The sequence below is a fragment of the Amphiprion ocellaris genome, chromosome 8, assembly GCF_022539595.1.
Source record: "Amphiprion ocellaris isolate individual 3 ecotype Okinawa chromosome 8, ASM2253959v1, whole genome shotgun sequence".
Taxonomy (NCBI): domain Eukaryota; kingdom Metazoa; phylum Chordata; class Actinopteri; family Pomacentridae; genus Amphiprion; species Amphiprion ocellaris.
This window is the reverse complement of record NC_072773.1, coordinates 27,613,370-27,757,548: the sequence shown is the minus strand read 5'-3', so window position 1 is coordinate 27,757,548 and position 144,179 is coordinate 27,613,370. Positions and strand designations below refer to the sequence as shown.

The 144,179-nt window shown below is 38.8% G+C and overlaps 3 protein-coding genes and 1 long non-coding RNA gene across 7 annotated transcripts in view; 2 read left to right on the top strand and 2 right to left on the bottom strand.

The window, feature by feature from the left end:
* The window catches only part of rnf114 (ring finger protein 114), a 4,104-nt gene extending 2,632 nt beyond the window's left edge, over positions 1–1,472 (bottom strand). The window contains exons 1-4 of the mRNA XM_023273602.3: positions 1,291–1,472; positions 552–702; positions 180–286; positions 1–104 (exon numbers count right to left, since the gene is read on the bottom strand). The exon at positions 1–104 is cut by the window's left edge and continues 11 nt beyond it. Of these exons, the coding sequence (XP_023129370.1) occupies positions 1–104; positions 180–286; positions 552–702; positions 1,291–1,424 (496 nt within the window). The 5' untranslated portion in view covers positions 1,425–1,472. The remainder of the gene's footprint in view (positions 105–179; positions 287–551; positions 703–1,290) is intronic.
* Positions 1,473–1,903: 431 nt separating this feature from the next.
* On the top strand, positions 1,904–9,611 carry spata2 (spermatogenesis associated 2). Of its 2 annotated transcripts, none has more exons than XM_023273603.3 (3): positions 1,904–2,047; positions 3,040–3,918; positions 4,617–9,611. In XM_023273603.3, exons 2-3 carry the CDS (start codon positions 3,568–3,570, stop codon positions 5,964–5,966), a joined length of 1,701 nt encoding a protein of 566 aa, XP_023129371.1. In that variant the 5' UTR covers positions 1,904–2,047; positions 3,040–3,567; the 3' UTR covers positions 5,967–9,611. The 2 variants fall into 2 exon arrangements, with proteins under 2 accessions (XP_023129371.1, XP_023129373.1); XM_023273605.3 differs by having other exon boundaries at positions 1,948–2,047; positions 3,079–3,918.
* Positions 9,612–50,530: 40,919 nt separating this feature from the next.
* Positions 50,531–112,265, bottom strand: opn7b (opsin 7, group member b). Of its 3 annotated transcripts, none has more exons than XM_055013091.1 (8): positions 112,061–112,265; positions 111,811–111,905; positions 76,248–76,386; positions 67,980–68,067; positions 67,724–67,886; positions 66,110–66,237; positions 56,909–57,243; positions 50,531–56,798 (listed from the first exon to the last, which is right to left on the bottom strand). In XM_055013091.1, the coding sequence occupies exons 4-8, from the start codon at positions 68,065–68,067 to the stop codon at positions 56,301–56,303; spliced, it is 1,212 nt and encodes a 403-aa protein (XP_054869066.1). In that variant the 5' UTR covers positions 76,248–76,386; positions 111,811–111,905; positions 112,061–112,265; the 3' UTR covers positions 50,531–56,300. The 3 variants fall into 3 exon arrangements, with proteins under 3 accessions (XP_054869066.1, XP_054869065.1, XP_023129374.1); XM_055013090.1 differs by having other exon boundaries at positions 112,091–112,265; XM_023273606.3 differs by having other exon boundaries at positions 111,811–112,265.
* A 43-nt stretch (positions 112,266–112,308) lies between these two features.
* LOC129349537 (uncharacterized) lies at positions 112,309–136,357 on the top strand. The gene is made up of 4 exons (XR_008602583.1): positions 112,309–113,499; positions 119,344–119,447; positions 135,079–135,193; positions 135,406–136,357. It is a non-coding gene; the product is annotated as an uncharacterized LOC129349537 (long non-coding RNA).
* Positions 136,358–144,179: the final 7,822 nt, after the last annotated feature.

The window sequence follows — 144,179 nt, the reverse complement described above, 5'->3', positions numbered from 1 at the left end:
CATCTCGAGCATGTTGGGAAGTGCAGTGTTCAACCAGGCCGTCCTGATCGAGGTTCTGGCAGTTGCAGTAGGGGCAGGTGAAGGTGTAACGATTTGGCACTGGACTGTGGAAAGAAACAGAAATAATAAAATATGTTAGCATTTATTAGGTAGGGGATAGCGAATAAGTTGTTCCTCACCTGATGATGGCAGGCTGACTCTGGGCAGTGGTCCTCACTCCCTCCTCAATGTACTCCTGGTATTTTGAACAGGCAGCAGTGTGGCTTCTCATCTGAGAAAGGCCAACCTTGGGGCAAAAAACACATAACAGTAACTACCACTGCTTAGCCAGCATGACATAATTGCTGTCTTGTGTTTGCAACCTGAAGTCTGCTATGTGTGAATATGAGGATCAACATCACAACTGACTAAAGATGAGTTTGTGCATGTGTTGTTGTTGCATCTTCAGTCTCCTGCATGGGAATGATCTGTCTAAACCCTTACTTGTTTCCAACACCCAGTTCAGATGCTTTGTTGTTGTGTTGTAGCTTTTGCGCTTTAATGAAACATACCTGAACGCCACATCCCTTGCAAGCAGCCACAGATGATTGGATAACGGCCTCTAGATCAGCAGCTTTAGTCCAGTGGCCCAGAGTGGCCCGACATACCGCACACACAGGCTTTTGTGGACGCAAACATTCCTGCAAACAACTCTGGCAGAACCTGAAATGAGATGTGCCAAGGAGTGATAATTATGATCAAGATGAGGAAGGAGACAAGATACTGTTCGTTTTAGTTCAGTTCCTGGTTACCGGAAGGCAAAACAATGGTACAAGCCTGCATACTATTTATAGAGTGACATTAAAATACACCGTCTGACACCAAAGAACAGACGCTGTCATTCGCTGGAAGATTCCTCTTAGTTTCTCACTTGAGCTTCCTGTAAATCCGATGAAAAGTCCCCACCTCAAGACGACGCAGGGACTTGTAGTCCGTTAAGGCGGTTCATGTGTTGACGCAATACAGATACAAACTACATCTCCCAAGTGAGGCCTCCTCTTTGATGTAAACAAAACTGAAACTGATTTAGCAAGCTACAACTGGTTTTGCGAATATTTATGCGAATAAAACAGAAATACAGGGTCACAACACAAGCACACACACTCACGTTCGGGGTTTTGCGACTGTGGTGCAGCGACATGTTTCAACTCGAGCCTTTTCCTCCATTGTTTTCACCTCGTATCAGTGCATCGCTGGTGGCAGACGTGGGTTAGGGGGGAGGACGAGCGAAAATAAGGCAAAAATACTCACGTATGGCCGCATTGTGTTGTTACGGGACTCTCGAAGATTTCCAAACAAACTGGACAGACGAATTCTGACACGTCGCTGCTCCCGTCGGAGACGTTTTTCTTGTGCTGTGCTGCGCTAAACCCGAGCATCGCCATTTCTTTTCTTCACTGAGTCAGTCCCCCAACAGCACCAAACGTTCCCGTGACGACGTCACCGGGTTCTGGTTCTTTTTTAAGCACGAGGGCGGAGTCACCGCACAAAGTAAAACCCACGATGATAACGCGGATTATACGGCAGTTATTTCTGTAAAAAATATTTTCAGCACAGTTAATTAATAGTGACAGTATAGACATTGTTTGTGCAAAGTACTTCGACTTTTTTACACAGATTTATCTCCTTATTTTCTTGTTTAAATAAAATACATAAATGTTTTGTGCATAAAATGTCAAAAATGAATTACTTTGAGGATGTTGTTCTCTCCGGGAGTCATACTTATTCACAACAGTTTAAACGAGAGACAAGTGTCACAATAACTAATATTTTCTATGAAAAACTGCACATATTTTTGATTTGCAAAAAAATGCAACAAAGCGAACATAGTGTTAGCGACACACTAACAACAGCAGTGATGTTTAGTTGGGGTCTGTGCGTCCCCTCTTCCTTAGCACGTGGGCTCTGATGCTGATGAACTGTCAGGACCGAGCGCATGCGTGCTGCGATGATGGGAATTTCCAACAGCTGAGGAGGCGTAGCTAGCCGTGGCTAGCACTTGTTAAAGGTAAGATGTGCGGGCGGTGGTGTTTTTGGTTAGAAAACGTCGCGATCTGTTAGCGGAAGCACTGTAGCACTCGGTCGTACAAGAGGCATGGCGTTTATATACAGACAATTGATTCTAAACCAGCGAGAGATCTGTATGTAGCGATGGAACGCCCTGCTAGCTAACAGCATTTGTTAGCTAGCCAGCTGCGCTGAAATGGGCGTTCACTGCTTAGCTTATACTCAGTTGGGGGCCCATGCCAGTGACAGCATCGGGGTTTTCGGGTTTTAGAGTCATAGAAAGTCAGTATACGAGCTGGCTGAGTGTTTATCTTTGCCACCACTGATCACGGCGAGCTGATTCTGTTTTAGTTGATGCGCAATAGTAAGGCATGGTGATGTTGATGGCTGTTGCTTGCTAGCTCGGTTAACGGATGTTCGCTACGGTTGTAAAGGATCTGGGAGAGCCAACCAGCTTGCTAGAAACGTGGAGCAGTGTCCTTTCTGTGCCGTGGTTTCAGGCTCACATCAGATTTTAGTTTTACTAGTTCAGATATGCCTATGCGTTATGAGTTATAGCTAACTGAAGCTAGATGCACGCTACTATGGTTTACAGGCATACAGTGCCGATAGCTCACATATTCTTTGGTGCAAAACACGAACGCGAGACAAAGGAGCTGTTTCTGTCACCAGTGAGTCTCAGTACTGTTTTATCTTCACACAAATGTCCCTAGGCGATTGTTGGTTGCATACTTAATGGTAATAATCAACCAGTCCAGCCTTTCAGCTGTGGACTGACACAAAATAACCCACACGATGCATCTTCTCATCATCCCACTCACTACACAGATACTGTCTCAAAATAGTCATGCCTGTAAACCACCTCTCTTATCTGACCTATCAGATTTTGAAACAACTCTCGATTGGTACAATTGCGTTGTATTTTGGCCATATAATCACAGAGTTAATAGAAATAAATTGATTTCCTTCTTTGTCTTTGTTTCATAATGACAGATTCCTGTTTTTGTGATGCCCTGTGATGTGTCCTTGCAGCTTGGAGATGGCTGAGAAGAATCGCACGATCATGAATGTGTCTTCTACATGAGTGACCTTGAACTCTACGCATGCTGAAACTAAGGGATGGAATAGATACAACTCTGCATTAACAGAGCGTGAAGCAAAAGCTCCTCCTGACTTCATCTTGCATGACATAGGCCTGTTTGTCTGGAAACAAGTTAGGCTTTGAGCCAATACCAGAGATGCCTGTGCAAAGGCATCCCTACAGGCTTCAGCCTAGCTACGCCAACTGAAAGCACCAGACAACTGCATCTCTTGTTTGAAGGATGTGCTGCTGAGTGGATGCAAAGTCTCACTCCTCTTCCACCTCTCCAAAACATTAACATTGAGTGTGTGCCAGTGTGTGCAGTGAATTATGGTGACCAAAAATGGTGCTTGAATGTGGTATCCTGGTGCAAGGTATGCTAAAAGGGGCGAGGCTCTTCCAGAAAAGTATAACAGCTGACTAATAGTCTGCTGCCGATAATGGATGCCAAGTTAAAAGAGGACCTGTTTCGGAGGTATGTGACGGCACTGGAGAGGCGTCTGGAGGACGGAGGGGAATACACAGGGACTGGAACTACACCAGAGGTGGACAGAAGCAGACACAAGGACAGTGAGGCCCTACTCTCCACAGCCACAGCCCTGCTAGGAGCCTACCAGCCAGATCCGGGACAACGGTTCCGTATGGTACGTTTCTATGAGGTGGTGGAGAACTCGCTCCGCTGCCAGAGAGGGGGCAGCCTCAGGAGCCTGGAGAGAGCGTTCCACACCCTGGAAACCATCTGCACCAACCTCTTGCTGTTCCCCTGGAAGAAGGAGTTCAGATGTATTAAGGTGAGTTTGGTTACTCACAGGGTTGTAATAATATTTGCGCTTAAAGAAGAGTTTGAAGCTGACAACGAGCAATGTTTGGTTATTGTTATACTGGTTGGAACCGTCCGCTATCAGCATGCCTTTCTCAGGGAATTTTGATAACTGCCCAACCAGAGAGACACAGGGGTTATACCTCTGTGGACGCTCACTCCAAAAGTTCACCACATAATTTTGACGTGTTCGGCATACGTAATTCGCATGTTTTCCTGGCTAACTGGAATAATATTTCTAATTCTGTTGAAAGTTTGTTTGCATCTGTAATTTTAGTAAACACGGGCAAAGGCAAGATATATTACAAATTATGACTGGTGATGAAACAAAACATGTATATTTCCATTGTCAAACCAGTTGCCATATTTAGTTATTAATTATGTGTTTTAAATGCTTCAAATGATCGCTTGATATGCTTCAAAGAGATAGTCTTTCAAATTTTAAAGTTATTTTGGAATTTGTATTTTAGTGCAGGCACGGACCTATATTTTGTCAAACAAAGTGATTTCTCTAATGTGTTGTCAGATGTTTCTAGTATCGGTCAACCAAATATCAATGTGATATCACAGGAGTAACATGAAGTCATTTTTATTTTAGATTTCAGCTTTGTCATGTCAACCAATTTGAAATGACTGACACTCATGCTGATTAACCCAATTCTCTTTTAGACCTTCACTGGCCCATATGTGTACCATCTGCAGTCTGCCATTTCTGATGCTGAACTCCGGTCTCTAATGCGCACCATTGGCTACGCCTGTGACCATGATTCGCAGTTCCATTTGCAGGATCACCCAGGAGGCGTAAATCATCTCCGCCAGTTGGCATTCGAGCTCTTCCTGGCCCAGGCAGAGTGTCGTCTTCTGGGAGAGGTAGTGGCTCTGGCCCGTGGTTCAGCCTCAGAGCTGGAGGCCCTGGAACTCCGCAGAGGTTGTAGAGATGATGCAGCTGGCTGTGCTGAGGCACTGCGCAGACGCGACAGCCTTGGGGCAGATATGGCTCGGCTGTCTGTGCGGCCGCTGGATATAGAGAGGCCTCATGCCCACCACCTGAGGCGAGGTAGCCGACCGTCTAAGTCTGTGGATGTTACAGATGGGGCTGGTCACTGGCACGCAGCAGTTAGCAAGCCCGTCTTGAAGGCCTCATTGAGTCTAAGGAAGGAGCCTCTGTTTGTGGATACAGAGGAGGATATGAAGGATGAGATTATCAGGCCCAGCACTTCAGCGTCTCTTTTCTCTGTGGCAGCTCCACCTTCCTATAGCCCTGTTGCTGATTTCTTCCCAATTCAGTCACCTCCCCCGGCTGATCCCTACACATCCTACCATCTGTCTTCTTTGGATGAGATTGATTTGTACACAGAGAGAGGTGGGACGGGCGGAAGGCAAACTCCATCTCGACCTCCATCCAGAGAGCCTCGAGATGCAAGGGATGGGTGGCTGCTCAAAGCTCACGGTAGTGTGAAGTGTCAGGGTTGTGGACTGGGCTGCTCCACAATGGCGTCCTGCCAGAGGTGTGACATGATCCTCTGTTCTGCCTGTCACGATGTGGACCCCTCCCCTTGCTGTGGCCTCCAGGACTACCACCCCAAATCTCCACGGCCCCTTGATGGATACATTCCCGTCAAGGAAAAGCTCTCTGTCTACTCCAACACTCATTCCCACTCCCATCTCCATCCGCACCCCCTCACACTGACCCACTCGCATTCTCATCCCCACCCTCACCCCCAGATGGTGGAGAAACCCCTCATGTCCACGAAGCTGTTTCCAAGCAAATCTGTTGCCTTGACAACACCAAAGGGAGGCAGCAGTGAGCGAATAAGCATGGGGGGATCGCGATGCGGGTTTTGCAACAAGCCAGGTGCATCACACACGTGTGTGAACTGCTCTAAGGTGTCATGTGACTCATGCATGGGCTTGTATGCAAAGGATGTGTGCACGCGAAAGAATCCTCAGCACAGCTTTGTGCCCAACCATCAGCTCAACTTCAAATCTGGCACCATATCTCACCTGGTGTACCGATGAATCAGGCAGACAGAATATTTTTTTTTCTCCCTCCCCGTCCCCTCCCTCAACCCGCAACGTAGTTCTGCACTATTGCTTTAGCTTCCTTCCTGCTTAAACAATTCATTCACTATCTTCCCCCGTATCTGATGGTCTTTTCTCTAACCCTCTCTTGAACTTTGTACATTTTCTCTTACTGTCAGTAGGGCCGTGGAATGCACCTGCCACAGAGAGCCATATCATCTGCCCATCTCTCTGCCTTGTATAAGTTCAGGCCTTTTATCTATTTGTTCTTCCTTTTACCTTGCTACCTGCTCTTGAGTAGTCATGTGATGTTGTAGCGCTTCCCAAATTCCTCAAATTTTGCCCTCCTCAAAAGGGAAACTGGAGAAAAGAGAGTTTAATTCTCATTTTGAATGAATTCTGTCCAAATGAACATATATACTTTGCCTAACTTCTCAGCTAAAAAATCCTCTAATATATAAATATAAATATATATATATATATACAGTATATATATATGTGTGAGTGTGAATGTATGTATGTGTGTGCGTGTGTGTGTGTGTGCGTGTGTGTGTGTGTGGAAAAGACCTCTGAGCTTGCATTGTGATATAGGGGATCTTTTTAAACTTGAAAAAAATGTAGGGAAAAAGAGAAAACATACACTGGAAGTCAATAAGTCAATAGTATATATTTTTAATCTCTATTCTCTAGAACAATGTGAGACTGTTAAATGGGCATGAGGTCTGGCATTGGGATTTTTTGGGTATAAACTTATCTATGTGGGTGTGGGGTGGGAGATATCTCAAAGGGACATATTGAGACAATGGTCAGATGCCATATATTCTATTTAAAAGATTATGCCTTGTAAATTAACCCTCAATTGTTTCTGGTTATGCGACTGAGATTTAAATGCTGCTGTTGACTTGAGACATTGAAGATGTGTGGCGTTGATTTCTTTCTGGTGGTTGTGTCAGTTCCAAGCCCCCCTCCCATCCCTTTGTCATTACACTCCTTAAGCCCATCATGATGTTGTAGTGCCCCCTCACCAGATCAGTGGTTCAGTGTCAGTCTCAGGTGAGGTCACAGGAAGTCTCAAGCTGGGCCACAAATCAAGTGATCAAGGTTCTTAGACAATGCGTGAGCCTACTGATTGGTTTTAGGCAGTATGAAGGAATATACTCTAACATGGTTTCTGTCTACCTCAAATGGCTTCAGCTTATACACCCAATTTGACTTTGTGGTTTCAAACTAGCCCTGAAAACCTAAGAATTGCTGTGTTTATTACATTATTATTCTCTAATTTGCAACTTTTTTGTTTTGTTTTAGCTGAATAAAAAAAAAATCCCTCTTACATTGAAGTGAGTCAGTCACTTTTAGAGGTTAGCAAAAGTTATTTATTTTGTGAGATAATCTTGGGCTTTCTTGTGTGAACAACAATTTAAAAGCTCCCTTGTCCTGTCTCTTTTTGTCCCATTGGCAAAATATAAAAGCCAGAGAAACCACTTACAATATGTTGCAGTCCAGGATAACACTACTACAGACTCAGAGCTGAAAACTGACTACAGAGTTGACGCCTCTCTTACACAGTGATAATATAACCTTTGCAGCTTTGCAGTTGAAGTATTTATTACGTGGCTATTACACTATATTTCACAGGGATTTCTGTGAAGTCCACCTTCATGTACAGGGTAGTGATTGCAAGTTTGCAGTAATTTCTTTAAAGAGAATTTCTCTGCTACTTAGTGTTCACATTTTTAAAAGCCCACTCTTCCATATGTTGAAAGCAAACGAATTAATTTCATTCATTAGTATACTTCAAAAAGCCTTTTCTTCATCACGGGTAAATATATTCTGCTTACATTTACAACCGAGAGTCATAAATTCAGTAGGCACCTTTAGTGTTTAAACTTTGATTCTCTGTGTAAGAAATATTTGAATATCGCAGTTGATAGTCGCAAAGGGCTAATTTAAAATCACATTTCATTAAACAACAAAAAATAAGTCTGAGTCAGGGTTATTTTGACAGACTACTTAGGCTGCTGTAGCCTTTATTTTCTGTCAGGAATAACCTATAATGCCTTAAGCTCATTCAGTTGTCTTATCCTAAAGTATTTAAGTTTTTGATGTGGTCATTTACTCTGCTTTGTGTTTTACCAGCCTATAGGTTAAACATTGACGTGTTTACCAGACTACACAAAGTTAATTCAGTTCTGTGATAGCTAAGGAAAGACTTCAGAGTAAACTAAAAGTACACATAAGCTTATGGGTAGGTTTTTCAAGCAGAGCATACCTACCATGTATATTTACAGAAATATGCAGCAATTCAAGCATTGTACACCGATATAAGAGTTAATGTCTGTAGTAATAACCCATGTTTTGCTTGGAAGTCAAATTTGGTTTATATTTTGTTTGATTACGGATAAACAAACATAGGTTTCAGGAAACTTCTTTTCATTCCCCTTCAAACCTGAAGTTTGTGTTTTGTGTCTTCATGTGTGTTAATTGAACCGTAAAGAAGGGATGTTTTGATTCCAGTTAGATGTAGTTTAAACCCTCTTTGAAAGATGTTCTTGAGTCAGCATTCGCTTACTTGGGTATCAAAAATGTTCTGAGTGACCTTAGAGGAGGTGTGCAATTTTTTTCTGTTTCCATTTGTTGAAGCCTTTCTAAATAGTTTTTATTTATCATAGAAACATTTCAGTTTTTCATCTCTGTTCCGCAAATCATACCAGCAACAAAGACAACTTTCAGAAGTATTGAGCCATGTTGCAAGAGTGATCATATTGCCAAATGAAGAACAAATATCTTACTGGAGCAGAAAACAAAATCCTGTGGCTTGCCTGGATGTACAGTTAATGTAACATAAATCTGTGATTTTGCTAAAGTTTAACCTTGTGTCTGTAGATGTTGGCCTTTTTAAGAAGCCCAGAAAGAAAACCATCAACATAGATACCTACTCACACACCACGGGCTGTGAATTTGACTTGAAACAGTGGACTGATAACTTGTGTAGGTCACTACAAAGGGCTAAACAGTGTTCAGGGCTGCTGCTGAGTTTGTGGGCACTGTTTTAATGTTTTAGTGAGAAACAGACTTGTCATAGGTAAATATCTAATGTGGAGCTTACTCTGCATTTGTCAGTAGATAAGAATTACTGATGTTGGGGAGAACAAGCGTAATGGAATACATCGAGCCATTTAACATGATTGGTTTAACCCACATTGGACACACTCAAGTCATTGTGGAAGTCAGTACTCCCCTTACCTCTTTGTGTGGTTATCTTACTGATATTAACAGTGGTGGTGTAGTTAGGCAGCCTCTTTACCATTCCCTGTTTCCCTAACCTTTTTCTTGGCATGCTCTGTACAAGGACCATACCCATACCCCCACCCCCCCCACCCCCCCACCCAAACCTCCCACCCAAACCTCCCACCCCTACCCACCTTGGCACTGAGGATCATTGCACAATGTGTATGTGAAGGGGTATGTACCTTACGATCAATATGTGGGCATACATGGGGTGGAAGGGAAAATAGCCAAAATTGTGAATTGGTGAATATATATAAATATATATATATATATGAGATGAAGAGAAATGAAATGAAACAAAACGTAAATGAGATTTTATAAAATAATTTCAAGAATAAAATTCTGAAAAAACAACTTTCCTGTCTTGAGTTTGATTGAAACTGCGTTTGTGGCATTATTGAACTGTCAAATGTAACATGTACCCAGAATTCATTGCCTGTTTTTGAATCACAATGGATTCATTTCTTTTAAAATTTTTTTTTGTCATAGTTATCAACCGTTAAACTGATTGTTTCCATTTCACTAATGGAAACAGCACTGTTTTCTACCTAACAACTCAGTTCACTGCCTTTTTTTTGCCTGTGACAGTAAGATAGGGAAGAGCATTATTATTCAACTCTCATCCTGCTTTTTGTTTAGTAAACAACATCCCTAACTTTTAAGCAGTTCAGCTGGGTAGTTCTGCATGGGTTGACCTTCCCCTGTATGACCAGTAGATGGCGATAAATACCCATAGATGGAGTGAAGAAGACTACACAGCATTTACCAGTCTTTGAACTTTGACTTCACAAAATTGAAAACCTTAGCTTGGTCTACACAAGAACTATGGGAGTATTAACTGATATTATGACAGCCTGAGCTGCTTTTTGAATGATAAGTTTCCGACTATATTTTATACATGTATTTAAGGCAGCAAGTTTTCACTGTATTTACCACTTGGCCCCCTCATCTAACACCAAACTGGATAAGCAGACAAGGGCAACCACTAACCAGACAAACTACAAGTGGTGTCTTTCCTGTGCACGCCATTCCCCTCTTTTTGATGCCGGCTGTTGCATGGCATTGTGTACCAAAATAGTTCAGGGTCAAAATAAAATTTCTAAATGCTAAACAAGGCAGGACGAGTAAGCTTGGAGGGGATGCAATTGCAAACGCAATACTATACCGTCAGACATAACAAGATACAAGTCAACATCGGCCAAGACAGTCATTGTGCCTGTCGTATTTTCTTTTGCTGCTATGAAGAGAAGATGGATGTCTGTGCAGACTTTGAATTGCGTTACAATAAAACAGACAGTTGTGTAGCTGAAAGACATATTATGTGCTAATATGTTTGTTTCAGTCTCGGTGTATTTGGTTCTAGTGGAGTACAAGCTAAAAGCATACTTTACAGGTGTGCAGATTACATGTATACTTTGCCTTGAAAACAAATGAGACAAGGTTTATCTGACTTGCAGAGCTTTCAGTATCAGAACAATATCTGCAATAAATCTCAGAGGATGTAAGTAAAGCTCACTGAATGTAAGTTTTCATGTAACCTGGACCTAAAATCAGTATTTGACCAAAACTCAGACAAGAGAAATCACAAGTTTAGAGTTGGATTCTTTATTTGTAGTGGTAGAAGATCAGATAAAAATCCTTTTTTACAGCAGTGCTACACAACAAACCCAATTTAATTTAAATCCATGTGGTATGTCTCATTGACTACAAGAGGATCATTTTGGAATGGACACCTGCTTAGGATAAACTTGCAGATGTTTGTTTTGGCTCGCGGTGCTTTAACAGATGAGAACCGGGGTCTGGCGCTCACTGCTAGTCTAAATAAATGCCCATACTGGGTATAATAATTGGATCCATTTATGTACCAGTGACTGCCTCCAACAAACTAATGTTAGGTACAGAAGAGCTGTGGCTGAGATTATCAACAGCAGGGTGATAGCAGGAAGGGACATCAGCGAGGCCTCCGCAGTGACTGAAATGCTGAGTGAGTGCCGTCCATCCTTCCTGCATCATCCCCTCCTCTGGGACATGTCAGAACTGTGCTGACTAACAGCCTTTAACTGCCTCGAGGGAGCCTAAGACATACCGAATAAAGCCCATTACTGTTCAGCAGGACAGGAAGATCGTGACTGATGGCTTACCCTTTGAATTTTTTCTACACCTGCATTAAGTAGCATTAATTCCATCTCTGTTAACTCTGTCATTAAACAAACACTGCCATAGAAACAATTAAGAATTCAGATAAGCATGTATATTTGCAATTCCATAATACCAAATGTGTTTCTAAGGGGTCAGTCTTCAGTCTTTTCCAGAATTGTCCACGTATTTGGCTTCTTTCATTTTCTCCATGTATTTCAACATTTCCATAGTGGCATTCAGTTGTAGCTGCTACAAATATGGGCCAATATCAACTGAAAAACAATTCACTCTAATTTTTTAATGCATTTGTAAGTCTTATAAACTTTTTGAATATATAGCTGTCAACATTTTTGTTGCATGCATCTACCATGGTTACAATTGTACATCATAGATGTAGGCTGCTAAAGAGCTGGATGAGGTGCTGCCACTCTGTTCTGCTTCGAGTTTTTCACAGTGGACACTCGCAGAATTAGAGCAAAAAGATGCCTCATGGCCAAACAGGCATTTCCCCTATAAATCATCATTAGAAAGAAATGCCTGTGAAGCTCTTGACAGAACACGTTCCTTGAGGTTTTTGTATTCATTTTCTATCCATGCACGTTTGATATTTGTAAAATTGTTCCAGGACCTAGAGAAGTAAGTTTTATTTTTGCGATGTGAAGTCATGGACTGTATGAAGTCGATAAAACAGAATGTGTGGTGTGAATGAGCCACGCAATGCAGAAGCAAACCCAGAAACTAAGAATACTTTTGTGGTTTACCCATCAGGTGAGCTATTTTGATTTGAGTGAGTGGTCCCCATATTTTAGCTGTGTATCCAATTATCCTGAATACATTCATAGTGCGCATAGCCATCTTTCTTTGCAGATGTGCTGTCTGCATTTTGGCTGCTGCTTCTTTTACGTTTTCTCACTGGATTGCCACTGCCAGATACAGAAAATTACTGAGTACAAGATGCTTCTGGCTAATGGTAGTGCAACAGGTGGCTAACAAGCAGCTAAATCAACATCTGAACATAGGTGAGATATTTTGGGCTTCAGTAAGGAGCGAAGACTGCATGATGCGATTCCACAGATACATGCAAGTCGTAGAATGATTATTGCAAATTATTGCATTTATGTTCAGATGTTGAACGTATCTCATATATCGATGAGATAGGCTCAACATCTGAACATATCTATTTTAAGGTGTTTATTTAGCTGATTGTTAGCCAACTGTTGCACTACCATTAACCAGAAGCATCTTGCCCTCAGTAATTTTATGTCTGTATCAGTGGCAAGTTATAGAATAATTTGCATTTAAATGGTCGGGTAATTTATTAGTTTAATTGGATTAATTAGTTTATTGGCCCTCCTTCCCATTTTTAGATTATTGTTTAAGTTTTCTCATTGAAGAAATGTGTAATTAATTTTATTTTAGTCTGGGTTTTCTTTTTAATGTGTTTTTCTTGCAATAATAACCAGGGGTTAATTTGGGACAAGGCAGGATTTGGGCATCATCAGTGTCACATCTTGCATACGTGTCTAGGACACAGCATATCGGCTACTTTTCTTTGGCTTTATGCACCAGCTGAAGCATCATACAGCAGGCAGAGTCCTACTGGCTCCAAACTGAGAGAGGGGCAGAGTGCCATTTAGATAAGTGGTGCAGCAGTGGTAACTTCAGTAATTATCTAAATCTTCTGAGTGTCAGTGTGATCTTAGTAGCCAACCTAGATGCTTTTCTGCACAGCAGACAGCTGAGCTGTTGTGCTCAGATTCACAGTTGCTGCAGTGAAATCATTGGGAACAAAGCAGTCAGGCTGAAGATAAATGTGGCACCGTCACAGCTGCTGCTACATTGTTGTATGTTTTTTTTCTTTTCTCTGGAGAATCACAATATGTTCTTTATGCCATGACTACAGGACTTTTGAGTGTTGCTGCATAAATGCAGTGATATGTGCAGGTAGACTTTGTCCAGTCACAAAAACATATAAGGTAACAGATAGTCAGCCTAATAATGAAAACACAGTTTTAATATTGAGCATATGAGTTTCTTTGTTGGGGCAACATGGCAAGAATGTCAGTGTTTCATGAACCCTGCAAATGTGAATGCAAATGCTGATGGGGTAATTTATTAGTTTAATTGGATTAATTAGTTTATTGGCCCTCCTTCCCATTTTTAGATTATTGTTTAAGTTTTCTCATTGAAGAAATGTGTAATTAATTTTATTTTAGTCTGGGTTTTCTTTTTAATGTGTTTTTCTTGCAATAATAACCAGGGGTTAATTTGGGACAAGGCAGGATTTGGGCATCATCAGTGTCACATCTTGCATACGTGTCTAGGACACAGCATATCGGCTACTTTTCTTTGGCTTTATGCACCAGCTGAAGCATCATACAGCAGGCAGAGTCCTACTGGCTCCAAACTGAGAGAGGGGCAGAGTGCCATTTAGATAAGTGGTGCAGCAGTGGTAACTTCAGTAATTATCTAAATCTTCTGAGTGTCAGTGTGATCTTAGTAGCCAACCTAGATGCTTTTCTGCACAGCAGACAGCTGAGCTGTTGTGCTCAGATTCACAGTTGCTGCAGTGAAATCATTGGGAACAAAGCAGTCAGGCTGAAGATAAATGTGGCACCGTCACAGCTGCTGCTACATTGTTGTATGTTTTTTTTCTTTTCTCTGGAGAATCACAATATGTTCTTTATGCCATGACTACAGGACTTTTGAGTGTTGCTGCATAAATGCAGTGATATGTGCAGGTAGACTTTGTCCAGTCACAAAAACATATAAGGTAACAGATAGTCAGCCTAATAATGAAAACACAGTTTTTAATATTGAGCATATGAGTTTCTTTGTTGGGGCAACATGGCAAGAATGTCAGTGTTTCATGAACCCTGCAAATGTGAATGCAAATGCTGATGATAATAATAATAATAATAATAATAATAATAATAATAATAATAATAATAATAATAATAATCATAATAATAATAATAATAATAATAATAATAATAAAAATAATAATAATAATAATAATAATAATAATAATAGGGAAATAAAATAATTATCTGTCAAATTTTTGGTGTGTTCTCAAATTCATATAAAAGGTCCCTTCACCTACTAAAACATACTGAAAATAAACCTAAAACATGTTTAGACTGCTTTAGACAGCAGAGGTAACCAACAAGGTCGTCCCCCCCCCCCGTTCCAAAAATAACACTAGTCACCATAAAATTCCTTATAAAAATTATAGTTGCTGTTCATTTTAAATCCAAAATACCTACATTAATGCAGATTTTAAATTACAATATTTATTATATATTTTTTTTAAAAACAAAAATGTCTTCGGTGTAAATGAACTTTGACCTTGTCTGAGTCAAAGTTCACTGCGCATGTCCAACCACCACGTCACTCTGCTGAAGCGTCCGGGCGCAGACACTTTAGGAAGCTGTAGTCCCCCCCCCCCCCCCCCCCCAAAAAAAAAAAAAATAAAACATGACAGAGAAGTGAAAGAGGAAACACTATTTTCACGATGACTGGGAGGAAGAGTTCTTTTTCACGATAGTGAAAGATAAATGTATGTGTCCTATTTGCGGGGCGACTATTGCGTCGGCAAAGCGGCACAATGTGGAGAGAAGCTACTTTACCCACTGTTCCAGTCTAACTGGTGATCAGGTTAACTGGCGATAGTTTCCATCTCCAGATGTTTCGTCCGCAGATTCGTCACGATCAGACCTGGATTTACGTGAAATAAAGATACCAGATAAAGAAGACCTCGCCGAAAAACGCCGGCATCACTACTTAACAAAGTCTATATCCATGTAAATATCAATCTACAGACAGTAAAAAGAAATGTGCGGGCCGAAATAAAAAACACGTATTTTTCAAGTAGGTGAGAGGACTCGAAACCACGTAATCCAGCAATAAAATTACGAGACCACCGTTTTACTCATTGTGCTACCGATCAGCTCGACAAACATTCTGTTTCATCCATATAGATCACTGTCATTCTGTCAGGTGTTGATTGTTCAGGAAACACGCCCATGTCAACACGCAGCAAAACATCAGCTGGCTTTGCTAAAATGCATCGGAACAAACTGAGACCACGTGGTTTAAACTAGTCACTCCGAAAACAATAAAAACTCGTTCAGTCATCCACGTCCTAACCGTCATTTCAGAGCACGTTAACCGCTGACAATATTATATATATTTTTTAAAGGAAGTGAAGGGATCCGACCTGGTCAAAACAAACAATATATTTGTGTGGTTTAGAATCCTCTCACCCTACTTGAAAAATACGTGTTTTTTATTTCGGCCCGCACGTTTCTTTTTACTATCTGTAGATGATATTTACATGGATATAGACTTTATTAAGTAGTGATGCCGACGTTTTTCGGCGAGGTCTTCTTTATCTGGTATCTTTATTTCATGTAAATCCAGGTCTGATCGTGACGAATCTGCGGACGAAACATCTGGAGATGGAAACTATCGCCAGTTAACCTGATCACCAGTTAGACTGGAACACCGCTACAAAGCTTCCATGCTAACTACCCACCTGGTAGAAAAAAGACTGTATGCGCACTACGGACAGGTAAAGCCCGGGACTTAAAGGCAGCTTTGACATCTATTACGCGGCGAAAAGCTTCTTCGTGGAGAAAAATGTACCATTAGAAAAGTTTGTTTTAGTCACGACGGATGGGGCTCCTCCATGACGGGTCGCCATGCAGGCTTCATTGTACGATGCAGAGGTGATGCAGAGGTGATCCAGACTTCCCAACATTCCTACATTACCACTGCATCATTCACCAGCAGGACATACGTATGTACAAAAGTGGCCGGATTTGATCATGTGGTGACTCGTGTCATGAAGATCATAAATGGCTCCAAAGCCAAACAACCAGGACATTGAAGGTGCTGCTGGAGGAGCTGTTAGCTGAACATGGTGACCTGTTACTACACACAGAAACCCCATGGATCAGCAGGGGACCAGTTTTACAGCGTTTTTTGTCACTGTTGGCCGAAATCAAAGAGTTGATGCAATCCAAAGGTGAAGACACCTTGCTGCTTCAGGACACTGAGTGGATTCTTGGCCTTGCATTTTTAATGGACATCACTGGGAAACTGAACCATCTGAACTGTGAGCTACAAGGTAAAGGTAAGACATGATAAGCTCTGCAATGCCAGGCTTCCCACTAACACACATTTACAGACAAAGAAAGAGGTAACATGTTGTCATTCAGAACACCGTGCCATTACACAATATGTGAAAAATAATTTGTTGAAAACATGTAATGATTTGTTGATATGATCTGTTAAAAATGTTGCAATACTGGTGAAAATGCTGGTCATTGGTACTAATGTGATAGGATTCATTTCAAAATGTGAAAGAGTTGATTTTTTTTTTCCATACATAACTGATAATTTTTACAAACATGGGACAGAGTTCATGAATTGTTCAAAAATGTTACAAAGGTAGGGGTTTGCACAAATGAAGCATGATTTGATGACAGTTAATGATTTCCTAAAAATGTTAGAAGTGACAATTTGCACAGAAATGTAACTGGTGTGATTTTGAACAAAATGCTGCAAATATGCTGATTCATACAAAACTGCTAAGAAAGATATTTACCAAAGTTTCAGAGATGGGATACCTCTGACTTAAATATTGGAACAGATTTCCATATACCTGTGTGTGTGTGTGTGTGTGTGTGTGTGTGTGTGTGTGTGTGTGTGTGTGTGTGTGTGTGTGTGTGTGTGTGTTTCATACCGTCATTGTTGTGGCAATCGTTAATAATTATTGTAAGGAATAATTGACATAAACGTGATCAGACAGTCTTTTTACATATTATTTTCATTATTATTATTATTGTTTAAAGATGATGGCGCAAGTTTGCTATTGAGGAAGTTTGTATCAAACAAGGTGCCCTTCGTGCTACTCAGTACCCTTGAAGTTGCTCTCAGGTTCAAAAAGGTTGGTGACCCCTGCTCTACAGTGTGGTCTGTTACCCCTAATTTCACAATTTAACCCCCGGGACCCCAACTTAACCCCTGGATATTCAGTTTCAGTTCCACAAATGTAATACTTGGCACATTCAATAGAGACTGTAAAATGGACTGGGCTTTACCTAATAGTAAACTCACATGTTAAAGTTCAGAAGTGATCAATTTCCAGTTGCTTGGCCACAGCAAGCAGATGCAAGTTGAGGCTGCTTTTAAAAGATATGAGTCAGAGCTGGTCCTCAAGAAGGCCATTTAGCAACTAGGAGAAGAAAAACTAAAGGCAGCTTCGCTACACTTTCAATAGACCATCAGTACAACAAACAGACCAATTCAGGATGATCAGAGAGGTCGGTGTGACACAGCTTTTAAGCTGTCATGAATTGGGGAGCGAGGTCATTTGCTGCTTTCTCAACAAGCAAAAGAAAGTCAAATCTAGTGCTGGAAGCAGTGATTTGAGCACGCGTGCAATCGACTTCCTTTTCTTTGTCCATGTCCAAACTCTAAATGCACTGAGGCTAAGCCAACAGCAGGTCACTGCAGCAGTCTGTTCTGCATGTTAAAAGAGGATGCACAAGTATCTTCAGGTCTGGTTTGGATTAAATGTCTATGGAAAACAGGGGTCAGCTTCAAGAGGGACACAGATTCCTCGTTTCATTGAGAGCAAGGCTTTAATATGAAGTTTAATTTCCAGGGTTCAGTCAAGCACAGGGCACTGAGTCATGCTTTGAAATCAAATGATGTACAAGAAGTCAACATTTTCTTGTATAACGATAATGATTTTTCAAGTATTGCCTAAATATTTAGCCAAATTATTTTCACAAGAGTCATGCTCATCCAAAAGCTGCCACTTTTTTTCTCCCTTTTTTTCTCCCTTTTTAGACAGTTACACAAAGTTAACTGTCATTAACAGAGTGAAGTGAATGTTAGTTGTGAGGAAGGTGATTCTTGACGTCAGTCCTTTTATTGAGTGAATCCATGTTAACTCAGTTATAAAAATAGTCGTTACTTTCAATGGTTTGAAGACTATAATGCAAACCTTGCCTTGTGTCAGTGACTTGTGACTGAAGCACTTGGGTGCAAAAGAATGTTTTTTACTGCTCCAACTCCTTTTTCTTCCAAGTACACTGTCCTTCAGAAGTTTGAAGTAAATGAGTCAGCCTTGCAGTTTTTCTTATCGGCTTCTTTAGCCACTTCAGTTTTAAATTACCTTCCCACCTTTAACAATTATAAAACAGCCAAGGGCCATTGTTAGCATTAAAAAAAGGGTTAGCACGTCATCCATTTTACAATGTAGAATCACTTTTCCTGCAGAAATGGTGCTCTGTTGTGACAGGGTGAACAACCACAAGTGCATTGGGAGGGATACAGTGTTGTGCATGGAGAAAACGGAATAAAAACACTTCTACTGATGCCATTTCACTTTCAGCAGAGAGAGAGAGAGAGAGAGAGAGTGAGGGATGTGATTGCTTTCTGTAATTTGGCTTCAAATCCACCATAAACTAAAAAACTTTTAATAAATTTCAAATGATCTTTTTCTTAGATTCTCCTTGAGCTTATTACAGCATTTGCAACCAATCTGTTCTGTTGTGTGTTTATTTTTTGTTGTACGTCATTTCAATAAATGAGTCCGCATCAGAGACTGGTTCAGATCTTATTAAGCAAACAGCACTTATTCAGTTGTGGTCGATAAGGCCTCCTCTTTCAGTATCCTCCATCCCAGGCTGTTCTGTATACATGCTGCCAGATGCACCATACATAAACATAAAATTCAGTGCATTTGTTACATTGCTGAATACCAGCTATATGAAAACAAATCTGAAATCACTCCATCCATCCCAATTTTCCTCATAATATCTTGGCTACCTGTCCACAAATGCGAAATCTACAGCCAGAAATCTGTAATATTCTACTTTTCCTTTGCAAAGCAAGTTATAAAATCTTATTCAGCAATATTCTTCTAAATTAAAAAGTACCTCAAAAATAATAACTTTCTCAAACTGATTTTGAGACGAAATTTGATTGACCTTCTTTTTTCATTGCACTGGTTAAACCATGCATAGTTTCTTGTAGCTTTGTTTTGGAAGGTGTTGTAGTTTGTTATTATTGTTGTTGTTATAGACCATAAAATGGATCTGGTTGGAGCAAATGAAAATCAAATTCCATGATTCCAGCACATTATGGGCTTCTTTGTGATTTGACTTCAAACGTGTGCCAATCGTAGACATTATAGTCTGCAAATCTGGACTTAACATTTCTCAGATTCCCCTCAAAAAATCCATCTGTTCACCTTCTGTTCACTATTTACTCGTCTAAAATACAGTATCTCCGACTGAGTTTTGTTTCAGATGTTGTGGCTGTTTAATGCGACAGTACACTTTGTTCCTAGTCCTTTTAATTCTCCCATGCCACCAGTTTCATATAACTGGCACGTTGGCTGCCTGTGGCTACTTGGACTCAATTAAAAACCCTGCTAGTGTAAATGGCTGTATTTTCTCAGCTGTCCATGAATTACCAAGGTCAACTGAATCATCACTTCAAACAAACGGGATTCTCAGAGCTCACTTTGTTCCTCAATAAATCAAATGTCTCACTGCTGAGGATGATTTCACAGCACGTAAACTAGTAGTTGTGATTAATTAATATTAGTCAGAGCAGGTTAAATTGCATAGTGCTTCAATAAATACTTTTGGAATTGTATAATTAAAGGAACTACAAACATTTTGTGGCCATGAAAAAAATATGATATGGTTTAAGCCCTTAAGTAAAGGAGAAAAAAATCATTCTAATCTGTAGTGACTTCTGTGTTAGTCTCAAAACTGCAGCAGACATGCAAGTTCCTACTAAGATTCTCTAACTGCTATAACTGTGCTTTAACAGTGTGTTAGATAGTATCAAAAACAAAATAGTACTTCTTTCATCTTTAGAGGAACACTGAGTTCCTCAAATTAAATCTATAGTTGTCCAGGTCATCACATAGTGGGAAGAAATTACCACAAGATGGCCTCTAGTTCGCACAACCAAATCCATCACTGTTATTTATTTATTTATTTTTTTTTTTACAAAAGCACAAAGCAAACAAAAAACACGTCAAATAATTTTGCCTTACGTGACTAATTATATGGTAGTTTTTGGGCAGTGAGTCTTGTTGTGGTACAGTATCTTGAATGTCATCAAAAGTAGCTGCTCCCTTTTGTTTTTTATTTTAATTAACAACAGTTATTAATTCCTCTGATCTTTTTTATTTTTAAATTGTCTACAGAGAATTGTGTAAGTACAGATGTAACTGCTGTAAAGCATTTTTAACATTTTTACTGTAACAAGATGTACTGATTTTATAGTATGTGTAGTTAGGATTGGCCACAATGACCAGAATTATGTTTGGATGAAAAAAGGGGGCCTTTAATCCCCAAAACACCAAACCTATTGTCAAGCATGGTGGTGGTAGTATTATGCTCTGGGTCTGTTTTGGTTCCTGTGGAACTCCTGCTTTACACAAAGTAAACGGAATAACGAAAAGGATGAATAACTCCATAACTTTCTTCATGAAAGCCTAAAATCATCAGCCGGAAGGTGTCACGACGGGACTAGAACCCAAGTGAGGAGCCAGAGAATGAGCAGAGACAGGCAAAGGATGCAAAAAAAAAAAAAAACAGTCCAAACAAAGCAGGCCGGTGAAAAGCCGGCGTGGAACCAGCGGCAGGCAGGGCAGAATCGGGCCAGTGAGTGAATCGCCGGAACCGGGCAGGCAGGAGGCAGCGGCTCCGGGAGAGCAGGCTGGAGACAGACAGGGACCAGTAGGATCATGGGGAGGTGAGTCTATGGTCTGGCAGCGAGTGAATGAGTGGACTTGGCTTTTATTGACAGATGTGATTACATGCAGGTGAGCCGATCCCCACAGCTGTCTGCAATCCCCACAATCAGCCAGCTGCACACACGGCAGGAGTGGCAGGAGAGACAGAATGAGGGGGACAGAGAGGATAAGCAGAGACAGGAGAGAGAGAATAAGCAAGGGAAAAGAGAGAGTGAGGGACAGAGAGACAGAGGGACAGACAGATCAAGACAGATGCAGGAGGAGGGAGAAAGGCAGGGGCTGGAGTGGGGATCCTGACAGAAGGTTGGGTCTTGGACAATGACCCCAAGGATGCATCAAAAGTGTTAAAGAAATGGCTAAATTAGGTTAGAATTAAGGTTTTAGACCGGCCTTTTCAAAGTCCTGATTTAAAGCCCATCAAGAATCTGTGGACTGAGATGAAGAAACAAATCAGTTGACAAATAACCTAACAAATTTAGTGACCTGCACTAATTCTATCAAGAGTAGTAGTCAGAGATACCAACAGAAGCTTGTGACTGGCTACCAAAAGTACGTTGTTTAAGTGAAAAAAGGCCAGGGGATATTTAACCTGAACATTACCTTTTGTATATTTTTGAGTTTTTGCCATATTTCAAGAGGACCTATAATAAATCTATGAAAGAACCAAAATGCACAATTGTTTTTTTGTGACAGATGCACAGGTTTTAATGATTCCATCATAGAAAATTCAGAGTTATGGGAGTCACTGGGTACTCAAGACTGCCATGATATACATGGTCTTTACAAACTTCTTTTCACAACAGTAGGTATCCAGTAAAAAACAAAGAACGACAGCAAAAATAAAAATTCACAGTACAAGTCTCTCTGAAACACAAAGTCTTTAATACGGCAATTTTATATGCCAAATAACTAAATAGTAAATAGTAACGTGTGTTGTACACTAAAATGTTACTATACTCTCTTTATTTGTTGATTTGCTGACTTGATTATATACTCATCAAATATCTTTTTTTAAACATGCTGAGAAAAAAGTGTTGACGAAAACCTGTCCTATAGATTTTGACACACACAGCGAAGCATTTCCATGACCCTTGATCTGCCCTGCTCCATCTCCACCTGACACGAATCATGTGTATTGATATGTGCACAAATTCAACCTTTCTGAGGACATACAAGGTTTTGCATGCAATGAGAATTTAATAGTGTGAATGCAGTCGATAAAGTTACATACCAGGTGAATCTATAGTGGGAACTTGTGGTATTTGAGTTTGTCTGACAGCCTTTTTACACCGTGTCCTTGGTTTTTATTCATGCTACAGCAGCAAAGAAATCTTCTGACGTACGGTAGAGCAGAATAGTTTTTATAAATAATCTTAAGTGTTCTTGTATGCAGCACTTGGCGACAGAAGGCCAAAGAATAAACTACCTCTTGCAGTTCAGTAATCCTTGACACCAGAATTAAGCTGCACTGTGTAATTTTGTTATTGTGGAAACGCTTCTTGCTGCCTCTCCTCCCACTTGGCTCCCATTAGGTTCACAGCAGGTCACCAAAGTACTTGTTCAGGTTACAGATGAACTTGTGTTGTGCAATAAAAATACCTTGAAATAAAACACAGCATATCGGTGTCACTAGTTGACACTTGGATTCATACTTAGACTTACTTTAATACACTGTCAGACTCCCACTTTGACTAATTTTCCAATGCACACTAACCCATGAGTGGCAGGAAGAGAAAATAATCCTCCTGGGCCTTCAAGCCCAGTTGGCCTAATTTCCAATTTAGCTGGACTTTCTGCTCACCCCACTTCTCCCTCGAGTGGAATGAAAATGGATAAAGTGATGTCACTGGAAGAAATCTTTTTAAATTATTTAGAGAGAAGAGATTATTCACTTTGCCTCTATGGGCAGGATATTTGTCAAAGACATAAACATATCAAGGGCTATTTAGTTAAAAACTAAAATCGTAGCAGATCATAAGCACAAGTAGCAGCATCTTAACAACGAGCACTTGCAATCTTTTTTTAAATCTTTGTTTTTCTAAATGTCAACCTTCTGCAGAAAGTGTCCTCAGTGATAAATGTTCACATCCTATTTGGCAGCCTCTATAAATGTTTTTCACTAAATGAAACAAAAACGCTGTGAGTCCAAAGTGCGTTAAGGCAAAATTAAATCATTATTCACATAATATGTAATCAAAAGGGTGACTCAGTGCTTCCCACAGACACAGACTTTGGCTGTGTTGGTAAAACAAAGTCTAAATACGCATGCGAATGAGTAAATGAATGTGTCATATTAATTAGAATTAAAATAAAATACTGTCACTAATTATGTTAAATGAAGTGAAAGTCTATTTCACACTTCCACACTTTAAAAAGAACTACTAACACGAATATACAAATCATATGTATGAATGCACCATTTAGAATCACGTGACTTATATCTAATGTAGACACAAACAAGGTTCAAGGTCTATTTGTCAAATGCAAAGTGTTGCAGTCAGTGTTGACCAAACGGTTGGGCTTCCAGCTCCTAACAGAAGAAAGGATTTAATTAGAATAATGTAAAGTATTTTTGACACAGCATGAAACTATATGATATGAAAAAGTGTGGAGAAGCCAGTAGATTGTGCAGAGAATGCAGAAGTGTAATCAAAGTCTGGGAATGCGTACACTACCAGTGAAAAGTTTGGACACACCTTCTCATTTAATGCTTTTTATTTATTTGTAGTGGTGGGATGCAAATAAAAAAATTAATCTAATTAATTATGGGCTTTATAATTAATTAATTAGTCATGATTAACCATACTTTTGTCAAAAGCAATATTTGAGACAATAAGTAAAGTTTTTCAGTTTAAATAAATGTTGGTTAACGACTGAATCGATGAGTAGACATATATGTGAACTTAAACAGCAAAAATGTTTATGTTTCATTTATACTTATCTGTGCATTTTTCATCTGTCTACTACATTCACAGATTACTGCAAATTCAAAGTGCAATTATAGCTATTATATTTAACATTTTAAGACTTTTTGTAAACTCAAGCACTTTCAATGTCTTGAAAAGTGGTCTATTGTGGGCTGGCTATACTGTCTGCTAGTACCAGGACTGTCATAGCTATGGTATGACACGTTGCCCTGGAGCTCATTTGCATAAAGCAGTTTTATGGGGAGTTCTGACGCATCGCAAAACTTTCACCAAACGCCTAAACTATCTGCTGAACTACAACAAGGACAGATTCAGCAGCGTATTTCTCACCTCAAATGCTTTTAGAAATACTTTTTGCTGAACAGATGTTGTATTACAAAGAACGTTTACAATAGAGCCGCCATGTTGGTCCGACTGCACTGAGCGTGTCCTGTGCATCTTCTTTGTGGCTGGCAAACAGACATTAAGTGCATTACCGCCACCTACTGGGCTGGAGTGTGCATCAGTGTTACCGGTGTGCCACAAATTAGGGAACTGAGAAAGGTGCCATAAAATGCGTTATTTTTTTTTAACGCGTTATTTTTTCTGTAAAGTAATCATAATTAACGCATTAAAGTCCCAGCCCTATTTATCTGTATTATTTTCTACATTGTAGACTAATACTGAAGATTAACACTTTTTTGTTTACAACATAATTCCATATGTATTCTTTTGTAGTTTTGATGGCTTCAGTATTAATCTACAATGTACAATATAATAAAATAAAAAACATTGAATGAGAAGGTGTGTCCAAACTTTTGACTGGTCGTGTATGTGTGTTGAGAAGCTGAGACATTAGTGCAGTTTGTGTTTTCTAGCAATATTTTGGGTCAGAATGACATAAAAGGTTCACATTTTTTTAATAGCCACCTGCGTCATTACATTGCATGAATCCACGGCAACCTTATGCTTCAGTTTTATTCTATACTTTATACTTCTACTTAAACCATGCATGTGGCAGCATGGTAGTTTAAATTATTGTAAGTAAAGACACAAATGAATGCTTTGGAATTCAGCAACAGTAAACTAAAATCAAAACTAGACTCCTCAGTATCAACATATACTGTTATATTGATGGATACCAACTTTTATAACTCTAAACATCTCTCCCGAGTCTTTCCGTTATAACTAGCATTCAGCAGAAATTGGTATGACTAATTATTTTCAGGAAGATTAACATGTTTTTTTGATTACTTAGGAGGACTGGTAAATAATTTGCAGCCCATTTCCCTATTTTTGCCTTCACTTTCTTTTTAGATCACTTTGTTTACTGTTGACTACAATCATAAATGCTGTTTTGCAGAAAGAAAGATAAACCCAAAAACATGGGTTAAACATTGAAGCTTTCTGTTTTAAACTACTAAGAAAAGAAATAACAAAAACTATAAGAAGAAGAAAAGCAGAACAGAACTGAAAAAATATGTTGCACAGACAGAATAATGACAACACATGTGAAAGCCCAGAAACAACCCTGAAGGCCAGAATCAGTCTCTGCCTTGTTTTCCTCATCATTCTTGATGACATATGATCTTTCTGTGTATTTGATAAGCTGTGTGATCAGCTCCTCGCTGCTGATTTACTTCAGCAATCCAAAGCTCTCTCAAAGCACTGATTTACTGGAGGATAAAATGTGACATACATTCAGATCTTCACATTAAAATGCAGGGGATTGGTTTAGTTTAAAGAGTCAAACCTGTTTGATTTTCAGTTGTGAAGAAGTATATTACATGTATTGCGGGTATAATAAAATTTCTTTTTGGTTTTGGCAAAGCGTCTGCTCATATATGGCTGACAGGAGGATTTATGTTTCTATAAATCTTGCTCTCTTCGCCCTTGCCTCGAGTCTGGAATTTACAGCCGTGTATCATATATAATAAAGGAGTCATGGAGCATACATTACATACCATGCCATGCCATGCGTGTTCTCATGAAGCTGGTAGCAGGAAACAACTTTGGCATTCACACACATATGAGCATTCAGTGTGGCTCTCTTTTGATACAGTGGCAAAGGCAAGAAAACTGTTTCTGATGATGGGAAAAAGATAAAAGGAGTAATGATTTGTTATATTAGATGTGCACTGAGGGAGAGAATTCAGGGTTTATGTCAGTGCTGATCCCCAAAGACACACCAGAGTGGAAAGCCCTGAAGTGCTGAAGGATCAGAGTGTCAACATAAGAGTGACTTTGTTTATAACTAAAGAGAGAGAGAGAGAATTGAGTCTTGGGTTTCTTGGTGGGTGAGGAGTCACTGGGAGACACATGCTGATAAAATGAAGTGATGAGAAATAATAGGATGGATGAAGTGCAGTGATGCAACAGAGAGGAAATGGAATTTGAGGAATGAGCTCGGAAATGAGACAGAAATGAGAGACGGGGAACAGGAGGGAGGAGGGAGATGAAGACTAATGGAAGCAGTTGGCAGAAGAGCTAAAAGGCCGGAGTGATCTGTAGAAATGGAGTAATTGAAGGACACATGTCCACGGAGTGACAGTGGAAGCATGATGAGACGGGGAGAGGAGGAGAAAGGGAGAGTGACTGAGAGATTGAGGGTAAGCAGGAAATAAAGTGTCGGGCCGAGTGAAGTGGAGAAGGTGGGTGGAAGGGAGACGGGCCTTGTGGCCGTGATTCCAGTCAGACTTGGAGCTGAGTCATGCTGCATGAAAACAGATAAATGATCACCTGGATCTCTCCACACTTCCATCAGGTTCACCTCACGACACTGGATGTATCACTTGATGTTTCTCCCACAGCTTCAGGTTACATTCAATTCAATCCCCTTGTTCAATATTTCTAGTAGTTTTAGAAAAATATGTAGTTAAACACAACTGAAATAGTTCACATTATTAGTCATCAGTTGTATTTTTAAATGCCAGGAGCTGCATCAAAGAAAAACATAATGACTTGTTTAGCAATGTTTTTAGCTGTATAGACTTTCATTGCAAGGTGACATCTGCTATTGTGACAATTCCAACCTCTTGCACATTTGCTGTATTCACATAGGAATCGACTGATATGGGTTTTTCAGTGTCAATGCCGATGGCAATTATTGGTATTCAAGAAAGGCTAATAACTGATATTTGGAGCTGGTATACATTAAATGCAATGTTTTAGCACCATGTCATAGCCGAGAACTTGTCGTTCATAGCTAGGCTTCTTCATTAATAAGGGTGACTGTATCTGACTATGTAATAGAAATAGGAGTGATTAAATTAAGACACTTTCTGTTTATGTGCTGAGATTAATCACTTTGTCTCCTGCAATTATGTCTGCTGTTCTTCTGTTCTCTTCGTATTTCACTATCACGTTTATTGCCCACTAAGGTCCATATCTTAAAGCATGATTACTTCTTGTTTTCCAGACACTGTTTCAAGGTAATTTCTGGCTGCCCTCTAACTTAGCCGCTAGCAGTTAGCATAGCCTTAGGCACTGTTAGAGAAGCTAATTTCCTTGTTTGTGGCTTGTGTTTCTTTCTCAGTTTTTTCACTTTTTGCTTGAGAGAAATTTCTCAGATCACACAGTGATACAGACAGAGAGATGTGGCTGCATCAGACCTGAAGTAGCGCATTTAATTATAATTAATTGGTCAGTAAAAATTACAGATACTGATAATCTAAAAAATGCTAAATATCTGCCACGATTATTGCTCTATCCTCATTCACAATCTATTGTGTTTTATAAGCAATCAAAGATGCACTAGTATATGTGAAGGACAGAATGAAAATTGGACAGTAGTGGAGCAGATGTTACTTCATAGTTTAACCATAAACCAATCAGTCATGTCTTTAAAAACCACCTGCCTCATATTGCAGAAGTCCCCTTTGTGCCGTCAAAGCAGCTCTGACCCATCAGGTCACATATATGGGACCTCTGAAGGTGTTTTCTAGTTTCCAACACCAGGATGTCAAGAGTGGATCCTTTGGGTTTGATGGTTTTCCAGCGGGGCGTTCCATGTATCGGACTTGTTTTGACACATCTTTTGAATGCTTGATCGGATTGGGATCTGGTGACTTTGGGTCACTTTGGCTTTCACGTTCCTTGAGTCATTCCTGTGTAGCTTTTGCAGTGTGACAGAGGGCACTGCCATGCTGGGCGAGGTTGCTGCTGTCTGGGGGAGTGATCGGTCTGCAGCAGTGTGTCATTGTGTTGGAAGGAACATACACAGGAATACCAGCACGCAAGTTTCCGCAGCAGAACTTTGCACAGCATTAACATTTGAAGCTCAAGTCTTTTTGTTTTTCTTGTCTGTATTTACTTTTTCACTCCCAAAGGCAACCAAATATGCAATTTGCCTGTGGCTGTAGAAAACTCTTCATAATTTATGATTTATGAACCTTCATGATTCATGATTATCTAAAATAACAATAAAATTTAACATTAATGCTTTAAAGTATCAGTATATAATGAAAGTTTGAAACAGGTGATCATTCAGTTATACTTTACCGAAACTGAAAATAATCACTTTATCTGTGCAAATGTGACTGAATAAACAGCTTTTAAATTTGAGATTTACAGCTGTCTTGATGAACGTCAAAAAATTCAAGATGCAAGATGCTCTTCTGTCTTGTTCCTGTCTTGTTTTATGTTTAATCTTGTCTTCTTTTGACTCTTGAAACTGCATCAAGAAGCACCCACCCAGATGCATACACCATATACTTCTGCTTTTGAAAAACTTACAGGAGAAGAACATCATCAATAAATCAGACACAGCTGCTCTAGTTTTGGCACAATCAGGAAAAGGCACCCATAAAGAGTCCAAGCACAAGCACACGATCAGTCGAGAGTAACAACTGCAACCATGCCGACATGACTCTGGCTTTGACAGTCATGGCTGCAGGGACGCTGTAAAATATATGTCCCAATCAATAAGTCATTTATCATCATTGTTATTGATTTTATTGTTGTTGCTGTATAGAAATGTGTGAGCTGCCTAAAGTATGCAATTTATTTCAAGCATAACAAATCCAGAAAACGAAGGAATACATATTGTATGATCTTGTTAGGCATAAATCTCATTATTTTTGTTTATCAGTAGGTGATATTTTTTTTGTTTTCATCAGCCCGAGCTGTTGCTGCTTTGCACAGGATTTTGTGGAATAACAGGATGAAGCTAAGTGTAACAGTCGAGGCGAAGCAGCCTCAAGTCAATACAATTGAAGCGATGCCCCACGACTGTCGATGAGAGGACGTATTGGTTTTGTACTTGGTGGAACAGACCTATATTTCTTTACTGGGAAGCTACAAAGGCTCTCCTTGGCATCATGATTAGCCCTTCAGTACGGAAGCAGTCTTGTGCAACTGCTGTTAGTGCTCAGCAGGACCACTGCAGGTGAATCTGATAATGAGGTTCATTGCTCATTCTGGACAAATAGCTTCTAGGTGATTAGAAAGGAGGAGACAAGGAAAACGAGGCAAAACAGTCAGTCCACCTTCACGTTGTTTGTGTAAAATTAAAAATACAGCTGTGAATCGTGTGCACTGTGAGTTAGTGTTAGGAGCACTATGGCATGTACGTGATTTTTTTTTTATAAAACCAAAGATTAATTGATTATTCGTCATTACAGTTAAATTAATTGTTAATTATGTCTCCTACCCACCATGGTGGTTCCAGTAAATTGCCTCCTGTTCCACAAGTTTCTGTCATCAATACCATTTCTTCTCCTTCACACGATAGTCATGTCTGCCGTGACGATGAGGAAGCTCTGGACGTGTTTGGTGAAAAGTAAGGAAACGGCCAGATAAGCTGTAGCTTGATGAATGAGTGGAGAGATAAGGACCAGGAATCGCTCTGCTGTGAAGCTGAATGTACAGCAGCCTGGGGTGGAGGGTAAATCTCTGTATGGGAGATTAGCTGCGGTCCATGACAGCTGCAAGCCTTATCAGGTCACTATCGCATAATAATGATGGGATAGTTTTTCAAGATGGCATGAAGGCAGGCAGATGGCATGCATTCTGTTTTGGAGACGCTTCTCTCAGTCTGCTTCTTGTCATGAACAACAGTGTGTTTGCATCAGAACAGTTTACCTCATTTGTTGCTGGAAGAGGTGTTTGTACAACACCACGTTTATTAGTGTGAGACATTAACAGAATTTGAAGCTCACTTGCTGTAAAGCCCAGAAGTCATACATAGCACTTACCTCAAAGTTTCTAAATACACAGGCTTATATCTTGAGATATTCTCTAATGGATTCTTAATGGGGATATATTAAGCTTTTCTGCTCAGTTAAAGGAAACATTCTGCTGTAATCTTTATTTCTGCAGATGTTCCTGCTGTCCATTCTTATATTCTGGATCAGATTTGAGCTTGAATATGTACCGATCGACTTAAGAAGGTGTCATTTCCAAACAAAAATGAGAAATTTCAGCATTTTCTTAAGTAGTAGTTTATTGTTGTATATATCACAAACAACACTTGGCTGAGACATTAACTTGCATACACTTACACTGACCGATATAGGGCACGAATACTTTGGTACAGACATGATACAGGTCTAATTCTGAACCTGAAATAATACTACAATCACATACACAGGAACAATATAAATAGCTGGTTTACTCTGTGCTCCTTAGAGTGTTGTGCTGCATCCCAAAAATGACCAAAAACAGGATGTGACTCATACCTGGGATACTGGGATGCATGCACACGTTCCCAGTGCGATCTCATTTAGAAATTCGGTTGCCTCGGGTCATGAGTCATTACGGGTTTTGGGAATGTGGGGTGAAATTAGATGGGGAGCAAAAGAGAAGGATGAACAACGAGACATATGGTGCAGTCACAGTAACAGAAGGGACATGGACATGCTGTAACATGCGGATGTGAAGAAACATGCAGGGTCAGCAGTGGCTTCAGTATCCACACACACAGTTATTCAAAGCTGCTGCATTCACCGTACAAAATTCAACAGTACAAAACACACGCCCACTGATTTGGATTAGCTCACTTGTATGGAGCATCATTTGGCAGGATGCTTGTTGTGTGATATGTTCGTTCAGGCATGCAAAAAAAAATGGGTCAGATTAATGTCTCATTCTGATTCGGGGTTTAGATGCGAAACGCTTTTTAAAAAAATAAAAGATGTACATACAAAATCTGTTTCCTCTTCTTCACCAGTTAAAACTTTATGGAAGAATATCCATAAGATAACCACTTAAAAAAAAAAGAAAACTTATATTAAATCTCAATTAGTGCTCATCAGAAGAGATGCAGGAGACTCTGGTTTGATAAAACCAAGTTTGACCTTTTTGGCCATCAGACTAAATACTACGTTTGGAGGACACTGAACACTGCACATCATCACAACCACACCGACCCCATTATGAAGCATGGAGGTGGCAGCGTCATGATGTGTGTATGTTTCTTGGCAACACGTCCTGGAAGGCTTGTAAAGATAGAAGGTAAAATAAATGCACCAAAGTATAGAGAAATCCTGGAGGACAAACTGATGCAATCTGCAAGAGAACTGTGCCTTGGGAGAAAATGTATTTTCCAGCAAGACAATGACCCCAAAGCATACAGCCAAAACTACACAGAAAGGGTTTAAAGACAATAAGGTTCTGGAGTGACCAAGTTAGAGTCCAGATCACAATCTAATTGAAAATTTGTGGCTGGACTTGAAAATGGCTGTTAACATATGATCTCCAGGCAATCTGACAGAGTTTGAGTAGTTTTGTTTTTAAAAAAAAAAAAGAAAAGAATTCTAGTGTCCAGCTGTGCAGGACTGATTGAGACCTATCCACATAGGCTCAGTGCTATAATTGCAGCCATTTACACTTCTATTCAGTACTGGCATGACACTTATTTTATATTATATACGCTACTGTTCAAAAATCTGGGCTCATCCAGAAAATTTCATGTTTTCTACGAAAACTCACACTTTAATTCATGTGCTAACATAATATCATACATAATAACACAAGAGTTTTATAATCATCAATTAGCCTTTCAACACCAATAGCTAACAAAATTTACCATTAGAACACAGGAGTGATGGTTGCTGGAAATGTTCCTCTGATTTACCACATCAACAATGTCTAGACTCGATTTCTGATTAATGTTATCTTCGCTAAAAAAAAAAAAAAAAAAAAAAGCTTTTCTTTCAAAAATAAGGACATTTCTAAGTTACCCCAAACTTTTGAATGGCAGTGTACATTAAAATAAGTGTAGATAGAGGGATTAAACTCTAATACATAGAGCTCATCTATCATCTAATTAGGAGGCTGCGGTTGTTAGACCTTAGAGCTACACTTCTCTAAAATCTGAACACAATTTACTTACATCTCCTATACAAACCATTTGGATATCACAGAAAAAATATCTTCCTTAGAACTCCAAAATTTTGTTTTTCATGTTTTCCACTAATAGCTGCATAGCTGGACATCCAAGGGTATAATGCAAACATGAACTGCTAAGCAGCCAACTTTTAATGGTCAAGTTTGTCAAAATATTAACATGCTTCACGTCATTATGCTGCCGCCACCGTGTGTCACATCATGGTGCTGCCACCTCCATGCTTTGCATCGTGGTGCTATCACCGCTGTGCTTCACGTCGTGGTGCTGCCACTACCATGCTTCATATAATGGTGCTGCCACCTCCATGCTTTGCATCGTGGTGCTATCACCGCTGTGCTTCACGTCGTGGTGCTGCCACTACCATGCTTCATATAATGGTGGTGCCACCACCATGCTTCACATCATGTTGCTGCCACCGTGCTTCACGTTATGATGCTGCCACCAACTTGCTTCACATGCTTCGCATCGTGGTGCTGCCACTTCCATGCTACACGTCGTGGTGCTGCTGCCACCGTGCTTTGCATAGTGGTGCTGCCGCTGCCGTGCTGTACATAGTGGTGCTGCTGCCTCCATGCTTCGCATCATGGTGCTGCTGCCGCCGTGCTTTACATTATGATGCTGCCACTTCCATGCTACACGTCGTGGTGCTGCTGCCACCGTGCTTTGCATAGTGGTGCTGCCGCTGCCGTGCTGTACATAGTGGTGCTGCTGCCGCCAGCTCTAGTTCATGATGCATGATGCAGCAGATGGAATTTTAAATTAAATTTGCTTTAATAGCAGCTAAAAACTTAAATGCTGTTTGGTCTTAAGGTGTTAAGGTTAACATCTTTAAACTGGCAGAAACTCTGGAACTGTTTTCTCTATTTTATAGAATAAAGTAAGATATTTTACTGACAGTAAATAATACACATAAGGTGCTAAAATGTTAGGGCCATTGTTAACATTATGTTTCCTGTGTACATTCCATAAAGAAAATGAATGACAAATCCTTTAATATGATCTTGTTCATGTTGCATTGTCCATATCAAATCTTACATTGCTGGTACAGATTAATTTTCTTCTTGTGGCGTGGTCTACAGGGTGACGTACATTGTTGCAGAGGTGCAGTTGCATTGATATTCTGTGTGTGGACAGACTTTCAAAAATCCCTAGGCTGAAATTTCTGAAGCTTGCTTAACTCAAACAGTAAAGTAGGCTCATGATGAATCAGATCAGGAGATGTACAAAGTCTGGTTCATGTAGCAGGACTGAGGAAGATGAGAGGCGACTCTTAATTGTCGTTTGATCTATATGGAAGTGTTTGAACTGTGTTTTCAAAGTACACCAAGGATGAAACTATCTCAATTCCAATTTGAACAGTCCATCCATCCATCCATTATCTATACACCGCTTATTCCTCACTAGGGTCGCGGGGGGTGCTGGAGCCTATCCCAGCTGACTCGGGCGAAGGCAGGGGACACCCTGGACAGGTCGCCAGTCTGTCGCAGGGCTACATATATAGACAAACAATCACTCACACATTCACACCTACGGGCAATTTAGAGTAATCAATTAACCTCAGCATATTTTTGGACTGTGGGAGGAAGCCGGAGTACCCGGAGAGAACCCACGCATGCACAGGGAGAACATGCAAACTCCATGCAGAAAGATCCCGGGAAAGCCGGGACGCGAACCAGGGATCTTCTCGCTGCAAGGCGAAAGTGCTAACCACTACGCCACTGTGCAGCCCCCAATTTGAACAGTCACTTTTTTCAATTTATTTATTTATTTTTGTGTCTGACAAGCGGCTGGGTGACTAAAACACCTTTGATCACATGTTCTACAAAGTAATTCAAGAGACATGTTCCCACTGCTTAATTAAATGCATAATTGCATCACAAAAAATCTAATTTACTAATTAGATCAGACTTTAAGGCAAATTAAACTCAGACCTATGCATTTGTTAATTTAAAACTAAATTCAAGTTGTAGTAACTTAATGAAATTGGTTGGATTTTGGTTTGAAGTTTTTCTTCACCTCAAGGTTAGAATTTTAAGTCCAATCCACTAACTACTAAAGAAGACCGGGCAATGTCAGACAGTTAACAATGGGTGTCCAGCGACAAATAGGATACAGAGAACATTTCAAGGTGATTATCATATCTTTTACTAATACATTCCAATAAAGCAATGAATTTGGGAGAATTTTCGATTGTGATATGACCAACAGTGGACTCATATTTTGCAGTGAAATTTGGCCATTCTGACCTTGAGTTAATCAAACTAGTCATAAGAAATAGAAATGTTTCTTTAGCTTTCAAGATTTGAGTGCCATGTGTTGAAGTACATAATTGCATTTCATAAAAAAAAAAAAAAAGACCACCAATTTTTCAGTTGAATAGTTGAATTAAGCCGAAAAACTACAGAGAAAAATCTAATAGGAGCAACATAAATTATCTGATGTTTGTGAACCTAAAAATATGTTTGTGATAATGGTAGTTGAGTATGCAAGACAAAAACATTGATAAATACGGTGATAATCGTAGAGAAAACAACTTAAATTTTTATCTTTTTATTATCTAACTTGAAGACATGATCATTGAAGCGGAAAAGCTAACTCAGTATAAATTGTTGGTCCAACATGATTTCATTAGAAACTGTTTTATCTCAACAAGAGATGCAAACTGTTGAGTTAAATTTATTTTTTTTGAACCCACATATTTTTTTTTAGAGTGCAAGTTTTGTAGCTTTTGTTGAGTTCAGTGATATATAATAGAGTTCATGTCATTTTATATGGAAAAATATGAGCTGTAATTTAACATGTGAAGTATTTTTTATTCACCCGCTCTATGACTACAGCAAACTTGGACAGATCTGGAACATGTGAACACGGAATCTTTTTGCACATCAAAAATGATGAAAAAACAGCATTAGTCGCTGCCTTCACAGCTCTGCTGTTCACATGCCGCACGAAGCAAAGGAGCGATTGGATCGGTGGACAATGCTAATGAGAAGCCAGCCGTGCAACTGTGCCGGTGTTACATCACAGCGGCAGGAAACACTTCAGGCTTGTCAGAACCAACAGCTGCCAGACACTAATGTCCTTTTATGACACATTTGTTGCTGTTCTTCACACTTTGTCCTCCAGTTTGCCGGATGTTTACAGGAAACAGAAGGCGTTTTAGTTTAGATATTTTTCCAAAATGATGTTAATCACTGCCTCTGTTCCAGATTGAATTAGAATATACACGCTACAGTGCACGTCATAGGACAGAGTCTAACACCATTGAGATCCTGTGGCTACAGAGCTGAACATACTCACTCACCTGAAAAGAACAAAACGCTTTCATTATTTATGCTGGGGAGTCCTGGCTGTCTTCAAGGCCAGATGGCATTCTGGCCACTGAAAAAAAGAACTGCTGGAAATCAAATGCCCTGTTTTGAGAAGCTGCCACGAGCCTCTGGAAGACATCTTCAGCAGCGAATTGTTTGGTGTGAAGATAGCACCCTACTTCGTGGCACTATATGTTTTCATGTGCAATCAGGTGTGTCCTGCGGAGGGCTGAGATAACGCAAACTGCTCATTGAAGAAAGCCTCACTGTGCAGCAAGAAACCGGCAGTTTAACATCATAAAGCTGAACTGTCTGCCAAGTGCTGGCATGCAAGTAGAGCTTATTCCTCGGTGTAGCTACATTGCATTTAAACTAGCACACAAACAGCAGCTCACTCATCTGATTTTATGAATACGTGGCAATGTAAGCGGATAAATTCCTTAGGCTGGGCTGCCTTCGTTTTCCAGCCTTTAAAAGCCAAAACTATTTCACACAGTGATGCATCCAGTGTTGCAGTCGTGTATTACAGTTGGTTCCTTGGTTTAAATATGAAATTCAAGAAATATATGACAGAACTTTAAGTAGTCAGTGTGGTCCGAAAGGCTTTCTGTATAAAGCATTTTAAAATTACTAAAAAACAATGACACAAATGTAGTAAAGGAAGATTATTGTTCTGCCTTGATTTTTTGATGAAAGATTGAATAGTTTTTTGCCATTCTAAAACAGAAAATAGGAATTTGGTTCGGTACATGTGGTCATGGTGACACCTTGTGAGTTGGAGTAATAGTGCAATTTTCCCAAAAGCGTTGAGTTTGATCAAGGTGGTGAAATTCAGATAAACCTTAAGGCTGTTCTTAGTTACTAGTAGTTTTCGGTTTGGCACTCTTCCATGGATGCCATTGTTGCATTGTTTGAGTCACAAACACTTACCTTCATTGGCGTGAGAGAGATCTGCAGTTTCTTAGATGTGTTCCTGGATGTTTTCCGACTTCCTGAATATGCCTTTACTTTGGAAGGTCAACCACTTCTGGCAAGGTTCACTATTTTTCCATATTGTCTCCTATTATAGATAATGTCTCTCACTGTGGATATGTGGATTCCCAGAGCCTTAGCAATGATTTTGTTACCATTTCCACACTAATGTATCTTGGTGACCTTTTTCCTCATCTGACCTGGAATTTCCTTTGATTTTGGCATACATGTCTGGACCTTTAAGTCAACTTCATTCTTCTAAAAATGCTTTATTTAAGTGATGATTTGATTAAAAAGAAACTGGTAATAATCAGTCCTGGCTGTCCAACCACTTGTCAATACAATAACATTGAAAATGTTTTGCATACAGACACTACCTTTTTACACAAGCTCAGCTGGTAGCCTTTTTGCTTCAATACGTACAATGGTCTTTTCAAACTTGTATTTTGTGTTTACTCAGGTTGCTGTTGTTTTATGTTGGATTTTATTTGAAAATTTGGCACACTTTGGTATGAGTTCCACTCAGAACATTAGGATAGGGCTGAACACTTGCAACTCCACATTACTGGTTTAATATGCAACCTCTATGATGACAGGAAGGACCGAGTAAGAATAATTTTCAATTTTTTTGTGGTTCAAATGTCTTCCCTTGTATGTAACCCCCCTTTAAAAAAAACCCAAAAACCTTATTGTTATTAAAATCCATTTCTGATCATTGATTTAACTCCGACAAACTCCTTCTTGTTCTATCAAAATTACATTTTTTTTGGCATGAAAATATTTCCTTCCTGCCTCAAAATGGTTTCATGTATGATCTATGACATCCCCACTGCTTTCTCCACTAACCCCTGATTCTGCCTGAAGTAAATTAAACTACTCCATACCAAACAATGCCAACTAGTAATATTGGAGTAGTTCAGACGTACATGCTCAAAATGCAAAATGATTCTGAGGGTGAATATTGATACAGAAAGTCCCACTCTCCAAACTCCCACAATTAGTTCCTCAAGTTTGTAACTGTTAGAAACTCTGAAAGTCTGAATCCATGGTTAAAAAACATCACTTTTCAATGAAAGTGTTTCTTTAAAGCAGAAGAAAAAGCTCTGTCTAAACAGGTCAGATTGAATGTGGTGTTCTCCACCCCAAATTAAGCTTTTAACCTGGCCTCATAGGTAGTCTCAGTAATTACAGAGGCGCTGCATGCAAAATAACAGGCAAGAAGATCATTAATAATTTTTAGTAGTCAGTCATTATTAGTCAATTTAAGTGCTTTGCCTTCTACTCTACATGGAAGGTCACTGAAGTGAACATAGCACCAAGGTAGGTGTACTCATCATAATGTCCAAGAAATTATGTTTGTGGAGTGATTAATGACAATTTCAAGGTCTGTAATTTAAAAAAAAAAACAAAAAACCCTTAAAGCTAAAAAAGACAGCTCAACTATGAGGACATGTTGTTTTAGCTTAACTCTTTTTATCTGAACTCCCTCTTCAGTACACATCAAGTTACATTTTGAGGAAGTGATTTTATAGTACAATAAATTTTCTCCTAGTTGGTGTTTAAACTGATCATGATGATGTCACCAGATCTGCCATGTGATATTTTTTGTTGATGGCTAAAAGCTAAAATGACATCAGTTGCACAGACATTTATCTTTCATTTGATTTTCTGGCAGGAATTCTTAAAAAAAAAAAAAAAAAAAAAAAAAAATCCCTTTGGCCAGTTTCAACAAAAGGGCAAGTTGTTTTGGGGAGTTCTTGCGAAATTGTTAAATGAGCCCTTATCTTGTTTATAAACTAACTGAGAACACATTTTAATTCAATTGGCATTTTGTTTTGATTTTTAGTTACAGGAATGTGACTGCGGAGGCTAATATGTTATTTATTTGTACTATTTTGCAGTTAGACTTTCAAGTGGGAGCAATTACTATGGGAGACTTTGGTGTGATTATTATGTTAATATGCACACAAGCCACACAAATCATACCCACATTATCCAATTTGGTTTAGTAATTTTCCTCCGACGTGCTGTAGCAACGGGAATGGCAGAATATTTTATGTTCTATGTTTGCCACTGCTATTATTTCATTATGCAAATAGTGTCAAATGTGTGACTATTAGTTACTTTCATCAATTATCCCAAATGCCAGCATTTTCTATGCGCCTTGTGATTTATTTATTTATTTTTTTGGAATAACTGAGACATCTTTGCATGAGAGTGAAAAACAGCACATGCCTCACCTCATGCATTTGTTTTGTTTGCCTCAGATGGAGTTGAAATTTTATCAACCAATAAAATGATCTTGCCAAGAATATGCTCCAGTTTATACTGAACAACATCTAGCATGTCTGTGTTTTTCAGCATTCTGCACCATCTAGGTGAGCTGATCCAGTAGAACAAAATGTTAGAAAACAATACTCCAAATGCAAAGATAAATGTACATGTCCCCAACAAATAAAACCCACCTTAAAAGACGAAATACTATTGCGCCTCCATAAAGGGGAGGGGCTTGTGTCAACCTTTCCCCAACAAAATTGGTTCATGCATCTAAGACTTATTTGATTTTCTAATTGCACTGCAATGGAAACATGATTGCACCCTGATTATGTTCACAAGAAATCTTTTTTGTTTGTTTTTAGTTGTATAGCATATAAGAGGCAGCTGGGTTGCATGGTGGGAATACAAATCACCTGTTTCTACAAACGAAAGTGCTATTTTTAGGTTAGAAAAAAGTCACATTGGATCATGCGCTTCAAGTCACTGCAGAGATTTTCTGTGTGAAACCAAGATCACAACCTTTTCTTGTCCTTAAACCAAGTGCTACATGACTAAAAATAACAAAATAATTCTTTAGTTGCTACAGCTAAAAGTGAGATAGGGTATCAAGTAAGATCTTACTGATATATCCATATCAAATTTCAATATTTTCTAGTTATATTGGTGAAGACATAATCCAGATACTACATTTCTTCATAATCATATCTGTGGCTGCACATCCATTTTATGTAAGTGGTATGTAACATGTAAATGTTGTTTTTAAAAGACTGGGATAAAATGCAGGAGGTTGCATTATTGAAAACTGCAGATGTGTAGCTTTAGAAATAACAGGATTTAAAGAGAGCACAGTCTCGACCCAAAGAACAGTGCTCTCTTCCTGTTACATAATGGGGAATAAATAATATACTTAGAATTCACAAGACAAACTGTGTATCCCAAGCTTCAGTCATGTGTAAAATCCAAGAATAAAAGACTGAATGTTTGAAATTTCTGGAGCGACAAAAATGAGGTGTTCCACTGAAGAAATTACACTACATCATGGGAAAAAATCATAAAATGTTCCACTGTCAGCTCAAATAACACACATTTCAGAGAATGGGCTACAATTAAACTCACTGGAATAAATGATGTGACATCTCTCCATGCCAACACAGTTCAGTTGCACTTGAGATTAATAATTTTATTCATCAAGTTACTATCCATTCCCAGGAGTGACAGAAGAAGAGCTCACTATTAGGATTTTTAATAGTCCCAGTGGGAGAGATTCATCGCAGAAGAGACAGCCATAGGAATTTCTTCACTGCAATGCAAACTAAGATGTAGTATTGTGAGTTAGAGACTCTGACTAATGTTTCTCAGTGCTGGTATTTTTCTCTTTGAGCAGAAAAACATGTTCTCTCACTGCGATGCTGATTTATTTTTTTTTGGTTCTATTAGTCTCTTCCTCCTACGTGTGCAGGATGCAACAAATTGAAGCACATTCTCAGGGGAATGTAAGAAGACATTTTAGGAAACAGCGACTGCGAAAGTAGGCAAGACACTGCATAATGCCGAGATATCCCCCCTACATTTTACAGTTGCCAAAATGATTGTTGCATAACCTACAGCTGACAGTGATTATGCAAAATGATGATGACGTCTCAGTGAAATCTCGGTTTACTATTGAGCTTCATTCAATGGTGTACTGGCAGTCGAGCATACTGGGTCGAATCCTAGCGGACCGCCGCATCGCTCCCAGTGTGCTTGCCATTTAGGAAGCCCATGAGAGCATGCTGCGTGCCTTACCCAAATCAAGCACCCTCCTCACCCCCTGGGCTGGTCCAAGCGAACAAGTCCTTGCCTGAATTTCTTTCCCAGTAAACCACTAGTGTCCAATCTAAATGGCACAGTGAATGACGGAACAAGAGGGGTGATTTTAGACACAGATTATTATAGGGAAGCATCCGACAGATTGACCAACGCTGAATGAAGCGGTTAGCCTCCTCAAATCAAGTGTTGGAAGTGTAGTTCATAGAGAGAAGAAATCAAGATTTGAGTGCGGGAGAGTGGAGAGCTGCAATTTTCACTGCCAACTGATAGAATTAGCAGAGGATTGAGGAGAATGAGGGATCTGGTTTGACTTTTTCGCGGATACAGGCTTAGTGAGAGAGATGCACATGTAAAAAAGTAAAAAAAAAAAGAAAGAAAAGAAAAGCTATGTGTACTATGTGAAGGATAGAAAATGATAATATAGAATAGGAAAGTGGTCAATTGTGATTTGATTCTCCAAGGACATTTGTGAGTCACAGAAAGTTCATTTTGAAAGTGTGCTTTTATGATGTTTATTAAATATTTATAGCACTAGAGTATTCATTTCAGAGGACACTACACTGACTTAAATGTATTTTTTTTGAAAACTCACCCTAATCCTGACTATATCCTCTAACCTAACCTTTACACTGACCTTAAACCAGCAATTTAATGGAGACTTGATTTGTGCCTCAAAAGAAAGAGGAATTCCCCTCTCAGCGTGCACACATTTATGTCCCCACAAAATGAGCAATACAAGTACACACACATCTGTTAGTGTTCAAAAGCTTCTATTTGGAGATGTTCCTGTGGCTTAAATGTTTAATCCAGTTACATTTCTGCTTCTCAGGTTATTAAATCCACCATGAGGAATGTCAGCTGAGTGTACAAGGTCAGCAAAATGTAAAGAGTATTCAATGACAGTGTAGAATGCTTTCCTCTTACTTCTGGCACATTTGAAACAAGCAAAAATTGCATTTTATATCTAATTCCTTCTACTGTTTCTGTGTGCGCCTGGTTTACCTTTAAGTAAGTAAATGTGATACCTTGATTTACACATGCAGCTCCAGTAGTGGATAAACAGGATAGTGGTTGAGGGCCAAAAGGGGAGAAAACTTTGAGATACTTTAACTCCTTTGAGGGAACTTAGCTTAAAGGAGAGGCCGTCGATTTACCAGTCGATTTTCTTTCCAACCTTCACCTGTGCTTGTGACCTCTGGGTAGTGACCGAAAGAATGAGATTGTGGGCTGAAATGAGCTTCCTCTGTAGCATGGCTGGGCTCAGCCCTCAGAGATATGGAGAGTTCGGACATCCAGAGGGAGTAAAGTCGCTGCTCCTTAGCATCAAATGGAGCCCATCGAGGTGGTTTGGGCATTTGATTAGCAGTCCTCCTGGGGCGACTTTCATTCGAGTTTTTTTTCGGGCACGCTGGGAGGAGACCCTGAGGTAGACCCAGAATTCTGGTGGAGGAATTACATATCTCATCTGGCCTGCGAACGCCTTGGGATCCTCCAGAAGGAAGTGGAAATGTTGCTGGGGAGAGGGACCACTGGAATGACCTGCTTCATCTGCTGTCTTTGCAACCTGACCTTGGATAAGTGGAAGAAAATGGATGGATGGAAGAAAAGTTTGAAAATATAAGGGTGAAATTTCAAACCAAAAAGTTGCTTTGTGTTATGGCCATACAGGAGACTGTGTTCATATGTTTGCCTCATGATATTGTGTTGTTTAGGTCATCTGAGGTCAAGAAACCATAATGATGATGAGTTGGAGAAACTTATTTTTGAAGATCTATCAGATGCTAACACACCACATAACTGTAATTCAAGCCCCTCACAAGTGTACTTTTTTTTTTACACTTGTGAGACAAACAGCAGAAATATGGTGTGCAAGTGTCAAAGTGATCTACCAGGAATGTAACATTTGCCTTTGCTTTTAGTTGTTTTGCCTGTTGATGTTATAATAGTGCAAAAGTGAAGCCTTGTGCTGTTTCATTAAATACCCCTGTCTGTTGCCACCCGTGCTGCTTCAGTGTGACCAGACTTTGCTCAACTTCAAACAACCCAATGGTATTTTTTCCTAACACATTTTTATCTAGCTTACTTTACTTAGGCTTAGCTGTGCTGATTTTACTGACACTGGAATGTTAATATGCTATAACCAACATTTAGCGTGTGAAGTACAGCTGAGGCTGACTGGAATGAAGTGTAGAATTGCGCTGGTATGTGTTGCCTCCAGTAAAGAACCATATGCTGAGAATTTAACTTGACGAAAGCGCCGATCTTCTCCTGCATGCCAGGCTTTTGCATACTACCAAACTAACTGCCATCTGTGTAAGTAGCAAGAGACACAATAGAGTTGAGAAATGGACGTACCTTTTCACATGAGCTTCTAATGACAGTCTTACAAGACTGTAATGTTGAGGAAACTGAAAACGCAATCTACAACCTAAATCAGCTCACAGTGCTGTTACTGTATACAAACAATATGAACAGTACATCAGCTCATTTAGTTCCACTCCAGACCAACATATCCCTCAGCACATACCTGATATACATTGAAAGGTCTGTCAGTAGTGTTTGAAACCACCTACAAATGTGTAAGACAAGTGTTTTATTTTTTACCTGCTAAGAACTCCCGATAAAACATTTGGGGCTCATCTAATCATCAGGGTTGATTTGAGGGAAGCACAAACTTCTAAAGGAGAATTTTGCAAAAATTTGGGATTCAGATTGAGACCCTCCAACAACTACTGGATGAACTACCATGAAATTTGGTACAAATATTCATGTAAACTAAAAGATACATTTGCATGGTTTTGGTGATCCTCTGATCCAGTATATCTGCTAAACTAATGATGCTCCCATTACCCAGTTTCAAGTTGTTTTGAGTACTTTCAATCTAATTCTATAATCTGGTCACTATATAATTCTTTATTTTTTCATACTTTATAATTCTTTTACAAATCTGGCCTTTAGTTATCTTCTACCTGAGTCTGTTCACCTCAATATAGATTCTTTAAGTTCAATCAAACATAGTTTAGTGGAACCCTCCTCACAATCTGAGCTGAAGGTCAGCATTCATGCATGAAAAGTAAATATACAGCCTCTATTTGATTACTGTTTTTAAAATCAGTAAGTGTGTTCTTTTTAATGATTAGTACAGGGCACTAATGGTCTCTTAGCCATTAATTAAGCCTTTGACACAGCTGAATGTACAATTTCACATCCTCATCTCAAGCACAGGGTTGTTACTACAGCTGTGGCTCCAGATTGCTTCATTTTATCTGCAAAACACAATCACATTCTTACATTTAAAGGATCATCCTGGTGTGCAAATCTTAGTCAATTCATATTAAACTACACATGTTTTATCTTACTGCAGGCTATTTTCAGAAGCATGTATAGATTGTTGTCTAATGTCAGGTAATCTGTCAGTAATAACTTGTCATTAGCAGTCATTTTTTTATCTGGTGTTATCTTTGTGAAAGCATGTGTAAGTGTGGATTGATTTGAAAAGTCTGATGGGAAAACATCACACCATTATGCTTCAAAGCACACAGTATCTCACTGTTTTTCCAGGCACAAGAAATATCCATAAAACACCTTAAAGGCAAAGATTATTAGCACACAATGATGAGCTCAGAGCATTTTGAATGATAGTTATTATTTACATACTGTATATTCACAATGCATTAACTCCTTAGTGAAACATTCAGTGTAACCTTTGCAAATTTTTTTCTTTTTTAAATCCAAAACTCAACAAATCCTATTTAACTTTTCTTTATATGCCGGCAAATCTTTAGCTATCCAGTGTGGCTTCAGTCTTAATTCAATGTTAGAGTAGTTTTCAGGGTGATCTGAACCCTTTCATTTGGGTTTCACGTCAGTGTCAGCCTGGCGTGGGATTTTTAAAAAGGAGCTAATTTATATATATATATATATATATATATATATATATGTATAGTTACAGTTGTTCAGTTGTTTTCACATTTGGATGGACAACAGAAAAAGAAAAAGTACTCATCACTGGAGCTTCAACAGTTGCAGAATTGGACTTGCACATGTAAGACACACTGTACATGTGGAAACTGCTATTGTGCCATGTTGTGATGGATTTACTCTAATCTGCTTTAATACTCTGTCAGGCAGAGAATGAAATTAGACTAATATCCTGTGTTAGTGGATGACATATTTATGTGTGGGAGATTGGATCTCAATTGTCAATGATGAAATTATTCTTACTGGCAATGTAGTGCAATTTGGTTCAATATACCATGCAGAGTGTGGGAGCAAAGACGAGAATAGCCATTCTAAATGAATTGTTTGTTTCAGGGAGTCTGCCCGGGGGCAGTGAATGTTTGGCTTATGTCTTGGCAAACATGTTTTCACATTATGAAATGTGGAAGCAGGAAATCAAAAAAATAAAAAATCTCTGGGACATTATAAACAAGCAAAAACAAAATAGGCCAAGTATAACAAGAAAATGATGAATGATGCATCACACTGTGAAAAATATTACGAGTGGCATTTGTGGAAGAACATTTATCATAACTATGAACATCACAGCTACTGAAATCTTGTTAAGTTTACTTCATTACTCCATTTCACGGAAATGCAATAGAGTAGCTGGTAAATTTAATACAGTTTAACAGGATTGTCATTGGCAGTGCACACAAGGAATTTGGTATTTTTCAAATGTGCATATGCTCAGCTGTGTTAATACAGTCAGATCTACCTCATCAAAATACATCTGCATAGGGACAAATTGCAAGTACTACACAACATGTTTAATATACTGACAAACATTGAAATATGAAATTATTCTCTTTATTTTTTATGTTAATGCTCTGTTCTTATTAATGCCATTTGGTTACTCTAAAAAAATTCTACTTTTTAAAAACATTTCAAGTTATTTCCAATGTCATCCAATTTGAGTTACACACTTAAAGACTGTTTCTTTTAAAGAAAAAAAATGCTTTTGCATTGTGCCAGATATGACAGAAGTTTTTTGACAGATATTGCTAATAAAGCTATAAAGACCAGGAAATGCTCCTACATGTCATTCTGGAGGGCAAGTGCATATTAAAAACATTACTGTTTAGTATAAAGGACTTGACTTTAGACCCATAATACTTTATGCTCCGCTCATTTTTGGGTTTGTTCTGTTTCTTGTTTGGTCTCCTAATTGCTGGTGCTATAAAATACAAGTAAAAATTTGAGGTGCAGATAGGTTCACACTACCTACTTTTTTCAGAGTTGGAACATATGTCTACATTTTAGAGAATGTCATCATGAAATTGTCAGAATAGAAGGTGTGAAGTAATGTCCAGCATTTTGTAGACAACCAGCTCCATTACTTTAAAGTGTGCTGCAGCAGCTGTTTCTTTGATGAGAATTTCAGGAGCTTTGGTGCTAATTTATAGATACATTATTTTAGGTTATCAGATTATTTATTTTATACTGTATGTTCTTTAGAAGCAATCAACATGCTGAAGGATTTCTTTTGACCTGAAATCTCATACATCAGTGTAAATTAACTGCATATTTTCACCCAGCTATGTGACATATCACATATTTCACTGTTTATTGATTATAATAATGAATCTGTTACAAAGTGATTGATTACTGAACTGTGTAACTGAGTAGGTGAAAGACAATTTTGTAGCTTACTCATGGGATCTGTGTTCAGGAGAATGCCACTTCCTTCCAAAATGCAGGAGGAAAATGATTATGAGCGAAATGCAAAATAACAAAACAGCTTGAAGCATGTCCCTGGTGTGGGAATGGTTAAAGACAGTAAATTTCTTCTTTGATAATCTGTACTGTATATGTATATAGCAACTTAACAGCTAAAAAATAGCTTTCTTTGCTTAGCGTACAAAATCTTTGGAGTTGATTTACCAGAAAAAGGGCCATGATGCAGTTGATACGTGAGGACCCTTGTGTAGCAGTTTAAATGACTTTCCCTGCCTGTTGAAACACCAGTAAAGGTTGTGTGTCTATCACACTAGTTTATGACTGACATAAACCTGTGCTTAACTGCTGCAGTCAGTTCATAGTCACACATCCCTCCTTATCCTGCTTTAATACAGACCTGGCAGAGAGTAGATATTTTGACAGATGGTGTTCAGCAGGGACATCTTGTTCAGGTGAGGCAGCCAGATCATGTCCATCTGTTTGCATAGAGTGCAACTGATCTCGACTCCATCTAAATCTGTGGGGTTAATGCGGTAGGCCAGGTGTACAAGGATGAGATGGGAGGAAAAAGTGCAGGACAGAAACATAGCAGTGGATAGTTTTTTCAATGTGTCCTCGGTGGAAGGACGTGTGAAAACAAAGTTTTCTCCCCGTAGCTGGTTCAACGTCAGAAATGTGTTTAAACGGATATTAAAGATTAAAATTGAATATTTGATTTAAGTTCCTATTACACTTAAGCCTATTATGTAATGCTTATGTAATACATTTTTGAAGTTATAGCACTTTGTGTTCTATGTGCATAAAAGGCGCCATACAAACAAAGTCAGGTTTTTTGGACCAGATGGTTTATTTTTTAGCTGATTCTACCCTCAATATAAAATAAACTAAAGTCAACCATCTTATTTTCCCTTTTATTTCCAATTTGTTACCTGTTTCACACATTATAAAAAAAATACATGAATTTAAAGTAAAAACGCAGCTGTGTTGAGTGAAGCTGGCTGATTGGACAAGCAACAGGAAACACTCATGAATCTCAATTGATAGTCTTGTTTGTGAGATGCAGAACACTGTGACCGAACCAATTAGAGCTAAAAATCCATGCCTGCCTGCTAAGACATCACAGCAAGACACTGTGTGTGTGTGTGTGTGTGTGTGTGTGTGTGTGTGTGTGTGTGTGTGTGTGTGTGTGTGTGTGTGTGTGTGTGTGTGTGTGTGTGTGTGTGTGTGTGTGTGTGTGTGTGTTTGTGTGTGTACATGCAGTACATAATGCAGGAGAACATGGCATAAGCACATGGGAACAATCATGGCTGTTTGCTGAAAAAGGAAGAGCAGCAACAGGCTGACTCCACCTCAAGATGTGCTTTTCTCATCCAACCATTTATTAACAATACTAATAGAAGGAAACAGACAACCATTCACACCTTTTGGCAATATTGAGGCAATAATTAACTTGACATGCACATCTTTGAACTGTGGAGGGAAGAAGCCAGAACTTTCTTGTTGTGAAAGGATAGTGCTAAAAACACTGCACAGCAACTGCTGCCCTAAAATGTTCTCAACTGAAAACTGATCCAAATACATAAATAAATCACAAAAAATCCTACTAACACTTAAGTATAATCAACCACTGTAATGCAAACTTGCAACAAAAAAAATCACATGAATGAATAAAAGTTGTGATTACAGTGGCACAGTTTGAGGTTTTTCCATCGATATAAACAAAGGCTGAAATAGTGCCCTTGAAATGAATTGTAAGTTAAAGTACCACAAGAATACAATAGGTTTTTGCTGAACAACTAGACAATGTTTTAAAGAGAACAAAGAAATCTTTTGAGGCTTTTCTGTACAGATTTTACCCCCCAACAGTGGCTTTTGCTTGAATGTTTTGTTGATTATATACAGGAATCTTGTGGTCTTTTAAATAAGACACTGACTGAATATTTAAACAAATGTCCATGGCTTTCAGAGGATGAACCTTACAAACTTTGCTGCTCCTCAGACTTCCTCTTTAGTGCATCCATAATTCGAAATGCACTGAGTCTGAAGTGTAGAAGAGTCACAGGTCTCGATGCAGCAGTGACTGGTTTTTACAGCTTGCAGTTTCTACATTGTTCAGAGTGAAGAAAATATAAAGTAAAGTGGAGAAAGCCCTGTGAGTCTTCTCCTTGTCAATAACACATATTTAGTGAACGCATCTCCACTGCAAACTCTTCTGCTCACCGATCACTGCTCTCTGTCACGATGGATAAAATAAAATAAAAACAAACAAATAAAAACAAATAAAAAAACAGAAGCAGATGAAGGCAACTCTAGTTCTATGTTGTAGCACACCAGTAAATGAAAAACTGCAAACTTAATTGCCGTGAGAACTAAAACTAATTTGGTCCCATAATATATAATAAATCCATTTCATGTTTTGGATATCAGTGGCAAATATAAATTAAAATCTATGCCGTAGGCACAGCATGGTTCTTGTTGACTAAAATTAAACTTAAAATCCTTGTGAGGAAATTCAGAGATTTGTTTGAAAAACATTTTTAGGGAAAATATCTGGTCAAATGTTTTGATAAATGCTTATGCAGAGCTACTACAGAATTTAAACTTGTTATTTGGCCGGACAGATAATTAGATAACATCACTCTAGAAGAATTTCAGGACAGACTTTAAGAAAAAAGTTAATTATGAAGACCTAGGTAACTGGAATTTATGGACCAACGTTTGAACAATTAACAGTTCAGGCAACCAAACTTACATATATGCCCATTTACTGCTACAGCAAGACAACACCTTCTAACTATGACACAACAATAACACAAAGCAAACCAAACTGTGATGTGATGTGAAATGGACGGAGAGCATTTAAATACAATATTATGGTGTAATATTATGTTTTGAGATTTGAAGAAAATTATTATTTTTGCCTGAAAAGAGAAGTTGCACCAGGTTGTTAGTGAAGGAAGCCACTTGTGTGCATGTTATTGTGTGGCGGCAGTGTGCTCGGTGATTGATGGGTCTGCTGACAGCTGGGTCGGCCTGTTGTGGTGAGTCGCAATTCCCCAACATAACTCATCTGGTGTTTCAGGTGATGAATAATGATATTTTTGCATCATTAACTCAGAAGAGGATCCTCCTTCCTCCTCACCAGATGGCGGGGAAATCAGATGCTTTCACAGAGTTACGCTTAAAATGTTTGTAAAACAATGACAAGCAGTGTTGTATCATTTAATTTTAAGATGTGGCCTCCTGGTACTCAGTCCCGGTAGTCAAAACAAGGATAAACACCGTGTATTGGCATTTACCATTATTTAATTTCTACTTTGGCCATGTAGAAAAGAGTATGTCCCTGATCATAAAACAGGTTATTGACTAGTGTTCAGTAGATCTTTAGATGAGTCAAGAAGGACAAATTGAGTTCGAGCAAATACAATAATTGTTTTTAAATGTTTTGAGTCTGTCAGTGCAACACACCCATAACACATACTTACTCTACCAAGGAATGCAGTCGTGTTATGTGACAATCGTCTTATGTTTGTCTGTGAATCTGCCTGTCTGTCTGGTAGCAACATTACTCAAAAACGGACAAAAGGATTTAGATGAAATTTTCAGGGAAGGTCAGAAATGACACAAGGACCACTTCATTAGACTTTGGCAGTGATGCTGCTTATAGTCTGGATCCATGGATTTGTTAAAGATTTCCATATAATTGCGAGATAGTGGCATGGCGTCACTGTAACTATGACTACAAGTGAACGTCACGTCATGCTGATGATCACATGATTGCGATCCTACTATGAATCCACCGCTGCGGTTTTATCGGAACTGAACAGTCTCAAATTATACAATGACTGAGCAGCCTTGGCAGAGTACTGCAATCTCTGAGTCCTTCTATTGTTTGTACTGCTTCACATGGATTGTAATTTTGTCCATCATCTGACTTTTTCTCTTGTGCTGCCATCAGGTCAAAACTTAGTGACTGGTTAATGAAGGGTTAGCTACCTATATCGTCTAAAAGCATTGAAAAGCAGTAAAATACTCCCAAATTCAGTCCTGAATAATATTTATTTATCATTACATTTGACTTCAGAACAAATGATATGCCCTTAGTTAGATGTACTTAACACTTTTTATACAATCCTCAATAAATTTTAAACAAACAAGCAAAAAAAATTGTAAACATTTTCACAGTGCATCTGAAACTTCACTGACAACAATGATAATAATTTTAGAATTATATTGTAATAATATTATCTTAAAACCTATATAGGTAGACAGATTTTTTTTTCTCCATATACAAACATACACATATGTACAACACATCACATTCAACCTTGTTTGTGTCTTAGAAACTGGGGGAGAGGGGCTGTAAAACATCTGATGTGTGTGTGTTTGCATTTCCGTATGCCAGTGTAATACAGTACAGTCCACAACTGCAAATCTCCTGAGGGACAAAGTGTTTGCTTTTCAGAGGACAAACGCAAAATAAGGATTCACACAAAGGCTTAACTGCTGTTGTCAGAAAATTCTGATTCTAGTGGCATCTTCCTGATTGCGTTTAGCTTTATTTACAGTGGATTAGCGCAGATATATAGACAGCAGTGCGTATAGGATTTATGACTTTATTCAGACCTAGCGCAGGCTTAGAGCATTCAGGAAGTGACTTATAAACCACTTTAAATGCTGCATATGAAATTTCTGCTGATTCAGAGTCTTGTGTCCCAAATGGGATTAACAAAGTGTTTGTCATGTTTCCAGGCTGCATCTTGACAGGTAGGATTCAAACAGTGAAGAAAGATGAATATGTTTAACAAAAGCTGTGGGGCCTTATGCTGTACTTGTGACAACAGAGGATTTATTAATGCAGGAGCAAAAGATAATTGCATCCAGCTTGAGCTGTTTCGTGCACACATCTGACGTATCAGCACTTAAATTTCTCCATTATTAAGCTCGCTCTCAGTAAACTGCTCATCCAAGCGGGTGTAGTCACATCAAACACTTCTGCTGCTTGGATTTCTTAATATTAAATGCTTGAATTGTCTGATTCAAATCCAGCAACAAATACATTCCATGGTTAATTGGGAGGTAGAAACAGTCACCTTCATAGAAGCTGCATATACTGTACAATAACATCATAATAGATTAAATTTCCCACTTGGATTGTTGTGCCCCGGTAGAAGCCAACAACACTGCAGTGGAAAATTAAGCTAAATTAACAACAACCATAAGGGCCATTATACTACAGTTGTATAATATTGTTGATCTTGCTTTTAAAATATTATGGTTTAATCCATCCTTCTCTCACACATGAACTAAAGAGCTAAAGAAAATGCATTCCAGCTGCAGAAAGACCAGGCAGCTATTTTGCAATAAAATCTTATAATACGAAACATTTATGGAAACACTTTCAAAGCGACCACTCAGAAGCTGAAATAACATAAGAAAATAAAACCCGTCATCCCCATTTCAAGACACTGCAAGGGGTTTGTCCATCCTTATTTACACAGTTTAGCTGATATTCATAATAATTTATGAATTAAATTTGGCATCTGTACAAACACATATTATTTACATACATGCAACCAGTCTCTACATGAATGAATAAAGCCAGTGTAGATAACCCAGGTTGGAATGGCTGGTAATACAGAATACACACGTAGATACTCGGAGAAATTGTTCTTTGAGCAGAACAGAATAGAAAAAAGAGACATCAGAATCAGATTTTCACAGTTTCGTTTCCTGGTTTGTATGTCCATCTTTGTCCAAGAGTTGAGCCAAACGAAGTGTGTTCAGCACAGGGCTTGAAGCCAAGTTTTTGATATGTATATTCTTTCCATGGTTACCTGCATATTGGTAGAAAAATATGAGTGTCCAAAACAGCATTTGGGCTTTGACAGTGAGTCTAAAGGTAACTGTAACTTTTGGTTGCAGCATGACAAACAGAAAATTCCTCTTGCATTTCACCAGTCCATCAATTTTTACATCCTTTTTCTTTCTTCCAAAATGTTACAGTCAACACAAAACTGACATCATTCCTGACACATCAGAGAAGTACAATCATTTAGTTTTTTCCTGGGAAATAAATTACCCTATCATACTTAAAACAGCTGGTTGGCTACTTATTACTACTCATTTCATCCTGGAGGGTTTACATCAAGAAACAGAAATGAGCTGGTACCCTGTACATCCATGGGGTTGACTACAATTGTTGTTTGATACATAGATGAAAATTTGAAGATGACACTACTGTCTCTTACATGACACAATGATCACAATAGCTACCTGTATATGTCTGCAGAAAGGCCTTTTTTTGTCTTTGCAAGTGGTGCTTGTTTTCACAGCAGGGAGGTTTTCACATGGATGTATGCATCAGCTAAAATAATCTGCAGCTACAGACAGCCTGAGGCTTCTTTCACCTCGTCTCACAGTAGGCTCCAGGTTAAAGATTCACACTTGAACTTCACAAGTCGGGGTTCATGTTATAAGAAGACTCACAGTATGTGACATGACTGATATAACTGCAGATGTTCCATTGTTTTTATTCTTGTGTTGCTTAAATAATTATATGCCTTTATTTAAACATCAAATTTTGGGAAAAACTATAACCAGTCCAGATTTGATTTTCATAAACTCTGGGTTGCCTGGGGATATCTCTTGAGAACACTTCATGATTTATGTTCAATGCTGCTGCAGCATGGTTTGCACATATTATACTGCAACGTGGAAAGTAAGAGCATGGAGAAGGCTGATGTCCATACCTTCATCAAACGTTCACTTTTCCTAACCTTAACCATACATTTACAACAGTTAAGGCTTGATTAAATAAAAATAATTTTTTCGATCCTGTTAGTTACTAGATATATTAGAGGAAGATGAGAATAGACTTCTTGTCAGGCAACTGGGTTGAGAATTATGACCAAGGAAAGCTGGTTTCAGAATGGATTCAGGAGTTTGAAAGCTTATCAAACAACAAAACACTGCATAATTTAATGAGATGCACTTTAGCAACTCTAGACAGTTGTCACAGCGGTAATAGTTTCCATCTTAAACCTTGAACTTAACAGGAGTATGGAATACCATGTACCATGTAAGCATGTGCAAATACAATGTGTTGTTGGATACAAACAACTGAGACAGTCTAAAATTTTCTGCCAGATGATGCTGGGTTGTTTTGCTGGATCTCCCTGCGTCAGTGCAGCAGCCTCTCTGAAATGAACAAGGGGTCTTTGTGTTTTCATGCACTGTTAATGTCAGCATGGACAAGTCTTAAACCCAGAGCTAATAGAGATTTAAATCCTGAGGTAACAAATGTCGAACCCATGACCTAAGTATCATGTGAAAAACCCGGGTGAGGTATTAGTTCAGACGGTGATGGAGATTTAGTATCAATTTCTTCAAGAAGCCATCACCACTTAGGCTCGCGCAGTAATTTGAGGAGTGTAGCAGGCAGCAGAATGGAGCGCATGTGCTGACCTGGTTGTTTTGCATGACTTAAAGAAAATCCTTTTATGACAAAGTGAAACTGAGAACACAAAATGGGAACTGCTTTTGTAATCAGGTATTTTGTGGAAACTGCACAGAACTGCAGTCTTCCCTCTCACAATAGCAAAGAGGGGTAATGTCATGAAAGTGATGCCAGTCAACCCAAGCATGCACTCTAGCAGATCTAATTAATCTTGTCCATGGCAGGTCTCTTTGTACTTCCATTTGATGACCTACACTGTCAGGGAAAAGTACAAAACTGCTTGTTGGACAAACACGGTGGTTAAGCTGTAGTATGCTCGCCGGGCATATTTCATTGGAATAATGAAGGCAGGTGCTGAGGCAAAGCCTTGTGTCTCATATGTTTAAAAACTCTTTTATTGAAAAACAGGCAAGAGGAACACTAAAGGCAAGTGGTCTATATTCATGCATAGGCATAAAGTTTTTTCCTATTTTGTAATAATGGCTTGAGGAACATGTTAAATGTGCCAGTTTTGGGTTCTCGTTTTTTGTTTGGCGTCACCAGAACCAAAAGAATTTGCTGATGCACTGTTAGCTTCAGGAACTACACACTTGCACTTCTGCACAAGAAAATGAACTCTCACTGGGAGACATTAGAAAAATACACTCATATACAGTATATATTTCAAAAAAATCATATGTTTTTTCCCACTCCCTTTTTATTCACACTGACATGCTTCGTTAAGGGTTATCTGAACCAAAGATCACTTGGATTTTTCACTGTTTGGGGTATTATTTTTAGAGGACTGGACTTTATTACCATCAGCAAAAATAACACAATAACCAAGTTAGCCGCTGAAATTTAGGAATGTGGCAACGTCACTAAAATTTTGTCTAATGAAAGATGACAGTTTGACCTCTTGCAATGCCTCGGAGCAGCCAAATTTAATGAAAGCAAAATTAATTTCCCCCACCTGGCTGAAGTATTTCCTTGTTAGTCCATGTAGTCTATTTCCTTGTTATGTCCATGTTAGTGTGTTTTCCAGCATCAGTGATTGCCTTGGTGAGCACATAATCAATAAAAATCATCATGAAAACAACACCCATGGTGTGAAAGAGACAGAATTAGCCTTCTAATGGGCAACATCAGACTGCTGTAGCTGTCTTTGTCAGGTTGAGATAGCCCCATGACTGCACACGATTAACCTCCTGCCTCCCTTAAATTAAAGATGCTAATAAGTGAACGCAACTCTCTTCTTATCATCATACCTGTCCGGCATGTTAATATAGTCCAGCTCTCTGTTTAACACTTACAGAACTTAGAGCTTATTGAGCATTACAGATAGTTGTATGAAGTCCTGCCCCCTGATCTTCTGCATCTATAATTTAGTCGTGCTTTCTCTCGCAGACTGAGGTGATAACACATGTGATTAGACAAAGCTGGCAGCTCCTTTTTATAGCTGGATTAATGCACTACTCAAAATGTCCATCTTTTGATGATTGGAACGGCAACAGGCTTTCGAAAAGCCAGATCCTTCCTGCAGTGCTTTACTTTGTACCTCCTTAGGGGCTTTGTTTATAAAGAGGAATGTACAGGTTGACACACTGTAGTTAAATTAGTTGCAGTTTTGAAAACTTAATTCATCCTCACAGATGAGTACATTGTACTAATATCCTATTCGATAACAACAGCAAGCAACCCTGTGGTCCTTCAGTTTGAGGCATGCATAAATAAATAGCTGTCAAATCAAATACATCATCAAATACAGTACTCGTAATAAACACATAAAAGGTAGCTTAGAGAGTAGAAGGTTTCAGTATCAGTTCCTCCCTCTAAATCCAGCGTAAATTGATTTGCATTAGTGCTCAGTCTTACTCGATGATGATCACTCAAAGTGATCGTATAGTTATTGACACTTGTAAATTTGACCTGATAGAATATTGATGCACACATCTGTGGACTGTTTGGCTTGCTTATCCTCCTGTATTGGCTTTTAAATACAAGATCTTGTGTGTGTGTGTGTGTGTGTGTGTGTGTGTGTGTGTGTGTGTGTGTGTGTGTGTGTGTGTGTGTGTGTGTGTGTGTGTGTGTGTGTGTGTGTGTGTGTGTGTGTGTGTGTCTGTGTGTGCGTGTGTGTGCATGTGCATGTGTTTGGCAGTATCACATATTTGAGGCATGAGACAAGTTTTAAACTTCAGAATTAGAACTTTTTTTCCTTCAATCAGTCTTGATCCTTTTAGTTTTAAATTATATTTTCACTATTACCTAACTTGCACTTAGTGTCTTTCAGTCATCATTCTTGCCATATTTTTCTCCTTTCATCTTCTTTTTTTTTTTTTTAAGCTTCTCATTGTCTAGCTGTGTTTGTTTTTCTACAGGAAGTCGCTCTGCATCTCATTGGAGAGCTGACTGACAGCAACCTCACTGTGCTGAGATCCTTTAAGTATCCTAGCAGTTTGCTGGGGACTGTCTGTACAGTTTCCTCTGGTACCAGTGGCTGTTTCAGGGCAAGGACAATGTCTGCAGGTCCTGTGGTTTTCTGGCAGCCCGTTGGACAACCTTGTAGAATTGCACTCTTCTTTGTGATGTGATTGCCTGCACATTCCCTTCTGTGTGGAGCTGCGCTGGCACAGACATCCACAGAGTGTCCTTCTGCACTGGGCTACATCCCGACACAGGGACTTACGGAAATTGGGCTTGAAGACCAGATAGACAATAGGGTTGTAAAGGGTAGAGGACTTGGCAAAGATAGCTGCCAGAGCAAAAGCCATAGGTGGTACAGTTGCTGGGTTACCGAATGCCGCCCACATGGACACAATAGCGTATGGACTCCATGCTGTCAGGAAACCGATGCAAACTGCCACAGAGAGCTGAAAAGACACACAACAGCACACAAAAGACATTTATTATGTAATCAAGAATTCATGTGGAAAATGATATATAATATACGTAATCATGAAAAGTGAGCCTATGCATTTACCTTAACGATAAGTGCATGTGCGTTGGTGATCTTGTTTTGTGGGGACATGTGCTGCTGTACAGCCTGCCGAGAGCCCCGGACAGTCAGCAGGATGAATGTGTAGGACAGAAAGATGACAGTGCAGGGCACGATGTAACAGAAGAAGAAGAGGCAGATGATGTAGCTCATAGCCACAGGATTTTGACTGGGCGCATGCCAGTTGATGCAGCACGCTGTGCCATAAGGCTCAGCTCCATACTCGCCCCAGCCCGACAGAGGACCTACAGCAAATGCTCCAGCGTAGCACCAGATGCAGGCGACCAGCAGGCAGGCATGGCAGTACGAGAACTTGTTACCTGAAAAAGAATGGAAGAGGGTAGAGACAGAGGAAAAGAGTTTGGGGAGTGATTACTGACAGATGAGGACATAAAGGAAGGATACAAAAACAACAGCGTAGCAACAATATGCCACTGAAGCATATTGAGTCTTGTTACCCGATGCTGATAACATTCAATGAGTGAGGAGGAGAAAGAGGAAGACAGAAGGAGAAGGAAGTGGAGAGATATGGTGCAATAAGTGATGAATAACTTGTCAAGAAATTTCCTAGGATGGACAGGTAGATTTGGACAAGGAACCTAAACTGCTGCACAAATAAAAATCAAGATAAGTTTATCTTATCCTGTTTTCCGGCCAATGCCTGCTTTACCTCAGGCGTGTTCCACTAAAGGATCACATGGTTCACAGGAAAGCACATGTGAAGTTAATAATGTTCATAATGCCAGCAGCCCGAACATAAATATTATTCTGCATGTAAAGAGAGTAGCTGTGCACCATGTTTGCTTTGGGCCAACACATGTGAGGAAAACCACTTGAGAAGTGAAGACATTTCCCTGTAGCTGTAAAAATCTGAGCCTTGTGCACACAAGACCTGAAGAAACATAGTAAGCACTGTTTGTCAGCGTTGAATCTAAATGGAGAAATGCTCTTGAACTAAAAGACAAATTTAAAATAGGTTTTTGCTGTAATGAATCATGTATCTGAAGCATTTATTCAGACAAAAGAATCAGACATAATGTATTCCTTTCCTTGCGGTATTTTTTAGAATCATTTTGTTCATATAGTCCCTTTCTTAATAATGATATATATTTTTTTTCAGTTTCCATGATCTTTGCATGAGAAATTACTGTTGGTCAAGACACAAATTTGTGAGTTCACAATGATAAAACAAATCACACAACTAACTGGTGGTTTTCTAAATGTATAAAAAAGATATAGCCTGCTGGCTCAGTGGTTGTTGGAGTTGCTCAGATAGATGTAATCAATTAATAAGTTAACCTAATTACAGAAAAAAATATGTGTACTACTAGGACCAATTAAATACGAGTGTGGTGCGTTTCTAACATATGATTATTTTTGCTAGTACGACAAGCAAGCTTGTTACTTTATTCCCACCGTGTGAATAAGCGAATAAATGGGAAACACCGGCACAGGCCTCACCATGGTCTACTATAATTGATTTAGGAAAGGACTTCTCCAGCGTGCACTCAGTGAGGAAGAGAACACAGGCAGCCTTATCTCTGGCACCACACAGCCTCTTCAGCGGGATGTCAGCCCCTCTCACAGTTCAAGCTGAGGGTCGGGGGAGGCGAATATGTCCCGTGGCACTCGTTGAACTGTGTGGTGCTACGGATGGGGGTTAGTTAACCATTACAGATGGTTTTTATGTGATGTGGAGGATCCCTTTACTGATCACAAACTCCAGCTATGCAACATGAAGGATTTAACCTGAGCTCTTTTTATACAGAGAGCTGAACTCAATTTTGAAGAAAAGACCTCAGATATATGCTCTTACTTTTTAAAAAGGGGTGTACCAAATGTATAGAAAATATATTTTTCTCCTGATCCATTCCACTATCGCAACTATGAGTGAGTGTCTGCGCATACCTACTTCTGACATAATACCAGCTCCTCTGGTGTTACACTCTGGTATAATACCAGTAACGAGGAACCCTTTTTTGTTTGCTTTTTGGTGAGCCACAGTTCACATCAGCAGATGCATCTTTAGATTCACATATTTAAAATGTCTTTTGGTAATTCTTAGCCTCAGTTAGTTTTTGTTGATGCCCTTAGCACAACAATTCAGATGTTTTTCTCAGCACATTCTGTGAATGTTTAAAAGGATCCGAATATGAACAATGTTGATTGTCCTTGATGATAATTGTAATTTAGATGGAGATTTGGCCATTTTACTTATACATAAATGCAGATAATTACATTCTCGGAGGAGATTGTTTCAATCTGTCAGCAGGATTACCAAAAACTACCAAGCTGATTTTCATTGAACTTGGTGGAAGTGCAGCATAGGCAAAGTAAAAACCCATTCATTTTTGATGCTGATCTGGTTTGCAGCATCACATATCATAGAGGAATGACCTGCTGCTCATGGTGCTTTACTGTCAATAAATGGCACAAGTTGGTCGGGAACAAATGCCGTTGAGCATCTGCAATGATTGTTTGGATTGTCAATGGTGTCTTTTTGCTTGTAGGAATCTGCATTCTTGTTCAGCTAAGAGGGCTGTCTCTCTATCCCACTGTATAAACTAGTTTAGAGGCAAGAGGACAGCACATTTGTACAAGGTTCCTTGCAGGAAAGTCTCATAAAAGTGTAATTATATGTGTTCATTTGCATTTCAAACACTTTTATTTGTGATGCTTGTAGTCTCCCGGGCTTTACACTCTGCATTATACACGGTGTTCCAGAGGAAAACAGACAAGAGGAGCTCTTTAAAAACACAGCCTTCAATTATAGTGTGCCTGTTAGCTTCAATCGTTAAACCTACAAGAGCATGGAAAATATTTCTGCCTCTATTTCAGTAGAAGTTGGATGTAGTCAAAGCTTGTGCACTTACATGTGCAAACACATGTAAGTGGTGTTTGCTGCTCATCAGATCCATACATATCATACATGTATCCAACTGTGTTATATGTTCCTTGTTCCCCACCCCCCTCTTCTCCCATCCCTCCCTCTTTACCTCTACCCCTCTACCCCTCTACCTCTACCCCTCTATCTCTACCTCTCTACCTCTTCTGTCCCTCTCAACCCGCCCGGCCAGCAGGCAGATGGGTCCCCCCACATTAGAGCCGGGTTCTGCTCGAGGTTTTTTTCCCCGTTAAAAGGGTGTTTTCCTTGCCACTGTAGCCTTTTGGCTTGCTCTGGGGGTCAGGCATATGATTTCCGTAAAGCGTCTTGAGACAATTTGACTGTAATTGGAGCTATATAAATAAAATTGAATCGAATTGAATTGAATACAGTCTCCAGCTGTGACCCATCCAGACTGGCAACACCACAGTTTTTAGGTCTTCTGTTATGTCCTACTGGTTCTTGTTGTGTTGATTTTTTTCCCCTGACCAAATCCGCTTTCCCATTCTAGTAATCATACTCTGTTAGGGCATGTTTTACCTTGTGTACCAAGTACTAGAGGTTCAATTGATAGAGTATGCACCAGACTGCCTCTGTTGTGTGTACCCCTGCAGTGTGTATGCGTGAGTGTGAATGTGTGAAGCATATAAATGGAAACAACCCTGGATTCTGTGCTTCAGGAAGCAGATTCCTGAAGTGAAGAATCTGTACTGCAGAGTACAACTGTGCATTCATTCATTGGGTGAGGACAGTTTCTGCATTAGGGTTGTTTTTTTTTCATACAGTTTCCTTTAACTGATACTACTTCATATGTATTGCGTAGTCAATGTTCCTAACAATGATTTATGAATTATGGATTGTGGCTAACCGGTACTATGACAAATTATTACAAGACAAAAAAAAAAAAAAACTCAGTGGGATGTTTTAATGAGCAATTTAGAAGTGAATAATGAGTCTTGACAAGAAATTAAATTGAATTAACCTTCTGGAAAAACTGATATAGAAACATGTAGTCAAGTGAAGTGTCTGGAAGTGCCAACAGTGTATTTAAAAAGAGAGAACTCAGCTGTCTGTACTGCTGAGAAATTTGGCTTAGACACATGTAAATAAATCCTCAATGGCTACAGTGGCAGAAAGATTAATTACGCTCTTTAACAATGTGTTGCTTGAACAGTTTGGCACCATAACATTCACATGTGTAAACAGTGAAAGGCAGGAGAGGTAATGCTCAGTGAAACTGCATGATAACTAAGATGTCTCAGATTTCCTCTTTAGTTACACTGTGGTCATAAGCAAGTACTTTTTTTAACACGTGACATTTTGAGTTCTTCTCTCAGGGTCAAGCTGTATTTTAAGGCCAAGCAGTTGCAGTGTTTGTAATCTCAGCATGGATCTATCAGAGCTCCTTGTACTGTCCAGCAAAACCTTTGGTTACTATGGTTTCAAGAGGTAATAGTGCCATCTAATTTTACAGATTTGTGGGAGTAAAACTCTCAGAAAAATGGAAAGAAAGCAAGCTCAATGCCAGCAAAAAAAAGAGCATTACATAAGGTTAACCTGAAATAAAAATCCATCTGTAATTGTCAGTAATTACCATGCACTCTTTAATACATGCCCTTCAGTAACACTGGATCTTGTGACTGCTTATTACTATGAAGTAAGTAAAAATGTCAGAGAGCTAAAAAATTGTACATTTTTACCACATTCAGTTGGTCTCAGGAGGGATTTGTTTGGATTTTTTTTGTGTTTCTTTCACAGTGTCAGAATGTTTTACTAGTGCTCATTACCAACTGCAACATTCCAGCTACAGTAACTAAGCTTTGTTTTTAATTGTGACTAAAGAAAATTTAATTATTTCTGTATTTATTTTCTGTCCCCTCTGTGGGAGTTTTACCAAAGTTACCTAAGTTGCAGATCTTTGGAATGTGGGTGAAATCCAGCGCAAACCCACACAAACACAAGGACTCCCACATAGACTTGGGTTCAAACACAGGTCCTTCCTGCTGCAGGGCAACAACGCTGACTGCTGAGTAACCTTTCTACACAGAGGCTACACTTTCGTAACATTTAACATTAAAAAAAAAAACAAAACACACTTGTGCACTATGGCTGAGCATTTTTTCACCTTGATACTGCAGAGTTGTAGGTGAACTGGTGAGCTCCAGCCATAGACTGTATGTAAAATATGTATATAGCGACATCACCCACTGCTTTGTGCACTACTGATTTAAAACTATGAGGGATTATTTTACTGGAAAAATCTTCTAAATATCTAACTTTGACACACAAAAATTAGTTTTAGGGATTAAATTGGCAGGAGAGGAAAGTTAAGATGTTCATTCTGTAATTAGTTCATTCTTGATCTTGGGTACAGTTTGATAAAATGACTCCAACTTAAAGTCCACTTATTAGAGTTTTCCAGATCTTGCAAACACATCACAGGATCTTCATTAGCAAATGGAGTTTCCTCAACCATAATGGGCACGGACATGCTGAGATGCAAGCATAGTAGCTGCTATGATTTTGTTTTTGCAGTAGCACTTAAATCTCTAGTCCATGCTGTTATGAATTAAACATAATCATTCTGGCTTTGCATAGTAACAAATCTTCAGAAAAACTGAGCAAACACTATCTGATGAAGATAATGTGATAGAAACTGCTTGGCTAGTTTACCATTCTTTGGTTTAAAAATCAAACCTTTCACAATGTTTACTACATGCTAGAAGCTTGGTTATTATATGGACAAAAATACATTGTTTCACAACTAGTTTTAAGAGTTCCCTCCATTTTCTGTATTAGCAGCATGAAGAGACCTGCCACATCTTATATGTGTTTGACTGGCTATAAGAATCGACAGTTGGAAAACAAAACAACAAATGGCAAACATATGTTGACTTGAAATGCATTTATGAAACATTACAAACATACACAATGTGGCAGTACATATCTGTCCCATAAAAAACAAAAATGAGAATGCAGTGTAGTCGTATTGGTGTGTAATTTTTGAGAGAGAGGACTGCTTTGTGTTACTCCTTAGCTGTTCACTCACTGCTCAGTGTGGGTGAGAGACTGTTAATCTGCATAGGTGTGAATAAAGACAATTGGCCTTGCTTGAAGTTTCAAGGTGCGATTGATTTATGTGTTTGATGATAGCTTGCTGTTAGCTGGGTAAATTGCCACTGTTGAAGCTTAAGTAACTAAGTGCAGAAGGTATTCCTCTTCTGGCACCTTTTGTCATTATTCATCAGGAGTCTAATGGCTCTGACCTTGATTTGTATGTAGCCTGAGTGAGAAAACCAAGATGGATTGCAATCAGATTTGTGATCTGGCCATTGAAAAATGATCTACATATGTGACTAAGTGTAAATTAAAGTGTATTAATACAAAATTTATCTTGACATAAGGCACTTAAAATTATTTATCATACTCCACACATATTAAGAATAGCCCTCTATTGCTCTTTATAAAATTAGAAAATCTACCTTTCTGTCATGATCCTAGCAGGATCTGACACCTTTCCTTGTGTTCCCCTTGTTTTTCCTTACTCTGTGTTGCTTCTCAGTTCTCTCTCCTTCTTAGTGTAAGTCTGTGCATAGCTTCTTCTACATGCACTACTTTCTGAATCTGACGGCATCTGAATGTGTCGTATCTGAGCGAGCAACCTGGTCACTTTTCCATCAAAGGTGTAGCAGTAATCTTACTGGATTGGACGTAACATTTCTGAGTCTGAATGGCATGCAATCACATTAATGGATAGGCACGCACAAGCAATGTTAGTTCCAGTTGTGTGAAGTGATTTGCGGAAGGCTTTTTCTGCAATTTAGCTCAAATATTAGTCCAAAAACATCACAGAGATCACAAAACACCTTTCTCTACAATGACATTTATTATACTACAAACTGAAATGTGAATGAAAATTAAACTTTACTGCAGTAAAAACGGACACTAACAGCTCAGATTAATCACTATTTTTTCATGGTAACTATGTTGCCTCCAGCTGTTTACTAGTCTTTCCTCTGAATTTATTAAATACTTGCATCATTAGACAGCAGCAGGACCCATGTGAGCGACAAATATTGCACGTGAACAATGACTCTCTCTGTCACTGGGGTGAGTATGTCTGATGAAGCAGAGAGGAACATTAAGGCAAAGGTTGACCTTTGTCTGAGTGACAGAAGGCTGTCACTTTAACTGACTGATGAAGCCAGCAATGGTACGTATCCCATGTCTGAAAAGGGCTTATATGTGCCAAGGCGTGGCTTTCCACCCAGTTTCCTGCCGTGACAGTTATTGGACACACTTGAGCTCCCTTCTCAATCAACTCTCTGCTGCATGGAAATCTTGTAGTCGCTGCTGGATCTTCCTGCCTTCACTCGTGCTAGGATCACCTCAGCCAAAACCTGATCTCTAGTTGTATGCTTCCAGTCTTCTCCTTGTACTCCTAAGTAACTTCATTTCTCATCTTAAGCCTGCATCCATTTCACCATTCAGCCAGACATCCACCTACAAGTTCCAGAACTCTACACTCACCTCATCAGCTTTTAACACCATCAGTCAGCCACCACATCTGCTTGAAATAATTTCCCGTAACTTCGACAAGGCTGCCTCGGTCACTTGCTCTACAGACTTCCCTGGTTTCCCCACTTGCTGTCCTCTCTTGCTGCATGACCTCCCCAAAACCTCACCAAGCCTTAGTCATCAAACCCTGCTCTTGTGTGTGCTGCATTTGGGTCCGTATACTGGATTATAGTGAAAGTAGAACTCACTGTAATGCATTTGAACATTAGTTATGAAGTGCTTTGACAAAAAAATGTATTTGTATTGTTACTTTAAGTGCACTCGAATGGCAGACCCTCGACTGAACCTTCCTATTATCTATGCAAACTGCAAGTAAGTGACTCTAGAGTGAACATGTGAGGAAGCATGGCTGCACTCAAAAGTCCATATGGGAGAGACATTTCCTGTTAAATTCATATAAATCTTCTTCAGAAAGAGCGTCATGAGTGGCTCAGCGATTTGACTTCTGATGAATGCCAGCTCAGAATGGCATTATGCTGAACAGTTTTATGATATTTAGGTAGCTCATATGCTTTTTAATGGCTTACTTTTAGATTTCTTACATGGCACTCATAAACGATATGTAAATACCTTAAAAAAATGGTTTTAAAACACATCGTATTGTAGCTGAAAGCAGAAGTACAGAAAAGTGTTAATATATTTGGAAACAACTAAAACCCTCACATGGACATTGATAATGGCAAAATATTACACACTTAAAAAAAATTTAAAGCAACAAAGTTAAAGCTCTGGCATGTGCATGAGACCTAAAGCACTTTCACCAGTCTGTAGACTTTTACATAGGTTATTTGTGGCTCTCAAACTGGGAAAAGAAACAAATTATATTTCATGTGCAGTACTCATTCACCACGTTCTTCTGTAAAATTAACAGCCATCGATTAGTCAACTCTAAAAGCACTGATTTAGCCAAAACATGCCGCCCAAAGACTTATACATTTTCCAACCAGTGGAAGGCTTGTTAGTGTTTCAAGTGTAGGAACTTGGTGGGGAAATTGTTACAAATGAAAGGGATCATGTAAAAATTTCTTTATTTACATCTTATTGTGCTTAAAGAGGTTAAAATATAGCCTTGAACATTCACATTACTGCAACCTTGCCTGTCTTTCTCTGTAATGAGCTCTTGAGCTGCTGGCCTCGCTACTCTTCAGATTCAAGGTTCTTTTTGCCTCCAGAGGAAGGCAACTATCGAAATGATCAACAATGTGGTGATCAATATCTAGTTAGTCATAATCAATGCAGTAATATGATGAACACTTCTACAAAATTCCTTAGTTTTTTTGACTGCTACTGTATGATTTACACACGATTTATAGTCTCAGGTGAAAAATGCAGAGAAACTTAAAAGTGTACCTCAAAAGTATTTTCACTAGAATATGTTCTAAATTACAAATATGTAGACAAATCCTATCAGATTTCACAGTTTATGTGTGTAATTTTGTATGCATTTATAGGGCAATAAAACATCTTTAATGCAAAAATACAATAACAATACAATACAATGCGAGGAAAGGAATTCTTTAAATATAATACCACAACTGATTATATAACAGAATCGGTTGCTAGGGTCAAGGTGTAAATTCTGGTCAAGGTGCATTCATAACCTTTCTGCATCCAAAGTGTCACTGCAGTAGGAGGATAAAGTCTTTCATTTCAATATAATACATTGTGTGACTGTGATGGTGAATGAATGATCGATAAAAGCATAAAGAAACTGGTTTGGTTACCGTAGTTTGGGCAGCAGACCTTGAGCCAGCAGACACAAGAGAGCACAGTGAGGTTGGTCAGACTGCACAGGCCAAACAAAACACCACAAAAGGCATAGACAATGCAGACTGTCTGATTGAACAACCACCTGAATGGAGAGAGAAACAAGAGAAAGGACATTGGTTACTGGCTAACATTCTGATAGTAGTGGAAGGCTTCTTTGCAAATCCTTCCAGTCAGTTTCACAATTCACATCAAGTAGATGAGACAGCTAATACATTTTCTGGTCATCCCCTGGGTCACATACAACTGTAGTGAGCAGCGATACTTTTTGACCCAATACAGGGGCAGATGACATCTATCAGCTGCACATCCTCAGGAGATCAGAGAAGCATGCAGGGAAGGTCACGGGATGAAACAGGTGACATATGAGAGACAAGCGTGTCATGTGTGAGCATGTGTCATTTTAAATGCAATTTTTCCATTACATTTTTCATATTGAGTGGAGACATAATGAGAGCGAACCAGAAGCAAATTTTGGACTATATACCAAAAAGTTGTAATTTTTGAAAAACTAATTTATTTTTTTTAAGTGAGGAAAACAATAAAATCAGATGTAAACAGTAAATGTAATTTCCCCCATTTCTAAAAATGTATATTAATCTAGTAAATAGTAAATTATCAAGCAATTATAAAGCTGGTTATTGTGCTTACAGTATAATGCTAGTTTAACACAAAACATGAAAAGTAAATCTCTGTATTGTTATTGCACTAATGCTACTTTACAACATCAATGTTTTTTCCACAGAGACTCAAATAGAGAATGTTGTTCTTGCATCACCACTACACTGAGCACTGCTGTGATCCTAGTGTCGTTTTAGGTGACGATTAACAGTAAGCGGCCATCTAGAGGAAGTGGAACAACTTATTCACTTCTCAGTGGTGCTTGTTTTCATCCTATCAGGCTGCAGATTAGCCAGACAACCTTCACCAACAACGTGGGTCACGTTTTATGAAGCCCTTGGAGGCAAAACCTCAGAAATCCCTCGCTGCTGCTTGCGAGGCTCAGATCTCACAGCACACAGTAATTATTAAAAGGGTCTCAAATCAGCATTTCTCATCAACATGAAGCCTCGTTCATTCTTTGGCAGCTGACTGGGACATTGGAGGACGTTGCTTAGAGAGATTTTAGAAAGAAAATCAAACTTACTGAAAAAGTGAATGATACAAAAATACAGTGTTGAAAAATAAGATATTCCTTTGAAGTTTATCTCCATCAGAGATGTGCAAAAGCTGTTTCAAATATCTACTCAAACTTTTATTTTTGATTCCAGTTCCTAAATCTTTTTAAAATCTAAAAGTTCTCTGCCTTAAAAAGCAAACCATTTATATTTATTTTTTAAATTAATAATATAAACTAAAAGCTCAGGCTGTTTAAAACCTAAAATTGCCAGAGATAACGAGTGCATGACCTCATTGTCCTTAGTGACAGCTTCAGCCCAGCGTTTCCAACCACTTGCTAACTTTCACTCTTTGTTAATGTCTTTGCCATACAGTATGCTGATTGTGAACATGACATACAAGATGAATAGAGGAAAGCAGAAAGAGTCATGGAAACCTGAACGGTCACTCACATGTGGGCGAAGGCTGATGGAATTGCGAGTGGAAACAGGGTTATGGTCATGCCCAGGTCGCTGATGGCCAGGTTGACCACAAAGAACTCTGCTGGCTTCAGGGAGGACTTCTTTCTATAGGCCACGAACAGCAGGATCCCATTCCCCAGCACAGACAGCACACCTGGGAGACAGAGTGGTGCAGTAAGCTCTGTTGAAGTCCACATTCAAGCAGCTGAAACGTGCAAAGCTAGGAGAAAATAAATAAAATACTAACCAAAAATGGTGTAGAGCGTTCCCATGAGGAAGTCATTGTCTTTAGATATTCTGGACACGAGCAGAAATGTTTCAGAGGCATTTCCCATCTAAAACAAAAATGGAAAAAGCAGAGAGGAGTAAAGACAAGAGAAAAAAAATCTTTGTGAGTTTTCACCTTCTGGCAATAAAAAAAACTAACAATAACTGTGAATCTTGCAATACTACGACCTCGTCAGTTCAGCTCCAGAAGAAATGATCTGAATGAGGGATCAAACCAGACTCATAAAGTCTCATAAAGTCTTTGGGAAAAAAAAAAACCCAAACAAAAACGACCTTGTGTTTCACATCTATGTTAATAGGTCTCACGATGTATATCTCTCACAACCAGACTATTTAAACAGAGAAAATGCAATAACCTACTTAGAGAAATGGATTTGAAAGTGGCCACAGTAAATGAAGGACACCTACATTTCCACCTGTTTCTTATTTTTTAATCATTGGGAACCTACACGCAGTCTCACTGAAGAGCAGAAAAGAGACGAGAGAGCAGAAATGAAACGGTATCCCTTGCTTAAAAATCAGCCTTAGAAACCAGGCAGTAATTTGCACACATAGCGTGACCTGCTGCTAGTACAGTATTCATTGTGGCCCGACAAGCTGCTGAGGCGATCTTTCTTAAGGAATTCATGAGTGGAGAAATCATGAAAATATATTCATAGCCTTTCTATTTACTCAATGCCTTCACCTGTACTTGCACATTAAAGGGAAGAGACAAGTTGAATCACCCGGGGTTAAGAGTGGAGCTGCTTGTGAACAAATCCTCATTATCTCACACACTGGAGATTATCTTCAAAGAAGGCCCGAGGTGGGGGCTTTTATGTCATTTAGAGTAGACTTTCTACTACAGCTTTATGTGGCTAAGCATGGCTTGTAAGTGAATATAGTCTTGTACAGGCTTGTGTGCAGCTACTTGCACGTATTTGCATATGTATTTAGATATGTGTGTCTCCCATGTATGGTTTCCATTTGTACCACGTATGTACCACCTAAATTAAATCTACAACATGCTGCTTTTCTAATTTCCCATGCATAAAATATTACTTAAATGTTATCAGTCATTATTTCCCTGTTTCATTAATACATGCAATTTATACTGTAAAGCCCCAGGCTATATTTTTAGAACTTCTACCTGAAAAACCTTTGATATTTAGTCAATAGAAGCTCCACCGCTGCGAGGCCAGAATGAAAAGCCTTGCACTATGAATCAGAAACACTTGTGGGAAATTTGAAATGCAATAAATCTTCTTATCCTTCTCACCAGGCCAGAGGAAGATTTGGAAAACTCAGGCAAAAGTGATGTGAATCAAAATGACACTTGTAACAATGAGTCAGGGACACTGATGTTCTTGAACCTGTTCTAAAAACTGCCTCTCTGCCAAATTTGATGCAACAGAAATGAAGCACAACAAATTCTACAACTATTTTGGTCACAGTAGTGCCAGACAGCCCCTTCGGTGATTGTGCTACGCTTGCCAGCCTTACCAAAATGTTTTAATAACAGGGGTTGCCAGAGGGGTTAATCATTTTCTTCTAAATTTCCTTTTGGGTAATGTCATAGGCAACATTCTCTTTATGTGCTTTTTCCTGGATCATGATCATCCCAGGACTCTTAACATGGTCACAAAGAGCGTCTTGTTTTATGATGGTACATCAGTCTCGCCTTTTTACTCGTGTTCCCACTGCTGTTTAAAAAGGCTGAGGTCTGATGACTGCGGACAGAAAGAACAGGGTGTCAAGATGCTTTATTGAGCCCTGAAGGCAGCTTAAGATGTCACACCAGCCGATGAGTTCACACATAAATCAAAAATGCATAAAGAGTACACTTGTTTCGTGCAAAAATACACTATGTGCACAGATGTAGTATAATTAATGAGGGAATTAACGTGTCAAGATTATGACAAAAGCAGACATTGTTAGTTTGTCTGTTATCTACATGTACAAAATGTGCAGGGTTAGTAAAATGGAATACATTTAACATTTAACTCTGTCTCCAGTCCAGTCTTTTTCCTGCTCTGCATTTGCTAAAACAACTTAAGCTCATTTAGATTTAGGGATGATGAGACATTAATGAAGTCCTCTGTGATTATTATGAGATTGAGAGAGTTAATGATGTCCTCCGGTGGAACCGAGTGATGAAAGAGGCGTTCACATCATTCAGTACTAATACACAACACTTTTAAGTGCCCCCATCTTCAGCTCTTTCCCACTCATGTAAAAATCTGCATATTCCCCTCATGAAATATGGTCATAAAGCAGAAAATATGCTGCACTTTCAGTACTTCTCATGTCTTGCGTAGGTTGCAAGTTCATTCAACTTATTGACCGACAATCTCACATTCATCGGCATAAACTAAATGATGTTTACGTCTTCCGCTTCTTTTTCTCCTCTCTAACTCAGCTTCCTAAAGTTTGTTGCCCTTTCAGCATCTCTGCAGCTCCACAGGAATATCTCAAAAAAATGAAGATAAGCTATTACTTTCTCGCTTTTTTCCCTGTCCATTGCCGAAAGTAAAATTCAAGTTTCCCCAGATGCAGCGATTGAAAATTGAGTAGTGTGAGTCTTGATGGAAGAAATGCGTTCTTGGTAGTGCACCCAGAAATTTATACTTGGCTTTATGTGTGTTTCCGACCATTTGGAGCGAATGGACTGCAGATGAAAGCCGAGCTGAACTTCCATTAGAGTTTTCAAGGCCTCATTTAGCATCTAAATATTTTTATTCAGACTTCGCATCATGGTTGGATTATCAGTAAGTCTTCTCTACTTGTCTGCAAATAATAAAAAAAATATACGTTTCTCAGCCTTTCAGCAGGAGTTCTTTTGTGTTTTTCACACTATGTGGAAACACTGTATAGCTCTGTGTACGTTTCCTGGCTTCCTCCTCTATAAAAGCATATTCACGTTTGTCCATACAGCCGCAGAGAAGCTCAAATTGATCATCTGCACAATGTATGCTGGTTAGATCTTTATCAAACTGACACTCATGTCGTGCAAACATAACAGTATCCTCAGGAGATCAAGGCGTCTGCAGCTCTCTTGAGCCATATTCCACGGTTGTTTTTCTCTGGCAGTGGATGATTATTATAAAGTTCAGTTCATGATGTGAACTGCCTGACTCACCCTTCAACTAAAACTAGTTGATTTAACTGACACTTTATATTCTAAAAAACATGATATTTTATAGAAAATCGTCTCTTTCCATTTAAGTGAGGGGATTTTCATTTTAGTTAGACTTTACACCGTAAAGTTTGTTTCAAAGACTAAAGGATGGTGTTGACTTTTATTAGAGAGGTTGAACACATAAGAAACACATTAGTATGTCAGTATATATCCCAATTCTCCCAGGCTTTATACAATCTGTCATAGTTCTAGTGTACAAGCATTCTTGAAGATCCAGTTCTTCAGGGATTATGTGATAGAAAACTTTTGGTTAGAATTCTTTAAATAATGTGCAGACATCTAACAGTCTAATTATCTGATAGATCAATCCTTAAAACTATTATCTGTTCTTCCTTGGTGTATTGTGACTTTAGAATTTTTTAAAACTAAGGTTTTAAGAAAACCAATTTATATACAGTGTACTGACAGATGCATGTTTTACTACAAGTTATGTTGCTGCCACTTCATGCTGCTTTTTTCGTCGATTTTTCATTACTGTAAAAACAAAACAAACAAACAACAAAAAAAGCAAGTGGCTGCATTATTCAATACACAACTATTCTGCAAACAATTCATTTTGAGACGTTGGGTGTATGGCAACAGGTAATTTAGCCTTGAGCAGAAATGAGGAGCAGACTGAAAAATTCTGGTAACGATTTCTACCTCAACCAACTCCTCCAGATAGTTTTATATTTCAAACTTCAGTCTTCGGTCCCATTTGACCCTGACACAAGTGACACCATTTAAACCAATTTATCTGGTTTTGCAGAGCCTCCTTTGGTACCACAAGAGGCTTTCCACCTTTTTTTACACTATGTAGTAGTGACTTGCTCCCCGTTGAGCCCGTTGAGTAAGAAATCAGTTGAGTTCCTGTTTAACTACTGAAAATCTGTCGTTCGGGAGATGAGTGTTCAACTAAGAGTGACATCACAGTGTGAGCAGTGACGTTAAAGACTGTACATGTAAAAAAAAATCATGCAGTAAGACTAGACCTTCCTGACTGGATATTTACATCACTGCTTACTTCCCTTTCCACAGTCTGTTCTTGTCAGAGGTACATAGGGCAAGACTGGATTAACAGTCTGAGAGGATGAAGAGAGACTCTTAAAGTGAACAAGAGGCAGAGGAGGGAAGCGGAGCAGGAGAGGAACCGTTGCTCAGCCCATTAGTTTGAGAGGGGAGAAAGCGCGACAAAGAGTGACGGAAAGTCATAAAATGACTGTCAGCCTGTAGCTGAATGGCGGAATTGAGGCTAATCACTGTAGAGGACGTCTGTGACAACTTAAGCCCTGCTGTCATACAAATGGAACTTACAGTCGACACAGACATGCAGATGCACACTTGCAGTGCCAGAAAGAAAGAGCGAGGGCAAAATTGTCAAGGAGACTGAAGGAGGTGGAGGTCGCTGTAAAAGAATCGGAGGCTGGAACAAATAAGCGAGGACAAGTGAAGGATGAGAGAAATCCTATAACTGAAACTGTCAGAAGCGCAGGATTGAAAGCAGAATGATGGAGATTACCCATAAAAGAAGGGGACAAAGGGACAATTTAGTACTATTGAAAACATCCACCCAGCACACACGTCACTGAATAGCCGTGTAGGATGCACAATCGGGTGCAAAGTTTAAGAGAGGCAGATACAACAGAAAGTGAGGTTTTCTCCTGAATATATCTAGGAAACAGATTTCTATATCTCCCATACACTGATCCCATGTGTTTCCATTAATGATTTCAACTACACACCTTTACTGTCAGACTTATCTTCCTCTGCCACACCTACAGCAATTAGACCCTCATTTTCCTGTCCACTTTCCCAGTGTTTTGGAGCATATCTGATAATACAGTTCAGTTCAATTCAATTTTATTTCTATAGCCCTGATTACAATTGAAATTGTCTCAAGACGCTTTACAGAAGCCATATGCCTGACCCCCAGAGCAAGCCCTAAGGCGACAGTGGCAGAAAAATCTCCCTTTTAACAGGAAGAAACCTTGAGCAGAACCCTGTTCACATGGGAGGACCCATCCGCCGCTGGCCGGCGGATTGAGAGGGACTGAAGAGGTAGAGGGGGTGGAGGAGGAGAGGGAGAGGGAGAAGGATGGGAGAAGAGGGGGTGGGGAACAAGGAACATATAACACACAACTGGATACATGCATGATAAGATAGATGACACATAGAGAATACAAGCTAACACTGAAACTGATTCATAGTGTGCTGTTATGATGTACAGCTCTGGCATTAAATATACTACATGTATAGCTGGTAAGTAAGATTCAATCAGTGTGTAGATGAGCATATCAAGTATGGTAAGGGCGATGCAGAGTAGACTGGGGGAAATTGGCAGCTGGAAGCAGTGGGCTGGAGGAAAGACAGCAGCAGCATCCCTAGTGGACATGATAGAGACGACTGTGGACATCTCTGGACTACAGAGAGCGACTTCTGAATACACCCACATTCTGATTTACAGGTCTCCAGTCTGAGGGCAAAAGGTTTAGTATTACCAGCAGCTGCTGACCTGCAAAAATAGTCGCGGGTAATAATAAAGAGTGAGTTGTATCTTCTTCTTGCAGCCGGCCGTATATCACTGCAATGTAACACCAGCAACTCATCACGAATCTTGCCTCACAGCAGCACATTATTTCAAATTACTCAAGTGTTTTGCTCATTATTGGGATCCAGTGAGGGCCCCGCAAATTAAACAAATCACATTTTCGCAAGCACGCTGCTCCACAAGAAGGAAATGTCTATCCGACACTTGACATTGACTTATTTGCAGCAAACGTGCGCCTGATTCAGTTAAACAGTATATTAATCATTGTCATTGCACACCAACGGGCAACCCTACCTTCAACAAAATGCATTTATGTTTGCTCAATATATTTTGTAGGAAACTACTGCCAGAATTATGATTGCAAGCTATTTGTTTTCTATTTTATCCAACAGCAGGTTTCATGAGCTGCATTCATTGTTTTGCTAGGTTTGGGCTACTGAGGAACTTCCTGGTTTTTGGTTGAATATTAAAGAAGTGAAAAGCAGCACATCTCATCACAGTCAGTGTTGACTCTTTCTGTACTTAATCTATTTTCCTGATCGTTGCCAAGTGCTTTGAGTTGCTTAAAATTGACATAAATTAATTGTGAGAAGAAAATAAAGGGGAATCAAATTCAATTTGTTGTTTTTCTGTGCAATTGACAGTTTGCAGATTTTCTCATTGCAAAACTCCCCTCATTATGTTGATTTAAAAAAAAAAACAGTATTTGTTGAAGAAATCAAAAGAAATGAGGCACACATTTAGATATTGATCAACCGCATCATCAAATTCCAGGCCACTACAACTACTCTGTGTTTCCGGCTTAACACTATATTAAATATCTCTGTCCTCAACCAACTACAAACTGATATGAGTCAAGGACACGCACTGAGTGAGTCTCCCACAGGTCCCAAATAACCTGTGAGCCGACCTGTGAAACCTAAACTTTAGGGTTAAGTCAAAACTCCCCAAGAGAACTACAGTTTTATCACACTCTCTCATACATAATTTCTCTTCTACATTAAATCCATCCTCATTGTTCTTCAGTGCTGTATGCCGATGCCAAGACACTGCATGTGATTAAATGCTGATCGCCTCATTCATTTCCACAAGGCATCACTCATCCAGCTGGCATATATCCTCCTCAATCCAAAACCATAATTTATCACTGCATGCTTCTTATTCCTTTCATATGTTACTGTTATTCTTCAGAGGCACTATCTCCACTATGCAGTTGGCATAGTCTCATAGGCATAAAGCTATCAGATGAATAACAAATGACTGAGTGCAGACTGGAGGAACAATAAATATAGTTTTCATTATAACTTGGACCGAAGTGGAGCGCAAATACTTCTAAACACTGTTTAAACACCTAGCTGTCGAATGCTCATATCTTTACCCTGTCACGCATTTGTTGAATATAATTTCTAGGGCACATTTAAATAAGTAATCTAAAACTAGAAAAACAGAAGAAAAAGAAAATATATAACCCAACCCCCAGAGCTACGGATGCAATCATTTTAAACCTTGAAAATCAATCCTCAGCATCGCAGGCTCCCTACATCCAACAACCATGAATTTATATTCATGGTTGTTGGATTTTTATAAAGCTGAATAACTTCCAATTGTATCAGTTGGAGGTAAAAAGGGGTTTTCTGATTGAGTCATGAGTACTGGTGTTACATTATTTCAACTATGGTGAAATAAAGGCATTGAATCACCTTTCAAGGTCGAAGATAGATGAGATAGGAAATGCACTCGAAAGTTGTGGTCTGAGAGCAGGTTCCTCTGAACTGGGCATTTAATGAGCCATTACAAGTCAAGTTAGACTCATGAATAACGAGTCTAAGTCTTGCTAGAGTGACCTAAATTGTTCCTGATATCAGCTCTGGCCTTTTCACAGTGCTGCAGACATTCAGGCGTTTTCAAGAGCTGAGCAAAGTCTGGACTCAAAGAAATTATACAGTGGGAACCAATTATAACAAATAAGCATGATTATGTAAACAGGACATGAGTGATTATCTTTTTCCCCCAGATATTACTGATGAGAAAGATACAGAAGACTAAGAATCCTCCTCCCCTATTCCTACTACAGCGCTTCTGTTTTGCTCTTCCTCAGTGTTTCGCCTCTTACCCCTGTATGATAAAAGCTCAGAATTTATTCTCCACTCCATAACCCAGAAACAAATGCTGATGCATGTTTTTTTGGTTTTTTTTTTGTCTGTTCTCCTGTTGCATAGACAAGAGAAGCCACTCCTGATAAATCATTTGCAGTAGGACACACAGGTATGACCTTCACAGGGAGTCATTTCAGATTTGAAAGGTTAGCTCACGCTGAGCTCACTCTGGTCACAGCACCGGTCCAACTTAAAAAACACGGCAGGGGAGTGAGAAACTCAAAAATGTGAGCGTAACGGATATCATAACTCACAATGAATGTCACAGCTGGTGATAGCTTCTGACTTGCAACATTGGCAATAAGTGTCAGCAGTTGTAATTTCAGTATTGGCTGCAATTCAAATTCCAGGCATGATCTACATCACCTCTGACTGCTTCACTTCATCAATAACGTGTCCATTTTTGATGATCAGGTGGAGTAGAAACTGCCTTGTGGAGCTCTATTTTGACTCGTTCCCTCCGATCCTCAGTGCCATTCCTCTTGGCACTTCCTGCAGTTTGGCCCTTGGTGAGAGAGGAAACAAAACAAGAAAAAGTGAAAAAAAAACAACTTTCGGATTCACTCCATCTCTCCCCTTCCCCTTCCCCATCTTGTGTCTTCAACTTTCATCCTCATGTGTTCCCTGCAGTCATTTTAGTCTGGTTTCTCACACAAACTTTGCTTTTCTCTCTTTCATCCCCCTGATATTGTTGCCTTTCCAATGAGAAAGGAGCACACAGTTTTGAGTGTTGCAGACTTGTGTATATCTCAGTTGATCTGCCTCTGTTGTGAACATTCTGTTGCCATTCGCATACTGATGGTGGAAACAAGCACAGTCCAGCATCTGTGACTTTGGGACTGTAAATCTCTTTAACAGCCACCTAAAGGCATCAATATTTTTTGTGTCATGCGTTAATGTGCAATGTTTAAAAGTGTTCAGAGTGACATTTTTTCCCCTAGATTAGCATTTTGTATTATATATAATATACATGAGGTGGAATGAAACATGATCTTTTCTTTATTATGGACTTCTGCATTTCGCACATCTCAGTTTGCTTTTGTTGCATCGCTGCTCTTCTTTGGAGGCAGCTCTGCTCTACAGCGCAGCATTTCGCTTGCATCCAAATGAATTTGCACGCTTCAGCGAACGCTTCTGAGTCAGATTGCACAGTGAAACAATGTTACACAAGTTTTATGTCTTTTGAAATTGCAAAGAGTAGTATACGATACATTCAGGTAGAAGCTTCTCTGACCATCTTCTACCCTCCTTAAAATGACAGAAGTTCCTAGGTCACATCAGCGGTCTCTTATTAGAGTAATTTAAGAGCTCTCTGCAGGCTGGGTTCTGCAGCAGATCATGTCGCATCGGTCCTGCAGTAACCCCTGTTTTCCTGCATTTCCCTTTCACGTTCCCCTTAAAGACAGACACTGATTTTCCCTCAGGATTGGGTTTGTGGACTCCAAGGCACATAATGACCACTGTTAATATGCTAAAAACTAAACATTCTATATTGAATGGCTTTGAATTAACAAAATTTCTAATCTCACATTGATTTAACAACAACAGATTAGCCAGTTCTGCTAAATTTCTACATTTCCTGATTATTAAAACTATCTGTTTCTACATACTCCTGTTTTCTGTCCATGCTGCCTGCACCTCTTCTGATCCACTGCCTGTTTCTGACCTGCCTCAATGCTTTGCCTCTTTGGATTTGTTTACCTGCACTACAAATCCAGCAGGATTTGTAGGATCCTTTCACCTGGCGATAAAGTCTCCAAACTTTTCCTGCCTGTCTGGTCATCTGCTGTTGGGTCATACATCCTGCTCCACTGAACCATGACTTAGAGACTCTTAGATTTATTTTATTCAGGTGCTCTATTTAATAAAACCTTCCTCTTCATGGAAACTTACTATTAGTTTAAATCTCTTCATTCTTGTGGGTGTTCAAAACCACATCCAGTGTATTTGGAGTCCTGACATTTGGATTATTTCCTGAATTTCAAATTTGCTTTTCACTGTATATTATATTAATGCCAAACTTGCATGTGAAGCTGAGATGGAAGAAGAGAAGTGAGAATAAAGACGGTTCATTCAAATGAGGCAGGGCAAATGGAGTTGTTGATAATTTCAACAACTCCATTTGTGAATGTGAATGACATTTTGACTTGAGACTAGACGCCAACAACAATCTGGTGCCATTTACTCGACTAAACACTCAGACTTTTATTTTTTATGAGGCAAGAACTTCAGCCAATCATTCTGCATTGATCGATGCTATCCTGTGGAAAAGCTGCTTGTTTTATGTTTTTAGTGTTTTTTTATTTTAAAGCAGAAGGACAGACATGTTGCTAAATATGCACCCCCTGATTTCAGAAGTCTTGCACACGAATGCATTTACACATGATCAACAACTGTTTTTGCTAAATTATAACATCGCTAACTAAATCTTATTAACGCACATGGAAACACGACAGACATCAGTTATGCTGGCTTGGTATGCTGTTTATGTGATTATGGTGACAGATCAGTCCCGTGTATTTATTAGCATTAGCATTAAAGAGATGTCTTTTGTTTATTTCCTGATTTAGATTAAATAAATGAGATTCCAAATATCAACAAAGTTTCTATCTCTCGAAAAAACCGAACACAATCTCATTGGAGTAGTGTGTGTAATGAATTTCTGTATTGTTTAATTTTCAGTGTTGCTTCTTGAAACACATGGAAACATAAGGAGAATTAATTATTTTTTGTAAATGGTAATTAAGTTAGAGATGAGACAATAAAATCATATTATACAATATTCCATAACGAATACTTAATAATGTGATTTTTTGTAGTTAGAATAAGAAGATTAGGTTGACATTCAGTCATTCTGACCAAAGCAACATCACTTGGGGTCATTGTAATATGACTATGACATTATTTTTACTGCATTTTCGGCTACTTTAAAAAGGCTTGCATCAAGGATTTTCTAAGTGGAGACCCATCGGCATTTTTCTGGAATCATTTAAAGTTCAAATGACTCCTAGAAGACGGCCTGACAATCATCTGTTCCCTGAGATTGTCAAGAATGATTGACTCCTTCTGTAATTCACCCCAAGAAAAGAGAGGCCAATACTCTGCCTGTCAATCCGCTGAATACTAATATCTTGATTCAAGCCTCGCCTTGGAAGTTGAACAGGTGGAAAATGATGAGACAAAATGGACCTTAAATTATTGAAGGTATGAGCACATGCAGGGTGTCACTGGGGCTTCTTCTTAGTCGACATGAATGAAGATGGAGATGATAGTGATTATATAATGTGCTGCAAGCTGTGTGAGTGATTCTGTGGTCATGAAATTCTTGCAAACCCCTAAAGTACTACTTCTCAGTAGTAGTAATTTTCACAAATAAGTACTTCATTTACATCATGGCATAAAAAGCATCCTATGGCATATAGTGACATTTACTGCCCACAGACATTTTCTACATCACATGCCACCAAATGCACATTTTACACAGTTCAGTTGTACATTCCACCACATGACTGTTTGTGACTTCAACTTGCTTCCAGCTACATGCGATGCTGTGTTTTCTCTTCATCTTCTCCTCTATCTACCCTTCATTTACCCCTCCTCCTCGTACTCCATGTTATCGTCATTCATCCATTTCAGCCAAAATTTGCCTTTTAAATCCAAATGTTCACTCAACTTCATGTAAATTCCATGTGTTGCGGCTGTCTCTTGTCCTCCCACTTGCTTCATCCATTTGTACATTCATCTGTTTGTGCACACAAATACCTCCAAAACAGCACAATGTTCAAACGTTGGCATTCTCTCTTGGTGCTCGTTTTGTTGTCTTTAATGCCACGAGTGACTCTAGTAACCTTTACTCGCCCATCTGCTCGCCTCAAGCCAAGTTGCTGCCCACTGCAACGACAGGCCTCAGACATTTCCATATCTCAGAGGAGCATTTTTCATTGTGACAACAGGTCCAATAGAGATGTGTGTGGAAATAAACAAGTTGGTCTCGGGGGCTGCATTTCTCAAAGGAACAGTTTTTGATTATTCACTTTGAATAGCTTTCGGAAAACCAGGGTTCAGCAACATCATTTAAAATTCCTGCCATGTCTCATGTTTGAGGCTAAGGGACAACAAACAACTTCCCCCTCCATATATCATCTTTTCTGTTGTATATTTGCTGCCACATCCTTCCTACTTGCTCTTTTACTGTGTCTATTCTTTTCGACCTCTCTGTTGATGGAAAATTTGTGAGGTGGCATGTATATATACAGTATATAAATGAATAATCGGCTGTGTTTACATTTAAATGTAGTAATCTAAATATGGTAATTGCATGGTACCGAGAGGGGAAAACATTTCACTTTGATCGGCAATTCTCCAGCCAACCATCACAGCAGAATGTGTCACAAACAACAAGCAGGTGTTTGGTAAATAGACAACCTCAAACCTGAATCTTATTATATCCTGAAAGAGGTGCACGCAGAGAATATAGATGAGAAACAGATCTGTCCCAGGTGAAGGAAAGACTCTGTCAACAAGAGAAATCTGTTTATGTTTCAAAATGTGTTGACAGCTCCACAAATCAGTGTTGTGAGCAAAGACAATACTGTCTGAAACCGTCATCACTGGTAATTTTCTCCTATTACTGAACTCTGAGTTTTCTACAGGCCTCATACATCATTTAAGCTGTTGGGGTCTGAGGTAAATAAAGTGCTGTGTTGTTGTGTAGGTTGCTAATCCTCAAATTGTAGATAAAATCTTCACTGTTAAGCTTTTGTGCATGCTGTAGCTTTGCGAGGTTCTATCAGTACTGAAGATAAGCATTCAAAACAACCTGACAGATTAATAAACACACAGCTTCTTATGGCTAGCTACATTAGTTATGATTATATACACTCATATAATATAATAAAAAAATATTGTTTTTGTGTCTGGAAGTATTTTTGAAGACTGTTAAAAGAGTGTTCCACTTGTTTTGCATTGCATTTATTTGATATTGTTGAACTGGCAGTGAAAAGTCTCGAGAAAGAATAAGAATTGATAGTATTTTTAATTCCAGACGTCCACCTACATTATCCCACAATGCAACCATCAACAGTTCAGTCACAAATATGAGTCTGGTGATGATTCAGTGCTGACCTAGCTAGCCATTATACGTAACTATCTAAGAGTTGCTAATAAATCATTCTAAGTTACTGTGAAATTAAGTTGGGTGAACTATAATGTTTGGTAGTCTTCCTATGTTTACTCTGTGTACCGGATTAAATATTATGTTGCTCCGCTTTTTTGATCATCAGTCTTTGAGAACACACATTTTTATACAATCAATATTTGAGGAAAATGTAATTCCTGCCTCTATTATGTTCAGCGACAACATTAAAGGGAAGCCACAGGTGACCTTATGGAAGCTGTCAGTTGTAAACGGTGGGTGTACAAAGCACAGGAAGTTGATCAAAAGTTGTTTTTAATACATGTTAATAGATGCACCTTGTGTTCTCCTTCAAGATACATTCTGTCTTTTCACTATTTAGCCATGATCTTTATCGAGTATAGTCTGAGTGCTTTAAGTGCCTAAATTAGCCATAAAAATGTAAATTGTGCTTGTATTGCTATGGTTATATTTTTCAAGAAGTGACATTGTAGGAAAAACAAATTAATTAGGCTGTCAGCTTTGTAGATATGCCCTGTATACACATTTTGCTACCTGGTGCACACATTCTTCAAAAAATGTTTGTTGTTATCAAACATTCTCAATCTCAAAATGTATTTGCTGTTGCAAATGTCCAGTTCATAAACGTAAGAATCAGGGCTGCTTAATGATAGGAGGAATTATTGAACTAATCAGATTGAGAATCAGAATGAGCTTTAGTGGCTGGTATGTACACAACATACAAGGAATTTGGTTTCAGCTCTTGGTGTCACCCTAGGAATAAGGAAAGAGAATAATAAAATAACTACAGAAAGAAGAAGAGAGATTAAATTAAATTAAATTAAATTAAATTAAAAAAATAAAAACTAATAGTAGTAATAAAAAATAAATGATAAAAAATATACAAATATGTACACATCTAGAAAAGAATATATAAATACAGTAGTGCGAAATGATAATTGCTATAGTGACAATACAGTGCAAAAAGCAGAGAACATTGTTCGTAGTGCAAGATAATGTACATATACATTTGTATATTGTACAGGTGTGGACGAATGGCTCAGCTTTTTATTGAGGTTGTGGTTATATTATGTTTTAACTGCTGTAATACTGTTTTAAGTTCTGTTATTGCTTCAAGTTACACTCAAATGGCAAACTTTCTCTTTATTTTCATTGGAACCGTGCACTCCATGCATACAGTCATGACATCCTCACGACAGCCTTGACATCGGCTTTCGCTACAGACAGACACTTTTTGAAAGACCATTACATCATTGCTACACTGCGCACGTGTTTTTGTAGGTTTGCTCAGATTTTACATGTCAGATTTTACACTAGTTTCATGTCGGAAGTGGACTTGCCCAATGAAACATCATACATAAATGCAACAAAGCTGTCGAGCTAGTTCAGGCAACCCAGCTCCAGTCCGCATTAAGATGACAAGACCTTTGTTTTTGCAACACATACCTAGCACAGCCTTTTTTATTCAGGGCTGTACATCGTCAGTGTTCTTTCTTTTTCTTTCGCTGCATGCCTGCGTACACCGCTCACCTGAAAACTTTGCTCATGCTTGCTGCCACCGCCGCTGTGGCTGCTGTCAGCATTTGGGAAGCCTCACTTCCACCGCAGAATGCACCTGAAGGTTCTGATCTGGGTCTTGTGGGCTCCTTAGGGAAACTTCGATGAGGTCAGAGCTAGGATGCCAAACATTAATGCTGTATGTACTTTTCTTCTGTTCCATGTGATTTGATTGACTGAAATTCACATTTGCTTTTGTTTATGTGCAGTGCGGTTCATTATACTGCATTAATGTTAATACTATTAGATTACTGACTATTGGATTGAATTGTGTCAATGGACAGTCTCTTGACAGAGAGAAAAATCAAACCAGTATGTTGAAAATCAAAGACCGATCCTTAGTTTGGCTCTTTTCATGCATCTCTCTCGGTAAATATTTAAGTGTTAAGCTTTGTGAGTCCCGCTTTACTTTTCTCATAGTAAGTAAATAAGTTCATATACAGAATTTTAAGAATCTAAGAATTTCTAACTGGGTTATTTCTCGGAAAGACCACATCAAATTATTGAGCCCCTGAATTATAGACTGAATTATTTTTAATTTAATTAAAACATGTCTGGAGGATATTTTTCAAGCAGTTAAACATTTGCAGGGTGGATATCGACTTCTCATTTTTTTGTGATTTTAATTAAGTAAATTTTCTTCATCTAGCCACAGATGTGTCTCACTGGGCTTTGAGTCTAAAGTACATACCCTCTATCCATGTTTCTGTGATCTGATTAAGAAAAAACATCCTCAGAAAAACGCCCATACCACTTCAGCTACACAAACTGAGCGCATGATGTATAATTTGAAGCTGAATGAAGTAAATGCTGCTCAGGGCTCCTTTTTCCTGTCGTACTGATTTCAACTTCGGATCCATCTTGCCCACCATTCTCACCCCATGGCTACCTCTCCCTCTGCAATAATGGCTATCATTCTTGAGAATATACCTGACAGCAGTTTATGGTCAATTTACAGTCTCCTACTGTTCATCTTCGTCTGGTACAGAAACTGCAGCCGAGGTGATAAAAAGAATGGAGTGTTTTTAGCCTCAGACCGATTCTACCATTCATATAGCAGAGATATGGGCACAGGATCTCTGATTAGATTTTGTGGCTGCTTCTCTGGCACTGCCCTTCTGTGATGGTGGTCTTCAGGGCCCAAAGGCAAACCTATCAGAATCAAATTACATGAGCAATTGTCACCATATGGAAGCACATGTATGCGAAGGCTGCAAAGAGTACCTGTGAGGAGGATCGATCACCACACTGGTTGGGCATGCAGAGTTTAAATGAGACAGGCATGCAGCTCATACATGACTCAGGACTTGAGTGAGACAGTGAGAAAAGAAAGAGGACTGACAAGACGGTTTTTTCGCAGCATGTCTGCGCTCCTGTTTCTGGCATGTGGATGACGGTAGCCCAGCCAGAGCTCTTCTTGTCTTAGCTGGCATGCTGAGATCTCAGTGAAAACAAAGCTTTCTGAAACGGCGTCCCACTGCTGACAGCATACAAACAACACTGACGTAGCAGCATGCCAGGGCAAGATTAGCTCGTCAAGTTCAGCAGTTAGAAGAGAGTGAGCCAAGTCAAAAGACAGGTGCAAGACCTGGTGGGGCAAACAGACAAAGGGGCAGATAAACACACACACACACACACACACACACACACACACACACACACACACACACACACACACACACACACACACACACTCCTACACACACACTCCTACACACTGTCAGATGGGGGATGCGTGCTCACAATACTGTAAAAGCCTGTGTCATTCCCCCTCCACTCCTTAGGCCATCCATAATCAATGTATCCATCATCATCCATTCAGAATTGAGGATTCATGAAAAGAACAACTTGTTTTTAAGCAAAAGCATGACTCATTACTAATCAGTTATGTGAACATGACTCATCACCACCTGTCATGCTCCAACTTTCTCGCAGGGTTATTGGAGACTAATTGCCGTTGAATGTGGATCTATTTGTTCACTCACACTCTGCAACAATACAGCATATGGAGGATTTTCATACTCACTTTCTTGGGACTTTTCCTATGCTAAAGTACACCAACATGATGTAGATTTAAGGTCAAGCACATTGGCATATCAGGAATACTTACATAATAGATACTCAAGCATATTAAATGTCTTGTATGTAAGTCATAAATCTTCCAAAGATGGTTATTGTGATGATTGTGGGACCAGGAGAGAGCGACATTCTAATTACAGGGAAATTAATGTTTCAAATAATGTAGCATCATCACTCACAGAGGAGAAACACAATAAAAATCCGCAGGTCATTACAGCAGAAGCCTTTACATCGAATCCCAGGTGAACTATAGCCCAACTGTGAAGCTTGCAGGCATTAGGAAGAAATGAACTGCAGTTAGAGGCCTCTTGTCTTCATTAGGAAGTGGATAGATATTAATCAGTTTAATATTAAGTAAGAGTAAAACTGTCACTGATAATGCTGCAATCCAGAGCTCAGACAATTTGCTCAGCACCACATGTACCTTTATGCAGAGCTTTAAGACATAAAAGCTAGATAATTTTACATCTTAAGTGTTAGTTCATGACTGCAATATCCATATTCAGTGAAGAATGAGCAATAACATGATCACATACTCATGCCTTCTTCAACATTTCATGTTTGCTGTTTTTTCTTCAGTGCAACCAAAACTCTGAGGTAGATCCCTCATGCCTCAACAGTCATTGACATTATTGATTAATCTGCCGAATATTTTCACATAAACCAATTAATTCTTTGGTCCGTAAATTGTAAGAAGAGGATCAAAACAACAACTACAAAAAAAGCCTATCACCATTTTCAAAAACTAAAAGTTACATGATCCCTTGGCTGGGAATTTTTCCAAAAACACTTTGCACCCAAATGAATTCAACTTACAGTAATACAAAACAGAGATGTAGCAAATCTTCCAGTTTTAGAAGATTAATATTTGGCATTTTTGTTTCATGAAATACTTTACAATGAAAATCCGCACAGGCGAGTTTCTGATTTTTGTTCTGTTGTTCGGCAAATCAGGTAGTCAGAGTTAATGGTTTCACCTCTATTGTGGTTTGTTCTGATTTATTTTAGTTTTTGATTCCTCATATTCTTCTTGCTTTTGGTCCATTTAATTACATTTGATAAGCTGTTTAATTTGAGGAAAGAAAGATATAAAAGTTATGAGTACTAGGAATTACTGAAACTACAATGCTGATGGGATTTAATCAGTGGGATATTATATATTAAGGCATCTCATCATGGACTGTGTCTTTGCTAAAGGTAACTTACAGTAGGACAGTAAGACTTTTGGTTTATTCCCAAAATTTGTCAAAAAGAAAAAAAGAAAAAGAAAGAAACAATCATCTCATTGAGCAAAAACAAGTATTTAGTTTAACGATTTAACCTCTGGATTTTTTATTAGTTCTCATAATTCCTGGAAGTATTTGCTTTCTATGGCACAGACAGGTTTTAATTGTGGATACAACAAATCAAAAGTGAAGCAGAAGGGAAAGCAGATTGCACTTAATTTGAATTTGTGATTTCATTTTAACTCACAGCGTACAGCATAACACTGGTCGTTTTTCTCTTCTATTGCTTACAGCAGTTCTTTTTCTAATTATGTTCCCTTTATGCACTGCATGTGCATTTACATTAATTAGAGCATTAATTTCCTCACCCCTTGAGTGCATTATTTCACAGCTTATTGACCACTGCTTTACAAAGGAAATGCTTTGCTGAAGTAAATCAATGAAGTAACTAAATTGTGTAATCAGTCTTAATAAAAAAAAATTAAACAGCTTATCCCTGAAAAATATGGACACATTGCTATGTTTTCATTCATAAAAAAATGGAAGAAACAATAGAAAATTACATTCCATTGTCCATATTTTAGCTGTGCTAACACCTGGCTGTAGGGATGACATTGTTCTTTTCTTGCCAATCTACTATTTTATGCCAAAATCCCTCCACGGCCAGGAGCTGTTCTTGGCCTGGCTTGGTCTGTCTATAGTATTGTGCATGACTGAATCTGCTGATTCCCAAAGCTCCCAAACAGTCTGTTCAGTATTCTTTAGCGTACTGGCTGCAGTTTGTACAGGCATTGTTTAGGGCAATGCTTATATATAAAGAAGCTAATATGAGCAGCTGAATGGAGTCAGGTTAAGTTTGGGGGTATGTGAAGTTTTTTTTTTTTTTGCTGAACAGTCTTATAGCAATGAGTGCATACAGTTATGGTAACCTCAAATGCACTGCAAGGTAGAAAAACTGTCATTTACACCAATCTGCCACATCGTTGAAATGTATCTAATACTGTGTTATTTCCACGCCTTTAATCATGTCCCGTGGTGTCTGGCAGACGCTCAATCAGACCAGGGGAATTTGGAGTCCAAGCCATCTCAAACCATTCCTAAGCATTTTTAGCAGTGTGGTAGGTCACATTGTCCTACTGGGGATGTTGTTGCCAAGGGGAGCTTTGAATGAATGCCACAACCCAAAGTTTCCCAGCAGAACATTGTATTTTAAAGAAACAATCAATGGCATTACCTGTCATGGGTTTTAATGTTGTGGCTGAAAAATTGTTTATTCTTAGTGAATACTTGGTAGCTGAACCTGGATATTTCTGAAAGGGACACAGATCTGAGCTCTGGCTTGTTGTTTGCTGAGGAGTTATTATCTCTGGTTATGAAAACAGAAAGCCATGAACGTTGACTGATCAGTGTATAAATTCTGCTTTATTCAGCCTAACACTGGCCAGCCAGCTGGCTGCTTATATTAGGCTGATAACTTGTCAAAACAAACACTGCTGGTGAATTACAAAGCAGACTTTCAGTTCTTGCACTGCCAGTGTTCAAAGTGATAATTACAGTGGATTCCCTCCACTTACAGTAATTGAAACATTTGGCACTGACAGTTCATTCATAGCTGTCTGTGAGATACGCGTATGAGATAGCATTCATTTTCAGTCCTTCCGGTGCTGTTGTTGTATAAGTTCTTAAAGACATGAAATGCTGTTTCCTTTATTGACATGGCTTCATGCTTAAACTTGGTGAATGAATCAGAGTTGTGTACTAATGTACTGTTTTGCACTACACAGCAAAAAATAAAATAAAAATAAACAAGACAAAAGACACCAGTCGAAGGACACGAAGCTCACAAAGATGGATCAAGGCCGCATGAACAAAAAGCTACCTTTTGCTTAAGCAGCACTTTCAGCCATTTGAAGGTAATGTGTTGAGCGTAAAAGCCAGCACGAGAGAGCAGCAACGAATCCCCTACTGCTCTCCTTCCCATCCAAGAGGGATTTAAAACAGAACAGTTATTGTGAGATACATTTAAGTCCAGTGTTTAATCAAATATAATGTGAATGTTGACTGATCGTCGCATCATTCTTTCTATCTATCTATCTGTCTGTCTGTCCGTCCGTCCGTCCGTCCGTCCATCCATCCCTCCCTCCATCCATCCATCCATCCATCCATCTATCTATCTATCTATCTATCTGTCTATCTGTCTGTCTATCTGTCTGTCTGTCTGTCTGTCTGTCTGTCTGTCTGTCTATCTTGTGGAACGAAGTGTGTGTAGGAGAGAACAGCAAATGACAAAAAAATTGGGGATGACAGAGGTGTAATTTTAATGATGAGTAATGATCAGGCTTTCTAAGCTGTCTTTATGTCTGCCTGGTTTAGCTAATTACTTTATTCCTATAGAATGTAGGATTACTCTGTAACACTGCTGAACTCACAGTTAAACTTTGATCCACTCTTAAGTTACTTCATGTTTACAGATGAATCTAATAAGATCTGATAAGGGATTTGAAGTTATTCCTATTCAGTGAGTGGAACCAGTACTGGGTCTGAATTTAATAGAATGAACTCCTTCTGAGTAATTGCTTTCTTGCTGGGAACTATGAAGTAGGAATTGAAAGAAATGCATTTTAAAAAAGCACTCCATGGCCACCTCGCTACATGAAATTCAGGCTACGGTCATGGCCTCTGGAACCACTTATGGGACTGTCAGATGAAAATTCCTTTTAACACATCTGTATGAGAGGAGCACGACATTTTGTGTTGAAGTGCTTGTGAGTGATGTTGCTGAGGACACAAAATGCTGTGTATCTTGTCACCAAATCACATCATCATCACTTTGCTGTTTTACAAAAAGCACCCATTGTGTCACCCATCAGTACACATCAGATAAAAAAAAAAAAAAGCCATCAGATTAGGTTTGTTTAGATCCACATAAAGAAACAAGACACGCCGACAGAAAAGCATTGCAGGCATCTTCGTCAAAAGACTCCAGATCCATACATTGACACATTCTCAGCTAACCTTCATATCAGAACAAGCCGTCAGTCACTCTGTGCGTAGTGTTACAGAGGATACAAGTCCCAGGAGGCCCAGTGAGAGGACTGTTACTCTGCTGGTGGTGGATTTGAGCAGAGCCTCATATACGACCACTAGTCAAGGACCTGATCTTATTCTTACAGATATTTTTCTCCTGGGTATCACATTTTCTGTCAAAAAGGATTACGATAATATGCAGAGAGACATAAAGAAAGGGAAATGAAAGCATACAGTTTCAATAAGATGTACCTTCAGTACCATAAGATCTCTTTGTATGCAAACACATAAACAATGAGCCAAGGACTCACAAGGAAACTGCAGCCTTTCACTTTGACTGTTAGCAGCGGCTCTTTACCTTCACTTCAGTTTGGCTGATGGTGAAAAGCGAAAGATGAAAACAAGGTCAAATTCCCAAGTTTTCAACAAAACAGTCTGTAAAAGAAGTCAAACTCGTCGAACTTTTGCACTTTTCAGCAGTACACTCAAGTGACTGTATAATCCAATTCTTTGCAATCCATTTACAGGAAGAGCACAACTTGTGAACTATTTCCTCATTGTTCTTCCCAACAACTGTCTATTGTACATGAAAAGATAAAATTGTCTGTCTGTTAAACTGCTGGTAATACACAGCACTGTTTATTCATGTTACACTGACAAGTATTCAGCCTTGGATTTGGAATTTGTCAAAGTGGATATTAAGTTTGACATTAAGAGTTATAAAGGCATGCAAAACAGTGGATTAATAATAAGAAGGAACACAGACATTATCACTGCTACCCAAGGCAAGTCTTGGGGTCTTGTCATCTGGTCAGATGATAACGATCGAACAATTCAGATCAATGCTGTGCTCTAAATTCAAAGATTGTGCAGAAATCAAGCGTTTGACCTTCCACTCTCCACGAGGATATCATTGAGAGGGAATAAAAACAATGGCATTATTGTTCCTCTGTTAACTGTGAACTGCTGAACTGACCAATGCTACAGGGAAAAGAGGACTGATCATATAAATGCTTTTATACGATACACAGGGCCCTCTGTCAGACTCTGACCATAACAAACAAACTGTTTCACCAAAACCAGAAATACACCTTTTAAACTTGAGGAGACATGGACATCGAGTCTGGAAATACAATTAGTAAAGCTTAAACTGTTAAGCACATTTACAAAAGGTTTTAAGTCCATTTAGCCTAATTTCAGATTCAGAGTTACAGTAAAATTCATTAGGAAGTGAAGAGCAGCCATACAGTCAATTTTTATTAGTTGTTTCATTGCTTAACATAAAAAACACAACTGCAGGTAATCCATGGTGTTTTGCTATTTGTATGAATTGCTTTGAGAAATGCACTTACTGTTTTGCAAATGTCGAGGATGATTCGAGAAATGTACCAAAGCGACTGAGGAAAAACTGTAATTACAGTGGTTTTATGGCACGAGTACATACCCAAACAACACCATGGTCACCATTTGTGGTTTCTCTGTTTCTCTGATGACGATAAACAGTTGAGTGTTAGTTAACAACAGTAGTAGTAGGAGTAGTCGTGTTGAACAAGTTTTCAGCTTGTTGCTACCATCTCATCTATTGCATGAGAGACAGCCCAGTTCTCTCAGATTTGTTCTCAGCTATGTGTCCATTGTAACCAGACATACATTTACCAATTACACTAATAGTTGTTATCCTCAATTAGTTTGCTCTTGTAAAACTGAACAGTTTGAAAACTTTTCAGCTACAGCTATCTTATACATATCACCTGTGTGTCCGTTGTTCAAGTAAGTTTTTAGCATATTGCTGCATATTTAGTAGAACAAACCTTCGGTGATGTCAGCCAGAAGTTTTGAAGCTAGGTGTGGTCCATGTAAATTTCCCTGGGCCATGGACTTCAGCCAGACCCTTACCTAACCATAAGCTTTAATGCAATTTGTTTTTTTAAAAATCCCCCCCCAAACAGTTGTCAGGAATGGGAACGTTAGCTGTAGAGACTAAAACTATTTTTGTACCAGGCTCCTAACATGTACTGTTGTAAAGTTGGACATTTTAACACGGGGGTCTGTGGGGACTGACTTACTTTTGGAGCAAGTCTCAAGGTGCCACTCGAAGAAGTGCAGATTTTGGCACCTTTGTTTGACTTTATTTTTCAGCCCAGAAGGTTGTCACTTGTTTTCAAGGGCTCAGGGCCGTAAAATTACACAATACACCCTGCTGTCATATTATAATACTAAACATTGATTGTTTTAAGTGCAAATGTGTATGGGTTCAAGCAGTTTTTCTTTTTAGATATGATGCCAAAATACCTTCCAGATTTTTTTTTGACAAAATGTTGGGTAACGAAGGCTATAAACAGGCGAGAAAAGTGGTTAGCAGACACAGAATGCATTATAAGCATTGTAAGTTTCCACTTGGAAATTCTGGGCAAGACACCTCCCTACCTGTCTTCTCTTCTTCACCTCGCTAATGATTCATATCGCACTAGGTCTGGTGAATACATCTAGGTCATCATCCCCAATACTTCTACTATTTTTGGCTGTAATGGCTTTCGTTTTGCAGCAGCTAACAACTGGAACACCTTACAAAACACCCTGCTCACCACCTTCAACCTTAAACTCCAACAGTAGTTGACTGTTGCTCCTGCTGATCGCTTCAGACCTTACTTACAAGCATGCATACACACACACACACACATTCCTACACCTCATGCACACTTTTTTCACTCACATCCATATGCTTCCATGCTTCTTACTTGTTGACCTGTTTACTTTTGTTCTAACATATGTTTATATGTGTATTTGTTCCTGCTGGCGCCGCTTAGCCAGGTCATGTTTGCAAATGGGAACTGCTTCTCAAACATTTTTACTTGGTAAAATAAAGGTCAAATAACCAAAAATCGAAATAAGGCCTAAAAACCTGAAAAACAACTTCACTTTGATAAAGTGCTCAGTGCTAAAGACTTTGTTCTGAGTGTCAAGAGAAAGATGCGAACTTGCCACAGAGAGTAATTTGTTCCCTCAGGATCTCTCTGGGGAGAAATGGTAAGAAAGATGGATATGAAGTGTGCAAACCTATTGCTTAACCTCTACATGGGAGCTGAGCAATAGGCTAAACTGTGTTACAAGAATTCAGCTAAAAGAAACTGCCAAAAAAGCAGACAGAATGGAAGCATTAATGTGATCTTTCTATTTTATTTTCTGTTGTTTGTGTTGTTGATATGACAAAAACGAAATGGAAGTGTTCAACCATGTAGCTGCAGTAGGGCATTACCTTAATTATATGTGACATTTTGCTCAATAAATGTAAGCTTGAATATATTTTACAAGAATCTGGTGGTTCTACCAAATACAAACAATTTCAGTCCAACATTGCAATAGCGTAATGGATGTTTTTTACAAGTAGGTATTTTAACCTCAACACAGCAACAATAACAACAAAAAAACAGCAATTAAACAAACCGAAAAATGAATATCACATTGAGCGTTGGCTATAATAAATATGTAAAACTGAAATAGCATTGATTAAATTAGGATGGTCTCTTCTGTTAGTGTGGTATTGAATGACTGATCACTTTGTCTCTTGCAGTTATGTTTGCTGTTATTGTCTATTTTCTTAAACTTTCACACTTTTTTGTCCACTAAGGTCCAGATCTTAAAGCATCATTAATTACTGTTTTTCAGACTCTGTTTCAGGATAATTTGTTACTGCCTTCTAACCTAACCCTAGCCGCTAGCATAGCCCTAGCCACTGCGAGAGAAGCTAGTTCCCTGATTTGTGACAACGACTTGTGTTTCCTGTTCAGTTTTTGCAGTGTCTGCTTTACAGACAGAGAGAGGAGGTTGCATCAGACCTGAAGTAAGCGCATTTAATTTATTAATAATCGGTCACCAATAATTGGGAAAATGGAAAATATCAGCCACAATAATCGGCCCGGCTGATAATCGGTCAATCCTTAACTGAATGATCAAGTTCGGCCTTTTGCATTCCACGTTTGCAAGTGATAAACCAGAAACTGCAGCTGAGGTTGTTGAAGTCATCATTTTGGGGACAACTGGTCATTAACCAAAAAAAGAATCACCAAGGTCCTCATGGCACTAGAAGAAAAGTCAGGGGGTCATCAAAGTTAGAGAGATTCATCCAGGCAGTGGGCCATGTCATGGGCAGATGTTGAGATATTTCAGTCTGGACTAAAATGATGAAGCATCTGACAAACTAGCAGTCCGACACTGTCATCCCAAGAGCCACGTCACCAGTGCTGCCAGAACATACTTGACCTATAGCGTCATTTGACTTGTGAATATGAATATCAGCTTTAAAAAAGGTGACATAAATTCATAGAATAGTGTAGAATAAAATACAGTCAAATAGAATAAAAGAGAAGAGAAGAGAATAGAATAGAAATAGTTTATTAATAGCCGAGGGGAAATTTGGTTGCTACTGCAGGAAGAGTACAGTTCCCACCACCATAAATACAGATAAATAAACAAAAATGTGCAGTAATAAAAATCAACAGTAAGAAAAATGCAAACTGTCCTATGTCAAGAGTGTACAAATGTTAAAGTGTTTTATATGTAGTACAAATAGTGTACAGGAGTGCCAGAGTAAACAAAAAAGTGTACGATTTCAAATTGCAGAACCAGATGCTACAAGATGCTCTCTGCCAGCCAGGGGTGATGCACTGAAAAGAGTTATTGCTTGTAGATGGCTATGGAAGTTAGCTAATTAAAGCAAGCAATGTAATGTGTGAAGCAATGCACAGATATTTGTCTCAGTTGTGTAGGAGGAATGAGACAGAAGCAATATAATTAAGTCACATTGTGGTTACTTTGCAAAAAAAGGGAGGATTGTTGAGTGCTGCTTATGGCTCCAAAACAGGTGTGAACAATGGGTAAAAAGCAGGTGCTCTACAAGGACCAGGCCCGCGGATGAATAGAAATACAGAAAAAACTTGCTGAAGCAGTAACTGTGACTTGAACTGAAGCAAGAAAAGTCCGAGGCACTCTGTACTTACTCAATTAAAAGTCCTTTATTAGCTACATGGACACCACCAACATGTTTCGACACCAAGTCTTCGTCAGGGCAACATTTGTAAATGAACTGAACAGCAGGAAGTCTACTTTTAAAAAACACTTAACAGGAAGTCACATGATCGTGTGTGGTCATGTGACTCCACCCAAGTATTCAAATAAAATATATACACTTTGGAATATTTTCACAGAGCAATAGGCAAGCATATCATCCATAATGCATAAATAAAGCTCATTATGTAACACTATATTTCAATAATAAACCATGATGCATCATGTTAACATATAGAAGAAAATAAATAATGAAAAAATTACTGACTGCAAGGCACTGTGTGTAGAATAGGAAACAGTGGCATGAAACAGTGAGTAAACCCTCATCATCAAAGACAATCATTCAGAACACATTAATATATTTACAGAAACGGAGAAAAGTCTATTTCTTCATTTAGTCCAGGGAACACAGTTGCTTTCAAAGAGTGGATCCAGAAGGTTTCCCTCTGCAATAATCTTTTCAACCTGTCACCCCCTCGGGGAGTGTTCTCAATAACTTCAATTGCCATGATTGTGAGTTCATTAATGTTTGTGTGGGTCATGTTCTTGAAATGTTTTGCAATCGGATATTCCATGTTTCCTTTACGGATAGCATATTTGTGTTCTGCAAAACGCTCTTTCAGTTTTCTTTTTGTGCGACCAATGTAAAAACACCCACAAACACAGTCCAGTCGGTATACCACATGTGTTGTATTACAGTTTGCAAAAGAACGACATTTAAAAGTGTAGGTGCATGTAGAGTCCATAAAATGTGTAGAACGATTGATCTGTGTGCAATGGACACATGCCCCACATCTGAAGGTGCCAATGGGTTTTTTGAAAAAAGTCTCAAGTTTTGATGCTGGCAAATAGTTTTTGACGATTTTGTCCTTGAGGGTGGGGGCTTTTTTAAATGTCGTTCTTTTGCAAACTGTAATACAACACATGTGGTATACCGACTGGACTGTGTTTGTGGGTGTTTTTACATTGGTCGCACAAAAAGAAAACTGAAAGAGCGTTTTGCAGAACACAAATATGCTATCCGTAAAGGAAACATGGAATATCCGATTGCAAAACATTTCAAGAACATGACCCACACAAACATTAATGAACTCACAATCATGGCAATTGAAGTTATTGAGAACACTCCCCGAGGGGGTGACAGGTTGAAAAGATTATTGCAGAGGGAAACCTTCTGGATCCACTCTTTGAAAGCAACTGTGTTCCCTGGACTAAATGAAGAAATAGACTTTTCTCCGTTTCTGTAAATATATTAATGTGTTCTGAATGATTGTCTTTGATGATGAGGGTTTACTCACTGTTTCATGCCACTGTTTCCTATTCTACACACAGTGCCTTGCAGTCAGTAATTTTTTCATTATTTATTTTCTTCTATATGTTAACATGATGCATCATGGTTTATTATTGAAATATAGTGTTACATAATGAGCTTTATTTATGCATTATGGATGATATGCTTGCCTATTGCTCTGTGAAAATATTCCAAAGTGTATATATTTTATTTGAATACTTGGGTGGAGTCACATGACCACACACGATCATGTGACTTCCTGTTAAGTGTTTTTTAAAAGTAGACTTCCTGCTGTTCAGTTCATTTACAAATGTTGCCCTGACGAAGACTTGGTGTCGAAACATGTTGGTGGTGTCCATGTAGCTAATAAAGGACTTTTAATTGAGTAAGTACAGAGTGCCTCGGACTTTTCTTGCTTCAGTTCAAGTCACAGTTACTGCTTCAGCAAGTTTTTTCTGTATTTCTCTTCTCACATTGTGGTTATTTTGGCTCAGGAAGAAGCTGGTGATCAAACCACCAAACTTTCAATTAGTGGATGAGCCACTCTACCACTGGAGCCACAGGCAATCATTTTAGGATTTTAGGATGAAACTACACAATTTTAACAGCAAACTGAAAAAACACATTTTAAATTGAATATGTTTAAATAAATAAATTTAGCAGTGAGGATAGTTGCAGTTAAGCCAAGCTTTTATTTCCTGTACTGATTATTTCATAAAGACGATTGTAGAACACCAAAATTCTAATTGCAGGGCTCACTTAGAGTTTTTTCTTTTCTTATGTTTTTAAGAATTTTGTCCTAAATACTCATCTTTGAAAGCCCCACGCTGTGCAGTCATACAATGGAAGGAAACAAAGGAAGATTAATTGGACTTTTCCACATTCGCTTAAAATGTGCCATTTGTTTTGAGCAAAATAATGAGCTCTAGCTGTAATCAAAATAGAAGCTACTTCATATTCATTTCAAAGGAAAAATAATTCAGTTGTGTGTCTTTGTGTTGGTGTTCGGTTTTAATGAATTTCACAGCTGCAGTAGTGGGCATGTAGGGAAGAACTGTGTTGGCGCCAGACTGTAAATCATTTAGAGCTGACCCCTGTGACTTTTCATAACACAGCTAACTGTCTGTGAACTGCTTTGTGTCACATGGTGTCAAAGTAGTCAACCTCATAGTGGTGCTGTGGTGAAATCTACAAAATTTTGGGACCACTCATCTAATAGCCAATAAGATAATTTACTTGGTATCAAATTGGTAGCCTATCAGACTGACACTACCTTGAGCCACTAGGATAAAAAGAGGGAAACTCAATCTGTATGTCATCTTTGAGCTCATCCTAATCAGTTTTACTGTGTTGGCCACAGATGGTTGAGCCCATTTTCAGTACCGGTAATTCCTAGATTGCATGTGATCAGAAAACCAAATATAATTTCTTTAACATCCATCCGTGTTTTGTGAAAGAGACAGAATTATGGCATATAGTGACCTTATAAAGTAGATTGGTTATTGTCCAGGCGTGACTGTTAGTCTGTGTCAGTGTCATTATAAGGTCTAGTGTTTTGGCTATCCTTATATTTATGAAGTCATTGCGGGCTGTCAAATCAGTTTTTACTGCCGCAACAGTGCTGTTACCTTCCATAAATTTTTCCCTAAGGCAATATGAGCGCCACACAGTGTGACGCACAGTTTGTAAGATTGTGAATAAGAGCTGCAGGAATCATTACTGACAGATCTCCTGAGCTGAGGTACTGAAATGAATATCTGTATGAGATAAAATCAGATCTTCTCCTAATCCTTACGTAGCTGCTATATCACATATGAATACTGAAGGAAAAATTAAATAAAAAACACTGGCTGTGAAGAATAAAAATTTTACACTGAATATAATCTCAGGGTTTGCAGGTTCATGCAGTATTAATGTAGTCTTTGATGAGTGGGTATTTCCACAGCCTAGTGGATGATTGTTATTTCCATGCAATTCCAGCGTGGGTGGGTCTGGAGTAAAATGAAATGGAACAGCTACATAATTCTTGTGTGTTGCAGAGGGAAACAATCGTTTGTGATGTTATTCAGTGACCCAGGGGAAGGCTTATGCTAAAGAATGTTGGTTAATCAGATGTGAACAGTGGGAGAAATGAAAGACAAATGATTGTGGTCCTGATTGTTGTTGTTTTTTCCTTTTGACAAGGGGCTACACCTCATTTATTTGCGATGCCTTTTGGATAGGCTACAGTGATGGATTGTGAGCAGAAAAATATGTGCATGCTAAAAAATCTTAAGGAGACATTCCTCAAAATGTTTCCTAGATGCCAGTCTTTACTCACTCATAAAACTTGCCTACTAATTTAATTTACATCCAACCGGAGTGAAGGTTAGACATCTGTTACAAAATGTTTCACAGATGATTCACTCTTAATTTGCAGCCATTGTAGGTCTTCTGTTTTGTAGCTTTCTGTAGTTGTAGGGTTTTTCACTGCAATGTGTCAGTTACTCTGCAAGTCGGGCTACATTCGAGGTATCCACCCGAGAGTTCCACATCAAAGGAAAAGGGATTTTCTGGCTGAGCATGAGGCTGATGGTTTGATCCTAGACCAATTTTTGCAAGAAACTGACAGCATGAACTCAATAATTGTTGAACATGGAAGAAACGGATTAAAAGGCAGAGATGGGGTAATTATTTCTTGGACGGATTTTACAAAACAGCACAGCAAACATTACCTCCCATTCAGAAAGCTCATTCGATAACGCTCATTTCAGTGTCTTGCCAGTACATGGATAATCCACTGTGTCATGTACCGTGTCTCTTTTTTTTTTTTTACAGATACAGATATCTGTAACAGGCTAGCAGGAAAAATATTGCCAAAATGATTAAGTTAAAATCCTACATTAACTTTAAGGAGTTTAAATTGTGTTAAACAGTTTTACTGCCTGATCTTCAGGCTTATGACCTTGGATAAAACATTACCCTTCCATCTTGATTAATTCCGACACAATCTTTCATTTCAGCCTGTGATTGTCTCATAGACATAGATAGAGGCTTTATTGTCAAAATAAAGCCATTCATTTATTCATTTGTGCAAAATACAACGAAACTTGTGTGGTAACTTTATTAAATTATTAGTAATTTAAGAAGAATTAGGTTTAGGTTGGACAAAAACAACACTTGGCTGATTTGTTCACCTTGTTTGGAATTCACAAGTGCACCGTCAGTGTGTTGCTTTAAACGAAGTTGTCCTTTAATACTGGACGAGTTTCAAGGTGTTTACACTTCAGAAGAGTGTAGGACAATTTTTTTGAGTCTACCATCATAAAAGCAACGCCTTCAACCATACACTTCCCTCACACTCCAGTACCATCGTTTGAATATCCAGTGACTAAATAGCATTCAGGATTCAGGTTGATAAAAATGAGGTTGAACAGTATAAGAGCCTGAGTAATAAACTACTTTTTTTGTTGCAATTAAACATGTTTTTGAGAACATTTTAGAAGCAGAAAGCATGGATTATCAGCCAAAGACAGCAGTGGACCTTAGCTTCTGTGTGACTGTGAACCGCAGAGGTAAATGTCTAAAAAACTGATGCAACAACCCAAAGATTTAGTTTGAAGTTATCACAAGAGATTGAACGGAAGCATTTACTTCCTTAGGTTTTATCCACCAATAATGGAGGAGATAGGGAGGTGTCTATGCCCAGGGACCAGTCATCTCATAAACTGGTCAGTGGCTAAAGTGGGCCAAAGATTTTTCTTTCAACAAGAAATACAGCAAAATTGGGTATCACAAATATGAATTTTGACTATGACTGAAGTTAACCACGCATCTATTGAGTTTGGTTGATTAAACCACTGCACCATTCCACACAGCTGTTACAAAGAGTGTAAAAATACAAAATAGTTTTATTACCCAAAAATCTAAAGCCCTGCAGCAGGGCCTAGAACTTCTGTTAACTCTTCAGACAAGTTAATATTTTCTCACTGCCTTCCAGTGGGATCCTGTGGACATTAAAACTCTTTTATTCCCTTCAACCATCTTCTGTGATACTGTTAGAGAAATCTCCTATTAAAGATGATGTTTGGCTCTTTTGATGTCTGTGCCACTAACCAATTGTGCTATTAGCTTTCTAGGATTAATATAAGTCAGTGAAACCGTCTTTGAGACTAATCTAAGAGCAAAATTAAATCTGCCTAAACACTATACAACCAAAACTAAAAACTAAACATGTATTCGAGGACCGTCCATGGTCTACCTTTCCACTAAGTTTCATAAAATTCTGCCTATTTTTGCTACAAACAAACGAGTAAACAAACAAATAGCACTGAAAAGCATGAAAGCGTTGGAATTCTGAAAAATCATTGTCAAACTAGAGTTACAAGCTTTCCAATCATAACTAAAAAGATAGTGTACCATGATGTCAAACTCAAGGTGAAACTTTTGTCATTCAGGACCATACAGTGAAAAGCAAAACGCAATTATGTTTCCCTACTTCAATGTGATCATTAAATAAATCAATTATCTAATCTTTTGATTTTAATGTCTAACTTTTAACATTCAGTCTCATTCTTTAATTTTTAAACTGCCTTGTTCCGTTGTTTATGTGTGTTAATCAAGCCAATTATTCATTTAATTTATTATCATTTTTACAATTTACTTTAATTGATTGCTCTGCCTTGTCTCTTTGTCTTGCTTGATTGTCTGTGTTGCATGTTTTGACTCTCAAACCACCTTGTGAATGCTGTTCTTCGGGGTGCTATATAAACAAAGTTATTATTATTATTATTACTGTTATTTAATAAATAAAAACATGCATTTGCCTAATAGAACAGGTCATCCAGATAACCATGTGTGTAACAGTGTAAGGGGTGTGTTCTGTTCTGTATTAATTTTATACAGAATGCTGGATTTGCATATTGCACTTTTGTTCTAAACCAATATAATGCATTACACTTTTATTTCATTTATTTATTTTTTTCTGGATATTTGTTTTTTTTGTTGTATGAGTGGTTTGTGCACCAGATCCCTCTGTCCAAGACAAATTTCTCCCAAGGGAGACTAACAAAGACACTTTGACCTCGACCTTGATGGAGCAAACAATTCTGTAGTCACTTTTTCACAGTTTTATTGCAAAATTTTTCTGTTTAAATTCTGACACAGTGGTCTAATGTGGGCAGGTATTATGGCACTACGTCCCCATTGGCTAGCTACTTATTGATGTACAGGAAAATGCATCAGAACTGCAACAAGCAGCAAGTCTTTAAAAATATTTCCTCTTGTCAACGCCAATTTATTGAGCTTATTTGAGCTGCAAACATAATATAATGTATGGAACATCTTGAGTTGTCTCTAAAAAAATCGTAATACGTTGTTACATGACTGCACATTTTACTGTACCTGTACATACATATATTTTTTCTGCACAATTGCAGTGCCCATTCAAAACAAGTCTGATTGGGAAAAGTGGCAATAAAATAGATATTGGGACAGCCGATAGTTACTAAAGAGAGCAACCGAAACTACTTCATGTCAGGCTGCAATGTATTTGCACACAGTTTGCCCTAATGTAGGCAGTGGTGGTGCGATAGTTAAGTTTCTGGACAACTGGTCAGAAGGTCAGTGGTTCAAACCCCGATGTGGTCACTGTCGGGCCCTTGAGCAAAGCCCTTAACCCTTCCTGCTCCAGGGGAACTGTACTATGGCTGACCCTGACTGGGATAAACAAAAAGCAACATTTCACAGTGCTGTAACGTATTTGTGACAAAAAAAAAGGCAAATTATTATTATGTAGTCACAGACTATTACCTCATTTCTTTTCTTTTATGATTCTTACCCAATGCTCATTCAAACTACTTCAGACTCAGTGAAGCACTTCCTTGGGACCTCTGCAATACAACCACCAAGTGTCAAGCAGATCCAATAAACGGATGTTGGGAAACACGAAGAACAACCACAAAAACATACACACTCTCCTTCATTTATTAGTGAGATGAGTGTGATGTTTAAGAGCGGAAATGAAAGAGGCCCAGGCTATCTGATATTTTAAAATTGTATAAACAAACAGCTCTCTAAGCAGCCCAGCACTACTAAGTGAAAAATCCAGCTGCCGAGATCTTCCTAAATAATCACAACTGCGGTCAAAGGTGAAGAGACTGCACAAACAACCACTCTGCGCTGTATTATATTGTGTTTATCTAGGGTAGTCTATCAACCCATTTGTACTCTATTTCTTTCCTCTTTTAAATCTGGGACAACAGAGACAGATTTTGTTAATCAGAGAAGAATGTCCCCTCTCCATGCTGAAGGTTTAGTACTTGTTTCCATAAACTTCCACAATTTATGGGTTCCTGCAAGCTCTTACAGTAATGACATTTTATCTCATTTTCCTGAGCATAATATTTCATTTTTGCTGCCCTCAGATTTGACCTGTCAAGAATTCACCATAAAACATAGTTGATGATGTATGAGTTCATAGAGCAGGAACTGGTAGCACTTTCACATCTTAGCCCTACTGTGTGCCCTTAGGCTAACTATTCCACTGTCATTATACACTGATGAGCCAAAACATTACAACCCCTTACAGATTGTCTCTTGATTATAACTTAAAGACCTCCTGCAGTGAAATTCTTTTTTTTTTTACCTTGTTAACATGTTCTTATTGTGTTTTTAATATGCTAGAAGACAAATGAAACATGAGCATTTGAAATGTGACACTGCAGACAACATTCCCAAAAACACGCTTTCAGACAAACCTATAAGGAATCAATCCTGTCAGCTTGCAGGTTGGAGCTTTCCACATCATTGTTCATCATTATCACATCATCATGTTCAGAATCGGTTTCTGGTTCGAACGTATACGGCTGAATTATTCCAATATTTCAGCTTGCTATTGCATAGTGTAGAGTAGTTTCACAGTATTTCACCAGAGATACATGAGATGGTGTTCAAGTGGGAATGGATGCGAGGAGAGAGAAGTAAGGACTTCAAATTCTAGATTCTCAAGGAAACATCTCAGCCATTTAAGGCAGAAAGGGATTATTGTCAAAAACTTCTAAATATGTAAGTTTGACACACAGAGGTGAGGTTTTAGGGGTTTATGCAGTGACTGGAGAGGGATTTTGAGAATTGCACATGGAAAGATTTGGGATATATTAAATGTGAAGTGAACAGCCAGTTCTAGAAGTCAGTGTTTTGGATGCTTGAGAACCAAATTGTTCGGTAAATATGACATATGGTCATCTCCAAAACCGCATGGCTTGTTGGACGCCTCTTGTCACCAGTGATGAGCATGCATTGTAAGTGGTTCAAGGAGGGAAACTTCACAAATCAGCGACAGTGATTAGGGAGGTTTGCAGGAGTAAGTCTAATCTGTGGCTCCAACAGTTTACAACAGGGTTTAAAGGGGTTTTCTGCTATGATCTTGGTGTCAGATGCAACAGGGCACCTTTACAAGTCTTGTACAGAGCATGCTTTTTTGATTCAAAGCAATTTTTGTGGCGTACTAGGTAACAATAACGTATTAGTCAAGAGTGGTCAGAAGTGTTTTGGCTTTTCAGTGTAAATTTATGCAGCCTATTTAATGGGAGCACAATAGTGGGTGGATATGTTGCTTGCTCCAGTATTTTCATAACCTTTAAATCCACTTTTCACATTTGCGTGGTATTTTCATACCAAGCGCAATGTGTACAATGCACAAGTGCACAAGGAAAGGTGCAAACAGGTAAGATAAAGTCAAGGAGCACAAAGTGAGTTGTCAAAAAATGTGTCTCCTGCAGCGTCAATCTGCTGCCAAACTGATGGTTTGAAAAACAGCAAACAAAAACTTGTAGAAATGCTTCTCTTGCCTTCCATCACGATCCTTCTCTTCCTCCCCTAAAATTTTCTCCCCCAGTTAAATTTTTTTTATAGTCTGAAATTGCTGATCATCATTTTTTAAAATTTTTTTTTTTTTTTTTTACTGCACCTCTTCAAAGGCTTCGGGTTGTATCACCCCAAGACCTGCTACAGTGGCATAATCATAGGTGCTGAGAGAAGGAGTGTGGTACTGTAGTTTAGACTCTGTCAGACAGACATGAGAGGCTTTGGGCCAGAGGGAGAGCAACACGGAGATGTGATGTAATCTTTCAACAGACAAAGAAAGTCATGTAAGTGATGAGGGGAAGAGACAGCGAGGGATGTGGCCTTTTCTGCTAACGTCAAACTGAAATCCATAGAGATGATTAAATGAGTCATTTCAAAGTTAATGAGATCGGAAGTCTTGTTTGTATAATACATGTGGGAGTGTATAGTGTGCAGTTTTTTTTAAATGAATTTGTTCTTGATTGTGTACATTCTTGCCAGTGTGTTGTTAGGAAAGGTAGCGCTCTGATGTCGTACTTTCAATGAACTGGGGGAGGATTATGAAAGACAACACACGGTGACTGTGAGTTTGTTTCCATGGTTGCAACTTGGAAGCGAATTTGTCATCTTTCATGATTGTAAATTGATTTGTAGTTCAGTGATTAGGGTAGAAAAGTACAAGAGAGCAGATAAAATGTACGCTCTAACAAGAGTCTACATGCAGCTCTATAGTGGTTTTTCACATGTGCTGCTTAAATTACATCTATTGGTGGCAGGTTGTATTTTGTATTCAAGCTGCTCATAAGGGTTTGTGTGGTTCACATGAGAGTGTTATAACCCATAATCATGTACACAATTGCATTAGACATGGCAGTGTACTTGTTTTATTGTAGTTTGTTAAGCCTGAACAGTGCTGAGATAATGAAGCCATTATTTACAGAGATAGGTGGGTAGACATTTGAGGAGTGTGCTTACAGTGCACACAACCTCTTAAATTGGCGAATACTGCCTTGTCAGTGGAATTTTGTGTGTAAATGTATGCCTCATTTTTATGCATTTGTTAGTGTGTGTAAAGTCATGTTCATGTTGTTCTTACAGTCTAAGCTGCGAGTGACAGGCTCATATATAATGCATGAAGTACATGAGGATAAGGATAGCTGACATTTGGTTGCTCGTCATTCAGGATATATCTTCCCTAGGGGAATGACCATGCTTGCAGATAATCACACAGGGGTATTTATACACACACACACACACACACACACACACACACACACATGCACACACGCATGCACGCTGTACAGAAGCCAAAGCATGATTTCTTCAGGGTAGTGTAAATGGCAGATGTCCCTGCCAGAGTCAAAGACTCAATTCAGCTCTGAGGCAAATCACCCAATCTCTGTGTAACATCATTTAGCAGCATTTGAGCTTTTAATGTATTACACAATTGTGCATATACAGTATGGGTTCATATAGGCACATTAAACATGTCGTTACATGTTAAAGTCACAGTTAAATATCGGTAATCTGTGCATTTTTTAAACATGATTTTTCCAGGCAGGCTGAATAATGAGGCAGGCCCAGTGCAGCCAGATTAGGCAGAACATGTCACATCACTTGAAGCATAATAGCAAAACAACCAGTCTGTTGCACAAAATCATGTTGTCTACTGCAACAGGGCAGCACAGTATAAACACACACACATAACACTCTGACAGAGTCATGGAAAAAGCAGCTGCTCAGCCGGGGCTTACTGTTGCAATCACATTTATATTTTTAAACTGGCTGTTTGTGTCTCGTCAGTAGGAGGAGACCAGAAGATGTGACGCCGTTACAGCAAAGCAGTTGAAGAGCTGCTTAGACAGTTTAAGTTTTGTTTGGGTGCGGTCTGTGCTGGCAAAGATCCTGATTCTGTTTTAACCTCATTCTAATCTGAGTTAATAAGCAAGTATTCAATGAACCTTGGACTAGTTAAAAAAAACAATATTCCAATCAAACACATTCATTTCCTGCCACTAACAATGTCAATGTCGATCCCTTACTCAGACTTTTACGATTAATTTGCTTACGTTTAGATTTATAAATAACTATGAAAGCCTCACAAATTGCTAAATGTTAACGCATGGAAATGGATTGTGAAGAAGGTTATCAGTTAGAGATAAAAACAAACGAATGAAGTGAAACCTTTTTAATTTTTAATTTCAATACCAAAAAATAATAGAGTAATTGTTTGATATTAAAATAAATTTGGAAATGATAACGCAGTACAAAGAATGAGAAGGAATAAAATTGCCAAAACAGAAATGAAAAACGTAAACTTACAGACTGACCTAATTGAACACAAAGAAACTGTAATATTGTAATCAAAGTTTTTATCTCAGCCTCATAGTTTTATCCCACAATGGGTAAAAGAGTAAAAGACTGTTTACAGAGCAGCAGGACTTTCTCTTTAATGCAAACCAGGAAACAATTCCATCATCAGTAAAACATTTCATGGACCCCTGAAAAAGAATGTTATTTTCTCCAATTTAGTAAAGAAAAGTATAAGTCATTAACATCCTGTGGAAAGGTGGGAGATAAGGTATTGCTTCATTTCAACACAATCATATTCCTGCTGTAGAGCAAAAGCAAAAATTAAATGAAACATAACCCAGTGAAGCCTGGGGAATTTAGGGAAAGTTGGGTCCAGTTTTGAGCTTTAGGCTGAGAGTCTCATGGTCTAATTGGGGAATAGAAAGCAGTGGGTGATTATGGTTAATTACAATCGCCATGATCGGAATAAATCCTGGTACCCCTTGTCCTTAGTGAAACCAATGCCTGTGGCACACTCACAATCCCCACATGACACGTGGGAAATTGAGGAAACATGGAAATTATCACTGTGTTAGCATAAACCATGAAATTAATGGTAACACAGGAAAGAAAATATGTGCTTAAAGTAGTTCATTCCACATAAACTGAATCCCTAAAGTTGCAGTTGAGAAACAAGGTGACCTGTAGAATTAATGAAATGTTCTTTTTTTGTCTTTTCCCGTTGACCATTTAATGTGGACAATGACAAAGACCACAGCTGTCGACAATGTGTTCATAGTTATTTGCCAGATGGATGGAAAATTGCATATTAATCATAGGGTTTTTTGGAGGACAGGTAAAAAAAATCAAAGTTTTTTCTTTGACCAGCTGTGAGAACATCTTGTAACCTGTAACTTTTGCACGGATATTAAATCAAGCATGAGCAGCACATGGGATCAAATCCACTGAACAGAGACAGCTACAGAAATTTCCTCCCAGGTTTGCTACACTTGCTGGCTAAAGTAAAAGGTCTGAATACCAATTCACAGTAAAATAACTAAATGTGTGATGGAAGGTAGGCAGCATTTGGTTATGATCTTTTGTTTAATCCTGTAGATTCTGCAAAAAATACCCTTTAGCTCTGATTCATTGCTGTACAGCTGGGTAAAAAAGCCCATGTTGAGAATGCCCCAGACTAGATGCTTCTCTGTTTGGCCTATTGCTCAAGGCTGGATTCGTCAGCGTCTTATCATACATAAAAATGTCTCCAGAGAAATTAACAGAAGCCTCTAATTAGGGCTTGTCAAAGTTGCCCCCTACCCCTCTAAAAAACCACATCCTATCAATCCAATCATTTTATGAGATTTTTAAGCCAATTCATGGAAGTTTATTCATACTGGACATCAGAGATAATGATATTCTCCGAAAGCGCAGGTTACACTGAATCCAGAAGTATGTGTGTCTGTGTGTTAGGATTTGACTCAGTTGTGATTCAGAGAAGAATTTCAGATTTTTCACTGAGGGTTTGAATGAAATGTTTATGAGTTTGTCTCCGCTGGTGCTATGAATATTGACCGTGTTTGCAAGCAGTCCCAATTAGTAAACTACAATATCTCGCTTCCCATTGATTTTATATCACCGGCATGTAATTGTCCCTTTTACCTCATACAGTGCCTCAACAGCTAGTCCCTTCTTGAAATATTCATCCACCGTTTAACATGTTAAAGTAAGTAGCATTTTTGATAAATTGAGAAAGACAACTGTTCGGCTCATCAAGCTGTAGCTGCACAGCATTTTGTTTCCCCTTAAGCAAATGTTAGGTGTATAATGCATGCAAAACATCAGTAATTTGCTCAGTTGATAGTCACTGCATGTTAAAGCAGTACTGATATTATTTTCACTGTGCTGTTTCTTGTTTTTCTCTGTCAGCTGCAGCACAGCAAGCCCTAGTGAGAAGTAAACACTGATTCCCCTTGCAGCAAAAGCTGAAAACGAAATGAGTCAGGACAGGGTTAATGAATGTCACACAGCAGTGACAAAATCGGTTGTGAAAGCCTCACAACTCAGCAGAATGTGCAGCAGAATGTCTTGATTCTCAACTGGTTTCAGATTCAATAAATTGTTGCTGAACCACATTCCTACCCTCTGCTGTAGTTCAACTCAGACAGATTTTTTTCCCACAAACAAAATAGACATAGTTAATGAGTTTGCTTGTAATATACTGTATGTTGGAATTTATTCCAAAATATTCACGCAACTTATCTGTCAGATTGCTATTGCCTTAGCTTAGATTTTCTAGAAAGAGAAAATCAATCGCCATATGTTTTGTAAAGGCCTAATTTTTAAACCAATAAATCAGATAAGATTAAATCCAAGCATGAACTCCAGCATGAATTGATGACATGAAAAAGAATACAAAGACTGCATGTTATTTACAGAAACAACAAGGAAATATTGGTATATGTTCACTATACTCACAATGAGCAGAAACTCTCAAAAGTAGACACTTGAGCACACAGAGCATAAATATCTCATGCAAGACCCTGGAGTCACGGAATACGATGCTAAATTACAAAGGACATGGCACTGTGCGGGGAACAAGAAACAATCTAAACTCAAAGCGAACACATTATTCTTCAGCTATAAAGTGTGCATTGTGCTTTTCCAAGTTCAGTGTCACATCATCCCCGAGGCATGTCTGACTTCTGTTGTTTTATGACGAGACGATTTTAGGTAACAACCTTCATTTCAAAGATGAAAGTTTCCTTCGAAGGAGAAACCATAATGTCTTCTTTGTTTAATTGTGAGAAAACTTACTGTCTCACAGTCAATGATCTTATGCTCTCCAATATCGAAGACCAGAAGAAAACAAAACAACCGTAAGTGGAAAAGCATGTGCTTGACATTTGTTCTGGCTCCCAATCCCTTAAGCTGAATTCTTTATCTTTTAGCAAAGATATTCTTTGAAAGTCAGTTTCTTTGATCTGTTATTTATGTTGTTGGGTTGTTTGTGTCTTCTGGCGACAGACGTATAAGTGACTTTTTTTTTAAACAGCTTCTGAACTTCCTGTAGGATTTTGACCTGTTAAGTTCCTTTTAATTTCAGCCTGCCTCCTTAACATTTTCAATTTCTAACATAAAAAGAGTGAAAAAAATAGAACACAGATGATTGGCTTGTCAGTTATAGTGAATGAAACAGAGTAAATTGACCCAGATCTACACTCTGGCGGATGGTTAGTTTCATAAGTCGATGGATGGATGGCCTCTCTCTGAAGTTGGACATAGCTAGTGCATGCGTGACTATGTAACCACACTGGAACCGTAATGAATGTTCATTCATTATGCACTCCTACACTATGTCACTGACCTCTTCCACTTACATCTGTGTACAAAGACGAGGATAATGAGGCATTCTGAGTGCGTGTGTGAGTAGTGTGTGCATCTGTGTGTGCTCGTGAACACATGCATCAACACCAACGATCTACCATTGTACTTACATGTTAGAATATTTCACCACTAAAAAATAGAAATTACATTTATTTGTCCCTACAGTACATTACTGACCATCTTAAAGTAAATATGCCAAAAACACATTCGTCCAGACAAAACAAGCGAATCTTCTGGATCATGGCAGAAACATGATGCAACCACCATTAAGCAAGAACACATGCAGCCAGTGGACAGTGGTCTATAAAATACCTTTTTTGCAATTCAAAGCTCCAGTGGCAGTTCTTCATCTGCTCCATAAACCTGATTAATTTTGGACTCAGCTTTCAGCCCCACTGGTAAGTCATTGCAAAATGCCTCCCCTCCCACACCGATGTGGTTCTGTTGCACACAATGACACCTCCGTATTGTCAGAGTGGGACTAGCTGGGTTATGTCATGGGTTATATGTATAAATTCAAAAAGTAGACTCAGCCACACAGTCATACACAGGCACCAAACATACTATATACCACACATGGTTACTTTCATAATATGCGGCGCTGCAGCTACTCATCCTTTTTAGTGTTAACTGCGTCATCTCGAAAATTAAAAAGGAAAATCACAGTTCACTCGAGATGGTCTCATATCTGCATGCTACAGCCTCAGGTATTAATTACGTCATTGTCAGTAAATCTGATGATTATTTTCACAATGAATCATTTGGTCAGTGTCCCAGGTGATGTCTTTAAAAATCCCATTTTGTACTAATTGCCCAGTTTGTTTGTGCCTGAAATATACTCAGATTAAATCTGACATAAATCAGATAAAAACATCAGATTCTCACATCTGATGCTTCTGAATCAGAAAATACACACATCTGCTTGTAAAATGACGGAATATTTTTCACAATATTGGCGAAACATTTGCAGTCATTTGCTATCATGAACTGACTATTAGTTCTACCTCTACTTTATGTATCTTGTTCTGTCAGAGCTGTCTGACACCCAAACATATTCATATTTGAAACAATTTAAACTGTGAGAAGTGACAGAGAAGTGTCTTTGGTGTCTTTCTTTAGTAAAATTAAAATAATTTGTGGTTAAATTTCCCTGAACTGCATTGTGCATGTGTTTAAGCCAGTGATGCAGCATCCTGGGATAAAAATGTAGGACATAATAAAGAAACCTGCAATATTTTTGGTTTGCTGTGACCTTTGTTATATGTTCGCTTACAATTCCACATTTCCTGATGTTTGCATAAAATAGTATAATAAACCTTTTCAAAAGAAAACACGAACACACACATGCACAAAGCATAGTACAATGCTTCGTATTACACAAATTTGTCCTTTGCTTTGATTTATTGCTACTCTGTGCATCTTTTGCTCCCACTGATATTTTATCACTGGATGATCTTGTGGTCAGGGCATCATGTGAATCAAGAATAAATCTGGCAGAGACAGTGGGTATTACACATTTTCTGTTGGCAGCAGGCTACAATGCTTGGTATCTAATGCTGGACGTTGGATGTGGGTTGTCTGATTACTAGTTCTGCTGTAGAATATGGTGCAAATAATGGAATAAGTCATATATCCCCACTAACAATAATGCAGCCTTTTGTAATGCAAATAAAAAGCCCTTCTAGTTCTGCCCTTAATGTAGACCATCAAAATTACAATCCCACAAGTGGTTTCTTTACCCACTGTGAAATGTTTTTATAAAAACTTAATCACTAAGTACTTTAAATAAAGATTTATTCCCGCTGTGATTAAATTGCAGAGGAGAAAAAGGCTTGAAGGGAATCATGTTTGATTCAGAGATTTGTGCGTGCTTTTATGTTATACAACAGTTTAAGAAAGCAGCACTGAAACTGTGCAGAATCAATTAGATAAATCAAATTAACCGTTTCACTTCAGGAAGCGTGCCGGTTGGCTGATCAATAAGAGTGTATTTTCAAAGAAAGATGATTATCCTTATCACATTAATGCTCGTGGAGAACCTCCAGTCATGAAGCGCCCATGCTCAAGTAGCAATGTAAATTCATAGGAACATGTAAAAGCAAATCCATTCAGAGCACACAGAGTATAATGAGTCTGAACATGAAGCAGAGAGATGCTGCAGCACAGAGGACTTCTGATAGTCACAGAACCACATTACTAAGGGAGACATGAATATTTAGGAAAGCTGCTGAGGGAGACACTGATGATCCCTATTAGTGTTTCATGAGAAGCACATCCACTGCAACGTCTCCTTTCTTCATAGTGGAGGAGTGGTCGGAAAAAGCAACTTACATGTGCAGGAGAGATCTACTTTGAATTAACATTTCAAAGTTTATATAGTTTTATCCAATCGTTTTTATGATGAGTCATTGATCCCACTTTTTCTAATGATATTTATAAAGCGTATTGAACATACACTCCCTGTACAGTGTATTTAGTTCAGTGTATATGACACGAGAAGAACATTATGTCACTGCTGAAGCAATCCACATGACAGACCCAACTCAATAAACTGTACAGAATTCACCGTAGCATGGACCCGGTTAACTTTTGGTGCACTTGTGTTTAGTAGTTGCAGAGGCTTACAGAGTAATAAACACTCATCACCACAGGCTGTCAAAGCCACACAAAAACAATCTGACTTTGACTGCTGTAGCACCTTGAGGCAAAGTCAGAATATGTAATACTCTCAGTATTTGGGCACAAGAACCAGTGAGAGATAACATAGGGGTCATCACTTGATATAGTCAAGTCAGCTAAGATGTTTATACATATAAAGCAGGTCAGACCAGATACAATAAACAGTGAAACTGGAGCCTGAGAGAACTGCAATGTGATCTGCTGTGCTCCATTCAGCTTCAAATTTGTTTTTAAGTATGCTTCTCCAAAAAACTCCTAAGGGTGTTAGACATATATGAAAGAAAAGAAAAATAAATGGATGCTAAAAAACACACCAAATGCAGCCAGTGAAACACTTTTTCTGCTTACCTTAATGAGGGGGTATGCCAGAGTTGGCTGGAGATCATGGGTGTTGAGTCAAGTCCAGAGCGAAGCTGGTCAAACCTTCACTCATGTGTGGCAGTCTATAAGCAGAACAGTTGAACACCCGGCTTATGTGTAGCCACTGGGAAACTCTGCTGCGTGTGTGTGTGTGTGTGTGTGTGTGTGTGTGTGTGTGTGTGTGTGTGTGTGTGTGTGTGTGTGTGTGCGTGCGCTACACACTCAGGCGCTCCCTCACACAGTCACTCGGCAGAAAGGATCCACTCACAAGTCGGCAGCAGCCCGGCAGCTGTGCTCAGGGAGATCCAAGAGTGGACGGATAGAGGCAGACATGCTGCTGCCTTGTGCTGCTGCTGCTGCTGCTGGTCTCTGCTCTCTCTCCTACTCCTTTCTCTCTCTTGTCTCTCTCAGTCTGCAGCTCCCACTCTCTCCCCAGTCCCTTCTCTCTGCTCTCCCCCTCTACTTAAATCTCCTTCTTGTACACACATGCATTCTCCACACTGCATCTGCTCCCTCCCTCTCTCTCTCTCTGTCTCTCTTTCACCCCCCCCCCCCCCCCCCACACACACACACACAAACACACACCTTTCTCAGCATTTATGTTTTCTTCACACACCATGCTCTCCTGGAAATTCCCACGTGCAGGTGATATTTTGAAGGGTTTAAATGTCTCAGATAGTGTTTTTTAGAAATTAATTAATAGTGCCGTTCTCTTTCAATTCTCACATTTCAACCTCTGGAATACGTATGGTTATAGCCTCCAGGATTGACGAGGGAAAGATGAAGACAGAAAGATAACAATGTGGAGACAAAGGCATAATGACATGATGCAACATGGATATGTGGATGTGAGGGTTCTGCAGAGTGAGGTTGAGACTGGGGCATGGGTTCAGCTTTGATGAGCAAGTGAAAGCTAAACGTCACAGTTAATCTTTACTAGCAAGCACAGTTTGCTGCCACCAGCAAAGGCACACTGGTGCGTGTACCCTTGCGCCCATGTTTGTTTGAATGCAATTTCACAATGCACTGGAGGATCTACTGGGAGCATTCTTCATGAAGAAAACCACATTATTCCGAAAGAAAACATAAAACAAAAGACTTCGCATCAGTCTTCATTACTTGCTTGCACACAATGGAAATGGGTGAATGTGTGACCTCAAAGAATGCAGTTCTTCATAAAGAAAATGTTGTATGCATTCATGTATGCATTTGAATGTAGAAATGTGCTTTCACTCATTGCAGAGCTGCCTAAGTGGAATACATGAGAGGGAGATAGAAAAAAAATGGGGGAGGGGGCCAAAAAACAGCCAATCAGTATTCACATAATCCTGTTTGATCTTGAGCATATGTTGTAGTTCTTATATACACATGAAACGCTATACAGATACAAATATGCAATTTCATATTTTCAGATTTTTTTTTTAGCAATAACACATGCCATAAAATGTGCACTACTAACAGACTTTTGGAATGTTACTGCATCTTTTTGTCTGCAGGCTGTTTGCGCTGCCTTTGTGTCCCTTCTGTCTGTTTCACAGAACCATCTGCTTAATCGTGGGCATGATACCTTGATGCTTACCTGAATCAGCAGTAAACAGGGACAGCAGCTACAGAAACACACCTGGTGGACACAGAGAGACAGCTGCCCAGCAGCTACCTCCAGCATGTCAAACAAAAGTATGTACGAAAAACTGTCATCAAACAATTCCATTCAATTCTGTCTTCTTTTCTGTCCTAAACTGATACTTACCTGATGTGAAGATGTAACGGTCACGTTTAGGGACTGATGAAATGACTTCTTGGCATTTTGATGTATGAATAGTTCAGGGACCCCCCCATCTATGCTTTACTGCACCTGCCGAGAATTCCCACAGTGTAGTTGAACTTCTACAAGTCATTTTGTTCAATCTGTTGATTTATTGCTAGAAGATGAGAGTACACACACAGTGTAAAGACAACCAAGCAGTGCAAACCTATCTGATAAACTGAGATTCAGGCTGTACAACTCTTCCCCAGTACACTGTGGTCACACTGCAAAAAATAAAGCAATGCAGCTGAAAAACATTCACTCACATGAAACATATCAGAGAGGACGCATGCACCGTTTTCTTTTATATGTATTGATTTAAACAGGCACAAGTTGCTTTTTCACTGAAAGCACAGAAGTGCTCCTTTTGTTGCTTGATTGGGCTTCTAACAATGTTGTGTGCCTTTAAGCACAGTGGAGATGAATTCAGCTTCAACAGATCCCCCTCCTCACTTTCCTCCCTGGACATGTCTGCTGTGCTTTGTGGCCCATTGTGACCACCTGAAAACACCAGTGTTCCACCCAGTTGTCAGTTCTGGCTGACCATATGCATGTGAGCACACACAGAATACTATTGCCGATGATAAAACCTGGAGACTCTCACAGAAACAAGTGTATTTAGAAGACTCTCCTTAAGGCGACTCTTAAGTGTGAAAAGGAACCATGCACAATATTGCCCTTCACTTGTCCATTGTCCATAGTGTTTACTTATGTTCTTACAAGTTGCCAACACTTGTAAATAGGTTCATTTATGTAAGAAGGATCTTGAGTATCAAAGCTGCCATTGAAAGGAATTTATAGGGCTAAATACCGTAATAAAAACATAAATGAGGACATGGGAGAGGAAAAAAAGCTAGTGACTACCCCATCATGCTATCATGTGTTTTGACTGTGACACCATGTGAATATGAATCATGTGTAAATTAATTTGCTTTTGACTACTGGGAGTATACTTACAGTTATATCATTACATTATCTTACATTTCTTAGATCACTTTAATATTTTCTCCAATATCACATCCAAAACATATTTACAAATAGTAAGAATAATTGCAAACAGCCATTACCATTGTGGTACCAGTAAGAGACTGTGTCCGCTATATCCATAGCGAACACAGTCTCCAGAACCAACAACTGGGTGGATATATATGCAATTGTTTCATGATTGTTGCTTCCCAGACATCTTCGCCGTCGCCATTAAGGTCATCATTATCATGCATCGCTCGAATGATCCTCACTTAAGTGCATACATATGCATGAAGATGGAGGGCACATTTCACTGATCACATGTCAGTGCACCTTCAGTATAATATTTATCACTATTAAGCTTGTCACAGATGTCACTGCAGTGCGTGTTTTTTGTAGAATTCTCCTGAACACAATTTACAAACCTCAAAGTTGTTTTTTTTTTTTTTTTTTTAAACCACGTGTGCTGTGTATCATCTCATTCTTGGATGTATCACATTCCTCATTCTCTGCCTCTGTCTTTGTCTCTCTATTTGTCCTCCTCTCTCTTGTCTCTCTTTGTCTTATTGTGGAGCTAGTAAAAGCTACTGTTTCGATATGTGGGTCAGGATTCTGTGTTTCATTTCTTGAAAGCCAGGAGAATAAAGAAATGACTCCCAGGAATACAGGGAGCGAAAATTGTTTTGTTGTGAGAAAAGACAAGAGTGTAGTCACATGTTGGTATACATTGGACTGTAACTAATCAATAATCCTTGTTTCTTTCATAGCCACTCTGGCAGGAATTCAATAGGACACATGCAGGTGTGCTTCCTATGATGCTGTCAGGAGATGGTTATTGACTATCCCATGTGACTTCAAATGGTTCTCACATTGATGGATAGGACATCACGAGGACAGCCACTTTCTGATAGATCAAAGCTTGTTTAAATTTGCATCATACATGGATGATTTCAAAATATAGAGCATACATTATGAATACATTTTTTCTGCAATCCCACATGTATGATAATATGCATCTTGTCCTAATAGTCTCGCATAGTCAGACGTAAACTACCTTTCAAAAGTTTGAAATCACTTAGAAATGTCCTTATTTTTGAAAGAAAAGCAGTTTTTTTTCCAATTAAGATAACATTAAACTAATCATAAATACAGTCTAGACATTGTTAATGTGGTAAATGACTATTCTAGCTGGAAACAACTTTTTGAAATGCCTAGATAAAAACAAATTAAAGCAAGAAAATGAAATACAATGTACATTAACATATGTATTTCCTTTTGGTTCATGTATTTAATCCGTTGAAAGCGTACGTTAAAAGGATAATTATTTAATTTTTAATCTTTAAAAAAATAACAATGGCAGCTGTGTAGCATGGTGGACGTAGAAATAAGATTTGCAGCTGTGTTGCTACCCTCTGGATCTGGACAGCATTTTGAAATCAATTCACAACTTTATCAAACATGTATCATCATACAGGATAATGTCATGCTGGCTGTTCGCCATCTAAAGCACAGCAGAAGTTGCGAGATGCAGCAAGCATTAATATAAATTGAAAACAGAATGTCTTAAAACAAACAAAATCTACTTTTTGGAGTCCAAACTATAAGCCAGAGATGCTGTGAAATAACTTCAAAAGAGGCATTCATGTCAGACATCCTGGGCTGAAGCAGTCCTATAAGAAACAATGGCTCAAATCTCCTTCTCTGTGCAGGTCTGATCTGCAGTCACTTGAAACATTTGTTTAAGGTTGTTGCTGCCAAAGGAAGTTTGACCAGTTATTAAATTTAATGACTCACTTACTTTTTCCCTCAGCACTGTAAATGTTTAATGGATGTGCTCAATAAGAACAGAGAATATTAAGCACAATGAGGTTATCCACACTAAGAATCAGATCACATTTTAGAAAAAGTTAATGCCATAACTGAATTATTACAAATAACTTCTATTTTTTTCCCCCATTATGAATTCTACACAACAGTTGAATAGCTGAGTAGCTAAATGGAGTTTGGATTCACTCTGAGATTTATCTAACACACAGCAGCAACCACCACAGCTCAGCAGGAGTCTCAACTTACAGACTAGAGTCTTAGCGAGGCTTAGGCAGTTTACTTGTAACAATTATCACAAAATAGGAAGAGCTGGCAACAAGCTGAGGAGTAAATCCAAAAGCCTGACACAGGAAATATGAGGTAGACAGAAGGTTATACAAGCCAGCAAACAGATTCAGCAAAGCATACCCACTAATGGTTAATACCAGGAAAGTGGAAAGCCATAAAACTCACAGACACAAAAGCAAATAGCTAAGGAAATAACTAGTATGAAAAGCTGCATGGCCACTGTCAACAAACTGGCTTGAATATTCTGTCAGGTCAGGGTGACCGAAGTGTGACTGGATTTATGTGAGAAAGAATGAAATAAAAGAACCCAAGAAGCCTTTCAGACGACAGTTTCAGATGAGTTTCAGAAGCTATATAAGGCTTTGAACTAAATGTGAAGGCTACAACATTAACATGGTCACAACGACTATGCTAAGTCAAAGAGTTATTGAGATATGTCAGCATGGACCAAAGCTGTGGACAGACTGACCAACTGTAAGACTTCAGACTGACATTTAATAAACAAATGTGAAAATAATGTAAAATATATGTGAAATAATGATTTTTTTAAGCTAATTTAAATAATTTGACAGATCAAACATTGTAAAATAACAAATTACTCTCTGTAAAAATTACACATTTTTGTAAAACATGTAAATCAATCTATTATGTGATTTTACAAGATATTATCTTAAAATTAACAAAACAGGGAAAATCTGTAAAACAATAGTGAATGTTTAAAAAAATGACATTTTAAAATTGTTTAAAAACACATAATTTTTGTATTGCTAGTTTACTAGCATGACAAATAGCATGACTTACAATGTGTACTAGGCCAGTCAGCAAGATGCAAACAGGTCCCAGGCCAGAACAGTCAAGCAGTAAAATTGTTGATTGGAAAGCATCTAGCAGATGCTAAACAACTTTTCTGAGCGCGGATGCAAGGATGTGTTTTCACACTGACTCTAAACAAGGTGGGATTCATTCTACCAGCCCCATGCTGCGGTGATGGTGGTGATGAATTTGAATGTCAGATTGAGTCAAATCCCACAAAAGCAGCTTATCTGCTCAGCCAACTGAAACAAAGTGATTAATGACTAATTGAGTTTAACAACTTGACAAAGCGATGACAGTGACCTTGGGCTGGAGTAAACAAGCACTACAGTGAGTTTGCCTCTGGTGTGATCAAACAGCCACACTCACTGATTCATGCAAGTGCATACATGCATGAACATACAAGAACCTTTACCACAAACATATAGTAGTTCTCTGACTGTATAACTCTTTTCCTGTCTCTAAATATCTATATATCTCATCAGACAGTCCCATAGAATGTCTTATATGGCCATATCCATGCAAGCTCTAATGTCATACTGAGTTTGTACACATCAAGCATGTTCTCTGTGTTGTCTCGCTGCTTTCACCAATGAAAAGTGAATAGGCTGCATTCTGTATCTAGTGACTTTCCTTTGTTTTACTCAAATGAAGTACTGTTGAGTAATGTAACTGTCTGAATTTCATTCCCGCAGTTTTTTCCTACTGTATATTGCAATGTGACCATTTCAGTTACTAAAGAAACTGTAGGTTTAATCTTGGTTTGGCATGAATAAATCTTTCTGAATGATTTCCTACAGTAGTGAAACTACATAACTTTTCAGCCACAACCGAGTAAAATGGAAGAAAAAGAGTAAAACAAGGTAAACTTAGGCAACAAAGAGATTCACGTTATTTTGCTTTTTTTTTTTTTTTTTTGTCCAGGACTTATTCTTTACAACTGCATTTATGGAGAAGTCAAAAGAAAAACCAACATAAAGTGTCTAAGTAAGGTGTTGGGTCACTATATGCCCTGAGAACTACTCCAGTGGTCCTTGATATTAATTTACAAGACTCTCTAACTCAACGCAAGGGATGCAGCACCATTCTGCCAATACATATTCCCTCGTTTGGTGTTTTGATGGTGTTGGTGGCCTGACACATCAATTCAATGCTTGATGTCCTTTTCATACTCATCAAACCATTCATTGAGCCCTCATGCCCTATAGACAGAGGCTTTGTCAGCCAGCAAGAGACCACCACCATAAGGGCTTATGAGTGTCTCATTATAGGATAAAGGTGATCAATCAGAAAAACTTTGTATTGACTTTTAGTGTCCTCTAAAGGGACTCAGTGGACCCAAACCATGCCAGCAAAATACCCCTCATAACAAAACACAGCCACTGGGTCCCCTCCCAACTGGGGTCAGTGGTTCATGATTTTCCTTTAATTTGTCATCCGTCTGTATCTTGAACTGTGGCTGTGGGTCAGACTATATGGAGGGAGGAAAACCAGTCACAATTTTGCAGCTGGCTGCCTTTAATCTTCTCTTATTGTTTTTAATTTAATTTGACCCTCACTCATGTTGTATTGACTATGTTTCATTTTTCCTGCCTGCTGCATGAGTGATTTTAGGTTTTTTTTACATAGTTTCTCTTGTACCTCAGGCAGATCAAACTGCATAATGCCCACCACTGCTTGCTTGCTCTACTTATTACTTCTCCTTCCCATCCCTCGCATAGCAGCAATTCATGTCTCGTGTCGCTTGTTCATTTGACCTGAGTCTTCCCATTGATTTGTGACTATATAGTAACTGATCATTTTATCATCTTTTTCATTAGATTTGCATTTCTCTGTCAGGCCAGTCACCTGATAAAAAGACACGTCGTTACATGTCAGACGACGCTTCTGAGGATGACTGCAGATGCAGTCGAAACATGTCAAGGTAAGAACATCCTTAATAATCCTTACTAATTTGTCTGTTAAAAAGAAACGCTAATCAGTCATTCAGGCATTATTCATTCAAAATGAGTTGCCATTCAAGGTCAGATCTTTGTGCCATCACATTCAAGTTTCGCTTAGTAGAATTTATAAAGCTCTGGGCTGATAATAATCTAAAGATTAAGTGAATACTACCATCTCAGTTTCTCAGTTTCAATCTTCTTTTTGGTGTTATGTTATGAAAAGATGAAAGAAAATCATAATTGGCATGTTAGCCCTGGCAAAATTAATGGTTTGTAGCCAAAACAAACATGTCATATTTATACCCTCAGAATATCCAAGCAGGTTGGATGAATCAGGCCAAACCCCGACTACCAGTCAAAGTAGACAAACATAATTCACATCTTTTTTTTATTAAATTAAACAAAGTGAGAGAGGCAATAGTTCAACAGAGTTCAGTCTCTCAGAGTCCTGTCCAGTTATATTTTATATTTAGTTGGCTGTGTAGAGCAAGGGAGACAGAGGAAGAGAGTGAGGCGGGCCACAAATGAAGGTGAGTGACAGAGAAAAATTACACAAAGTACCCACTTTATTGGGGTGACTCATTGAAGGCACTCTGATGAAGGTACGATAGCCAAAAATATTTGCTCAGATGAATTCCGCATACTGACCGAATTAATTACAGCAGAAATATCTCACTTTCCTCTGACAGACAGCTGGAATGGAATTACAATATCATGCAGCTTGATTTAGGAATACCTACAAACTGCTACCTTGGAACGCTGTTCTTCTGATTTATTGTGGATAGAAAGAAGTCTTTATTTTGTTTATTCCATTTCCATATTCATGAATAACCAACCACAAAAATTCTCAGCAGGAAATTTAGAGATGATGGTTTTGAATTTAAAATAGTTTTATTTCGTTTGTTTTTATCTATTCAGCAGGTTATCAGGCTTCAGCTAGAGTGAAACTCTTGCAATAAAAATGAAACTACAGGTGCCACATTAAGAACAACATGTGTTGAGCTTGTACACAAACTGTTCTGGCTTATAGAGCAGCATGTTGTGATGGAGGTCAATATGTTTACTGGTCAATGTATAGATTTAGCTAAGAAGACAAAATGACGGACAACTGGATAGCAATAAAATAAAACAGAGCCTGCTGCTAAAACTGTAACAGGCTTAGTTTGTGTCTGGACTTGACCTTGAGGCAAGTGGGGACTTACTCTGCAGTCGTGCTATTTATTTATTAAGATGTCATAAATTTTACAGAAACAGAAGTAAGAGAACAGACATCAAATGATAGTCATGTTGCCATCCAAATATAATTACATAATTCTAAGGTTTCCCAGAAATCAGAGGAGGAAAATGCTTTCATCCAAGGCTATGTAAAATTAGAAGGTGGGCAAGCAAAGATAAATAGTTGCTGATGCTAATTCTCTAGCTCAGTGGCATTAAATCAGTGCAGAACAAAAAAGTGCAGTTCACATTAGTTCAATTCAGTTTCATTTACTGTGCTTATAAAAAAGCATTCATTCCCCTTGTAATTTTTCCTCTTTATATTGCTTTTCAATATTGAATCATGGTCAAATTGATGTGATATTTTTGACAAGAATTTGCAAAAAAAAAAAAAAACTCTTCCATGTCAAAGTAAACACAGATTTCTACAAAGTAAGGCCAATCAATTAAAAATATAAAATGTAAAATAAGTGACTACATAAGTATTCACCCCCTTTAAAGTGACTTACTTAATTCAACACAGGTGCATCCAGTTAATGCTAGAACTCACAATTAGTGAAATATAGATTTTCCAAGTGCAATGAATGTATCTAAATGGACTGTAGTACAAAAATATCTGTATGTGGAACGTCCTGTCACTAAAGAATCTTGGCTATTACTACACCATGATGATAAAAGAACACTCCAAACAACTCTGTGAAAAGATTATTAGAAAGCACAAGTCAAGGTATCAGTACAACAAAATGTTGAATTCATTGAATAAAGTGCAGTTAAATCAATCATTAATAAATGAAAGGAATATGGCAGATGTGTAAATGTGCCTGAACTAGGTGGCCATGCAAGAGAGACAAGTGCAGGGGCCACCAAGACACCTATGATTCTTCTGAAGGAGTTGCAAGCTTCAGTGGCTGAGAGACTCTGCATACAAAATCTGTTTCCTCTTCTTCACCACTCAAAACTTTATGGAAGAATAGTCATAAGATAACCGCTTTAAAAAAGAAAGCTTATATTAAATCTCAACTAGAGACTCTGGTCTGATAAAACCAACCTTTCTGGCCATCAGACTAAATACTACGTTTGGAGACACTGAACACTGCACATCATCACAACCACACCGACCCCATTATGAAGCATGGAGGTGGCAGCGTCATGATGTGTGTATGTTTCTTGGCAACACGTCCTGGAAGGCTTGTAAAGATGGAAGGTAAAATAAATGCACAAAAGTATAGAGAAATCCTGGAGGACAAACTGATGCAATCTGCAAGAGAACTGCACCTTGGGAGAAAATGTATTTTCCAGCAAGACAATGACCCCAAAGCATACAGCCAAAACTACACAGAAAGGGTTTAAAGACAATAAGGTTCTGGAGTGACCAAGTTAGAGCCCAGACCACAATCTAACTGAGAATTTGTGGCTGGACTTGAAAATGGCTGTTAACATATGATCTCCAGGCAATCTGACAGAGTGTGACTAGTTTTGTAAAAAAAAAAAAAACAAAAAAAAAAACAGTAAAACTGCAGTGTCCAGCTGTGCAGGACTGATTGAGACCTATCCACACAGGCTCAATGCTGTAGTTGCAGCCATTTACACTTCTACTCAGTACTGGCATGAAGGGGGTGAATACTTCTGCAATCACTTATTTTATAATATACACTGCCATTCAAATGTTTGGGGTCACCCAGAAAATTTCATGTTTTCCATGAAAACTAACACTTTAATTAATGAGCTAACATAACTGCACAAAGATTTTCTGATCATCAATTAGCCTTTCAGCACACTTAGCTAACACAATGTACCATTAATTGAGTTCAATTTTATTTATATAGCGCCAATTACAGTTCAAACTGTCTCAAGATGCTTCACAGAACCCAATATGCATTAAATATGCACTGTACATAGCACCTAATCATAACATAAGGGCACTTTCCATAGTAAGGTCAAAACCTTATTATAATAATGAGATAAAGAACTGAAGGTGTCCTGCTGTTTGTTTCCACTGGTTTCGGTGAGGGGAGAGTGCAGAGAGAAAAGGTGAGCAGTGAGAGATAAACATCAACCAATATAACAGGAAATGCTGAGAAAATTGGAGAGTCCAGTAACAGCAGGTCAGAAACATGCAGCTCCAGAGCCAGAAATACCTGCAGAGAGGTACAGAGAGAGAGAGGACAGAGAGGACAAAACACAAACTGCAGGAGCGAGGAGACAAAAGTTAATTACATCCAGTACTGGCATATAGTGACGGAGACAAAAAGAAGAGAGGAGAGTACTCACCTAGCAGTCTGGGCCGACAGCAGGAATCTGAGAAACAGTTGCTCCACACGTTTGCTTCGTTTACACCATGATTCATTTGTTTGATAAGTCTGTTTCCATTACACTGAGTCACATTTTGTTTTGATCATTTCAAGTGGATTTTTGTTTGTAGTTATGTTTTTTATTCCCTTTAGAAAAACACTTTCCTTTTGTGTCTATGTTTTGTGCTACTTCTGGTGTTTCACCTTTTCCTGTCCTTGTAATAGTCTGATTGGTTTCATCTGTTCTTAACTACCCTGCTCTAACTGGAATTCATTTTTGCCCTATTCAGGCATGGGGTATGGAACATTACTGACTTCATCAATCCATTAAATAGACAGCATTCTGTCTTTCAGGCATAAGTTATCTGCACAGTGCCAGAGTGAGTCAGAGTACGCATGCAAAATTTGTCATTCATGCCAGATTAGACAATACACCAAGTGATGTATAATGCATAATAATGCAATAACAGAGTAACAAGAAGATCTCGTAATAGGACAAATCATGATCCACCAAACAAACAAATATTGCCAACTGGTTAAACGTGAGTTCATAAGTTCATCAATATCACTACTTCATTTAAGGCACAATCCGAAGAAAATTTTGATTATGTAAAAGTTGCTTGGATGTACGTTCCACGTGAAGTATTCTGGTAGATTACCATTACACAACACAAGTGGTATGACTTATGCAGTCCCTTTATGCTGCTAACAATAAAGACAAATAATGTTAAAAAAAAAAATCAATCTATAAAAATAAAACAACTTTCATGGTGATGTGGAGGATGAATTTAGTAATTTCACATTCAGTGTGATATTCTTGTAATGTGTGAGACAGTTTTAACTGTTTTTCTTTCAGCTGATCAGTGGTGCTAAACAGTTTTAGGAGCAAGTAAAGAAACAATATAAAGCATCTTTTAAACTGATAAGCAGGCTCGCTGCAAATCTTATAAAGCCAAGCAGTACAACACTTTAGTGCTTTATCAGTCTGTGTTTAAAGATTATGTAGATATTTGAAAGCCTGTAGAGCAAAAACTGCAGCTTTAAAAACTCTTACCCTCCTCATAACCCTTTTGCAGTTTTATCTGTACACTTTGCATTGTCAGATTTAGCTTTGGTTGGATTTTACTAATGCTCTCTCCCAGCGCCTGCCATTACCGTAGTCCAGAACAACCAGCATTAAAACTGAAATGACCTTGCTAATCTCAAATTCTGCTTTATATTTAAGACTTCTGGATCCTTTAGTAGCATTTTGTTTGCCTGCCTGTTCCTTTTTCACCAAGTTCCCTAAGTTCTCCTTTTATAAAGGAACTTACTTACTTTTGGTCCTCTTGAACTTAATACAAAAAAACGTTTGTTGTCTTTCTGACACAGACTTATTCCTTCAGCACCATCCATAGATTCTTGATCTTGAAGTCAGAACTTTGGAAAGGTCAGTCTTAAACCTTAATCCTAGCCTGTTGTAGCCATGTCTTTACCACTTTTGTTGTGCATTTGGGGTCATTGTCCTGTTGAAACACCCAACTGCATCCAAGACTCAACCCTCTGGCTGATGACTTTAGGTTTTCCTGAATAATGCAGAGGTAATCCTCCATCTTAAACATTCAATTTACTTTGTGTGAAGCCCCAGCACCACGGCACAAGAAGACCCAGACCATAACACTGCCACCCCCATGCTTGACAGTAGGCCTCATCTTCTCTTGTCCAAACACATTTCTGGTCATTGTGGCTAAATAGCTCAATTTTTGTTTCATCTGACCACAGAACTTTTCTCCGGAAGGCCTTTTATTTGTCAATGTGATCAGCGGTAGACTTACATCAAGCTTTAAGGTGTTGTTTTCTTTGGAAAGGGCTTCCTCCTTGCGTGGCAGCCTCTCGGTTCATGGCGATGTAAAACACACTTGACTTTTGGTGATTCTTGGTTGATTCTTAAACCATTCTGACCAACTGTCTCTCAGCATCAGGTGTTAGTTTTCTATCTGATTGTGGCAGTGACACAACTGTACCATGCACTTTGCACTAAAAAGAACAGATGATTATGGATTTGTAGCTGCTTTTAATTGGCTCAAAGTGACTTTCTTGCCTTGTTCAAGTCAGTTATTTGCTTTTTCAGATCTTTCCTGAACTCCTCAGATTGCATTGTTTGCTGTTGAGTCTAATAAACGTATTGCATGGGCCCTATTTAAATTAGCTCAGAGTTACAAGCTGTAGTCAATCATATTACTCACAAGAAGTTAGGGGGCCATTCCACTATGAAAATTTGATTAAAACAGCTTTCGACATCATTAAGATAATTCAAATGGCTGTATATGTATTTTTGACCCAGGAGATTTTGTAATTTTTTTCCAGAAGACCTATAATACATTTATGAAAGAACCAAAATGCCTGATTGTGGGTTTTTGTGTGTGTGTGTGACAAAGACTTTTTGATTTCAATGATTCCATCATAGAAAATTGAGTCACTGGCAACTTAAGACCGCTGTGATATACATGATCTTTACAAGTGCGTGTACATTTTTGTTCATAAGTGTATGTTTTCACAGTATCTGCTACAATAACCTAGATATGTGTGAGTATGAGTTAGTCACTTTTGTTTTTTAACATTCAGCACACACACTCCTCCACACTTTCAATTACACAGACTAAAGCCTCTGCAGTCAATTTTCCTGTTTTACAGTTGGTTTGTCACACTTTTTTCTTATTACCTGTCCTCTCTGCTCCTGGGTTGCTCTTTCTGTCTGTGTTGTAACAAGCTGATTTCTTTAATCTGTAATACTCACTGTGCTGCTTCTCAATTAGTCAAAGTTTGTCTGTCTGCTCTGATGTCTCTTTCTGGTACTCCCTCCATCCCCTGGCTCACCTCCAGTCTCTGTCTCCTATGTAGGTCACCTCCAGTACTTTTGTATAATAGCTTGTCACATAGTTTGTCTCCTATTAGTGAAACAGAAGGCTTTGTGTCTCAGTACATTAATTCTGCCCTTTTGATAAAATCTCTGTCCCTCATGTAACCTAACTTTCTTTCTCACTTTTATTCAATTAGTTTTGTTCCTGACAATCTACAAAGGGCAATTCTATGCTAAACATCTGCATTTGTCAGTGGCCTAACAAGTCTTGCATTGCAATTTTCTCAGCCTCCAGACTCCAAACACAATCTTTATTCTCTGATCGCCAACTTGCCTTTCCATAGTCTCTGCTCATGACTGGGCTTCTTCATTGCTGTCTACACTTCCCTCCAAAAGTATTGGAACAGTGAGGCCAGTTCCTTCCTTTTTGCTGTAGACTGAAAACATTTCGGTTTGACATCAAACGATGACTATGAGACAAGAGATCAACATTTCAGCTATTATTTCCAGGTATTTACATCTAGATCTGATACACAACTTAGAAAATGGAACACTAAATTTTTAGGTGAGCAAAAGTATTGGAACAGATAGACTTAAAATAGATAAAAGTGAATAAGACGTAATATTTAGATGCAAATCCTTTGCTTGAAATAACTGCATCAAGCCTGTGAGCCATTGACATCACCAAACTTTTGCATTCTTCTTTTGTGATGCTTTTTCAGGCTTTCACTGCAGCCTCTTTCAGTTGTTTGTTTTGAGGGGTTACTCCCTTCAGTCTCCTCTTTAGCAGGTAAAATGCAGCTCTATAGGGTTTAAGTCTGGAGATTGACTTGGCCAGTCTACAACCTTCCACTTCTTGTCCCTGATGAAGCCCTATGTTGTTTTGGCAGTGTGTTTTGGGTCATTATCTTGCTGCACGATGAAGGATCTCCCAATTAGTTTGGTTGTGTCTTTCTTTAAATTGGCAGACAAAATGTTTCTGTGGACTTCTGAGTTCATTTTGCTGCTGCCATCATGTGTTCCATCATCAATGAAGATTAATGAGCCCGTCCTAGAAGAAGCCATGCAAGCCCAAGCCACGACATTACCTCCACTGTGCTTCACAGATGAGCTTGTATGTTTGGGATCCTTTCTTTCTCCAAACTTTAGCTTTTCCAACACTTTGGTAAAGGTTAATCTTTGTCTCATCAGTTCATAAAACCTTGTCCCAGAATTTTTAAGGTTCATCTCTGTACTTTTTGGCAAATTCTACCCTGACCTTCTTATTCTTCTTGCTAATGAATAATTTGCATCTTCTGTTGTAACCTCTGTACTTTGATCATAAAGTCTTCTGTGAACAATAGATTGTGATACCTTCACTCATGCCCTCTGGAGGTTGTTACTGACTTCACTAACAGTTGTTTTAGGGTCTTTCTTTAAAGCCCTCGCAATGTTTCTGTTGTCAACTGCTGCTGTTTTCCTTGGTCTATCAGTTCGATGTCTGTTACTTATTCCACCAGTGTTTTTTTCTTCTTCTTCATGATATTCCAAATGGATGTGCTGGCTATGGCCAATGTTTGTGCAATGGCTCTGATTGAATTTCCATCTCCTCTCAGCTTCACAATTGCTTGTTTGTTAACTCCCTGGTTTTCATGTTGGTTACACTTCTAACTGTAGATGCAGTCTACACAGGCAAAACCCAAGTCTGAAAGTGAATGTAGATAATGAGTGCTATTTATTGTTTAAATAATCAATGTAATAGGACACACCGGGGCAACAAAACACACCTGTCAGTCACATGTTCCAATACTTCTGCTCATGGAAAAATTTGGGGTTCCATTACAAATAATGCTATCTTCTAAGTTGTGTATCAGATCCAAATGTAAATACCTGGAAATAAAAGCTGAAATGTTGATCTCTTGTCTCATATTCATCCTTTGATGTCAAATGTTTTCAGTCAGCAAAAATAAAGGCATTGGCCTCACTGTTCCAGTACTTTTGGAGGAAAGTGAATATTTGTGAATAGGCTCAGTGTCTTACAATCCCATAAAACTGCTGTTGACAGTGTGTACAGCAAACCTTACAGAGTCCCATTTATGAAATCCTCATTCCTTGTGAAAATATTGCCATCACCACCATCCTCCCTAAGGGTCTTGACTCTGTCAGAATCTGCTGTAATCGTGAATGAAACACACCATGTGATGAAAATCATGATCTGTGCTATCAGCAGCAGAGGCGAGATCAGTTTGACCCGTTCTGTCCTTATCGTGTTTGTGTTCTGCTTGACGTTGCTGTTAAAAGACACTAACATGGTCACCTTGTTATCAGTACTTGCAATGTAAGTGAAGTGGTTCTGACAATTGGGGATTTATGTAGTGAAGAAAATTTTCACCTACTTCCTATTCGGATCATTGATTAATCTAAAATGTGCCAATCCTTTATTAATTTGTTGATTATAAATATGTTGTAGGTCTAATGATACTCGATATGATGTCCAAAGCAAAGTCTGAATTTAAACTACCTATTCAAGGTAACTTCTAAATTTAATGGCTAATTTTAAGAACTTTGCCCAGCTTTATAACCTTCCACACTTCTGAAGTCCATATAGGCTGATAAACTCTTCTTCCTTTCTTATCTTTTCTATTAGTCCCTCTGTCAGTAGTCTCCATGATATGGAATCGGCCCACCACGATCCAATTCATCATTTCCACACTGTATGACATTCCTTTTCACCACAACACTGCTGTTTTTACTTCTGTCATTTCTCCTCTCACAACTCCCATATTCTCTTACCCATGTCTCACTCTAAACCTTTGTATTTGGTTAATCTTCCTGTTGTTTTTATCTATATAAACGTCACACTGTATTCACACCCTACAGAAACACCTATACACAGGCCAGTATATAGATACAGTGGTGTAGCCACAAAATCCTACATTTGAAGCCCAGTGATGCTTTTAATAAATCTATTGCCACTCCCGTATAAATAATTAAATCCACTGAAATTGCAGCATGTTTCAGCCTCTTTACTCGAAGTGAGGGTTTCACTATGAAGATTTGCAATATTATTCCCATTATTTGTGATAACCTGAACATACAACAAAGTTAGAAAGCCATTTTCATTCACCCTTATATTGAAAAAGGATTACATGAGAAAAAAGATATAAAAAAGGACCTTGCTTAAAATTTATTTGCAGAATAAAGGTAAGGACTAGCAAGTACTGTGTTGCACTACAAGTATAAATAAAGTATTATATACACAGATATTATATAAATATTATGAAACTTTAGGCATCTAGACAAGGTCCATAGATATACAAAGTGAGTAGTCTGAGTAGTAAAATAGAAAACACTGGATTAGACACTGCTATGACTCTTAAACTGGTTAATGCAGAAATCACTTTTATAATAAGGTAATAATTCTTTCTGATGCTTGTGAAACACTGAAGTAAAGTAGTATCAGTCATTACTTGAGAAATATTATAGCAGCATAAAACAGCATGGTATAATTGTTTTCATTTGTGTGCTACCCATGTCTCATTTGTTAATTAGTCCTCTTATTATGTCGCGTCTCACACTTTCAGTTACAAGATCGCTTTCATACCACATAATAGTCAACACTAGTGTATTCTTATTACTTTTTGGTGTTCCTCATGTATAAGTTTTTGCCCCTTTTTTTCTTTTAGCCTTGTCTGAAAAAGTTCGTTTCATTTGTAGTGTTCTCTGTTCCTGGTTTATCCCTCTTGCCTCCTCCTCCTCCGTGTTGTCTCCTGAGTGATTCCTGGGTCAGTCCATGTCATTTCAGATAGCAGTGTTGCTCCACCTCTCAAGTCTTGTTCAGAGTTTACTTGCCCTCAGCTATGTTCTGTAAAATATTTATGCCGAATTTTGACAATTCTCTGTGTTTTGAGACGTGTGAATTTAGGTCTTTCCACTTACAAAAAGTGTCTCGCCTGGAAAGCCGATTAAAGAGTTTGGTATCTCGAGAAATATAACACCCACAGCCATGAAACTTAGCGAGGACACAGACTTAATGGTTTCCAACAGATTAAGATTATTGAATGCCACCAGCAGAATCTACATTTTTGCATATTGGCACTCGAAAATTACAGGAAGTACGAAATTTTAAACAGGGGTAACATTGTAGGAACAGACTAGAATAGGATATAGCCATATTTCCCTACTAAAAATCTGTCTTTCACTGATTTTCAGACCTCTTACATCAGTAGAATTTGATGTTGTGGATGCATTTGCAGGAACACAGAAAGTGGTGTGCATAGTGGTCATTGATTGTCATTATATGTGCAAAGTTACATATTGCTTCCATGTTGTCTTCGTGTTGAAATTTAACACAGTACAGTTATCTTTTGCCTTACAGATTGTTCCCATACTTAAAATGAACACTGAACAGAGAAAATGATGACAATTCAACACATAACATAAATCTCATGTTTACTGAAGCAATAATGTATCAACAAGACAAGTGAAATAGGATGTCAGAGTTCTACCAAAAATGCTAAATTAGAGCAGAGCAATGCAGGATTGGTTTGTCTTCCCCTCCTCATTGTAGTTGTAGCATGGATGGGTAGAGGACATGTGCTACTGACACCAATAGACAAATCAGATTGAGGCCACATGGACAATGCAGCATGTGTATCTAACAGCAAGTAGTCGCTGGATTCACCACTGACAAGGATGAAAAGGGGCAAGAAGTCAAGGGAAAGTTTTATGCAACCAAGTGCACCAGCTGTGTCTTCCATTAGGACTAACTGAGACAGTGCAGCTACATATTTCCTTAATACTGCGATTGAATCAGTTCCCCAGTACATGGTCATAACAGAAATGCCTGAGCTCTGCCTATGACATTCTTAGTTAATCCACCCTCTGTTGCCAGATTTTTTTTTTAGAAATTCATGATAATTTTGCTTCATTTACCAAATATTACACTTTTAGTTGGGTAACCATGTCAGATACCAATATCAAATGATTCTAAAATTCTTCCAGCAAGCTGTGTTTACCAGCTGCGTTCCACATTATCATATCAAATTTTTTAAAAAATTTTTCAGTCCTCCCCAGACAAACTGGCTCATCCTGCTGCAGGAGCAGAGTGAACAATTAGTACCTTACAGCTGGCTCATACCAGGCAAGCCAGGCCTTCATAGAATTGATCACTGACCCTTACTTGCTTTGACGTTGTGCGATCATAGGCAACGATAACCTCATGAGATGAGTAAAGTGTATCTCTGGCTATCCCAATCTAGCACTAGCTTTTTTGGAACCACTTGCTCCGTTAGTACTTGACTCTCATGTGATTTAACAGCTAACTAATGTAGATGTTGGCTTAACAACGTGGCATTTTATTTAAACTTTTCATTTTTGCTGAAATGGAGGGATTTAGACCTTACATGTCTGATTCTGAACGTTTAGTCTGTGGACAGAATACATGTGTGGTTAATAGTGATGCTTTTTGGGCTGAATATATTCAAGTTACAGATCATGAGCTGCAAACAATTTATCATAGTTGTAGTCTATTGTATATTAACACTGAACTGATTTAGTAAGTGTTTAATAGCAGAGAATCTTCTGGTAAGTGGGATATGAAGATTTTAATATCAGTCAATAGTGAAAGCTATTGTGTTGTGTTTTGCTTTTATCTATTTGATTGTTTAATAATGTTTTCAATTCGTTCACATAGTTTGAGAAGATACGGGAGATTTACATACAGCGGCAAATAGATATAAGGCTGATTCCATGAAATATCTGCAATAGCTGAACTATTACCTACAAACCTAGAAGGTCACCTGTGTAGCATTTTAACTAGTTGACCCGTCATAACCTGAAGACAGCATAACCGATGGGTCTGGTAACATTTTATTTAATTGGAATAAAGTCAAACAGGATGTCAGTGCTTCTGTGACTAGTTGTATAGACTGAAGGCAGCAGGAAACTGTTCAACTTGACTGTAGGTTTTTGTCCCCTGCTGCTGCCCCCTGCTCTGGTCTGGTTTCCAAGCATGACACAGTTCATTTCAAAAACATCTAATGCTTGGTAGCTCTGCATTTACTGTGGTCTGTGGAATAATTTCACATTACTGAAGAGGTACCCCCAAGTGATTACTCAGCGTGACAGCCTGCTATTTACTGGGCATGCATAGCAGTACAGTGAAGAGGACATGGGAGCTGAGGGTTCAAGTCATCAGTCATGGTTAGTGGTCCCGACTTTCTTTCTGGAGTGCTTTTTGCCCCCTCAGCTTCTTTTGTGTTCTTTGAATCCAAACTTTCTGCCAAGCTCCCACCCCATCTCTCTCTGTCTGCACCTAAGTTTCTCCCTCTGAACTTAAATACTAAAGGAAAATGAACAAGCACAGAGATAAATATTGTTTTCCTCCCTCCATAAATGAGGACTGAATAATGCCGGTGAAGTTAAAGATTAGCAAGTGCGGCACAGAAAGAAGCCTGGAAGTCGGAAAAATAGCAGTAATAATCCTCCTTAAGTCAGCCCTCATCCCTCTTTTTATCCCAGTAAGACACACTGTCCCACACTGTAGCAGCCCTGCCTGCCTCTAAAGCAAAGACTAAGAATCACATTTATCATCAAATGTGCAGTTTGCTTAAAGCCTCTGCGTTTAAATAAGCAATGCTTTGTTTACATAGCACCAGTCATTTCTAAACCAGCATGCAATATCAATGTCGTTTGTTTCTCTTATAATTAGGAGAGACACGAGTTAATGTTGCTGAGTGAATGCAGTGGAAATCCGGAAAAGCAATGAAGTTATTGTAGTTTTAACTTTATAAGTTTCGATATGCACAGAAACAATCTTACCCTGCAGCTATGTTTAATAGTGACATGTAGAATCAAGACCCTGTTTCCAACAAATTATGTTCATATCAACCAATTTACAAAAAAAAAAAAAAAAAACACTTTTGGAATGGAAGCAGCTGCAACCCCTCGACCCCCTTCTTTCAACATAATGGAGAAGGAGAATGTATACATATCGGCAAGTCACAAATCTATTGTAGTGAACACAAATGAAATTTCTTCACCTGAGAATTTTGTTCACCAAAATATCTGTTTTTCTGAGATGTTATTGAAATGCTGTTAAGGTTTTTGGGTTTTTTTTAGCCATTCATAACACTTAGTTAAGGTGAGGAAAAGGTTGTGAAGAGAGCCGCATGTTTGAAACCTTTTTAAAAAAATCTCTAACCAAAGTACTCATGTTGCCTATAACCACATTAAGGTCTAATAATGGGAACATCAGTGTCTGATGCTCTTTGGATACCTGACGCCCACTGCTCTTAGCACAGATGGTAAAACTTACCTTAATTTTAAAAAGAGGATCAGAGAAAAATAAAGAAAAAAGCAAAAAAAAATAATGCAGAAATTTGTTCTCTCCTTCTGTTTCTATTCATGCACTTTTCTCCACCAACATCATATCAGTGCTATGGCCAACTGTAATTCATCCCGTTTTATGTTTCTCTGTATTCATAATCTGTAGTTATTCAGTCGACTCTTGGTCTCAGGTCCAAACACTCTTCTCTTTCAGTCACCACCAGGAAATCATCACCTCAATCAAATCCAACTACTCCGATCACCAAGCTCCACCACCAGCACCAGTCCATGCCAATATGTTCTGCTTCCCCAAGCCAGCATTCCAGCAAACCCAACCTTAGGACATTTCAAAAGACTGTACAATAGACCTGTGAAATCATTCATGTTCAGTATAAGTCGTTTGCTTTGGGTCCAATAAATCTATATGCTTAACAAATAATATTTCTGTGCCTTTACTTAAACAGGATTTATGATGCATGATTTTTTTAGCTTAATTGATTATTTTATTATGTTATTTGGTACTTTTATGAACGCACAGCATCTCAATACTTCTCCTACAGCTGTCTGTATGCATTTTTTTTTTTTTTTTTTTGTCGTTTTCAGGTTTGATCTTTGGGATTTCTCATTCAAACAGTTATGGCACAGTCACATGGCTGCACACAATGTAAAACACTGCACAATACCCTGTCCCATTATCTACTTGACAAACATCCAAAAATGTACAAAATGGCCCAGTTTTCAGGCTGTTCACAAAGAAACAAGATGGACTTCACATAGACAGGAAGGTTTACACCAATAGCTCTCTTCACTCAAAAATTGTTTTATTGAAGCTACAGAACATTAACTGTGTTGATTGCTTTTCTTGGCAGAGGTCAGTGTAAAAGTCCAATTCACTACAAGGCCACAGAGTAATGCCGATATACCTTTAGAGGATCTCTAAATAAAAATCTATACAGGGCCCACCATGCTGCTCTTTCTTGAAAGTCTGCGGAAATTGATATTGCCACAATAAATTATATTATTCTACATGTGAAATGTTGTTTTTGTTCTCTGTTTTTTGGTTCTCTCCTTGTCTCTTGTCAATGTAACATTTTGTATTGACCTCATATGAGACTGTTCATTCATGAAATGTCATTGACAGTACACGGAGGTGCTGGAAACACAGAAATACCTGTATTTAACCACATCCAGCGCTTCTTTTTGTGCTGTAAAACTGCTGTGCTCTCATGCAAGTCTCTCTTTCTCATCCACCTCATTACTAGTTCTACCTGCTTACATGTCCTGATAAAGTCAAATCTATGTGCAGCAACAAGCTATAAAAACTCTATTGGCCCTTTAAAACCAAACATATGCTGTCATAGGGCAGTGGTGGTGCAACTGTGAAGTTCCAGACTAATGATCTGAAGGTCAGAGGTTCAAACTCCGATGCAGCCACTGTTGGGCCCTTGAGCAAGGCCCTTAACCCTTCCTGCTCCAGGGGCGCCGTACCATGGCTGACCCTGCGCTCTGAGCCCCACAATTGGGGGGATATGCGAAAATCTGAATTTCCCCTTGTGGGATTAATTAGGGATAATAAAATAATAGTTTTTTAAAAATAACCATGAGCAAACATCTGTTTTGTCTTAATAGAAATGCATTTCAAAATAGATAACAGAAATATACATTGCTTTTTGAATCTACATGATTCTTTATCACAAAGGAAATAATAACTTAGGGCTTCAACTAATGTTATTTTTGATTATGGACTGGTTAGCTGATATTAATTTCTACATCAAGCATTCAATCTATACGCATCGTGCACTTTATTAGGAACATTGCGCTCTCAAAAATGAAAGTTTTTTGAAAATGATGCGGCGCTGCACTGCATGCAGTGCATGCAGTGCCGCATCATTTTCCTGTTGATGGTCTCCACTGGTGACACATGGTGCGACACTGAAGCAGCCTGCCTTTTCCCCTCAGCCATCCTCTGGAGTGAGGACATGAGACTCCTGCCGGCCTCTTGGAGAGAGGGCGTGGACCTTCCCCCCCAGACTGCCGCTCCCCTGGAGCCTGACTTTCCCCTCCCTCACCTGTAGTGAGTTTTGGCCTGAGTGGCATTATAGTTTATTTGTTAATAAAACCTGTTTAATTGTGAACTGCCTGCCGACTGCCCTGTGTCGCTCTCACTTTGGGTTCAAATTCCCCTCGTACCGTGACATTTTTAAAATAGTTTTTAAATGTAATTTTTTTTTAACTGTCAGACCCGCTGCTGCTCTCCCCTTCCCCTGCCCTTTCTGTTTTTCCTAGGTGTGTTTGGCACAGAGGCTGCAGGTGGAATGTGATCCAGATCCGTAATCAGCATCAGCTGAGGCATGAGCAGGTTTAGCTCATCCAATCAAAACCCACCTCTGCTGCAATAAAGTCAGACGCCACTCACCACTCATTGCTGGCCTGTGAACGATCTATATCTGGATTCCACCTGCTTGTGCGCCGTGGTTTTCTGCCCACCTGGTCTTCCGAATACCTGGCTGAACGACTCACCTGCATTCCACTCACCTGGACCATTATCCTCCCTCAGCCACCTTCCCTGCCGTTTCACTGCAGGAGCCTGTTGTCACAGCCTCCGAACCCTGACGTCCTCACCACCAGCCACACACCGTGTCTGCTCCTGACCACACCATCCTGGTGAGAAGATTCCCCTGGTCCCTGTCCCTTCTGTATAGTTCAGCTAAGTCCCAGTCTGAGCATTCCAGTTTGTGTAGACCCAGAGTTATTCAGTGTTTGTTGGATTCCTGTGTAAGATAAGCTAAGATAAGATAAAGTTCTTTATTTCTCCCCACGCCAGGGGAAATTTACATTGTTTATTGAGTCTGAGTTCTCTTGGTAATTTGTCTGTTAAATCTGGGTTAGTATTGGAGTTCTGAATTTTCGGTGAGTGTAATCACTCTTGAGCTTTCGTAGACTTGTCTACAGTAGTTCTAGTGCTTTTTCGCTTAGTCTTCAGGTTAGTATTTGTTTCTTGTTCTAGTCTAGATTCAGTGTTTGTCTAGTGAGTGTAATCACTCTTCCGACTATCATTCCTGCCTGGGTATTACCTTCTGTGGATTAGTTAATTCCTGTTAAAATATTCGCGTTCCACCAGCTGCCTAAGGGCTCTGCTGAGTTAGTCTGTGTTTTGTAGAAATTCAGTGACAGTCACTTCCGGTTGTAGTTTTCTGGTTCAGTCTTGTAGTTTGGTATCTTGTGAATCTCTGTTAAATAAAACCTTTTGTTTTACACATACTTAACCATCTCTTTTCCTGAGCTTTAAAGGAAACCATAACATTAACAAATGACAGTAGTTTTACAGATTTTTTTTTTCCAGTTTGCTAAATTCCAGACTAAAACTAGCAAAAGCACAGAATACAGTATTTATGTTAATTATAGAAAAACAGGACAAATCTGTAAACAATATCCACATAAAAATATGTATTTTTCTAAACTCCAATTCATTTTTTTTTTTTTTTATAAATGGTAAATATCTTTTTAAATATCATTATTTTACAGACATTTGCTATTCTGTTAAATGTTTTTGCAGGTTTCTAAACACCACAATACTCCGCTGTATTTTAATAGATTTTTTTTTTTCTGGCACCCATGCTGCAAGGTTTTCACTATTTTTATTTTTCTTGGCTCCCTTTGCTCTCAAAGCAGTCTTAGTTTTTGGCAAATACCTCAAGATGCTGGAAACATTCCTTTCATGATTGCATGACATTTCTGCAGATTTGTCAGGGGCACGTTCTTATTTCAGAAATGGATTTTCTCCTCACTGCAGTTGGACAGTGTTTGAGTAATGCTAGCCATTCAGTGAAGTCCATCAGTCTGTTTCCAGACCCACAACTGCTGCTTCCTGAATGATTTTTTTCTTCATACCATTCTGAGTAATTTTGAGAGATTGTTGTGATGAAGATGCCAGTAGATCATCAGTTACAGAAATAAACAGTCCAGACTGACATACAATCATACAGTGGCCAACAGCACTTAGAGCACATTCGTTCCCCATTCTGATGCTTGATGTGAACATTAATTTAAGCTTCATCTGGCAGTTTACCTGTATTGATAATTGCATGGATAAACAGCAGTACAAGTGTTCAATGAGTGAACAAAATGAAAGCTGAGAGAAATGCCCACCATAATACCCAAAAGCACCAGATGGCATCACCAATTGGCTTATTTGACCCTAATAGCAGTCCAAAATGACAAGTTTAACACCTTTACAATGGAGAAAAATGAAATGTTTTACATTTCAGAACAGCTTTTAGCTGATCAATTTTGTTTTGACTGACTGATAAATTCTTGCAGCTTTCTTCACTAAGTGATGCTGTGTGTGCTAATAAAACTTATACTGAATTCATCCTACACCCATGATTAAACAGTGTATCGTCATGCTGAATGCTTCAAAGTTTAAACTGCTTTTAGTGCCACGTATTCTTTTCAGCTGCATAAATGACAAGACGGTGTTACACTTACAATATCTCTGAAATTTTATCAAATGTACAGACTTTTTGTAAAAGTTTAGATCTTGAGAAAACCAACTGATCTTTAGAGACAGTTTGTTCTTAAAATAACATTTATACATCTCCCTGTCACCCCAGCAGTGCAAAAGTTTCTATGTCCCATGAGTTTCACAGAAGGTAGGAGATTGATGTTGAAAATGTAGATAATCTTAGATTACAAAATCAGTATAATAGTCAGTAAAATACTTTCATGCTGTGAAGCCAACATGGGAACACTGCATCATACATGTAAGTGTGATGAAAAAATAAGCAAAAATGACAAACGTTGCACCTACCTTTCTGCTGATCAGGATGCAGACTTGGATGGGAACAGACAAGCATGAAATGTGTTGTCATACAGAAGAGAAGAAAAGAAACATTTGCTGTGCTGGGAAATCAAAGTGACACCGTAGACACCAGAGAAGTGGACTTACTCTTGATCCTACACCCCCAACTTGTCCTCGTGTCTCTAAAGATAAGCCCTCTTCCTCTTTTTCTATTTATTCTCCTTTCTTGAGTATTCTGTGATTTTCTCTTCTCTCCTGTCTCAATCCTTTCACCACAACATTTTGTTTTTCTCTACATTTTAACAAGGTCTATTTTATTTATTATTTTATTAGTTGCATTTATTGTATTAGCTCCCCCTGATAAGATCTACACACTTGAAGGATTGCTCCTACAAAAGAGCAGTTGCAATACACTTTACCTTATCTATTTTTTCCATTGACACCAGGTGAAAGCAACCGGAACTGTATATGTTTATCTGCACATATGATGATGGTCACATATGTGGGTTAAAAAGTCTTCTAGGTGCTTTCAGAGTTCACTTGATTTGGATCAAGCAAATAAAAAAAAATAACTTTTTAGTTCTGGTCAAGTTCATGTTCATTCTGGCTTTTTAAGTGGATCAAGAAAAGTATCTTATGACTTTACAGTTTAGTGACTGTCACTCAGCATCACTGCTTCACCAGAATCCACAGAGGGAAATCCAAATAGCACCACCTGACAGCAGGTCATGAAGGAGTTTAATGCTTTCATGTTACTGTAAGTCATAAATAAACACCAAATTAAGACCATTTTTAAAAAATATTATTACACTTAAAATTGACACAATCTAATGAATAATGACTATTGGTACAGGCACATTTTAAAGAGGCATTTTGTACAGAAATAATACAAAGGAATTACTGTGGGATCCCTATGATTTGGACCACACACAACAAACAAATCTTCCTTTTAAAGCAGTTTCCGCACGTTTACATTAAACAATACTTAAACACACCTCACATGAATGAACAAATGTCGATGTGGGATGAAGGTAAAATAGTCCAGGTGCAGGAATATATCCATGAGTCTGAAATATCATCAAAAATCAAACTACTGCACCGTGACTGAGTAACTACTCTGGTGAGTTATCACGCCAACAGTCATTTTACCCTTCGTCACCACAAATGTAATTTAAAAAATAGGACTGCAGAAATGTGAGCTTGCATGTATAGGATTGGCCATTGTTGAAAATTTTTGCCTCGCAGCAAGAATGCTGTCACATCAGAAGCCTTGCTGTGCCAACTCAGTGATGTCACTGACATAAATGAGCAGGATGTGTTTTGTGATGCGCTGTTGCTGGCTGCCTGCACAAGGGCAGAGGCAGAAAAAAAAAGACTGTGAGAGATAATAAAGCAACAACTTGTCCTTTGAGTGAAGCTGAAATTTCAGGCCCCCACAGTAGAGACAAAAAGACACAGCAATTTACATCTTAAACAAAAAAAAATATGAGATACGTCATCATTCGTAGGTTATTTTCAGCTTCTCTCTCTCGTCTTCAGCGTTGTTGTCTTGCAGATGAACTCACTGATGAATTGTTTCTTGGCTGCTAATTTGGATGTGCTTGGCTGTGTTACAGCATTTTGTGGGTGTTCAGTTGAGAGTGCAATCATTCATGTGTGAGAGAGGAAAGTATAAAAGTGAAGAGCTAAACAATGTATTGAGTCAGCTGACATCAGGGTGAGATGATGAATGGGTTCCTCAAACTTTCTGGCCAACTCAGTCAATGGAAAGGTCACAGAACCAGTGTGACCTCCTCTGGGGAGTCACTGGCTGCATGCTGGTGACCATGCTGCTCTCTCAAACTGGTTGCAAGAATCGTTTATTAATTGGAATTCCCTTGTACCACTGGAATATATTATGCTGTGTGTGATTTCTCCAATAAAATGAGAGTTTTGTTTTGTGTGGAGAAAAAGCTTCTTTTACGACAACAAATGAAAAGACGTGCTTTCAGCACAATGCGGAGGCTGAGGAACCACATATAGCTTGGGAACAATAACAGACAAAGGAAATTATTTCACTTGTGCTTTTTCTGTTGCTTACCGGTGCGATTGATTACCTAATTGTCAGCAGTGTCAGGAACCTGTGAAGCCAAATCACACACTATTTATCTTTACCAAACACTCTTCAGTTGACAGATGTAATTTTCAGGTCATGGCCATGAGATGACAACCAAGACATTAAAACTTGAATATCTACTCTCATGTACTCTTCTTATTTTATAAACTCGTGAAAGTCCAAATTGACTCGATTATCGTATGAGAATACAACACTCCTATTGGTAACACAATCACTACGTTGTGCAAGAACTGCTGGACAATCTTCAGCTCTACTGCTATTAGATCTGTCAGCTGCTTTTGACACGGTTAACCACCAAGTCCTGTCTCTCTTGGCATCTCAGGATCAGCCCTCCACTGGTTCATGTCCTACCTCTCAGGAAGATAGTTCAGGTGTCTGAACTTCACAGACTATCCACAGGGGTTCCTCAAGGGTCAATGCTCGGTCCCCTCCTCTTCTCAATACACACAACCTCACTTGGTGCAATAATCTACTCCTATGATTTCTCATACCATTGGTATGCTGATGTTACCCAGCTCTTTCTGTCATTCCCCCTGGACAACCACATGGTCTCTGCCCAGATCTCATCATGCCTTGCAGATATCTCAGCATGGATGGGAAAAAATGCCACCCTCAACTCAACCTCTCCAAGACTGAGCTCCTTGTCATCCCAGCAAGTCCCTCTATACAACAAGAAATCAACATCCAGCTTGAATCAACCCAAGTCAAACCCACAAAATCTGCCAGAAACTTGGATGTCATGATTGATGGCCAATTAACCTTCAAGGCTCATGTGGCCTCTGTAGCTCAGTCCTGTCGATTTGCTCTTTACAACATCAGGAAGATCAGACCCTTCCTGTCTGAACATGCGGCACAACTCCTGGTCCAGGTTCTCAGAAATTCACGCATTGACTACTGCAACTCCTTACTGACAGACTTCCCTGCATGCACAGTCAAACCTCTGCAGATGATCGAGAATGCAGCAGCACGTCTGGTTACTCGCTTGTGTTATTTACTGTCTTCTTCCAATATACAAAGTATGAATTGGTCATGGCATACTTTGCAGGGATTTCCAGCTTTTAAGGTAAAGTTATGCTGGATAAATACTGGTGCTCCCACAATGGCAGGTCAGGTGAGTGAGAGCTCAAAGAGATTAAAACACCAGCAAAACATGTACCATAAGCTAAAGCGTTAATGTTATATTAATGCTTGGTAAAAGGACTGATGAAGGCCTTGAGTTTTGGTCTCAAAATAAAGTTGTTCTTTATGTGTCAAATGTCCCTGGAGTTTTGAGACCAAAGGGTTGTTAGTGCTGGTGGTGCAAATCAAAACCAAACAATGCAGGCTTAAATAGTTTTAATCACTTTTAGCTTTTTGTTGTTGTTGTTATAGTTTCCTAGTCTTATAGTCTGTTGTAACTAGCCGTCAGTTTAACTGTTGCCAAAAATTTTGTTAAAATTGCTGGGCTTTGTGAGTAAATAAATCAAGTGAGCTGAAAAAATGAAACGGTGGTCCCCTATAAAGCCACATTCACTCTAAATTTCAGCTAAACTTGTTTTCTCCAACTCAGTGCACTGCTTGCAACTCAATCATGCCACAGGAAGCATTTTTTATGGTCTGTGCATGAGTGAACACCATCCTAACAGCTGTCAATGTGAAGAATAATCAGTCGACATAATTATCCACCATCACTTTGATTATGTTATTTGTCAGTCACACAGACACTGTAAAAGACCACAGAGTCCTGCCTCATGCTGTTTGTCATCTTCTATTTAATGCCGTCATTATCGTGATCCTTGTGGCAGTGACACATATCAACCTAAATCATGTGATCTGTGCCAACAGGTTCTACGATGCATATGGTCTGTGTTAACGTGGTCACAGCTGATGCTCTCTATACACACGACGTATAATATTAATATAGTCAGCTGTACGAAAAAGAACGTGCAGTGCTGAGATTGAAGGCATCATCATCACACGGTTAATGTGGCAGATGCAGTGATCCATCCTCCTCTTCTTTAATAAATGATGTAACTTTCATAATCACTGACTAGCAAGACAAAGACTTGTGGCATGAATTAGACAGGCAGATTATTCTCAGAGGATTTTTACGGATTCATCAGTTCTCTCAAGGAGGTGGAAAGGATTCTATATTGTATAGCTGGTAAGGACAATTTCCCATATCATTGACTCTATACGCACCACAGTTTATCATTGTGACACTGTCAGTGAGTGGTTAGTCAAGTAGAATGAAGTCGTTTTAACAGGTCTTGTGTGTAAAAACTTTAGTCTGAGCTGCATAAAATCTCACACACTGCCTAATTTGCTGTAATAGGGCAGAAGACTGTAAGTCAGAAAAAAAATCTACACGATAGGAGTAAGGTTACCAGATCTCTGTACAGTCCTTGTTTCTGCTTAAGGCTAGTGTCATGATGCTGCACTGGTCTACAACCAACATACACCCACATTTATCACTGACATATACATGTAGCCTCATTGGTTACTGTTGTTTATTGCAGCAATGTGTCAACATGGTGGCCATATTGCTCCAATAAAGTTGCGTGTCAGTGTGTGTTGGTTTTGATCTTTTACTAGAACATTTAAAGCACAACTGTCTGGCATTTTCTACTGTTTCAAATGGCCAGAGCTCCTTTGCAATTTGGCAGTGACAGAGGCACATCTCACAAGCATTGCACTGTGGTAATGAAGGCACAGGATTTTATACAAGGAAACAAATATCTATTGTGAATGTGACACTGTTGTAGAAGTGCAACACTAAAGTGGATAATAATAGGTAATGGTTTAGTATTATGTAAGGATTAGCATCGTGTAAGTATACTACTGTGTTTTTGCTTTGTTCAGTAGCTATCGACTAACAGATAGCATCTCATGACAAATTCACATCGCTCTCTATTCTTATTCATTCTATTCTCAGCCTCAGTGCGGATCACAATGTGACCTGATTTAATGTTTTTCAATCAAAGACAGAAACTCCCCTTTCACTCTCTGTGACACTATGATGAACTCTTTGTTGTGGTGGAGTATATAAGTGAGGTAGTGGACTGGAAGAGGATAAACTGACTGCATAGTGAATGAGCTGTCCAATGCAAAGAAGGACAGTAAGGCAGTAATTACAAGTGTGTGAGCGTATGTGATTTAGCCTAAGGTTTTGGCTCTGGCCACTTTAATGGAATATGGTAATTTGATTAAAGTAAACACAACCATATTACTTTTAACCTTAACTCCTAACCTAACCTGAGGTCATTTACTGCCACTCTGTATTCCTTAGGTGTAATGAGCTGCAGATTTAATTTCACAAGTGAAGGTGAAACGGCATCTGTAGTCAGTGTGCTGGGAATGGGCCAAGAAGGCGTAATGCAGTTTTTGAAGGGTCTTTACATAAAGGAGAAACTGAATCAGTCATGCAACCATATAGGTGTCGTTTGGTTACATATTTCATAAGCTTTCTGTTTCTCCATCCCTATTACTTCTTCATACTCAAAACATGCCTACAATACAAAGCATGCATGCTTATCGCACGAATCTCCAAATGAATTCTGTCAGGCAGACGCTGCTTGGTGGCTAATCGCTGTAAGGCACCAGCTGAAAGAGAAATACATAACAAAGCATGCTTGCATTGCACCACAACCCCCTTGCAGCTGGCAGAACCTTTTCACACAGAAATCGATTTAATTATGGAACATTTTCCATTATAATCCAATCAGCAGCATAATAAAGAAGCCTCCATAAGCATCACACCAACTCTGTATGTAAGCAGCAGGGGAATACCTGCAAATGTGTGTCCACGTACTACTATAAGTAAATATAAATGTATAGGTTCTCCTATGTGTTTATGGCTGATTGAAGTGGCAGATGTAGTGAGGATTCAGTGACTCTGAGGATGTGATGACCTTAAGTGCAAGAGCAGCCTCACCATTACCAACAGATGGATTGTGGGACTTTAATCAACATATAATAGGTTTAAACTGCTCTGGAGAATAAGGTGAAATAAGCCTTGTTTCAACTGCGCTAATCGCTTACCTGCTGCTACACTGAGCTGCTGTTGTAATTGCACCACGGTCAAATAGTTTAAGACATAGAGGTTAAGTGTTTGTGCTCGTGTGTGAACGACTGTGCGCTTGTGCTCGTGCCTGCATTTGATTC

Excerpts from the sequence above, each read along its gene's own strand:
- spata2 (XM_023273603.3), top strand. The coding sequence starts at position 3,568 with ATGGATGCCAAGTTAAAAGAGGACCTGTTTCGGAGGTATGTGACGGCA. Across the intron at positions 3,919-4,616 it reads AGGAGTTCAGATGTATTAAG|ACCTTCACTGGCCCATATGT; the intron begins GTGAGTTTGGTT and ends ATTCTCTTTTAG.
- opn7b (XM_023273606.3), bottom strand. The coding sequence starts at position 68,067 with ATGGGAAATGCCTCTGAAACATTTCTGCTCGTGTCCAGAATATCTAAA. Across the intron at positions 67,887-67,979 it reads AACGCTCTACACCATTTTTG|GTGTGCTGTCTGTGCTGGGG; the intron begins GTTAGTATTTTA and ends TCTGTCTCCCAG. Across the intron at positions 56,799-56,908 it reads CACATGCACTTATCGTTAAG|CTCTCTGTGGCAGTTTGCAT; the intron begins GTAAATGCATAG and ends GTGTCTTTTCAG.